General features: G+C 42.4%; 3 protein-coding genes, 1 long non-coding RNA gene and 1 other non-coding gene across 16 annotated transcripts; 3 read left to right on the top strand and 2 right to left on the bottom strand.

The window, feature by feature from the left end:
* The first annotated feature begins 14,569 nt into the window (after positions 1–14,569).
* LOC138063367 (uncharacterized) lies at positions 14,570–21,672 on the top strand. The gene is made up of 3 exons (XR_011136972.1): positions 14,570–14,702; positions 20,931–20,999; positions 21,544–21,672. It is a non-coding gene; the product is annotated as an uncharacterized lncRNA (long non-coding RNA).
* A 730-nt stretch (positions 21,673–22,402) lies between these two features.
* On the top strand, positions 22,403–25,495 carry CHST7 (carbohydrate sulfotransferase 7). Its single transcript, XM_068923065.1, has one exon. It carries the CDS (start codon positions 22,513–22,515, stop codon positions 23,929–23,931), a length of 1,419 nt encoding a protein of 472 aa, XP_068779166.1. The 5' UTR covers positions 22,403–22,512; the 3' UTR covers positions 23,932–25,495.
* Positions 25,496–32,176: 6,681 nt separating this feature from the next.
* Positions 32,177–121,805, bottom strand: SLC9A7 (solute carrier family 9 member A7). Of its 12 annotated transcripts, XR_011136918.1 has the most exons (21): positions 121,443–121,776; positions 85,365–85,564; positions 83,947–84,024; positions 83,172–83,248; positions 81,918–82,030; positions 80,465–80,570; positions 80,053–80,194; positions 77,195–77,300; positions 76,749–76,837; positions 76,519–76,632; positions 73,654–73,765; positions 72,377–72,530; positions 64,882–64,941; positions 60,809–60,872; positions 57,665–57,747; positions 53,840–53,945; positions 48,797–48,842; positions 47,927–48,249; positions 47,677–47,831; positions 34,414–34,487; positions 32,177–32,992 (listed from the first exon to the last, which is right to left on the bottom strand). XR_011136918.1 is itself a non-coding variant. In XM_068923063.1 (18 exons), the coding sequence occupies exons 1-17, from the start codon at positions 121,708–121,710 to the stop codon at positions 48,837–48,839; spliced, it is 1,878 nt and encodes a 625-aa protein (XP_068779164.1). In that variant the 5' UTR covers positions 121,711–121,787; the 3' UTR covers positions 47,442–48,249; positions 48,797–48,836. The 12 variants fall into 12 exon arrangements, 4 of the variants coding, with proteins under 4 accessions (XP_068779164.1, XP_068779162.1, XP_068779165.1 ...); XR_011136880.1 differs by lacking the exons at positions 34,414–34,487; positions 48,797–48,842 and adding an exon at positions 34,244–34,376 and having other exon boundaries at positions 32,291–32,992; XR_011136924.1 differs by lacking the exons at positions 34,414–34,487; positions 47,677–47,831 and adding an exon at positions 34,244–34,376 and having other exon boundaries at positions 32,752–32,992.
* On the bottom strand, positions 49,830–50,024 carry LOC138065861 (U2 spliceosomal RNA). Its single transcript, XR_011138906.1, has one exon. It is a non-coding gene; the product is annotated as a U2 spliceosomal RNA (small nuclear RNA).
* Positions 121,806–134,002: 12,197 nt separating the features above from the next.
* On the top strand, positions 134,003–139,974 carry LOC138061118 (uncharacterized). Its single transcript, XM_068909505.1, has 7 exons — positions 134,003–134,059; positions 134,544–134,622; positions 136,655–136,714; positions 137,187–137,258; positions 137,514–137,585; positions 138,193–138,340; positions 139,456–139,974. The coding sequence occupies exons 1-7, from the start codon at positions 134,003–134,005 to the stop codon at positions 139,850–139,852; spliced, it is 885 nt and encodes a 294-aa protein (XP_068765606.1). The 3' UTR covers positions 139,853–139,974.
* The last annotated feature ends 4,205 nt before the right edge of the window (positions 139,975–144,179 follow it).

The following is a 144,179-nucleotide window of genomic DNA, read 5'->3' as shown; positions in this document are numbered from 1 at the left end:
GCAGCTGGCCGGAACGAGAGATCAACCTACTCTGAAGAAAGTGAAGGATTTCTACCAAAACGCAGAAGAAAGCCAGGCCCTTTAAAGTCCTTTAGACCAAATCGTTAATCAAAATTGAATTAAGACTATGAGATTCTGGTAAACTGGTAAGATGTCTCAACAATTAAACAACTGATTGAGAGCTTTTAATATCCTTAAAATTACCATTAATTGATGGCCCATTTCATGCCAATTATACAGACCAAAAATCACTGTTATCCACTTTCAGAATTTCAATGACAAAAATCTGGCAAAGCAGTCTCAATGTTGTTTGAAGCAGAGCATACGTTGACTCAGTGAACTACTATAGTTTATTCTTAGATCAGAAAAAAAGAGCAAGCATTCAGTATTATACATCTATTTTAAAAAACGGAAAAGGTGAAGATTCTTGCTATAAATTGCTACAGGATGGTATTCATTGAAGCCCTTGGGCTTGACATCAAGTGCCTAAGTAACAATTTGAATGCAGAATAACAATGGTGGCTTGATTAAAATCATGGGCATGTTCGGACTGGTTTTGCCTCTAATCGACATGGTGAATGATGAAGTCAAATTTTGCTGTGTGAGTACACTGTTGATTCGTGGAGCTCTACTTATGAGCAAATACATAAAATGCCATAAAACTCTCCAGAGCGTGCTGCAAAAAGACAGGGAGTTCACATCTCCAGCAAATTTCACAATTACAGGCAAAGGTACCTGCCCTATAGGATGACAAACATGGTCATGCCAATAGCAGTTAAATGGAAACTTATTTAAATGGAGAGGGCCACTAGACAACTCTCCAACAGTTCATAAGTAAAAAACGCAAACACTAAAGAACGTTTCAGCTATAACAGAAGAACTGTTTCATAACCACAACTGCAAAAAGCAAGGCTCTGTGGAAAACATGAGAAGGGGAGAGAATACTTTAATGGCACTAGAAAAACAGCTTAACAGGAAGGAGTAGAAGAAAGAAGAGCAAAACAAACTTCATGAATGCAAAGACAGATAAAGAGAAAAGCAAATGCCAAAAAATATTCTGAGCTGTATGTAGGACAACTAGACAGACTACCGAAAATTACTGGAAGGTGTTCAGGCAGCTTGGCACTTCCCGTGAGTGTTACATACAAAGGTAGCTATAGGGACAGACACATGCAAGCTGGTTTAATGCATTTCTTACTAGCTTGGGTACCAGCCTATATGAATGCAACTATACTGCTTTCAGGATTACAGTCCAGAGACCTGATTAAACTGAAGCTGATAACCTGAACCTGTGAGGTTCAAACTGACTTCTACACCTAGCTTAAGGAGACATATCTGGATCACGCTCTAGCTGCGATAAGGAGCACACTGCTACAGCACGGAAGTGGTTCTTCATAGAGCTGACTCAGGATACCCATGGTTCAGTGATGCTCCTCCAGTTATGCACTGTCTCCATATGGAATAAAGCAGGTGGCTCAGCACAACAGCTCAAGTACTGGTAAGAATTATGAGCTTGGACTCAAAGCGAAGGTACTTTGTATATTCACAGAGCATGGCATCTGCCGTTAATAACTTTCCCAGAATTAGGAGTGTGATGCAGATCACTCTGTCTGCAGCATTATTTCTGCGCTACTAGCCACGAAGAATAAAAGAAACGAAACTATATTACTGCAGGCATTCCAAAAAGCAACCACCTGGATGCACAGAGAAGCATTACAGGACAAAAATCATTCTACCTCTCTGCATAGATAATGACCAATGAGTGTTTAAGCAGCAAACAATGTTAGTAAATGAAAAAATGAATGTTTCAGAAATATATGTTTTCAGTGCAGATCTCAAACTTTTTGGTGAGGGGGCGCAGAAGACCACTGGGGTGGCTAACAGAAAGACTGACTCATTCCACAGTAAATACTCGTAAGAAATACTCAGAGAAGGATCTTCTTACAGCGTCAAGAATTCTAACTAGGACAAGCCCACATAAGCATCAAGCATAGCAAGAGGTTGTCAGACACATTTAGGACACCATCAACACGACTTCCATAACAGTTGATTATATGGATGCCATCTGGAAATCTCAGAAAGGGAATTAGATGAGCCTCTGTCAAAGCAGATCTCTATTTGTCCTGATATTTTTCCGTCCAAGGTTCTGGCCATGACTATTTTCGTATAATAAAAATCCTCTTGTTTATACACAGACTTATCATACTTACGGGTGGAGGAGTTAAGGGCTTTGGCAGATCAAATGTTTTATTTTGTAAGATTTCAAGACAGGGATTTAAGCTGGCTTTGCCATCATTTTTCATGATGGACCTTAATAATTCTGAACCAGCCTTTTCACTGTCAGGAACGGTAGAAAGGCTGTGGATTTCAGAGTAAATTGTGGTTTGTTCTAGTTATCACACATACCTTAGTAACTTGCATTCCTTTAGGTCCTGTAAGCCATAACTTATCTGAAGACAAGTCCCTCCTGCCTTGTCTTGGCAACATTTTTATGTGTGAACTTTCCGAGTCTGGAACACCAGTGCTATCAGTAGATTTATTTCTGGTTTATAACACTGAGATGAAAATCTAGCTTCTTTAAGGGAGAGCAACTCCACTTTATCGCCTCCAAATTCTTACAGTTCCCTTCAAACTTGTCACCTTTCTGTTGGTAAAAATGTGACCTAGCTGTAATTGGGGTGATCCTTGAATTATCTTATTTAGTCTGTCTAAAGCTAGTAATAAGCTATATGTCTTGTTAGCAGTGAAACGGCTGTAAAATAAGTAGCTATTGAGTTCTATGCTGTAGAAAATTTGTATGCTTGGATCCCGATAAATTAAGCTGTTAATTAACCTATTTGTCAAAAGGGATACATTTGTGTTGGAGAAGTGAACTGCCTATTGGCAGAGTGGTTAATAACAGAGCGCAGGCCAAAGGCCCAGTGTAGAATCTCAAAAGCGTCTTGGCAGAATCTGAAAAACTAATGCCGTATGAGACAATGTTTCACAAACTGGGGACTCATAAATTAATATCCTATTTATATTCATTATCATGACTGAGGGATACAGGAAGTATCCAGAAGTAAATTTACATTCAGCTGAATTGCCAGTGCATAGAGAAATCCCTAAGAGCTTTATACTGTAAGCAATGGGTTCTAGTACAGGGGACAGTGCAGGGGATACAGGTTGTCAAGGGAATCAAGTCCCAGCTCCAGTGAGCTATAAACCTGTCCTGTCAGCTTCCAGCTGAACAGAAACCAGAAAGGACTTTGGGAATTGGTCCATACATAGATAGCTAACAAGATTTGTTATCTCTCTGTTTCTTTTTGTTTTCTGAATCTGCTAGCTAGTATCTTAATTTCTTTTACTTTCATCTGGTCATCTGGCATATGTCATTGCCAGAAATGATTTGAAAAACGATTTCAGCATGAGCTGGCAATAGCTCAAGTGCCTCACTCTTCAGGGAATGAGCAATATAACAAAGGTCTAATAAATTGCACCTACCCATAAAGCCACATATATGCTTCAAATTAGAGTCTGGCCTGCTACCTTCCAGAAGAAGGTAGCACAAGAAAAAACTGAAAGAAGAAGAGTTGCCTTTTAAGCAAGTCAAACTAGGAGAGAAGCTAGCTTAATACTGGCTAAATAAAACATAAAGCATCAAAAAAAAAAAAAAAGAAAGAAATTGAGGAAAATAAGTGGAATGTTAAAAACTGTAACAAAGAGCTAGAAAATCAACCAGCAATGCCATGAAGTTGTGACCAAGAAGCAGAAGGGAGTAAACTAAGGTAGCACCCAAGTGTCATGAAACCGAGGTAAGAAAGGTAAAGACTGAAAAATAACATGATCTGACATCTCTTCAGAGAGTTTCTAGTACTTGAAGAAGATCTTGTTAAAAGAAAATCAACTTGGTCATTTCAGAGTTGAGCAAAGTGCTCAAATTGTACTATTGTGTCCAATGCAGTGAGGTTAATGGTATGATAACAGAAAAAAGCTGTCAGTATTAGAGAGCAGAGAGAGGCTGAGGAGTGATTCTCTTCATTTAAGCTGAGTCCCCAGCGTACACCAGCAATGTCCAAGCTCAGTGTCTCACAGGCTGTGAAGTTTGTTGCTCTCTGTGGAGACAAGAGTCAGAGGAAGCCTGTCTGGGAGCAGAAGGAGGATCTCACATCTTCCAGTCTAAGAGTATCAACCCAGTGTGACGCCAATAGTCAGAAAAATACTGGGTGCTTCCTTATATGCATATATCTTTCTGCAAATATGCAGAAAGACATTTGCGGAAGAGAAAACAGCTTCTTGGAGAGGGTACCCAAAAGCGATTATTTGGTTAAGTGAAAAAGCTATGTCTTGGATGCGGATGCTGCTCAGTGTATTTAGCAAAATGAGTTATTCGAAGAAAATACAAGTAGAAGCAGATTTCTGTTATTGAAGGAGTGGTGAAAAAAGAAAAAGCACTGGACTTTGTGTGTTCTTTATCCCTTGGGGAAAAAAAAGTGGCTTAGCTGGAAGAGGCAAGTGAATTCTTGAAGCTATGACTGAAAGTAGGAAAGCACGTGTTTGGGGTGAGATAGTATCACATTTCCTCTTTGTCTACTGAAAGATTTCTTGAAGTCTGCTGTGCTTGTCCTGCCTGACCTGTATAGACAATACTGAGAAGACCTTTTGATTTCTTTAAGGACTCCTTGGAAATGAACACTGAATCTGAGGATGCATAGTAGAGGACTGCCTTTATCACTTATATGCAATTTTAGAGCACTTTTAAGATGTGAACTAATTCGGAGAGGACAATTCAGATTCAGCTCAATCCTTATGGGTGAAATTTTCAAGTTCAGCAGAAAGCAGGAACACAAAGAGTGTATAGAGTTGTGTTAGGAGACTTTAAAAGGCTAGTAGAAAAATCAGAGAGGGGGCTAAATCTGCTCAGACATTTCCAGTGCAGGCATCTGCTTCTGCATTAGTCACTTTGGGTTCCCCTTATAGTCAATGGGGAGCAACAGCTGTTTCTGGGCATGACTCATCCCAGTCTAAAGCTGGTATTTGAACTAAATCAGACAAATTGAACCGTGAAATTGCCAGTTTCTCTCCACTGACTGTAAAGGGCGACCAGCTCAACTGCAAATGCTTGCAACACAGATGAATAAAGCCAAGTAAAAAGCAGCCCAGGCAAAGTGCCTACATGTGAAATTGGAGCAGCCACAGGCAGCTTGCCCCCGAAACAGTAAAGGCAATCATAGATTGTCCGTACCTAGAGTAGATACAAGTCCACATTTTCACAGGGCTTGAAATTGTTGCAAGATAAGCAATAATGTGAGAGGTCAGTAATATTGTCACTTCATTTACTCATCTAGGTGAAAAAAATAGAAGCTTTGACAAGATAATAAGGGGACAGGCTCCTTGAGAAAATATCAGGAAAACCAAAGAAAACTTGCTGAAGAGCCCTATTATGGCCAATCCCGATTTTGTTAATATATTGATGTGTGCCCATGCACTATTTTCCAGAACAGATAGACATGAAACTGTGGCCCACAGAAATTGAATAAACAGTACAATGAGAGTTAGCCAGTGATTAAATATGCCTTTTTTGATTCCCGTGTGACCAAACCAACGGATGCTGAAGATACTGAGGAATGTAAAGTGCCTTAGGCTGGAGAGAGTAATTGTGCAGCGCTGCCATAGGAAAAGGGAAAGATGAAGAAGTCAACCAAAATGCCATTTTTTTGAGGACAACATGATGGCCAAAGAAGCAATTAACTGGCAAAAAGTCACTTTATTTGCCTGGAAGGTCTCATTCTGCCATTAATAACTGAAAACTAGAATAGCTCAAAGGAATAAGTGTAGTCATCTCCTTGCTGTTTATGAGTCAGAGATTAAAGTGGGATGACAGGGCGTGAAGAAATATGGAGGAGTGATGGAAAGAAGGTGCTCCTCTGTCTGTGACGGCTGTCAGATTCAGCACATAACTGCAGAGAAACTCATGGCCACATAGATTACTTGCATTACCGAGGAAAAGTAAGAGCTCTTGAAGTCACCATAGGATTCATTTTTCAATATTTTTGGTTTTGTGTTTTACTGGAATTGGCTAGGCCATCCAGGAATGGCTTTGACTCGTGGTGGCTATAATTCCCTCCAAAAAACCTCTGAAAGTGTCATCCGTACTTTTCAGGAACTTGAAACATTCAAAAGAGACCTTTCCGATGTCTCCAAAACACTGCTAACTACAGGCAGGTAACTTGGATGCCTACAGCAGCTGTCTTGGCCCAACGACTGTACAGACAAGCCTACCCACACAGCCGGTAGCATGGACATTATTTCTGAGTGAACAAAAGGGAAGGGGAAGCATAGGTGTGCCTTTGGAGATGCACTGTCAGAAGAAAAGAATACTACGTAACAAACAGGGACATGACCACAACTCCTCAACTCCACTCTGAGGAGAAGTTTACCCATAGCAAGGTGCAAGGACAGAAAAAGGAAAGAGTTTATATTCCTTTATATGCCCTTTGCCTTTTCAACAATTCTACCAATGAACCCAAGGAAAATACTCTGGAGAAACGTGACAACGAATAAAGAGTTTGTTTCCCAAATCCCCCACCCTGTCAAACATACCTACCATAATGAAGAGCTGTATTCCTCTCTGGGTTGCGAGGTATGCATTCATCTCCATAACATAGATTGTCCACTTTGGTGGTTAGCATTCTTTTCTAATTCACATTCCAAAAATGTACGTTTACTCTATGAATACATTTTTTAACCAAGCCAGGAACATGGCTAAGAGCAAAAAAACTGAAGAGCAAAGGAAACGAAGGAAAAACAAAACATACTTGATGATTATCAAAAGTCTTGGTCGCACTCAAAAAGGAGCAGAAGAGGATGCATGCATTAGCTTGACACTGGCAATTTTTTATTTAACCTCTTTATTGGTTTCCTGATATATTCAGTTCATGAGAAATCGGAATCTCCACTTTGCTATCCAGTTTTAAATCAGGAAATCACAGAAGGTAATAGCTGTATCTTTCACTATGTTAAATGAAAAGAAATGAGCCAGCTTATGTGGCAAGGAAGTAGATGATCTAAGAAACCTTTTTACTTGAATATTTAAGATTAGTCCTGCTTAATTACCTAATTTCTCATGAAAGTATTTCCCCACATTCCTAGCCAAAATAAATATTCGCTACAGCCGAATGGCCACTGCCCCAAATAAGCACACAGGCTTTGTTGCTGGTCAGCATTTTCCAAGTCCCGTGTGCGGGATGGGTTAAGGAACAGCATCAGATGTGAACCAGGACCAATTTCAGGAATATACACCCCTCTCCACAGCATCAGGAAGGATGAGGTGGGACACTAATCACTTTATAATACACAGTCACATATCCTCCAGAATATCTGCCCCAACCCTGACCAAGCACAGTATCTCTAAAAGTGGCAAGTGAATTTTCTGGTGTTTCATGCACTCACGGCACTCCAAAGGAACACACACACACACAAATCCAAGGAAGGCTTTGCTAGCAGCTCAGGCTGGTGAAAGCATTGCAGGAGGTGCTCACAGCCTTCCAGAAACTTTAAAAGCAAAAACTTTGCAATTAATAGAAACAGCTTTTCCTGCATGCTTTAACAATCTCCATTATTTAGATGGTTCTCCATCTTGTCTTGAAGCTTATTTCCATGCCTGGTCATTTCTCTCCCTCTGGGATTTGCTGTGATGCGTTAGCAATTATTTGTTTTACGGGTGCCAGACCACATTTACACATTCTCAGCATTCCAGCCCCTTCCAGCTTCTGGAAGTGGGGCCTTTGCCCCTTCCCCCAGGAACTGCTACAGATTTTCCTGCGAGCCTGCAGGGCCACTGGCTTTCATCCTCTTGGCTAAGCTCAGATTTACCCTTACATCCCCTCACCTCCAAACATTATTCCCCCTTTTTTTATTCTCTGCTTTCTGTGTTGCTTTGAGTTACTTAAGCTACTGACCCCCATCACTTATTTAAGAAGAGAGAAAAAAAAAAAAAGGGATGCTAAGTGCCTTCAGTGAAGTGCCCCTAAATTTGACACTAAAATGAATTCTGCAAAGGTTAGCCAGCGTGATTGTCTTAAATGCAGAAGCAGCCCGGGGAGCCTGGAATGCCAGCTGCATGACCCATTTTAAACACACAATCACTGATTCATGGTAGAAATCTCATTATGGACTTTCATTTTTTGAAGAACTGCTGAGCAGTGGATAAGAGCATATCTTAAAATTAAATCCAGTTCAATAAATAGCACAAAATTAAATCATTCAATGTCTAGTCTGCTTTGAGCTATACTTAAACCCTGTGCATGATTAACAGATTAGAATGAGAAAAAGAAGCTTAATCTGCTCACTGCAGAGATACTTTTATTACCCTGTGCTGCAAATTGTTGTATCTCTAGATACTACATCAGTCAAGGCCTGCCTTTACGTCTCAGCAGATGTTATGACTAGGGGAACACTGAATTTTCAGTTTATCCTAAAACCTCAAGGTTTATGTCGTATCTTTTTAGTGAACCAGTGATAAAAGCCTTTCTCAATTCTTGCAAGGATGTACATACTACTGTTCTTACTATATTTATTACAATAGCATCCCCTGTCAAGATCCAAGTCCCATTATGTTAAATGCTGTATGAGCACACAGTTTATTGCCCTAAAGCAGTTATAATATAGATGAACAGGATAAACAGACACTGAGAGTCTCAGACATGGAAAATAACTTGATTCAGGCCACACAGCAATTCAGTGTAAGAAAGGAATGAATGGCATCCAGATAGCCTAAGTCCTACTCTTGCGTCTTATCTGTAACAGTACACTGCCTGCCAGGTGATTACAGGTTATCCTTCGTATTAGCACTTTACACTAAGATGTCTAAACCCTAAATGTTCCTCACTGGGAGCTTCAGTTAACAAAAGTGATTGTTCTCTACCTTTATTTTCTTAAAACAGCATGTTTTCATTTATGATAAGGCTGCGTAGCTGTAGGAATACACTACGACCCTTCAAATAAAAATATTAGGTTAATACAGGAGTTGATCCAACAGAGTGTGAGTTCTTCCGGTGAGGCAGGAGCACGTTCCACTTTCAGCAGAAACTGAGAGGTGAGGGCGCTCGGCATTTTGCAGGCTGAAGCCATGACGTACTTGAAATATTACATACGTTGTATATAGCACTGATGGCAAATGAATGTCAGCCACACATTGAGACCATCCTCAGATGCCTGGAATATCACCACATGATTTTTAGCACCTAAACAACCAGAACATCACGAGCCTCATTTGCGTTTCATAACAGGAATTCATGTAAATATAGAGGCATTGTCAGAATAACAATGAGATAGACTGGCCTATTCTTATATTTTTAAACATGCAAAATTTCCCCCCTGCTGCTCCAGGTGATGTTTCGCAGAGTCTGCCGTGATACCCACCTTCTTTTATGCCACCTACTTCTGTTAGCTGTTTTCTGCCAAGGTACCTGAAGAAATTATAATGCTGCTGGCACAGAGAATTTTTCAAATTGAGCGGTGGGATTTTAATTTGGTAATTCTTTAAAATGGCCAGTGTAACACCATCAAACCTACATCTGAGCCTACGAGCTGTACAGCCTAGTTAGGCTGTTGCCTCCTGCACAGAATCCCAGAGGCAGCTGATGAGTGAATTAACCTAGGCCAGCTGTGAAATCAGTGCAGGGTACACAGTACTGCAGTGGGGTGGTAGTGCAGCCCTTGCGGTCACTGAGGAACAGGCTTTTTTGAGAAGAGAAAAGCTTGCCTAGGAATAGGTTTATATGTCAAATGGTTTCCTTTTAGCAAGCTTTCATGTGAGTTTTCTCTATCAAGATTTCAGAAACAAGTCAGGTGATCTATGACCCAGTTTTAAACATGAAAGTTACCTCAACTGCTGGTTAGCAAGGGCAAGGATAGTCATCTGCTTTTAGATGATGATAAGAAAAAACAGATATGATTAAATTAATCTTCAGTTGTGAGTTTTATTTTTCTGATGAATTTATGTTTGAGAAACTGCCTTTGTCCTGCTAGACATTTTTTTCCAGTGGTAGCTTTTGTAGTGACTTATTTCTCATAAATTTCTCATAAAACGACGGCTACATGTTTTTAAGGCCATTCATCGTGACAGGGCTGTGCTGAGAATTTTAAAACCTGTTTATATGTGTCATACTATTTGATATTTTTCTGGAGGAAGATATCAGAATAAAAAAGTGTCTGTAATACGGGAAACAGTGAGCTTTTTTTTAATGTTGCTTACTTAAAAATGACAGCAGTTGTGCGAGTCAGTTTTCATTAATGGTGACCTCATGACTTCACAAGTCCCCCACCTGACTGATCTGTAAATCTGGGAGGCTGGAGTTTGTAAAATTCCTAAATAAAAGAATGGAGTGAAGCAGAGATGTCCGATGTTTGAGGAAAAACCTGACTTTTTAAATTCTCCAAAACAGATAACCTTGGGAAGAGAAAATATCCCAATGTCAACAGCTAAGCCTCCAGCTCTTGTTCAGTCCCCCTCAAAGCAGCAAGAAGTGCTGCACCAGAAGACATTGACTGATGAGATGAGCTCCTTGCCTGCTGTGCCAAACACTGCCCTCTTGCAAACCATGTGTAAGGGGGTCCATAAACAGCCCGGCCAACACCGGCAGAGCTGGACTGGCGCTATTCATAGCCATAGAAGCTAGTAGTGAGGTCAAGACGTCTCAGCATCTTTTAGATATGTCAGATTTGTTGTAAATGCCCAGATCAGCTGGGCTCATGCAGTTGATCTGCGGTGTCCAGCAAGCGTTTGTCCAACCAACCATTTTAAATTTGTCCAGGATGTCTAAACAGGCAGCAGTGTGCTCACCAGCCACAGTTACAGGGAGGTTGCACACTGCTTACAGTGATTTTGTAGAGCTGAAAGCTGTAGGGTTGGAGGGAAAGGAAAAAAAAAGGCTAATGGTAAGGCTAGCGATAGGAGAGCGTAGGTCTCCCACACTCTCCTCCACTAAATTTTAAATGCTCTCAAGTACTTTCATTAAGACACTCCCTAAACTATTCTGTGTACCTAAAATTCCCAGATTTGAGCCTGTCGTGCCATTTAATTAAGAGGTGTTACGATTCCTACTGAAACTATGTTACTAACATTTATATTATAATGGCTTTGTGGCAGCGATATGAGAAAAACAGGAATAATCCCTTAATCATAACAAAAACTGAAGAGAGTTCTGTAACTAGTTCTGAGTTTGCGGTTCACAAAAGAAGAGTTCTGCTTTTGTGTTCAGCTACACTTTGTATTTATTTAGTAAAATTCTCTAGTCCTAATCTAGACTTCTTGATCAAGCTTAAAGCCATTTTTTAGTGTTTACATAAGGAAAAGTTAACTTTGTATTAACTAATTGATTTTGGTATTGAATTTACTATTTTCATCATGGCACAGTAAAAAACAGTTTAAGACTTGATTTTCATTTCATGTGAGTTTTAATTGGTTTTATTTCAGCCTAGTATTATGTTGTGTAGTGTAGCTTTGGTGACATCTTTCCTCGAATTAATTGTTTTGAATTGCAAACTCTAAATACAATTTTGTACAACAGAAATATGTAATGAGTCACGTTTCTGTCAATGGGTAACGTGAATATGTTTATGATTCTTGCATCAGCATCCAAAGAGGCAGCAAAAGCCCCCTTATGAGGATGTTGCTTCTGAACTGATGCAGACTTAATACAGAAAGTGATACTGTGAAGAGCAGATAGAGATAATACTAGCAGCAGAACTGCAAGGTGAAGGTAGGAAATATCCATTCTGAATTTGTTTTAAATTATTTGCTGCAATTTGTTATAAAAGCTGCATTATTAAGAAGGAGATGGAGAAAATGCACTCTTCTTGTATTCCTGCATTGCTAAATTATGTATCTCGGAATGACAATAGAAAGACATAGTCCAAGTGTAACTGGCATATTACTTAGGATTAAACATTAGCCATGTGCAGTTTCATTTGGTCAGGGTTTTCCCCAAACTTAAATAGATGGACCTATTTTGAATTTTAAAGTCCTTTCACACTTTTAATTTCCTGCAAGTACTATTTAAGGTGCTTTGGATTGCAGTAAAAACCTGTGTATTTTTTCAGCTGAGAAGCTATCTACCTCCTTCATTACTGATGAATAGCTGTCATGTGAAAACTTGAAGAGATATCACTATAATCTACTAAAAAGTATGAAATTGTTTTTAATTCCCTTGATTATCTTTCTATGCACAGCAGCACAAATAGACACAGCATTCAGCAAAGCCACATAGTTTCATGTTGACACCAGTTTTACTCTCATCATGAGGCTAAGAGAGAGATGAGAAAATGAGAGTTAGAGGCACAACTAATTAAATCAGGAAGGATGTTAAATGGTTTGCATTTGAGCACTTTTTTGAACAGAAGGAATTGCGGTTGAGGCAGTCAAAATTAATTCTCCAAACTATAAGGCTGGAAATCGGATCACAGGGAACTCTTATTTGGGTCACGTAAGGAAAGAAAACAGGTCTCCTAACACAAACACAGATAATTTTAATTAGTTTAGCTGTTTCTACAGGAGCTGTTTAAAGAGAAACTCTTTTGTTTAGGTCTCGCGGAGGATGAAGATAAATTAACCAAGTAAGCAGACACAGTGCATCTTAGATCGCAGACAAAACCTGTAGGCAAACTGACCTATTTGACTTCCATGCAGAATATCTGTCTGACTCCCCCAGAGGAAAAGGCATGGTATTAAGCAATGCCTAGACACCCTCTGAACCCTTGAAGCTGATAAAGCCAAACTTAGTGCAAAAAGTGGTAAAAGTTAGAAATTTATATTTCCCTAAGAAACCTTTCCTCAGTACCACAAGGTGTGACACACCAAAATCCAAGGTACCCTTGGATGGAGAAAGTTCATGCTGTAAACTAGGGGGAGAAAAAAAAAAAAAAAAAACGTTTTATGGGAAGAGCAACAGACAAAATAGATTACGAATGAGGAAACTGAGATTAAAGAGTTTGCCAAGGTCCTGAGCATGCCTGGATAGACTGTTATCATTGCTGGCTGCTGGTAGGACACAGGAACCGAAGACAGCTGGCAAGGGGCCAGGCCATCCTGGGCCCAGTGTGCCATATTCAGGAGATGCCCCTCCAGAGAGCACTGGGACCAGAGCTTCGTACGAAGTTCTCGGCGTCCATCAAGCAAAAGTCTGCGGTGCCTCAGTTACTTGAGAGGCTGGGTGATAACACCGCTGAGGAATTCATTTATTTCACATCGTTTCATGGACTGTGAGTTTGGGTGAGTTCTGTTCAGAAGCCCTTTTACCAAGATGGAGTCAAAAAAAAAAAAAAAAAAAGAAAGAAAAGCTAAAACTAGCTGAAATGGAAAGGAGCTGTTTAGCTGGCTGACTTTGCTAGCCCGAGGAGCTGGCATAACTCTGTATGGTGGAGAAGGTATTTGAAGTAATCACAGTAATCAAGAGGACTCTCGCCCTTTGCAAAACAGCTGTCAGTGCGTCAAGGAGATTAAGAGAAGATACAGCCTTGTAATGTTTGTATTATGCTTACTCTGGGGATATGAGGAGAAGATACACACTTAGTATATACTGACCTTTATATGACAATAATCCACTAATACATTTCTATTCTTTTAGCAATTATTAGGTTATTCTAAGGGAGAGCTAGTGGCTACTGGCAAGGCAGAAAGAGCTCGTCTCAGTAGCTATCATGGGGTTCATGATATATTAGTAGATGTCTCTTCTGATTTAAGAGGAAGTGGAACTCGTGAGCAAAGCTTTTTAATGGGGAAGATTAGATTTTTCTGAATGTAAAAAAAAAAAAAAACTTGACTTCAGGAGAAGTCCTGATCAAAGTCATCTTCCTCGAATAACTCATTAGAACTCAGACAGAGGTAGGAGTGGGAACATTTTCAAATACTTAAAAAATTGGAAAATATTACAAAATTTACTAAAATATGCTGCATGTTTTTCCAATGGCCTTGCAGTGTTTTCAGGGAGTGTTTCTTAACAGCAAATTTCTCGAAGGGGAAATCACCAAAAAAATCCCCAAACAGTAAAACCACAAACTATAGCAATCTGTCAAAACAAAATGTTAAATAGGGGCTTTCTTCCATTTCACCCCAAAGTCAAAACAAATGTGAAAAACTGTCTGTAACTCCCTGTCGTCGCCGTTCCTTAGCTTCAGCCAGGAGAATCCTGTCGAGAATCCTGTCTCTTCCCTGGAGGTTGGATGCCTGGACCCTCCAGCAAAAGGATAAACACAAAAAGCTGTAGATAAGAGGACTGAAGACACGCAGGCAGCAATGAAGGAAGGATAAAAGAAAAGCCCAGCGTGCAGCAGGAGAAGAGACTACCAGCAAGGTTCCTGTAGAAGGTACAGACAATATGAACACACGCCCCAGTCTCGGCGGATAAACAGCGCAGCCAGGAAACTACAGGAGCCAGAACTGACCTGGTCAGTCCCGCTGCCAGCAATGCCTACACATGCTTCTCTATGCAACCAGGTCCAGCAGCTAATAAATGAGGTGGGAAGCCTGCCTGGACGGAGGATCACTCCAATAGGTGCAGAGATCAGCTTTTCCCAGAATGTTTTTAGGGACAACCCGAACCCAACAGGCAGAGGGAGCAAGAACTTCTGGGAGAGGAACGCAAGGAGTATTGCAGAAACCTTTCTGCAAGCAGCCCGAAACTTTCCAGCTGCATTTAAACTCTTTCTGTTTGAAGTGAGTGGTAAGTAGTTTGCACAGAAATTGCAACTGCATAGAACTTGCTTTCCTGGTCGGCTAGAACATTAGTTATCTCACATTTGTAAATCAGCTGCTATATCCCGTAATGACCTTCTACTGTGTGCTTTTCTTCTGCTCATCCACTTGTCTGGTGAGCTGGGTTTGTGGGTTTTCTCTTCATTTTTGTAGTAGACACTGTAAGACTGAAGATATTCTGAGAGCAGGAGAGCTCAGGATTACTGTACCAAAGTTTTGGTACATTTTGTAAGCCAAATCTCAGAGGTGAAACCAAAAAGCACATTAAACCGTCTACATAGCTAAAGCGGAAAAGAGGCTGACAATTTGTTTGCATACCAAAAACTGCCCAGAGCAAATTTAAAAAGTCCCTCCTTCGCAGAAAACTTCTGTAAGCATCTTGTCCTCATCACTTTTTTTCTGCCAGGGCATTGATACCTAATGCTTCTTTTACTTCTTGCTTTCCTCCCACCTAAGCTCAGCCTGACAATGATAGGTGCAATGATAGGTCCTGTCCTGGGACTGCAAGACAGCAGTGTCCTGGCCTCATTCTGCAACTTTGTGATGGAAATATTTCTTACCTCTACGAACTACAGATTTGCTAGAGTGAGTGCCATGTGGGAGTAAAACATCTATGATAACTAACGTGCACGTTAATGCAATTGTGTTTGTTACAGTCATTCTCAGATACACGAGTCTGCACACATTTAGGTATGTGTATGAGTGTTCCACCAGGGAATTTTCTGTCATCTTCACAGTCAAATAACATAACTCATCACCTCCAGTTTTTCATGTGATAAACTGTATTATATGAAGTCAAACTTTATTTTAGACGTTAACTGTGAAGATTTTCTTTTAAAAGTATTGAGGCCTAGCAGCCTATGATAAACTAAGCTGGGCTCCGGAACAGATGGACATGCCTGTATTCATACCAACCTCTGTTGAGGAGTCACTTATAGGACTGGTAGGACCAGAAACCTAAACAGGGTTGTCCTGCAGAGTTTCAGGAACGGTGTTCAGTCAGGGTACAAGGTGTTGACAGAGGTTTCAGTCAAACCAAGATGGTTTTCATGCAGTGTTTTAAGCATCACTAAATAAAGTGTAAGCTCAAATTGTTTGTGTGTTGAAACCACATGGTTGTGCTTTGATCCCTTTGTCCAGTCTTGTAAGACTCCTAGTGAAGGCCCAAAGCAAGAGAATAGCAATAAATTCTAAATGTGTCACATTCACTAGACAGCTTAAAAAAAACCCAACTGTTTGGCCCACTGACTACCATTCGAGTTGGGAAACCCCAGCTAACAGCATAACAGAGACAGGGAAGACTTTCTCATTAAAAGCCAGTAAGGACACCAGGGAACTAGACTGGTTCCCAGGGGTTCCAGGAACCAAGAAACTCCCCAGGACGTCTGCCTTTTTGCTAGCTAATGTTTTCCCCATGCAAGTTAGATCATCTGGCACAGGCAAACACAAGAATAGATTCCAAGTGAATTATACGTTATAGCATTTCTCTTTCTCCCATACAGGCACAGTAATGTCTTCTGGAAATTATTTTCATCAGAAATTCCCAACTTACAAAATAATCTTTAGAAAACTTTATGGGACAAATTTAAAAACTAGGTGCAGTGATTGAGCTCCCAGAATTTTCACTGCACGTGCAAGTCAGAATTCATGCATAACACTGAAATAAATGAAAAGGCAGAGAGATTATCCGTCCTAAAATTACATTTTGTACTTGGAAGGGTTGAGTTATTAAGGCACAGTACAGCTGTACGTATTTATGCGGCAATGACTGTCAGGGTTTTTTTTTTTTTATTTAAAAAAAATTCCCTGTTAAAAATAGGTCTCAGATTTTCTAGTACATTTTTTCGCTTGGCTGAACTACAAAAGATTTAGTTCCCTAATTATGCAGACACAATGGTTTAACTTACTGAGTTGCAAAAGCTTGCTGTTATTCTTAATCAGCATCTTTAATTCAGCAACAGTATGTCTATGACAATGAGAGAAAACAGAAAAAGATTCAGTTTCTGACATTAAAAATAATTTTTTCACATGCGTTGTAGTGTTGAGGCACTTCTTGTACTTGAGGCTGTGAAACCTTGAACACTTTACAAACAGAATAATTTTTGTTCAACAGCTACTGCAAATTGCCAGACAAAGGGAGGCTTTAAGGAAGAGCTGGCTATTCATGTAGAATAAGCCTATTTCTGGGTTTTGTGACTATGGTATCACTGTTTATTGTGCGATAGTAGAACAGATTGTAGTGAAAAACCTTACATACTTCGAACTAGAGCCATCCTTGGTATAACTTACAAATACTGGATTTCCATTAGCAGTGAGTTTCATCACAGTGTATATGTTTTCTTCTCTCATTTTTACTTAACTGATTTATCTGAATTTCCACTGTTATAAATAATAATACATTTTTCTTGCTGAGCTTCCTGTTGAACCTCAACAAATGCATCTATTTGCTTTACTCTGCTTTCCACCTCCTGCATTTTCTTGTTGTACTTCCTAGCAGCATTTTCTATTACTTTCAGTGAGGGCATTATCTTCCTTGCTTAGAGGAAGTTAGAGGCACTAACAAGAGCATTGATAAAATAAAAGGGACCATGATTTAAATTTAAAAAAAATGCTTTCAATTTTTTTTTTTTTTTTTGCCATTTCTGGGCACAGATTTCACATTCTTGGAAAAGCTGTGTTTCGAGAAATCAGAAAAGCAAGCTAAGACCATAGACAATCCCCACCCTGACCCGGTGTAGTGTATTAGTATCAGGTTCATCTTTAAAATTAGAAGCCAAAATGAAATGTATATGCTTCTCTCCACCCCAGAAGAGCTCCCGTAGCTGGACACTCACCAGACTATTGCAGCTGGTTCAGTTATGCTGGACTGCGCTATTACGAGTCCCTTAGCCCAAAAGCAGCGTTGGTTTTGGCTTCACGCACACACTTGCTCAGCTCATGGTCTGCGCCTGGCTTTTATGCGGGATGGGGAGAGCAGCAGGGTGCCTCCCATTAAGACTTCACCAATTCTCAATTAGTAATAACTGGAGAATTTGAAAAAGAGGGAGGACGAGCAAGGTACCCCCTGCCTTACATCTCTACACACGCCGTCAGCCTCCAATCGGGACCCCCAGCCCTCCGTGTCCCAAGGTGCGCCATCCTGTGCAGCCGATACCTTCGGCATCTCATACCTTCCCCTGTCTGGCAGAGGTGTCAGCCCATAGCATATCCCGTATTTGCACAGAGCTGTTCAATGGTACACTTTTCACAGTGACGACTGGATAATATTATTATCTTAAGCTGTACACTGGATTGTCTCAAATCATCCCACAAAGAAACTCTGTATTTGTGCTGCTTTAATTAGCTGAAGGAATATATAGATCAAGACAGTCATGAATGCCCCAGTTTTTCTGCCTCATTTCCTCAGCAATCTTGCAGGCACGAAACAGCAACCTCAAACATAGGTGCAAAGAGCAGAATTACCACCTTCTGCGTATGGCTTTGCATCTGAAGCCTCTTCTACCAGGCTTCTGGCTACCTCCGTGGTTAGAAGTCTCCCCTCCTTCAAATTACTCCTCTTGCTTGCCCAATTTCCTGCTTTTTTCATATCCTTTAAGTTCCCAATGAGTCTCCCAAAACCCTTGCAATTTTTTTGACCTTCTGTCAGCGCTCGCTCTCTGTACCACTCTGGGGGAAATTCCACGGCTGAAAAAGCCTTCTGTGCAGACAGGCTTGGTTGGAGGCATTGCTTTAACCATCAGCCATCCCACTCTTCTCAAAATGTTCCTTTTTAAAAGAGCTATCAAGGCTGATCTCACATGTGAGATGTGGTATTGCACACGTAGAAATATCTGAGGACAAAGCAACTTCAAAAACTCAAAGAGAATTGCAGAAAGACGAGTTGTCTTGGTTTGTTACAAGGCTTCTTTAAGATTTCAGGCCGTCAGTACCCACGGACTTCCTTTTGGCTTAAATCTCTAAATGACAATATGTGCAAGCACAGAGCTTATTAACAGCCAGGATGTTTGAGGGCAACACTCCTTGTGTAAAACATATTTAATTTTATCAGCTTATCAAGTTATTTTTAATCACGGAGAGCTCTTTGAAAAGGACAAGAGCATGCTTGCATACTAAAGATGAATAGATAGAGAGGCAACTGTTTCTATTTTAAAACCTCTGCTGAGAAGATAAAAATGATTCTGAGGCTCAAAAGCAGCGTTCCAACATTCATTGTTGTTCTTGTCAGTATAAGTGCTGAGGGAGACGGAAGAGCAAAAATTAAGTTAAAGAGATAATACACAGGAAGCCAATGTCACGTTACATTAAAAATGGCCAGTTCTTTTGGTAATAAATTGGAAACTAGAATGGAAATATTATTTATTATACTAAACCGTGCAGAACACAAATATATCTAAAATGTAGATAGCTAATAAAATATACCATCTAAAATAATGGATACTTTTCATAATAAAATAACAGAACAGAATTATCATCAAGAAATGACACAAGCTAGATGCCAGACAGTCAAGTTGCTTAGCATATGAATGAAGAAAAATCTGACTGGCTCTCTCAAGTACTGAATTATCATGCTCCCGGAATTAAATGCAGAGGATCATCTGTATACGTAAATAGTGCCTTTATGATTCATAGAAAAAGCTCAAAGAGGGGAAATTCACCCCCCCTTACCACTACTGTTCAAGACATAAAACAAGTTATACAGAACTGAAAAAGAAAAAAAGCAAGAGCAGATCTCTTTCCAACTATATGAAGACCAGCAATCAACTCTTGAACATTCAAATGTTGAGACTTCCCATGACCCTTTGTGAATCACTCCCAGAATACAGACTAGCTTTGCTGGAATTTGTACTCCCTCCCCCCCAGAAAACCAAACCCAAAACAACCACAGTAAACATTAAGAGGATACTTGGAGGCTAATCCTGCTTCAATAGTGTAACCGATGTGAAGGTGCAGCACAAAACTTTCATTGTGATTCTTTTTTGGTGTGATATCTTAACAACTTCCTATGTTTTTATATTAGTAAAAATGTAGCCTGTGGTAAAGTAATTTGCGTCTTTTACTTTTTCCAGAACAGTCGCCTTAGAAGTCTGTAGTTTTATTGCCTGAAAGAGAAATCAGCGTAATGTGTATTTTTATTCCTATGGTTTCCCATTTTGCCTGGCCGGCCATCTCATTTTGCAAAAGGTTTCCTTTTTTTTTTAAGCCAGCTTTACTTGGATGATTTTAAGAGCTTGATCTGTGTTTTTAAACAAGTATGTATTACAGAAACCAATAACAAATTAAGTATTTTAAGTTACACGTGTATTCCACTGTGATTCCTTTGTCAGCAATGGTACTAATACTACTGACAACTCACTACTTTATCTTGTCTTACAAAGGGGAAAACTCATGAGCTCAAATTAATCCATTCACACCTGCACTTATCAGGATCCCGTCTAGATAAGTATAGGTTGGTATATCCTCCACAATGACTGTTTTGTCTGATACAACAGAAGTCAGCCACACTGCAGGTACCTTTTCAGAATGCTAGACATATGCACGTTGTTTGTCTAGGCCAAGGCGTTTTGGCAGGTCTGTGACCTGGTTTTGGCAGGTGTATTTTTAACCCTGTAGTCCTTCTTTAGACGCTTGAGCGATCTCAATGACTTCCTGGCCTTAACAAAGTTAGAGTTGAGACTCACGTTGTTTTATCTTACTGTTTAAAAAACCCAAAGCGACAATGAATATAAACAGAAACGTAGGTTGGGACAGAACTTTCTCTCAGATGCCATCCTTTTTACATTCTTCTTTCTGTTCAGGAGCCTAGAAGCCTTGTTTGGCACCATCTACTCACTCAGCACACCATAATTTGCAGGAAGCGGAGTCTTTAACACTTACTTAACACAGGTCAAGCAAAGCATTAGAAAGGAGACTGCTGGTTCACCACCTGGGCAGAACAGAAACACGCTTTCTCTCTCACATTGCTCTGTGTTCTTCATGTTACACAACACATTTGAATTGAGATAACTGTCTTTTATTGTTATTTAACACCTATACAATCAGACAGAAAAATGCATAGCAATTACAGATTCTGTATCTATACTGTATCGATACTATAGGAGGAGCATTTTTAGAACCTGTTTAACTAATGGATCCTTTCTGCTTTCTATTATGCATGCATGATGTTGTTGACTAATGCTGTATCACGGGTCTTACACAGGTGAATATATACTGCAGAGACTATTCTGGAAGTGAGATTATCACAGGCTGAGGGTAACCGAGAACTCCGGTATCCTTGTTGAATTTCAGACTGCACAGTATATTTAGATACTCGTCATCTTCTAAAGAGATTGCTATCCATTGCCTAATGGCTAGGATGCTCACCGGCCCCTGCTACGGTCAGCCGGACAGGGACATCACCTGCCTGCCCGCTGGATGCCTTAACCAGGAACATGGGCTCATGATCCATCTGCTGCCGTGAGCATCGCCCACAGTCAGGCAGGGGCTAGCTTGAGATTTTGAGGCTCTACATTTGAATTTAAATACCTGAAGTCAACCTTTTTGTTTGACTCTCCATGCCACAGGAGGAGACGAATTCAGTATGTTAGGTGTCTGAAAAACAGAAATCTGTGTCCGAGCTGGTAGGATTATCCTCCCTATTACAGTTAATCAAGAGGAGGGTTACCTGAAGGCAATCAGTCAGTCATCCCTGATAGGTCAGATGTCCTTCTGTGGGTACCTATTTCTTCCCACAAAGTGTAAGGAGAGCGCGGCTGACTATCTCAGGCAGACAGGAAACCTTTATTTGCCTAAACTGAAGGAATAAATCACAGACCAAGATGTCCATACCCAGCCACCGTGCAAACAGGAACAAAACCTGGGCTCAGCAGTCCCTCGGCTCTCTACAGCACCGAACCGCGGTATTTCTGACACCCACCGCAGATTTCACTAGCTGTCCTGCGTCCCAAAAGCACATCTGCACCTCTCTGCGTTTCGTAGCGCGTTCTTTCCCCGGAGGCCTAGAAGGGAACGAGACCAAACGCACCTTCCCCGGGAGCCTTTTCCATCTCACCTGGCTAGAACACCTCCTTTGCGGTGGCGCGGGAAGAGCCCATCTATATGTATCCATATGGCACAGCTGTCCCTCTCCAAGGCGCGCGCACGCAAGTAGGCACATCACCCACGGCAAGAAAGGCCCAGGGTTTTCCACGCGTGGCTAAACGACCTGCTAGAAAACACACGCCAGGCGCCGGCCGGTGAACCCGCCCCAGGACCCCTCTGCGGCGGTACCTCCCGGGGCTGCCCCAACCCGCCACCCCCCTCTCGGCCGGCGCCTTTTTCTCCAGCACCTCCCGGCTGAGTTTTTTGTCGAGGTGACCCTTAACCGGGGCTGGGGGAGCCAAACTCCTTCCCCCCCCCCCCCCCAATCCCTCACCGCCTTTTTTTACCCCCGAGGCCTCGCTCCTTTCCGAGGCAGCGAGCCCGCGGCGGCCGGCGCGGCGCCAGGGGGCAGCAGCTTCGCCTCGTCCCTGCGGCCGGGAGGCGGCGGCGGCGGCGGCGGGGGCAGGTGCGGCCGCTGCTTCCGCGTCGCGCCGTGAGGCGGCGGCGGCGCAGCCCGGCCGGCGTGCCCGTGGGCGTGCTCCCCGGCGGGGAGGGCGGCCCGGAGCCACCCCCTCTTCCTTCCCCCCCCCCGCCCCCGCCACCCCTCCGCCTCTAAGTTTGCCTCTTTTCAAAGGAGCCTGCCTGCGGCAGCCAGAGCGGCCGCCCCGCTCCGCTTCCCCCCAAGGCGGTGAGGCGGCGCGATGAAGGGCCGGAGGCGCTGGCGGGGGCAGCGCCGGCGCTTCGCCGTGGTGCTGGTGCTGTACACGCTGCTGCTGCTGCTGCTGGTGCCCTACGTGCTGGACTACGGGGCCAGGAGGGGGCGTGCGGACGAGGAGCCGCTGCTGCGCCGCTGCCCCAGCCTGGAGGAGGCGCTGAGCGAGTGGGGCTGGGAGCAGCGGCAGGCGCTGGAGCCGCAGGAGGAGGAGGAGGAGGAGGAGGACGGCGGAGGCGCGTCCCGCGGGGCGGCGGGCAACGGCAGCGGGGCGGCGGCGAGGAAGCGGCACATCTACCTGCACGCCACTTGGCGCACGGGCTCGTCCTTCCTGGGGGAGCTGTTCAACCAGCACCCGGACGTCTTCTACCTGTACGAGCCCATGTGGCACCTGTGGCAGGCGCTGTACCCGGGCGACGCGCTGAGCCTGCAGGGCGCCCTGCGCGACATGGTGCGCGCCCTGTTCCGCTGCGACTTCTCCGTGCTGCGCCTCTACGCCGCGCCGCCCGGCCCCCGCGACCCGCTGGGCCCCGCCGCGCCCGGCGGCGGCGGCAACCTCACCACGGCCGGCATCTTCGGCTGGCGGACCAACAAGGTGATCTGCTCGGCGCCGCTGTGCCCCGCCGCGCCGCGGCCGCGCCAGGAGATCGGCCTCATCGACGGCGCCGCCTGCGAGGAGCGGTGCCCGCCGCGGGCGCTGCGGGAGCTGGAGGCCGAGTGCCGCAAGTACCCCGTGGTGGTCATCAAGGACGTGCGGCTGCTGGAGCTGGGCGCGCTGCTGCCGCTGCTGCGGGAGCCCGGCCTCAACCTGCGCGTCATCCAGCTCTTCCGCGACCCCCGCGCCGTGCACAACTCCCGCCTCAAGGCCAAGCAGGCGCTGCTGCGGGAGAGCATCCAGGTGCTGCGCAGCCGGCACCGCGCCGAGCCGCGGGCGCCGCCGCCGCGCCAGCACCTCCTGCCGCCCGCCCTGCTGGGCGCCGGGCGGGGGCCGGGCCCCGGGCCCCAGCACCGCGCCGAGTTCTTCCTCAGCGGCGCCCTGGAGGTCATCTGCCAGGCCTGGCTGCGCGACCTGCTGCTGGCCCGCCGCCCCCCGCCTTGGCTGCGCCGCCGCTACACGCAGCTGCGCTACGAGGACCTGGTGCAGGAGCCCCGCGCCCAGCTGCGCCGCCTGCTGCGCTTCGCCGGCCTGCCGGTGCCGCCCGCCATGGAGGCTTTCGTGGTCAACATGACCCGCGGCTCGGCCTACTCCTCCGACCGGCCCTTCCTCATCTCCGCCCGCGACGCGCGGGAGGCCATCCACGCCTGGCGGGAGCGCCTCAGCCGCCAGCAGGTGCGCCAGGTGGAGGCGGCCTGCGGCGAGGCCATGAGCCTCCTCGCCTACCCCCTCAGCGGGGGCGACGGCCGGTAGCGGCGGCCGGTAACCGTCGCAACGGCCGCCGCCGCCCCTGCCTGCCCGCGCCCGCCCGCTCGCCCGCCCTTGTGCCGCGGGGGAGAAGCCGCCGCAGGCCGAGAGCCGGCTCCGGCGAAGGCGGCGACGCTCTTCCCGCCGGGCCCGGTGCCTGCGGGGCGCCCTGACGCGTCGAAATGGCGGCGGGCGCGTGCTGCGGTTCCCTCGCTGCGGCGACGTGCCCGCCGTGGCCCCGCGCCGACCGGCCTCGTCGCCCAGAGCGGTAATTCGTTCAGGGCTGGCTCCAGATTTGGAGGAGGAACTGGGAGGCGGCCGCTGTGAGCGGGCTGGGAAGGTGACATCGCACGGACCCCTTGCAAGAGGTGAGGCGGGGGGGAAACAGCGGCTTCAGTCTCGTCTCTTGCCTTCAGCGCTGCAGGGCAGGACAAGTGACGCACCTTCTGTTATCCTGAGGTTTTGGTAAAACCTCCTTGGGAATGGCCCGAGTATGGCGCGTGCGCTCGCTCCGCCCGACTGGACCAGCATCTCTCGCGGAGGACGTGACTGTCGATTGGAAATCTCAGTTACAGAAAGCTAACCTTCTCCTTACCTCCGGGTGCAAGTAGCACTGTAAGTTTCCAACTTCCTAATTCTTCCTGTTGGCTTTTTTTCTTGTTTTGTTTCCCACCCCCGCACTTCTCGCAAGCAGTAAGATTTAAATCCCTTTTGCATGTCGGAGGGGGAATGTATTCGCCTTGTGCTGAAATTCATGATGAAACGATCTCAGAGACTCCAGGGATTATTTTTTAAGAGCTCTGGAAACATTTGGTAAGAGATGTCTTGTGGGGACACTATCAGATTTTGAGGTCTAGTTAATACGAAACTGTGGCTATGTGCATGGTGTAAGTATTCTTAAAAGTTTGTGTTAAATAAGAAAAGAAGATCCCCCAAATAAAAGAGTATAAGTAAAGTATTGGAAGAATTGAGAGGTGTTAACGTAAGAGGATAGCTTTTTCTAGAGCGCTAAAATGCATTCGTGACCTTATTCAAACGCTTTCAAAAGACCTCTGTAAAAAGCATCGCAGAACATAAACGCGGGACTTAACTGACAGATCTCTCATTTACCGCAGAAGGACGTCTTCCGCTTCGAAGGGCTCTGCTTCCATTCTGACTAGCCTAATAACCTAGTGACTCCGGGGGAGATAATCTTTCTCTGTATATGGATTAGAGAGCAGTACTGCTGGCATGGTGGGGTGGCACAGGTCAAGGAGAGGGGCACCATTTCCAATTCCACGTATCTTTCAGAGTACTGTAGTGTATGGTTATGTGAGTGGAGTAAGCATTTGTCTGCTTAAGTGTTTTGAAGATGTTTGTTTCAGAAATCTGCTTTTCTAAAGAAATCTTTAATCCTTTGTAAAGTAGGATTTTGTATATATTGGTATAGTTACATGATGATATTCACATGGGATGCATGTGTCGTGTTTCTTGTGGACACCTGTAAAGGTGACTGACTGGAAAGTATAAACACTTGGTTTTTCATTGTTGTTTTCTCAACTAAATGTGAGAATCACTTTTTCTTTCCTAACTTCCTGACTGATACATTGTGCTGTGCACAGGATTCTCTTGGTCACATCCCTTCTCAACAATAACATCCTCTCAGCTGGTAACTTGTGCACACGAACAAAAGCAAATGTTTCCTAACAAGGCTAAGATAAATTAATCCTGGCAAATTAAAGTTCCCCAAATAAAAGTTTGTATTAAAAAAAAAAACAAAAGAAAACTGATGTTTCCGTTTGGATTTTAAAATGGCTTTTTTTCCCGTAGATTCCCAGGAACCTGCATGAGAAGGGTGTGCACGTGTGTATTATATGTGCAAGTATCTTCTTTTTCTTAATCTGGGGAAAGGACGTTTAATTGTGATTTAGGGAAACAGTATTTTAACTTTTTACAGACTGCTTTTGAATGTGTTACAGTCTGACAGCATCTGAACAGTACTACAAGAGTATACAAGATTACAGAGATGTATATAAGCAATCCTCAAATATAAAATGAGAACATGAATTTCAAATTGAGGATAATCTAGGATCAAGAATAAAGTATATTTATATAAAGTGCTGGAAATAAAGACAGTTCAAAGAAGTTTTTTATGCTATTATTTTTGACAAAACATTTGAATTATATTGCAAGTTTTGACGCTTTGTATATTGAGCTGAGAAAAAAAGTCAGTGAGTTAGGATGTACCTTAATTTATTTTAGTTCTTCCACTTCTTTCTCCTGCCCAGTCAAGAGTACAATAGCACTAGAGACAGGTTGCTGTTGTTGTCTGAGGAAAAATATAGTCATAAAAATGTTTCTGAGTACATCTTTTAATTTCCTAGTAGCATATTTTATACAGTTCTGCCTCTTCAGGCTTCTGTGTGAAGTGAACAGTGCAGGGGCTCATTTTGTACGAATAAAACCTCTTGTATTATCTAAGGGATATTTCCGTATTCTGTTACAGGCACTCTGAGAGCAGCATTTCTCTCTGGATGTTCTAGTGTTATTTAATGACGGTATTTGTTTAGATGAACAATATCTGTATCAATACCTGGATAACCTGTGTCAGGTAACCTGATTTGGAAAACTTTTCTGGGAGTACACCCAGCCTGGCTTGTACTGACAGGCTTGGGAAGAACGTAAAGATTTTATTGCATGCCAAAAGGTGATGCAGTACTTCTTCTCTTGTGTCAAATGGCAGATTAAAAGCCAGTATATCTTGCTGATATTTTCTAACAAGTTGCAGTTACAGATTTGTAAGCTGCAATAGTTAGGCGTTCACTTTACTTTGACAGAAAATCTCAACTTGCTAGTTCAGGTTGCAAATATTTTTCACAAAAACTGTTAGAAATACACGCTTAGTTTCACGTATACTGGTTTATCACGGTGTAGAAAGAAGTGTTGTCATCTAGCTTACCTTGATGCTTATAGCTGAAAAAAATCCACTAACTTGTAAAGGTTTTCTGAAGCGGTTCCCAGGTTTGACATAGAGGCGTCCTCTTATTTGGTCGTAATTATCAAGATGTATTTTGCTCAACCAAAGTTATTCGCTAAAACAAGAGCTGATCTTTATTGGTGATTAAATTGATTTTTTTTCCCTCACCTCAAGCTGTTACTTCTAAGACCTGTGTAGTTACAGCTTTTTATGTACTGTGAAAAGGGCTGTTTTGCAAAGTGTACAAAAACACGAGTGCAATTTATGTTCTCTATTTATGGCATCTGAAACTTATTAAAAGAGTCTTTAAAACAATCAACAGGGTGTATACAAAACTGAAAAAGTAAAAACTAGGACAGAGCGTGTAGGATTGGACCGCTATTGTTTTAATGACTGATTTTTGCACTTCGGTCACTAGATGACTTTCTAAAAAGTCCCTATCTTAGGAGGAGAACTAAGGCTGACAAACAAACGCATTTTATTTTCCTCCTCAAGATAGATTGTGTTAGAAAGCATCAGCTTTCAGAATGTTTACAGCATGTCCTGGCTGGCCTAGTAACTTATATCTAGAAGAAAAAAAAAACACGTGTACTGTCAAATGACAGTATCGATACTTACCTGAGAAGGCAGAGTCATGTTTGAATTAGGATGAGCACAGTAGAGCTTCATTGGAAGAGATCTTTTGGGCTAAGCAGAACCTGCTGAATGCTAGATGCAAAAAATCTATGGTTAAACTGCATTTTGAGAGCAGCTGGGCGTTTGTGGCTGGGTCAGTAGCCTTACTAGACTCATTTGAGATTTTGAAGTAACGTCCCAGTTCTAGTGAAACATACCTTGATCTTTTAGAATAAGGCATGATGAGCAAGGCAACAATAAACGTGTTTAATAGCCGAGCTGAACTCAGCAGGCTTAGAATCATCGTTCGGCGCTGGGCCACAGAGTTTTAGTAGTTTAGGCTGAGATTTGGGGAGGAAAAAAATGTTATTGCATTATATGTAATGAATTGATAACTTCAATATATTAAAAAATCCTAATGGGAAATGGGAACAAAACCAGCAAATGCTTACAAGACTTACTTCCATAATCTGTTTTAACTTAATTTTTGGTCATCATGCACTTGCCTTAAGGGAGTTAGAAACTTTAGTACTATAACTAAGTAAAATACTATGTTCTAAATGTGATATTTCCAAGCTGGAATTGTTAACTACTGTCTCACAGTCATTATATCTGTATTTAAATTGTTGATTTTTGAGAACAACTTTAATGGTATACCTGTGAGAAATGCTGAAGGTCCGAAGTCAAAAAAATACTTAGCCCTGTATTACTTGCTTTGGTACTTCCTAGAATGTTATTGATGGAATCCTTGTAGATGTTCGTGGTGTATATTCATATACTGCAGATGCAATAGAAACAGTTCCGTTATTCAGAGGTATTTACTTTACTTTTTTGTCCTGACGGTGCAAAGCTATCTCACTTGCAATATCCTTTGAGAAGTGTTGAAATGGTAGTGAAGTTACTTATCTAACAACTTTCGTATTACACCGGTCATTTTTGACCTTCCGCCCATTAGTCTAGCAGTGTATCAAGAAAAGTTGAGTTGCTACATTAAGTTCTCTTCAGGCATCAATATCACAGCTTTCAGTAAACCCAATTATAATAATCAGTTCTAAATTTCTGAGTTTATTTTGCCAATGCAGCTCAACTAAATTTCAGTGAAGAACTGAGCTCTTGCAAGGCTATCAGAGCCAGCAAGCCTGATACAACACATTCTTTTCTTTTCTTGAACATGAAGAATTGCCACTCAAGCTCTGTGATGGTATTTGGAATGCAGGGACAGTAAGTACGGCACGTGTTATTTCCGAAGTCATTTCTCAGAACAGAATCACACTGCAATCCATCCAGCACTGTGGACTATACACCTACTGCTGTAGAGAGAAAGACAGGAAGAAAAAGACCATGAAAGCAGAGTTCGCAGTAGTAGAATTTTTCAAGGCCTTACTATGTGGGCGGGGTGAGGTGGACTCCAAACTGATGTTCTCTGGCTGTGATTTAAGTAGATAAAATTTTAAATCCAGAGTTCTTAATGTGATGATTTTCCATGACTGAGGGACGTGCTGCTTGTTATTGAGACATACCTCTGGCTGTCTTGGCTTCAGAGTAACCAGCTGGAGGCTGATTAACTTTTTAGTACTTACAGTCTGTCTAAGTATCTAGTGCCAGGAAACTCTAGCTGCCAGCACTGATGTGCTAAGCTCTGCCACTGACCTATATCATCTGTAGCACCATTTCTTGGTGTCACGTCTTTCCAAATTTGTGACCCTATTTCTTTTCATCTAACTTTGCCAAACTTCAACTGTATTTAGGTTGAAACTTTTCCTGTTGGATGTCTGCTTAAGGTTCAGTTCTGTTTCAGAAACTTCTGTCAAAATAATGCATGTTCTTTTGAAACTAAGTTTAGGATGTGGTGTTCTTTGCCCATGTTCAAAATACTCTTGGAGATGTTTCTATGAAATCATTTGTCATTTCAGTGCTTTGGGACAGGAACTCCAATTTGGGTAGGGGAAATGACCTCTGTAAAGGAAGTGTATGTTTTGTTTTCATTGTTGCCAAGTTGCCATCTACTCTGATTTGGCTGAATATATTAATGTTCAAAAAAATTAGTTAGCATGTGCCCAGTAAAAGTGGTTTTGATATGTGTGTGTATCTGTATTTTTTACTAAATAAAATCTGCATTGGTTTTGTCTTCAGTGAGAATGCTCAAACCTCTTTCTTTCCCATAGAAAAGCTCAGCGTGGTATAGTACATAAGGCAGTGGGAATCAAAGGCACGTAACTACTGCTGGGGCTGCAGGACTGGAGCTGAGTTAGGAGTCTGTTCCCACTGATACCTTCTCCTCTAGCCCCTCTTTCTCTGCTGCTGCTTCTAGTTCTAAGTGTTTGGTCTTCTGGTACTTAATAATGGAAAGGAATACAGCTGAGAAGGAAAAGACACTGACGATGGGTGAGGTAAACAAGTGGTGATGCGGGAAAGGTGGGGAAAGGAATTGCCATTGAATTGTAGAGAGTGGGGTCTGTTGGCAGAGCGCTTGGGAGAGCAGCTGCACGAGAGGGATGAAGGAGTGGGATTCAACAAAAAGTGGCACTCTGAAGCTGGGACTGGTTTAACTGGAAATGGCAACTAGGAGTCTGTGGCCGGGGAGGAAGGGAAGTAGAGATGAAGGAGACAGCAAGCAGGGAGGAGAAGTAGGCACCAAGAGCTGGGCTGCTGCGAGGAGCTGGAAATTGTCACAACGCTGCTGTTCAGGTGAGAGGCAGGGAGAAAGCTCTCGCGGAAGGACAGTAGGCTGAGGCTGAATCCAAATCGTAGAGGGGAAACGGGTAGCTCTTTAAAAAGCTGAATTTTCCTGCTTCACTGCTAAAATGGCTCTGAAGACAACTGGCTATGATACAGTCCCTGCTGTACAGCGCTGATCCACATGGCAATGGCAACTTATCCTCGGTCAGTTACTGGGCCCATAGAAGCCCATCCCTTCTGCAAACCAGGCTCTGCTCTTCCTCCCAACGCAGGGCATCTGTTAACTGTCTCGCAGTTCTCCTAGCAGCATCATGGATGGGAGGTACGGGCAGTAGTGTCAGATGCTACTTCTCTTTTTTCCCCACCAGCAAATACTGAAGTCAAGCTCCGCTTGTGAAAAAGAGATGATGTGAGAGAGTTGTCTCATCAGGCTGACTTTGCCTAAGGTGCGTTTGGGAGTGCATTTGTGTTTTAATATCACTTTCTGCAGCGATATTAACATCAGCAGACAGAACAGACGGATCTGGAGGAGGTCCTTGTCTGCGTCCTTGGTTCAAATGACAGATGTTTGCACGTTGGATTGAAAAGTTCCAGTTCTAGCAGTGACTCATGTGCGTATCACTGACAGCTATTGTTTTCAGTACATACCCGCACTCAGGAAGCCTCTTGTTACATGCACACACTCTTACAGAGATGTTAAACGTCTGTGTTGCAAAGCCAGGTACTCAAGGAAAAGTGCTGCCTCCCATTTCATACTTCTTAAAAGTCATTTATCATAGGTAGGGGGTTTTATTCCCTCTACAGCACTTGGTCACTGCACAAGGTAGACCTATGTGGGCGGGGGGAACAGATCATGCAGTGAGTTTGGCAGTATGGCCCTTGCATCGTTCGGGGCCAAAGTTAGGAAGTGTGCAAGAAGGAGGTAGGAGACTGAAGGAGGAGAAAGGATGGGGGCAACGTCTCATGCCGGAGGTATTTAAAAGCTATCGGAGGGAACTGGACTCAGTCCCTGGCTCCAGACTATCTGAGAGATGTTAGGCAAATACATTAGCTTTGCCGAAGAGGCCAAGTAAGCGTTAGGCTGCCAGGAGCTGAGTGACGCTTCTGGTATGCTGGAGTCAGACTTGCAGAACTGCTGCAGCAGAAGTCGGCACGAGGCTTTGCCTGGCTCCGCAGTGCTGGTCGCTCACAGGGTGCTTCTGAACTGCTAAGGTGAGCTAGTTGCAAAAAGGGCAGACATCCAATGGCATTAACACGTTCTATCTTAAACTCCACGAAATGTTGTGAGACTTCCTCTGGAAAGCTGCATATACAGTTCTAGTTAGCTACACTAAAGGAGATTAATTCCCATTTTAATCAGTACAGAGAAAGGTCAAGTGAGATTAAAAATCCTCTCTCTTAGAGACGACTATGCCGTTTGGCTTATTTAGCCTCACAAAGTAAAGGTTGAAAGAAGCTAGCAGGGCACAGGACAGTGAGTATCTGTGTGGGAGAAAGAAAGAGGTGATCTAGCTAGCAGACAATACTGGCATAAGGATAGATGTGTGTATATATAAGCAATGAATCACTTTAGCCTGGAAGTTGGCAGAAGTTTTTTTTTAATCATGAAAAGAGTGTGGTTCTGGAGCAGACTTCCAGAGCAGGAAGGGGAGGGAAAAAGATGACCAATTTTAAGAGGCAACTCCATAAAGTGAGAAAGGAATTGGTATGGTAGGCAACCATGCTGCCATACAACAGATGAAACTGTGTGATTTAGGAGCCCTGTGGTCCTTGGAAAGCTCTATATAGAGTGCTAAAGTCTTGTGAAGAATCAGCTCTAATGCACAGGAAGAACCAAACCCCCAGTTTAAAGATGCGTTGTATTTTTTGCTTGTGCTCTGTGAAAAGGAGGTAATGCTGACCTTCACAGAAATGTAAAAATAGTTTGTTATGGAGTACTCTGCAATAAGTAAATGTCATGTAAAATTTCTTATGAGGAAATCTGATAATTTTGCCTTTACTGAAGGGTTTGAATAACATGTATTAGAGCTCTATAGAGACAGAAATGCAAGTCATTAATTCAGTAATTTTTGCCCTGTTTTTTGCGAAGACAGGAACTGAGGGAAAAGGAAAGATGGTACATGTTTGAAGTGGCTTTAACAAAGGCTATATGGTTATGTTTACCTGCAATTGGTAAAAATTCTGGCTGTAGAGGCAAAAGTACAGCATGTGGGCCATACAACCGTAATATTCCCCTAGATATAGACAAGCCATCTTAAACATTTGCTATCAATTCGTGCAGTGAGGATAACCTTGTTAATTTATGCAAACAAATAAAGCAGTACTGACTATTTTCAGGTGTGCCCTGGATAGCATTTAAACTGCAGCAAATATGTAAGTGCATTTGTTAAAGTGAGTGAGAGAGAAGGGGCTGTAGGAGATCAGCCTAAGTACAGAAGAGGCCTATCTGATGCAAGTTTTGGAAATGCTCCTTCAGCTTTTCACAGTCAGTTCAGCTACTGCTTAAAAAGGGATGATTTGAGTGAATTATCTTCTCCCCTCCCTTTTATCTAAACCCAAATTTATGCCAAACTTTATCTCACACAAATTTAAAGGCAATAGGATGGAACGCTTGTCATCTGTCCCGAGTCTTCCTTAAAATCTTTAAGGATGGCGACTTCACATCTTCCAGTGGTTCTTTACTTCAGTATGTCAGTATGCCCACTGTTAAAAAGTGCTCCCTACTGTCTGTATGAATCATTCTTGCTTCAGCTGAAGCCTGTTACTTCTTTTCCAGGATGCAGAAAACAGTCTGTCACAACTTCTTTGCATTCACTTCTAAAAAAAAAAAAAAATAAATAATTGAAGACTTTTAATGGTAACCTTTGCCCTTTCTCCCTATAGATGAAATTTTCTCAATTCTACATTGACTTCCTACTCCATATTTTCTCAATCAGTAGTCATTCTTCTGGCCATTTTCTGTTTTTTCCCCTTTACCATTTTTTTAAGCTGTGGTGCCCAAAACTGGACACAATACTCCATCTGATGCCCAATTCCGTCTTAGTGCTAAAAAGGGTGGGCAAATCAAAATGTTTCTTACCTTACACGAGCCCTGTGCCCACATCCCAATATGACTTTTTTTCATATTAGTGCCATATTGTTGACACATTTTGCTTGTGATCTACTAAATCTCCCAGCCTTACCCATAGCATGTAACTACATGTTTTTTTAATGCAGCAAAAAAAGTGTTAACCAACTTTTAACCTATTAATTTTCAATTCAGTTTTCTCTCTGTATTCTTCTTTTGATAAAGCACTGGTTCATTTATCCTTTAAACTACTTCTGTACTCCACATGACTCAAGCCTTAGAACTACTGAGTGTCTTACTGCTAGTGTATCAGATAACCAGATAAATATTTTGTTTGCCTAACCTCAGTTTCTTGTATGAAAAGAGGTATTTTGCTACAGAATTAATCTGCTTACCTAAAACTTGGTCTTGGCTATTCACAAAGGTTTCTGTATTTTGTTGTTGTTTTAATCCAAGATATGAAAACTGATACAAAATAGGACCCAGCCTTGAGTTGCTTCTTTCTGATCACGTGATTGCTGATTATACTCTGCTGCAAATGAGGAGTCACTTTAGTGTGAACTTTATTTTGCACTTTAAATTGTAAATTTGAAACCGTATCTTCCCATTGACTCTCAATAAGCTTTGGTAAAATAGTTGTAATAGTTGGCTATTCTAAGAGATTTATAATCAAAACAGTTTTGTTCAGATCAAAGGTAACCAGCCAGTTTTTCTTAAAGTTTGTTTCCTAATAGGAAAGGAGGTATCCTGTATCTCTTGTCAAGATTTTGTGTGCCCTGCTCTTATATATATCCTAATTGGCATTATATTATGGATACTGCAATATTATATGCCCTGTACTATATGATGTCATGATACTTCTGCTATGAAAAATGGGACATCATGCTGCTTTTAGCTTTCCAGTATGGGTCAATATGCTGCTTGTAAACTGGTAATGCTAACCTTGAAAGAAATCGCTAATAAGCTGTTTTAAGACTGAACCAACTTTGCTTATTTCTAACCTGAATTTCAGCTTGCTTGGAGTTGTTCAAGCCTGTGCTGTCATGCCTGTATCTAATGACTCCATGAATCCCTGCCGTGAGGCATGCCAGCTCTAAGGCAGTGAACTCCTCAGCTACTGCTGTTGCAGCGCTCCTGAATGACGTGGAGACAAAAAAGAAAACCTACTTACTGTCTGCAGAGGAGGTGGGTGACATCCCAGGTCTTACAGCAAAAATCCCATGGTTCTAAAGAGTTAAGCTGTACCTTTAAAAAAAAAATCTATTTTAAAAATCTTCACTTTTGAAAGGTAGTGAAAGGACCAAGGACAAGTGAGGGACGAGTCTCCCGTGATCTGTAACAGAACAGCTAGAACAATTTTGAGGTAGGCATTTCACTAGTTAGTTAATAGAGGATGAAAAACTGTAATGATGCTTTGATCTTATGAATGCAGAAGCAGCATGTCCTACAGAATAACTCTTGAAACTTTTTTTTGAAACTCTGCAGGTCTTCATCACTGCTCTGCCCATGAAATAAGTTAATTCCAGATTTAGTGTTTTTTTTTTTTTCTTTTAAAACCAGCTAAGGTAAAACTATTCCAGGAAGTTGGTGATTTTTCCTTAAACAATGTGAACACTTGTCAAAACTAACATTAAATACTAAAATAGCTGTGGTACCAGAAGCATCTTTTAAGTTTATGCACTAACTTAACTACCTGTAAAGTCACAACTGCAGCCAATACAGAGCAAAGTTTGGGGTAGCTGAGTTTTAGAATAACTGCAAAAGGGTAAATTAGGTAGAGTATTATAACCAAGTGCCTTCATACTTGTGCATTGTTACTTCTCCAGCTAAGCTTTGAATTTTTACATGAAAAATTCCACAACCATCTTTCCAAATTTCATTGGATAAGAGCCCAGAATGTACCACTCCTCCTTCTAGAAGTGTTTGTCTTACTGCTGCTTTTGCCTCATACAGCCGTAGTATCTTGGTTGAAACATGCAGCTGTGATAGCTTTAAGTAGCCTGAGGGGAGTTTTGTCTCCAGCAAATTCCTAGTGAAGACATAACTACAGGCATAGTTCAGTGGTAACCCCCTTCCCCTATACCAATATCCAGGGCAAAAAAACATGTTTTGTCCTGTTGATTATTGCAGTAGAGTTTTGCCACTATGTCTGTCGGTCACTTGGGAGGTGAAATCTCTCCCATGAGCTTGCAGATGCATTGGTTATAGGTTAGTAATCACTCCAGAGTCGCTGACTAGGTGCAGTTTTGTCTAAATATGCTTGTGATCTCTTCCCTTTAGTTGCTCTGAATTGCTGAACATCATTACTGTTTCTGTGGGGCCTAAATCTGAATTCCAGCTGTTGGTTGAAAAGTTTGTCCAAAAGATCCATACAGGTTAAGTCCTATTCTTCATATAATCAAGCAGGCACTCTGATTTTTCCATTAACGATGACAACATAACTGTTCTTACTAAGTGCTGTCAGAAGGATTGACTATTGCCCACTCTTTTCTATGGAACTTTCATCATTTTCTTTCCCTTTAACTGCACTCTCTTAAAAGATGTTCCCAGAGTGTCCAAAGATATGATGAGTCAAAGAAATTTCTTCCAAGATGCAAGAGCAGAAACAGCCCCTAAAACTCTGAAACGAACATTTGGGTTCAGAAGGGGAGAGTCTGACTGCAAGCAGAAGTTTGGAGCTGCATGCATGCAAGAGGGTACAGCAGTATTCACAACTCAGGATACTGACAAAACCCCAATTTCTATACAGGAAGAACAGTGTACAGTGAAAGGAGTAGGGTATGACTGAGCATATAGACAAGCTCTAACCTCCTTTTAGTGTTAAGACCAAAGGCACTGTTAGAAAGACTATTTTGGAGTTTCTGCATAATAGCTGGAGAGTTTAGTACTGCATCACCTATTTAAAATTTCACATCTTAGATCAAGTTTCTGCCTGTAGCTGGAGCATGTGTTTGATAAAATTTTTAGTGTAAAGTACGTTTTCTCAAGATAGCTGTAGTCTCACCTCAGATTGTGTGTCCGTTTTTCACGTTGTATGTAGTCATTAGTATTTAAATACTATTGCTTGTCCCGTAACAAGAAAGCAGACTTGTTTTGGTTTAAGATTTTTAATAGAGATGAATTCGATAATTTTATCTCATTATTCAGATGGCTCAGAACACTTAAACAGTGTATTTAGGAAAAGTCACAGTTTCAAGCATTACACTACACAAATTTGAGTGAGAGCTGAAATTTCACACTTTTTTTTTCCTAAAAAGAAAACTCTTTTGTTCCTAGCTTCAAAAACACGTCAAGTGCATTGCAGAAATCACTTTGTCTTGGAGTGTGGATTAGTCTAGCAGGAATAAACAGTTGTTACGTAGTGACCTACTCTTGATTAGGGTAAACAGGAGGTAAATGGATTAACAAAAGACAGTTTCTTTGAAAATATTGAATTCAGAGTCTAAAACACCTATGATATCTTGCAGAAGCTACATTATCTGATTAAACATTTAAACATCCTTTATTGATTATATTAAAGAATACATAGAATGCCTGGGAAAAAGAAAGACCGACACTGTGCGCAGAACTTCTGCAGCTTTTTACTACAGTTTAATTTGAATCACCATTTCATACCATTACTTCCACTCCACCTTTGTTAGATCTAGTTCAAGGAATGAGCTGATGTCAGCATACTGAAAGTTCATCATCTGAGTACCCTTAAAAGTTCTGTTTTAGACAGAGAGAACTTGAGAGAAGGAAGCTCCCAAATCTTTGAGGGAAACAGAGTACCAAAGCACAGGAGAAGGATGGTTTATTTGGATGGACTATAAAACGTTGAAAGTAGTCTTAAAAGCATCAGTTCTTAGGCTTCTTGAACAAAGGGGCTCTGTAGTTGTAGGCAGGAAGCAGCTGAAATTTTTTTTAGGTCTTCATTTTCCAAGATAACATTCAATAATATTATCAAAGTGCCTCTTTTTTTATTAAATAACAGTTCTAGACTGCATAACTTACCTGATTACAAGCTTTCAAGTGTTCTCGCAGATGCTAAACGGTGCTTATTACAGAAATTCCAATACAGCTTTTACTTTCAGATTTATTGCAGAGCCTCCCTTCTCAACTGTCAGATCAACTTCAGTAAAAGGGATGGTTTTGCTCTCTCTCAAAGCAGAGAGAGATAACCGCACTACCTTGTCAGCAGCTACTTGCTTTGCCCATACAATGTGATAGTGAAATAGCAAGTAAAAGTTTACGCTCCCAAATGTAGAGCACCTTTATACTTCAGCCAAACCTTACAGCTGTAAAGGATCAGGAACTACTTCTTTCTGAAACGTTTTCCAATCACTTTAAACCTCATCTGTTGACTGAGATGGACAAAAAGTACAGTCAAAAATGCAGTAACTCTAATGACTGGAAACACTGCTTCCAGTTACTCTTTCCTTCAAGGAAATGAGACAACAAAAATAGCATAAAATAGGTTGCATCTCCTTTCATTGGAACTGTAATGTTTCATGGTCAGCTTTGCAGACTCTGGTTCATGCTACTTTCAGAAACTACTGGGGTGACTCACCATGCAAAGTACAGGAAAATCCTCAGATTGCGTCAATGGGAAGAGGAAGACTGTCTCTGCTAAAAGAAAGGGCATATTGGCCATAAAAGGACCTCCTTGATTCTGTTAGCAGAAGCCTTGCCACTGATCTGGCAAAGCTAAATCCATTTTCTCTTACACTACCAAGAAGCACAAATTTCTTAAGTGTTCTCACGGCAAAAACAGAAGGTATGAGGAAAATATTTATCTGGAGTTGTGGGTTCCAGTTTTCATTAAGCTGAAAAGTAATTCTAGAACTAACTGGTCACTACAGTAACAAAAAGTACTCAATTTGCCTGAAACAAGTGTGATTTTGCAGTGAAATGCATAAGTAAAGAAAATAAGAGCGTCAAGCAGTATCATACTCCATAGGTTTCACTTCAGTCATCTCACCAGACATACTCAGAGCAACTGATACGTTGGCTTTGAACAGTACTGAATGAGCAGCTTTTGTCCTGGCCTTTGACTTAGGCTAGTAGTACATGCTTTGGGAAGAGTAAAAGCAATAGGCTGTGTGGTTGCCCTCCCCCCAGCTTTTCAGTTGCTCAGGGATTGCCTAAGGCAGCGGCTGCATTCAGATAGTGTTTAATGGCTGTCACTGCACTTGGTCTTTCAGAAATTCTGAATTTTGAACCCGTTGATACGCTTTTGAACTGCTGGCTACCACCAGCAGGTTCCCTCACGTTTGCTTTAGTAAGGGGTGAATCATCATTCCCTGTTGCCCTTTGCCATACCATTTGTAGTTTTACAAAACTCTTGTCAAAACTCTTCCTTTGCCGTATCTTTTACCAAACTGAAACAATCTAGGTGTTTACTCATCACATGGAAATTGTACTGTGTTTCTGGCTACCTTTTTGTCCTGCTCTGTGCCTTTTTAGTTTGTGCCCTTTCAAAGATGACCAAAACTACACGGGATGTAGGGACATGCGATGGACTTACAGAGCAACAGAAGGTTTTCAGTTTTGACTTATACTTCATTTTCCAACATTATTTCCTTTTTAACCATTCCTGATATTTCTGGAAACTAACCAGAATGATTTCAAGGTCTTTCTTATGGAGAAACAGCTATTTAGAGGCCATTGCATATGCATAGTTTAGGGTGCTTTTCACTAAGCACTACTGCACATTTTTCAGTCAACCTTAGGTTTCATAATCCTGAATAACTGAAACTCCCACAGATTTTTCATCTTCCTGCTCACTCCCTTCTCCAGATCCAGCAGCACAAACCTCTGGATGACATTGCTAGCAACTTCTTTCCACTGAGAAACTGGTAAAAAGCTAAAAAAACAGAACCAAGAATAAACCGTCAGTTATTAATCCAGATGGATTTGTCCTCCTAAAGCAACTAAGATGATAGCATGAGCTAGGAGTTCTTCGGGGAAAAACTTTTCAAGCAGCTTATCCAAGTTTGCTATCAAGATCTTCTTTGTCTGCATGGTTGTTCACTTGTCGTTCACTAAGAACCAATAGATTTACAGGTTATAACTCCCCTCTATCACAGCCGCATTGACATAGATCTACTTTTTGTATCTGAATACAATAGTTTTTCCCTATCTGCCTGGTACAGAAGGGAGAAATGTATTTGTAGCTGTTAGGATTTGTAAGGGCCTATAGTTGTAGCTTGCAGCCCTTACTCTGATATTCTTTTATTTTAGGAACTGTCGGGTCCTCCTCTGTGGGAATCATATTAATCCCATTTTAAGGGCAGGAGTCCAAATCCTGTACTGTGGGAACACAGCTAAGTTGCTGGCTTTGCCTTGAGGAAAGACCTGCCGTTATCAGCCCTTCTCATCTCTGAGCTGAAATTCTGAATTACAGTTTTTATACGTATGTGCGTCAAGCCACAGTAAGTTTTGCACTGTTACTAATCAAATAAGAAGAGATGATACATTGCTGACTTGGGTACAGGTGACAAACGTGACTGAATTATTTGTTCTTTTGAGTTCAGCTAACAGGATAACCCCATGCAAAACAGTGAATTCTACAAAAGTTAGTAATACTGGGCCTGCTTCTCAATGACTACTACAAGGTCTACGCAAAATAAGTGAAAATTACATAAGAAATGCGAAGACAAAGTACTTTGCTGACCTAGAATACGTATCTTTATGGTCGTGCCTCACCTGAAACATTTTGTGAACAGAGCGGAAGCTCCGCATAGCACTAGGATTTCGTATCTTTAGAAAGCGGATGAGGCCTTAATCAGCAGGTTCAGAACTGAAATTACAGCAATATCTGTCCACACAATTGAATGTTTAGCTAAGTGTGTACACAAATCAGTGGCAGAAAGTCCAGCAGGTGTTTCCATTCCTGTCCCCTTCCTCCACTACTACTGTCCCCTTCCTCCACTACTACTGTCCCCAGAGCATAAAGAGCTTTCACAATATTTTGATTTCCCTATCTGTTTTCTTGGTTAAACAATAATCCATTGCTATTTAATGTCATTAAAATACTGAGCTTCTGAACTGTTCAGAGCACCTGAATTTTAGAACTGCACTAATAACCTAAGATCAAAAAACCCAAACCCTGAAACTGCAAAGTTATTGTCCTTCCTAAACTCTCACAGCTTAAACCGCAGCTATCAGAAAGATTGTTGCTGTGCTGTCAACACCATGAAGATGATGTTTCACTAGCAAGACTGCTACATGCCAGTTTCACTGAACCTCTGCTTACTGTAATTACTTCAGCATGGCGGGGGGGAGAGGGGAGGAAAAGAAAGCAGCAGCACCAAATTTCTCCTACGTAAAAGGTAAACACTATCTCTAGAAAGGATACGGGTTAATACAGTATGGCCCTCCCCAATAAAGCACTTCCCCTCTCCCCAGCTTGAACCCATCATGTGAGGCAAGTTTTAGGTGCTTTGATGACAAGGAAACAGAAGTTACAAAAATGTTTGGACAAAACACCTACCATAGCAGTGTTATTCGAGACAGCATTATATGCGCTGGATATCTAGTGCATTTTTGTGTTTGAGGGAACCTTAAAACACCTCTCATAACCTTAGATATGCTCTCTTAACTCACAACAGGTCAAGAGTTCTGAGAATGGTAGACTGATAAAAAAAAAATCAGATAAAATGCTGCTTCTGCTTTTCTGCACTATGAATATACATCATGACTACTTCACAGAATGCCAGTAACACTGCCTCCCATAGCTGTAAGCCGATCCCATAGAGAAGCCGATCTCCCTTAAAGGGAAGAGGAAAAAAGCAAATTTGGGACATTCTTAGACAGTTTACATTTTCCCTGCTCCACTGAAGCCAGCTGAAGGTCATGTCCCTTTCCGCACTTCTGATATGCCAAACTAAAATCAGACTAAAACTCTTGCCTTAAATGTCCCCTTGTGCCAGAAGCTGGGATTTCACAATTATTATGACTAATGTATCTTATGATCTAGAAGAATGTCTTCTGGTATTCTGCTTTCTGGTATTAAACCATGTCAAAATTTAAATATTCAGTCAGGCAATTTAGGATTGAAATTTAAAATCAGATTGAAATTTAAAATCCAAGAATATGTTATAACATGGAACTGCATGACCTACTTCTCCCTGCCTCTGCAATAACAACTTCAGAGACTTTCCTGGTTAAAAATAAATCCAGTTTATTTCTCGTAGCCTAAAGTAAACTATTTTAACATTGCAGCAAATCCCTTTAAGGTGAGCATTCATCTTCTCTGAGGGAAATCAAGTCCGTTTTTTCCAATAACCATGTCAAAGTGACCAGCAAGTGTAGTATTTCAAATTACTTCTATTTGATTAGCGGAATGTGCATAAGCTAATGGTCTAGCCTAGTTCTGACATTGTGCTCGGGCAGAGAGATGATGAAATCTGATTATTCTGCCTCTTTTCCTCCCCATCTTAAACGCATATCAAATGTGTTTATATGGGATGCTTTCAAGCTGTCAAAGGTGAAAAAAATGCAAGAAACTGGGGGCTTTAAAAAATTACTTAAAAAGAATTATGTCAATAAAAGCTGGAACTAACCTAAACCTCTAAATCCTCCCAGAATGAAAATTGCTACTTATTTACATGCACCAATATAAGTCCTTCCATCCTGGCTCTGTGCTACAGTATGTGGGCCTGGGAGGGGCACCAGCTTTACCCATGTCCATACAGCTAGGTAATCGAAAGGACAGGGCTTCTCTCCCTCCCTGCTAATGCTTTTTTAACGCCACCACAGTCCCTGATGTGGACAGCGTGGGCAGCACAGAACATCCTTTATTCTAGTATAAATAATTACATGGTATAATTACAAATCCCTCATTCAGTTTCAGTCCATAAATAAAATTTCAAACTCAATGGTATTTTGGAAGTCTACAAGTCCATGTTGAATGATGCATAATAGATCATGATTAAGAAAGTAGCATAAGATAATGGTGTATTGGATAGAGCATCCAAACTGGATAGATTATTTTATTTTCTGAAAAATCTGAACTGATTCTAGCATTTAATCACTGTGTCCATCACAACTAGGTTCCACAACAAAAGCTTGTATAAATCAAAGTATCAAATTAACATACAGAATTTCATTTGTCTGTACAACACAGATTCAAATATGATTGCCCTAAATTAACATCAAGTTTGTGTGTATGCACATGTTGAAATACACTTTGGCACTTGCCAGACTACTGTTACCCTAGAACTGCATTCAAATTAACAAAAGGCTTTTTTGATTCAAGAAACTGTAGTAGTGGAGAGAGATTATTTTTTAAAAATTGTTCAGAGTCACTTTCCGTGCTCTGGACTATGGTTTCCCTGTTAAAGCCTTCTATTTTGTCATAGATTTAGAATGGGGGAAATTCTAATTACTTTTGCAATATCCATTACCCTTATTTTAGGAAAAGGTATGCAGAAGTCCAGAGAATTCCTCAGAATTTAAAACTGCAAGATTAAGAGTAGCAAAACTGTTTACAATGCTGTTCCCACAATAAAGCTGCCTGTTTAAGCCATTTCCTGGCTCTGTAATTCACTACTTCCTCCAAACTTTCCTTCTCTTTCACTTCACAGGCGTTATTTCTGCTGGAACTTTATTTTTCAGAAGGGCACTCCCAAAATTTCCAAGCCAAGAGGCATCCCTACATTCTCACTGCACAGTGAGAAACTCTCCTCTCCAAACTTGAGAGGCCTGACCCTCCTACTGCACTGCAAATAAGGTTTGCATGAGCTCCTTCTTACAAGGACAGCATTTTTCAATATAGGGACATCTGAAATTGTTTTTTTGACATGTTTTTCTTTTAGGAGCAGGTTCATGCTACTAATCTGCTCTGCCTTACTTTCTGTGACTCAAATTGTGGCTTAGATTGTACAGAGCCACTTTGGGCTTTTGCTGCCTTCTTCCCTACTGGATATTCTGAGCCTCCTGGTCAAGGCTTATCCTCCCTTGCTTATAAGTTGCAGTGGGTCTTGAGTATTTTGGAGAGGAATACTCCCTGCTGATGCATCTGTAAGTGCTCTAGTTGTTCCCTGCGAAGCTTATCCTCTCACCCCCATCTTAAAGAAAAGCACATGAAGTTAGAGTACTCAAATTCCATTCCCACACTTGTGCAGAAGCAGAGACCATGTCTGCCAAGACTGAGGTCAAACGTTATTCCTGTGAACTACTTCAAACAGAGCTAACAGAAACACTGAACCTTTCTTTGAAAGGCATGTGAGGATATTAGTGGCTAGTGTTTTACCCTTCAAAATTAAAGAACTTTCTCTGTCTGAAGAGAGAGTCAGCAGTTCAAATTAAATTAAAATTATATAGAAGGACCAAGCTTTCAACTCCTGTGTACAAATAGTCTCTCTGATTATAACATTTAAAATCATAGGATAAACTGCTCATGCTATTAAGGTTGCTATGCACTTTCCTACTATGAGGCATTCCCCCAGCCCTGTGTAAAAGTAGTAGTGGCTATCATGTTAGTATTAGCCATCATTTTAACCTTTACTATTTATTTGCCTCAGATCAGTTCTTTGGAAGCCAAAAGAGTTTAGATTTTTTTCCTCCATTTAAATTTCTGCAGTCCTTTTCCAAAAGGGAATTCCTTTAGATTCAAAAAAAAAAAAAAAAAAAAAGTAATATTTTTGGCACTTTCATAGGTCAAAAAGCTCCTAACTTTGAAACAGGGCCAAGTTGGGTCAAGTATTAGGTCTTCGATACTTTACTCTTGCTCAGTCTCTATATTTTTTCAGAGAAAATAGCTTCTATTGCTCCCTGCTTTAACAAAAGTCAGATACCTCTGCATAGCACTGTACCATGTAGCATAAGCACACTTTTAAATGTTCCTCCTTACTGATAGCTTGATGCTTTGAGATCAGAATATTCAGAGCTACTGCTACAGTCAGTGCAAGCTGTGCTTTGAACACCTCTCATGAATAGCGTACTAAAAATCCAGGGTTATGCCTGTGTTTATAATGAGACTGCTCCTGTAGTTGCAGAATCCTGTAACAGCTATTCAACTTTCACTCATAAAGATTGGTATCTAAAGGTGCACAATCCTGCAGAAGCTGAGATTCAACTTTTGTGAACACACTGTGCAGTGTTGCACAGGTGACTCAAAACATGCTCATTTCTCACTGTCAAAAGGTAACTAGCACACAAAGCACAAAAAGCTAAGGTTTTCTAGATACTTATGTCCTTCCAAATTCTGTAAATGAAAATATTTCTCATTATGTCCCAAAACATCACAGATGGATACACAGCAAGATTTAGATAAATTCTTTGTCTGTTTAAATATGATGCTAGTGCATTGCCTGTATACTGCTGTGGCCTTTGACACTCACAATTAAATTGGAAAAAACTTGTTTGCATGGGATTTCAAGCAACTGCAAAACAGTCTTGCTTCACTGTCAGGATTAGCTTGTGTGAGGTACTGAAAGATTAGAAACTTTATTTTGCAAATCTTCAGGCGCAAGGGTTACTCTTCATTAAACACACACATTCCTTGGCCACTTTCGGTGCAGTTTTTCAGCAGTAAGTTCATGCAGTAAGTTCATGAAGTAATAAGCAAAAAAACCTACAAGTAGAAATCGCTCAGTCCCACATATGAGGGACAGCCATGTAAGCTGTAACAACTTAGGCTAGTGTAGCAATATTTTTTTCAACTAAGACCCTCATCTTACAACTTTTCTTTTTCATTTGAAGGGTATATTGATATTTATTAATTTCTTTGCTGCTCATTGCAAACTGTGTTTTCTATGCAAAAACTCTTGAGGTAGCAAAAAAATATGTCTGCTCTATGGTTAGGTCAAGTTCTAGCCTCATCAGCACACAGGATCTTATGGGAAAGAAGTTAGAAGTATTGAACTGTTCTTTGAAACTGATATATGCAAAAAAGGATCTATCAAAGAGAGATAGATCACTAGTCAGTGAATTTACACAATGTTTCAGTACAGATTTTTTTTTTCTTCCTTTTTTCAGTAAAGGAGTCCCTCAGGAATTTTGTATAAGGATCAGTGTCAGTAGGAAGAAGGCTCATGTTTGCCTTCAGTTCACAGTAAAGTCCAATTTTGGAAGATTTAAAATGAAAATAGATAAATAACGATGAATGACATTCATTGTTTTAAAACATGAATGAAAACGATGCTTATGTTTATGGGCCTCTCCTCAGATTGTTGGACAAGCATTACAAGTAATTTTTGAATACGAAGTTAGAAAATTACATTCCTCACCTCTCACCAATGGTTGGAGTCAACTGTAGCTGCTCTTTCACAACCCCATTCTGGGCTTACTGGTGAACTCTATTCAGCCTTATATCTCTGCTATAGGAATTATGAGCACACATGGAGAAGCATCTGTCCTGGGATGGTTTATGATGCTACCAAAAACCAAAAGGCTTAGCCTTCCTGAGGAAGCTAATGAAACAATTTTTGCTTCCAGAACACATACGTGATCTTTCTTTCAAAGAACAGACAGATCTCTAGTTATGCAGAAGACTCTTGTTTCTCTGCCAAAGCCATTTAGTAAACTTCAGCCTCAAGCTGCATGCGAAGGTTTGCCTCACTGTATTAAGTCCATTTATCTTGGATAAATTCCACTTCCACTGCCTCAAAAAAAAAAAAAGTTCATATGACTCAGCTAATAACTCAGATTCATTGTTGTAGATATCCTAAGTCCTTGCTCAGCATGGACAGCAATGGGTTCCAAAGAGTTAGAGTTGTCCAAACCAATGCAGTTGTTTTCACAATTTAAGAGGAAGCTACTACTTCTACTGCCAGCACTTCAAAAAAAAAAAAAAAAAAAAAAAAAAAACACACACCCAAACCATGGTAACGGTATAAATAGAGCGTGCATCACTGCTATCTGCTTTGCCATCCTTGGAACCATAAGAGGACAGAAAAGTTGTTCTGGCTCAGGGACTTTCATGAGTGTTTGTTACTCTTCACCATTTAAGAAGGCAGCTCAGACTGCACTGCTCTTCCAGGTTTTCCACAACAACAAAACAAAACAAAAAAGCTTCTGATCTTTTGGTCTCTCTTTTCTTTATAATATGTTAGACAGTCATTACAGATCAACAGCCTTTAAAACGTTACCTTGGAGGGACAGAGAAGGAGGTAGATCACTGTCATTAGAAAATACATTTGAAAGAAAGCAAACTAGACAATATGACTGCAATGTTTCTCAGCAGCAGTAAGTTGTGATACTGAAGTTATCCCATTATTACATTTAATAGTTAAGGAAAAACAGAGTGGATATTTACTCACACAATTTTATGAGAGGAACAACTGAAATGGCAGCAAGAAAAACACACTTTTTAGACAAACTGGTATTACAGCACGTTAGCGGGCCACAAAACTGTTAAAAAAAAAATCTTTCGAGACATGAGAATGAAACCACATTTTAGCATGCTTTAAATAGCTAAACTGCTATTCAAAGCGTAACAGTTTTCAGCTACTGGCAAAGACAATTTCCTGGTTTGGAAATCAGAAAGCATTTAGCAATAAGTTAAAGCTAGCCTACATGTAAGTGGGCTAAATACTAGGCAAAGATTTTTCCCTTTTCACGTTTCAGATGATACTACAGTTTGTCACTTCTGCAGCTTAAATATTGCTGTGCAATGCCCCACTGAAGTTTCACATCTACTCTGCAAAACCACTGAAGTTTCACATCTACTCTGCAAAAGAGAACAAGAATAAACACCTTTCTTTTAGAATAATCACAAATGGTAAAGCCAGTAGTATTTGTTTGTCCTTTTAATTAAATGTTTTCTGTTTATCACGCAAGAACTGCAAGCAGAGTCTATGGATTCTTCTGAGAAATAAGAAACCTTATGGTTTCATGCAAGTTCAATACTGCTTCTCTTTCTCTCTCTCTCTTTTTTTTTTTTATGATTATCATCAGCTGTTTTCCCAAGCCCAAGATAGGTTTCCAACTGTCTTCATCTGATTTTAACAACCTTAGGGGAAAAAAGTTTTACCTCATTACTTCTACCCAAAACAGCTTGGCTCCTGACTTGTGTCAGGTCAGGTAAGTCTTAGACCACAAGAAGTTGGATGCTTTTCTTTTGAGGCACTGGAAGTCAGGCTAATAGTAATCGTCAGGTTGTCCAAAGTTAAAGGGGCAAAGAGCTCTCAGTGCCTTCCTATTTAAACACATGGCCAGTGAAGACATCTATTTTCCCTTTTTTTCCTGAAATGCATTAAGTACAGCTTGTAGTAACAGATTCCCCACACTGTTGCATTCATGCCTCTGTAGTTCTAAAGCACACTGTCCCATTTTACGTCTAGTTTCCTCAAGCTCACTAGAGGAGTTAACACTGGATCTCTCCACATTCAGATAATACACACACATCCCTTTTTATCTCATAATAATCTTCTTGTTTATATTCCTTCTGCCGCATTCCCAAGCTAAACCAAGATGAGCTCAGTTCTATGGCAAGGTTTTCACATACCTCTTCCCAGAGAGAGCAGCTGCTGCTGCAGCTGAACAAGACAATTGCAGCATGCTAGGTGTACTTTAGATTGAATATGTGGCTTGAAAGAGGAGAATGACCAGTTTCCTCATTTGTCTATTTTGAACACATTTAGAAAACCCCGCTGTCAGCATCTTGAGTAAAAACAAAAAAACAGGTCAAGTTTGACATCTTCAGACCATAGTAAAACCACTTAAATGTGTTAACTTGTTTAAATAAACATCCCCACCTCAAGTGACACAGTGGCCTGCAGTTTTCCTTGATCCATCCACAGAGCAAGAGTTGTTTTTACTGAGTCAGTAATCATGCATTGTCTTCCAGAGGAAATACTAGCCGGGTGCCCCTGCTTGTAATTTCATGATCCACTGCTCCCAAATCACGTTCCAGCACTTCCTCTGAACTACTTTTTGTTCTCCTGCCGTCAAGGCTAGTGGTAGCTGTATGGGGGCCAGAAGAACCATTAGCAGTTATTGTTGTATCACCATATGTCACAGTAAGGTCACCATCATTCAGAATAAAATCAGAATCCTCTTCTCTAAGTTGTTCTTGATTCTGGAAAACAGAAGAAGGAAATCTGAGTACAGTGCACAACATTTGGTATTTGTCAAAAGGTAACTGAACCAAAAGATTTACCTGCATGTCAGTACAGAAGCAGCAAGAGTAAAGTTCTACCTTAAGAAATATGTTAATTCAGTGTTTGCAAGTCAGCTCACTGTTCTCGGTGCAACTTTTCTGTTGTGGGGAAATGAGAGGGAGTTGAATATAAGAACCTAGATTATGAGACAGGTAACTAGTGAACTAATACCACTGGATGTTTAATGGAAGTACAGAAGAGATGAGAAGCAAACACTGTTTTTTACATGACAATTTAAAAGACAGTAGAGGAAAAAAAAAGCAAGTACAGTCATTTATAATTTTATCATTCCAGATAAAGTCAAGTTGAATCACTAATTAGGCAAGTTCAGAAATAAAAGACTCATGCAAACTGATAAGAACTCATTAGGCCCAAATTATTTGCATTCAAAGTTTCCTCAAGAAATTATTGTCATAGATCAAAAAAAATTTTTTTTTTTTTTTAATATCTACTCATTCTGTTTACCTGGTATTAAATTGAGAATTTCCAGAGCTAGTTCCTAGGATCACTCCTAAGCCATGAAAGTAAGAAAGATTTATATAAGAAAACACTTGCTTCATAGTTTTTTAACTAGTTCTGATACCTGTTTACTTTTCCAAATCCTTTCAGAAAGTGGCTCACAAGCCTATGAATTTATTTTGGCAGAGATGGGATGAAATACATTATCAAGGACCAGAAATTGGTGAAGTGTAACAAAGCACTTGGTTGCTTTTTTGGAACAGCACAATACAATTGCAAGCCATTACACCAGGTTTCTCTGTTGTTTAATGGGGCCTCGGTAAAAGGCAAAATTGCTGAACTGGTCATAAAATGGGTCGTCTTCACATGCAAAGAAAATTTTGCCAATGGCATAAGCTTGCTTTCTAACAAATGAAAGCCAATATTTCCACGCAAATAGCTCCATGCTGCTTGGCAAGTGCTGAGATTTAAGTGTGTGTATCGATACTCTCCTTGGTAGGCTAGACTCTGATCAGACAATGCTCTCAAAATACATCGTTTGCTTCTGCTTTGGCAAAGGAAGGAGGACGCAATCTACATGTTATGTAGGATGCCTGTGATCAGCCTGGCCAGAGAGCCCTGCCTGTATTGCAGAAGAGAAGCTCAGAACACCTAAGACCGTAATTCTGAAATAAAATACTTGTCTTTTCCCAGGAGGTTTTATTTAGCCAGGCACCGAAATCTTCATCATGGTCAGGTTAATCAGAGTTTTCCCTCAGCTAAAGTGAAGCACCAACTGCCTCTAGATGATGCAGAATAGTAACTAGGGAGGGCTAGAAGAGGTGTCAGTAATTTATCAGAAACAAAAACAAATGGTGCAGTTCAGCGTCAGATGCAAGACAATTCAAATGAAGATGAAAAGCTGAAAAATTAAGATAGGTACAAAGCAGACAGTTTGTGACTGTAGATTGGTTACGCTTTAACTGAGAAGCAATATCACAAATTGCCCATCGTGATGTTCTCTGCTCTTGGAGCAGCACCAAGGAGGGTCAGGTGGAGGTGACAGTGCACTTCTCTTGGAGGCGCTGCAGTGCCAGGACAACGTGTGGAGCGGCTGCAGCATCCAGGAGCCTAAAGCATCTCCTGGCTCTACATTGCCATGTAACAGCAATTCCTTACAGTAAGAATCTATCAGATATAAAATTGGTAAGAATAAACACTATACTCGAGTTTCTCCAAAAGGCTGACAAGCAATGGCAACCACGATACTGAGCGTAGAGGGCCACAGGCCTGGTACCATACAGCAATTCCTCACTCAGTCTCCTCTGTTTTGTCCCAGGCTACACTTACACGTGCGTAAATGTGATAAGCTCCAGATAAAAAACAATGAGCTTTCTCTTAGCATGGTGAACAAGCACTGCCTTGTATGAGCCAAGCTCCTCTTATTTATTCCACTTCTGCATAACGCGGTAAGCGGCAGGCAATTCATTTCATATTTTTCCCCAGATATGCATTAACAATCCCATGTAGTATATGGATTAGACGGTATGTTGACAAGCAAAGAGGATGCATGAATAAACCTCCTGGGCTTCGTGCAGCATGAACAATTCTTTCAAGACAGACAGGAAATGTATCCAAGCAGATCCCTAGTGACTTGATTTTTTTCCAAGAATAACCCTAAACTGGCCTCTACAATCTCCTACAATTCTGTAGGAGCAACAACATCAATTCACTTAAGAAATACAGGTCTGAACTTCACTATTTAAACTGACAAACTAGAATGGGTAAGTACCTACATTCAAAACCCTACCACAGACCGAACCGTGTTTTAACTTGCTCACCATTGCCCATCCACCCTGATGGCCTTCACAGCAGCCTGTCAAATTTTGGGGTAAAATTTGGTAGACATGTCATGCTCCTAAGAACGCATGCTGAAAGATGTTAAAACTGTTAAGAGTTCATTTGGAATTACTGGTTAAAGCCAAACAGTCTTTAAGACTTCTGTCTTTAAGACAGCCACTTCTTAAGATAGCACAGACATCACGTGTGACAAAACTTGCACCAGAAAGACTTGTGGCTCCAAAATAAAAGCTCCAGGTAGTAGTATGCATGCAAGAATGTGTTACAACTTAAATCTGGTGCTCTGCTTTATATTTCTCAGCCAAGTGTAAATACAGCAAGGAAAATGCAAACAGTTTTTTAAAGCTAGAGCAACTAAGAAAAGGAGAGGGAAGCATAATGAACAGCTTTCTTACCAATTTTGAGAGTTACGCCCTTCATGACTTAGATGGACTGCAAACAGACATTTCTTTCTTGTGTTTGCATACTTGGAAAAATAATTCCTTTCCCTTTACCTTTATACCAAGCGTCACATTGTGTATAGTGTCAAGGCTAAACTGTTTGTAAAGAGGGGAGGGAGGCAGGAAGGGAGAGGAGAAGAGATACAGGAAACACAACTGTGAACAAAAAAAAGACAAAAAGACAAATCCAAAAAAAAAAAAAGAACCACACCAAAAGAAAGTGTTCCATCAGGAAGAGCAGGTGATAACACATATGCTTTTTCCAAACAGGAAAAGTTGTTGGTGGAATGCAGAATTACTACAAGTTTCAAAGCACATGTCAAAACGGCAAAAAAAATTACCTACGTTAATTTGGGATAAATTAGAAAGCCCTGTCAAACGCTCAGGTACTGAAGGCAGTTCTGGGAAAGAAAATAGGAGTAATGTTTTTAAAATAATCATTTTAAACTCTGCAGCTACAGCAGCCTTTCATATTTTTTAGTTCCAGCTTGGATTCCATTTGGGTGGGATTTTCAGAAACACTTCACAGTGCTCCCAGGGGCACAGTGTTAAAGCAGTGGGAAAACCTCAGCAAGAAAGAAGTGAAAACTCAGGGGTAAAAAGTAACCACTGTACCTCACCCATGTATGCTGACTCAGAACCTTACATGTATACCATGTCACCATGTGAATTTAAGTTTAGAGGACTATCTCATACTCAGGAGTTGGTTGTAGGTGGATTTTTATAAAAGAACTGTTTGACTTTCAAACCTTAAAACACCCTTTCACATCTAATTAAAAAAAGGCAGTCCTTCACAAAGAAGTGAAAATGAATTCCAAGACGACTGCAATAAAGCCAGAGAAAACAACAAAATAGCTGAAAACAACACACAAATACATGGCCAGTAAAGCTATATACCAATATGCTTTCTTTTCCTACAGCACGTAGATGCCATAACCACTCAGACATGTGTCTGAATGAGATTCACACGATTTACTTCTTCCTTTTGAAGCACATTTTCCTGCTATGTTACATTCTGCTGAGTCTTTACTTTTTTTTTTTTTTTAATTACATTCAAGCTCTTCAGTCTTTAGTCCTCTCAGATGCACACCGTTCAGTTTTCCTGGAAATACCCCACAAAAGCAGTTTCTTTCCCTAAAAAGATACGGCTCTTTTAGTTGCTTCACCTGCACTGGATAGGAAGGCAAAAATATTCCACAGCTTTTTAATTTGTAATAAAATGGTACCTTCACAATGCTGTAGCTAGGCCAGCCATGCAAAGAAAGGCAAAGCAATTGCAGAGTTGGAAAAAACTTGGAAAGAAACTTCAAAAAAACCCACTACAACAAAAAAATAAAAACCCACCCAGAAAAAAAAACCCTCAAAATAATATTCTCTCTTAATTCTAATGAAGCAACGCTGCAAAGTAGGAACAAGAGGAGAGAATACAGCGTGAATGTTCTACATTACACATACCTTAAAAAAGATAAGAGATGCAGCCTCACAAGCATTTTTACTATCAGCAACTAATTATGCAGTGATGAGGTTAACACTTCAAAGGTGGTGGTGGTGGGGAGAATAAGTCATGGAACCGATCCATTTAAACAATACATTTTCGCATATGGTACTAGCTAAGAATGACGAGTACAGAGAAAAAAAAGCCCAACTGTGATAGTAAATAAAAGCCATGGCTTGCATGTTCTTTCTGGTTACATCCTCAGTTACTGGATAATTATCTTCCAAGACCATACAGAGATAACCACATGGGCAACACACAAGTAGGCTAATTGGTCTGATGGATGCCTTCAGCCTAGATCTGTTTTAAGATCTCCAGCGGTACTGCAAAGATGGGAACAATGCCAGTTTCTTGCATTATTAATAGCTCTAAATATGCAGTGACAGTTCTCAAATTTATTTTTGAAATTTTACTTTCAGGTAAAAGTAACATTCTAATGATTTCAGAAAGAAATGTAGGGAAGTACTTCAAAGTTGCAGGTGAAATTTGTAACTTTCTGGGGAAAGATTAATAGAAGTCTGGTCCAAGACTACTCGAACATAACAAAGATGTTACCATTCTGGAGAATCTGCAAGTTTGAGTGATCTCATACAGTAGTACAGTTCTATTTACAAGTGGTTCATAAAAAGTTGTAGATTTACAAGTACCTTACAGACAGGAATGACAGGTGTCAGAGTGTTGACAGAATAACAGGAGAAAGAAGCATTACACATTGGAAGACATGGTTGTAAAGGTACCATATTGACCTGCTAGACTGAGACAGGTAACTGATTAACAGTTTCTGAACCGCAATCTTAAATTTTGCTGTGGGAACAATCAAGGGAAGTTCTACTAGATTTCCTTCTGGCATAGGTAAAAGCATGTCAGTGTCCTCTCCAAAGAAGACCTAAATACAACCTCACCAGTAACAGAAAAATCTTGTCCAAATGTGCTAAAAGGGGACAGAATACTTTGAAGTGATTCATTAAGAACTAGATTAGTGATTAGGCCTGCAATTTCCCAATATCCTTAAATGCTGTTTTTGTGTACTATTTGAAAATTAATAGAACATCTTTGATTTTTACGAGCAGAAGCTGTTGCCTCAGGGAAGAGTATCTTAAATCTTTTCTGCCTTAGGACAAATCAGCACTTAAAATATGTAAATTGAACCACTTTTTCAAAAACAAAACACTTCCCACACCCCCTCCCCCAAAAACTCTTGTTTTGTTGAAGGTTTAAAAAAACAACAAAAACAAAAAAGGCAAAAACCCACAAGTATTTAGTTATTCTACTTACATCATAAACCTGGGGACTCGTCAGACAGCGGGCTATCAGACCACACCAGCTCGGTAGAGTTGTGGTTAATGGCGGGCCACTGTGAGTGAGAATCGGCTTTAAATAACTGTTAGTAGTTAAGGAAAATAGATCAGTGCTCGTAAACCACTGTTTAAAACAAAAAGACAATTAAGCATAAATATGACTCTGCCTTTGACCTATGTACTGTTCAATAATTGTATATAAATCAAATACATTTGAAAAAAAGTCTGCATTTGTAAACAAATAGGAAGCATCTCCCCTTTCCGCAGGCACTTTTCCCTTGATCCTGCTAAGGGCAGCTTCTTTATTCACATGTTTTCTGCAAGGGAAACTAGCCACCTCCCTTCTTACAGGTTCACGCAGTTGCAACATTTCCAGCTTTTGCGCTCCCTGGAGCCAACAGGAGCATGCAGGGGTAGACATTCCTTAACATTAATAAATCCTAGGGTATTTCTGTTCTGTAGATGGGAGCATGGTATGGAGAACCCAAGTTAGAGGTAACAAGATGGCATGCTCATGTGGCTCAACACAGTGAAATAAAGAAATACTATCCATCCAAAGTCCTCAGAGCAGTATAGCAATCTGAACTGGTCCGCTGTTAGCTGCGTCAGAGTTACACTGATGCAGCCATAGATCCCTGCAGCCTGGACGCAGCCTAAGGACACTTTAACATAAGTGCTTTCAAAGAAGGACAGATGTTCTTCAAAATTTAAGCAAGATTTAGAATGGTTCGTTTTACACAGTAAGAAACGCAGTTAAGCCTTCAGGCATCAAAGCACCTAACAAGTTACTGCAGTTACACTGGAAAGGCTAGGTGACATCTCTGCAGTGCAGATGCACATACCTTACAGAGCCAAAAAAAGGGGAAGGGAAAACTGTACGGCTGAACCACGTTACACAACACGTAATGAAAGCGTCTTCCAGGTAATGCTAACTAGAATACATGGGGGTAAGAGTCTTTATATCCCTTTCCATAGGTCTGCCCCCAGGAAAATCCATGTTTGTCCAAGCTAATACTCTAGGCTGATGACAGGCCCTAGGAAATGCTCACGAGTGAAAAAAAGGTGTCCCTGCCACAGAGCAGTGTACTGATCTTGACTGGCCACATGAACAGCACTGGGAACAGCACTCTCCAGTGCTGACTTCCAAACGTTGACTCTAATCAGGACCACAGGGTTTTGTAGTCTTGATTTTTTTTTTTTTTTAAATCAGTCTGATTACTTCAAATGGAAACACGTATTACAGGTATTGTAGTTACTTTCTTAGACCTGTAGACACAGAGAGAATCAAGTCCACTTACGAAATGTAACACCACTCCCCTCATCCTAACTCAATAGGTTAGGGTGTGGGGGGGAAAGAGGAAGTTGGGGGGGGGGGGAAGGGACTCTTAGCAGATGTAGCCCTCCCCTTTAGCAGACCCTGGCACAGTGCATTTCCTTGAGCACATAATGGCATGATTACGCCACTGCAGAGTTATGTTTCCTCCCTTCCTCCCCTGTTAAAGGTGTGGCTCCATCCAGTCCTGGAAAGAAAAACTCTCCCCCTTATACTAACCCACCAGCCTACACGTTGCCCGGGGACAGAGAGGCCAGCAGCGAGTCAGTCATAATGAAACAAACTCCTTTTGTACTACTTCTATTTTTGACGTTTGGTACTTCAGCAAAGTTGCTGTTTCCTTCATGTTTAACACTGGTGGGTGAACCAGGCAACAGCCTATGACATTAAATAAACTTTATGTTCCACAGGCGTGATGTTTCCAGTCACTCATCTGCATACGCTGTAGACAATAGCCAGCATGAGAGCACACTGACAAAGGCATCTTACTCGCATTTTTTTCAAGTTAAATCCTCTTGTGGAGGGTGAAGTTTGGAACAATTTGTCTTTCTAGTCATGAACCACGTGAATACGTTAGCCAAAAATATTTGAGATTTTGATGTGGGTATAGAAGTGACAATTCTAAAGATCAGCCCTTACGTACAATTTAAACCCATTCAACAAGCATTTATCTGAATGCCTCCTTGCAACAGGAGGAGCAGAGTTTTAACCCTGTAAGATACAGTAAGATAGCTCTGCCTCTGGATTTCAAGGCTTCTTTGGCACAAACTTCACAGGAAGCTTCCTTAAACCTTTTGAGTCACCACTGAAGAACTAAGTGCACTATCAGACAGCTTCCTTTAAAATAAAGTTTCAGTGATGCAGTGAATTACGCTGTAATTTTCCCTTAGCACTTTCCCCCATCACTGCACCTGCTGGGGACTGCAGTTGTGCTAATGCCAGCTGAGAGGAGAGTCAGCTATGCCAGCGACTCCTCTTTACGCAAGGCACATCCCCTTTGTAAAGGCAGGGGAAGGGGATACCTCAGCTGCCTTGTTAAAAAGGGCAGTCAGACATAGCCCCGTACTTCCCTGCTCTTATTAGACAAATCTTCTTTTAAAATAATAAAAATATGGTGCTTGAACAACTGACCTTGACACACTTTGATACTAGGTCCTAAACTCAGAGGGTTCACTTGAAATTACCAGCATCTATGTATATTTACACAAACTAGCACAGCTAGCAAGCCTGCTGGGCTTGATTGGCCCACTACTACTGCACCTGAAAACGTCAGTCAAAAATTGATTTTATCCTAAACAGGGAAATGCTATTATTTTATTTTGCACGTAAAAAACAAAAACGGTACTATGGCCACATCTAAACTGACATACTTTTAAGTCTATTCTTCTTGCTAACTGCCTGGCCATCTCTTGACTCACTACCAAAACAGGATTTGAATGCTTTCAACATCACGCCTTGGCTGCATGGGCAGGAAATCTTGATATACAAGTCATGGAAAGAAACTATCGCACTCCAGCCAGGCCAGCAACATCTCAGCCACCAATGCGTAAGATCCCAGGCCACATGCTCACTTCTCAGATGCAAGCTGCAACGAGATTAAGGCCCTGTCGCAGATACTTAGGAACCTGTAATTGCCCCAGAAATAACTGGGAGTCAAGTACCGAAACTTCTGTCAATTTCCACAATATAAGTGACTTGCCCTGGTCACAAGATTAGATTCCTCCTTTTCTGTTAAGTGAATGCAAGCTGCTGAGGAGGGGCACAAGTGCAGTACCTTGATTAAAGATAAACTAAGCAGGAAGAAAAGCAAACAAACATGACAGACAGGAGAGCTATACAAAAATTACACAGAAGCTTAAGCAAGGCTATCTAAATAGCACAACAATAGTTTCAGAAAGGTTATACAGCACTATATACACACAAGGAGCACACTCAGCCTTGACACTCCTAAGAAGTTCTGGATATACTGAAGGGATTGAGCTGGATCACAGGTATACTTTTAGTTCCAAAACTTCCCATATCTTTGATGGGATCTTCCAAAGACAGCTTCGTCACAAAAGCAGACGGCTCAGAACAAGGAGTTGGGGATTAGACATGCACAATGAACTGGGAAACCAGATGTTCTGAGCATCAGCAACAATCAGAACAGATCAGTAGAACAGATCAGAGAATCTAAAATAGTTAACTGGCTGCTGTCTCTCTGTTTAGTAAAGAACTTCAGTGCACAGAACTGACTGTCTCTTGTTCTCTGGCAAATGTGATGTACCATGCACCTTAAAGAAAGGAAAGGTCTGTCTTTCAAGTCCATAAGTTCAAGTTTCGGTTCTGTGCCTTAAACCTGTCAGACAATACTTGATCTTTATCACATTTGACTGTCTCAGGTGCTTAACGCTGCAGATGGGTACACGGCAAGGAAAGAAACCCGAACGTTTCATGTCTTGAAGCTATGCTGTCTTTTTGAAAGGATACTTATGGTCAAAGCTATACCACAGCCTGAAGAGCCAAGCACTTTCCTGCTTTGTCCTGTTCCTTCTTTCAGTATCTGGGCCATCCTAAAAATAAGACAAAAGCATATTCCATTATTTTAAGTAGAAAAATGAAATCATACATTCCAATCATTCACACTGTAACGTCGAATCCAAAAAAAAAAAAGCCAGATGACTTGAATGCTGTACTTTGACTGCAGAATGAAGTTATCTAGAGACACCTGGAGATGGTGAATTTCTCTAGAAAGATCAGAAATGACTGTGCAGCCCCTCTTCATCAGCCTTAAGTTACATTAAGGAGCCCCCTGCCACTGAGTTTCTTTGGGTCTAAGCTTATCACATAGTCGCTGCAGTAATAGCCATAGAAAGAAATCTAAAACTGAGAAGTAAGTCTCCTAAACGTTTCATCCCCAAAATAAACAAACTGGTTCTTACTCGTTACTCTGTTGACTTCCTTAGCTCTAGGTCTATTTGATATTCTCTCCTTAAGCCTATTGTTTCCTTGAAGAACATGTGAATTTATCATTCCTGATAAACTCTCACAAACCTGATAAAAGACTTAACACAGACGAAATTTGCTTAACGGGGAAAACAATTCACAACTGAGAAAGGTTATGCAAGTTTTATAAGTGCTAGATCAAGCCAGCTCTCAGAAGTGCTAACGTTAAATACAATCCTTTTAATAGCTGTGCTGCAAGTGAACACACCAGCTGGTCTGCAGCTGCATTTGTTTTTACTTTTTGTTACTGTTTTTCATTTTTGGCGAGAGGCCAAAGCTAAACTCAGGAAAACAGATGAAGTGAGAATGCCTTGTATGAAATCATCTTCCAAACCACTGTGAAAAAATACAACAGAATTGCCCTGTACATTTCTGATCTGCAAAAAAATCATGATCCACCAAGAGTTAAAACTTAGTAAATATTCATTCCACCCCAAACAATATATTTTCTCTAACTGTGACTTGCTGCTAATCTAGGCTTTGTGAAAGGGAGAGGGATGCAAAGGGAATGGAATAATGCACTCCATTAGAAATGCAATACACAGCTAAAAAGAGAAACAAACGAGTAAGTGCTTTATGTTTACATGGGGAAGAGCAAACAAGCTATTTCTACTCAAACACTGAATGAGAACAGAAGACTCCTGTTCTGTCTGTAGCTATTTCCTGTGAAAAGCAATTCCTCAAATACTGATAGGCTCAGTCTGAACCGGCCAAAGCCACCTTACCATGATACCACATTCTAACCTAGGTTGTATGCCATATCTGTGGCCTTCACTGTGGAAGGAGTTTGGAGTTTTGATGCCTGGCCTGGTGGCTTCCAGACACAAAGCTAAGATCACCATTTTTGGTACTCAAATCCACCATTTCAGAACCTACATTGCATTATGGACCCAGGCTTCTACAAAGCACTAGCTGTGAAGGGGGAAAAAAAGGAGGGGGAGGCAGGGGGGCACAGCAGGATGGGTCACTAATAAGAAAGCTGATCCCAAATACAATGAGTTTCACCTGCATTTGGGTTCCTCTGGATTCAAAGCCATCCGTATTTCCTGTCATTCAACCTAACTTTCCTCTGACAGGTTCTACATAAGCAACCAGTTGTGCTACTGAACAATTAGCGTCAGGCAGTACAGTGCACCTGGGAGAGCATAAACTAAGGTTTGGATGACTGTTGGAGATGTCCTCACACAGCGGAAGCTCCCATTTGAGCCTCAGGAAATTCTTTCTTCCCAAACCTTTCACTCCTCTTGTGAATTCACTCAATTTATAGATGAGGGAAGCTGAAATTTATGCTATGAGCAACATTCTTTCAATAGTCTTTGTTTGCCAATAAACACGTGCATAAACCCGATTCACCTCCCTCCAGTGAAAATAAAGATGGGGGAAAGAAATTTACCCCTGCACGGTAATGTTTTTGTACCAGCCATGTTAATGTGAAAACTGCTCTGCCTCTGTAGTCACTTCCTCCCAGCACAGCCTTCCCGCCGTGCCCCTCCCTCAGAAGATGTGCTAGGACAGGGATCTTTCAGGACTGGCTACAGATGGAGATCTGCACTTTACCAGTAAGCAATGGCATGCCTGAAGCAACACACACACTTGCTAATTTCACTGCTATAGTTGCCGTGCCACACGGCATCGGGGACGCTGAATCAGCGGCATCATTCACAAAAGGCAATATTCCCTCTAGACTCATCAACTATGAGGTAAAGCCAGTCAAAATAAATAAATAAATAAATAAAATGGGGGGGGGGGCAGCACTGAGTTCAATAATCAGACTGGCTGGGGATTTAGTTTAACAATGGGGAAAGACGGGGAGGGGGAGAATCAAGCAAAGAGGGTTGTTTTTTTTTTTTTTTTTTAAATAATGGAACATAGATTACTGCTAAGGATACAGAGTTAAGGACACACAGGCACTCCTAGCATAGCACAGGAAAAAAGGCAACTCTTGGATGGTTACTGATACCTAGAAAGCTGAACTAAAGATTCACAGCAACGCCATGCTGAAGATAAATGATGATTTTCTGATGTTCCCTTTGCCTCAAAAGGTGGCAGGCGGTAGACACAAGATCTTCTTGGGTTGTGATACAGTATACAGTAGCTGAAAACAGATTAGTGAACTTAATCTTTGATTCTAAGCAAGTCCAAAGGCCAGAATTCAGTCTCAATTATTGAACAGAAGCCAAGAGGATTATCTCTGTGTGTCAGTCTTGGGGAGGTCTGTTTACGCTGTAGAATAAAAGCAAGCATGTTGAGGCAGGAGGGGAGGAAGGCACTTTGTTAAGTAGAGTGAATTAGTAGATTTAAGAAGATATTTAGAGTAGATTTTTAGATTTTTGGTGCCTTAGGACACACACACACACACACACATATATACACATACATATATATACACACATATATACACACACACATACACACCAATTTGAAATGCAAAGTCTGGAGTGACATGCTGCACTGTAACGCTCAACAATACAATGTTTTTGGTGGGCGTTACTTATTATAAAGCAAAATCCACTACTGACTTGCCAGGTGGGGAGAAAGCTTTCATCCATGCATGTAGCTTCTGCAGCTCTTTATCACCTTAGTTGTAACATAAGATCAGCCTAATAAAGAAGTTAGGTAATTACTTACTCCTTGTAAAACTTGAAAGCTGTCATTAGTAGGTGGAGGATCCTGATCTGGGTCAACTCCAACTCTACAGAAACATTAGGGAAACAAAGCAAGAGGTGTTACTGAGGGTTACAAATGTTAAGTTTGGCAGAATGCATTTTAAAAGCACCTTAACCGCCCAGCAAAGCTGCATTCAGAGAAATTATAAGAATAGTTTCAGGAAGAGCTGTCCATTATTCCCCTGCGGCTACACAGCTATAAACAAGATGTTTTTCACTCAAGCAGCAGCCACCTGCAAGGTAACAGAGGTCGGAACTCCAGCTCAGCATCAACTTTAACTGCTTACCTTTGCTGCCAGTTCCTTGAGGGCACTGGCAAATACTATTTTTGGTCTAAACAGGTGAACTGTGGGTTGACCTCCTTTTCAGCGGAGAACATCCCCCATGTCCAGCAGCAGGAAATCACAGAGTAAGGATAAATGCAGCCTAAATATATGGCAAATCACATAGCTGCTAGAAAGCCCTGAAAATGGTTCAAATATACCATATATACACACACACACACATATATACACACACACACCATTGTTTCTAAAAGCAGTGACAGGATGAAGTAACAGTAATACTTCATAAAGATTCATGATGCTGCAAGTTTCATTCACCCAATGCAAAACTGGATTTTTCAAGTGGTCAGAGACCACACTCACAAATGGTCTGTCTAGTCCAGTCTCCCATCTGTGAGAGTGATCAGATAGTGTAATTTCTTCATTACCCAGGCTTTGTGTCAGCTATTTCTAACCATATTGTTTATGCAACATCCCCTCTGAGACAGGATTACCAGAAATCAACAGAACACTGCAGGAAAGATCATGCCGTCTATACATCCAGGGGACACAAGCTTGCATAAGATAAGCAACAATCCAGACATGATTTACCTTCAGACACAAAAGACTATTGATTAAATTGAAAGGGAACACCGTTAAATAACTTACAGGCAGTACTTTCTAATAGGACAATAAAAGAAAATTAGGCGTTGAATCGGGTTCAAGTCATCCTTGTGGACTAAAGGTCAACCCAAAGCCTCACATGACTTAATGCAGTTCAGAGGAAATCCAGGAGGCTGCTCTAAGACAGCCTACAGCAGCAATGTACAGAGCTAGTGCTGCAAAGTCCTCTGTTTGTTTTTCTCTGAGCCTCTTTTCTCTCCTCATCCCTTCCTCTTTCCCTGTCATAGCAAAAACTACATACAGTATGTCATCTTAACCCTTAGGTACATTTAGCCCGAGAATTCATTGCCACAGGGCAGCTTCAAGATTAAAAGCTCTGCAAGCTAAGAAAACACTACACGGACAGATTGAGAACTAGATTTTAATGCACTGAGCTGCACATTTACCTTACTTTATTAAAAAAAAAAAAAAAAAGAGAGAATTTCTCAACTTTTACTTACAGTTGTTCATTGAATCTTAAGATCTTTACTGCCCGTTGGGCAAGAGAAAGGGATCAGGGCTTTCGAAAGGACCAAAGCGGGGTGACAGTACTGTTCAGTGAAAAGTCATAGAGTATCACAGATCAAGTGTTCAGGTTCACTGACCTCCTGAATAGGCAAAAAGAGCCTTTCTACATTAAATGTTTCAGCTTTCAGCCAAAATTTCTTACTACAGAAGTCCCTTTCAATATTGAAATAAGTACATGGACACAGACCATATATTTCAATGGTTTTCAAAGTTATTCTTCAGGGGAACTTACATTTTCAGTATTTCTAATGAATTCCCCTCTTTTTTTTTTTTTTAAATAAGTCATTTTATCTTTTATTTCTTTTTTGGTTTTTTAGTTCACGTTTCAAACTGTCTCTCAGCTCATAGGTTAACACAAAATGCAGTACTCTCTTGAATTCCCAGGATTACTTTTGATATCTGTTATTCTCTAGAATGATTTGTACCAAGAGCATTTATTTTTCTTAGCAAGTCTGTCAGTTCTTATGTTTCAAGGTGAATACATCCAGGTCACCTGACAAGCATTATGTTTTCCCAGGCCCCCCACCCTCCCAATTTCTAAGAAAGTTTCATCTTTATTACCTGAAACAAAACAACAGAAAAACTCAAGAGTTTCAATATAAGAGTATCTTATATACAAGACTACCTTCCCAACTTCCTTTGCAGGGAAGAGATGCACAGAAAACATTAAGCTGCTTCACCCTACTCCAATTACTTCCCTTCCAATTACAAGGAAAGCTGCTGAGCGTATGGGCAGTCTCCAACACCTTTTTTTTCTTATTGTTAAAAAAGAAGAATGCTCTCACATCCCTAAGTAGTCACATTAAAAAAAGCTTACCATAACTTAAACATGCTATAAAAGCCAATGTCAGTTTTCATTTACTTAAACAGTTTTTAAATCAGAAAAGAAAAACAAAAGCCAGTTGTTACTGGATTGGTTTACACACGTTCTCTCTCGAAGACCAGGGGCACAGAGAGCACTGCCTCATTGATCATTTTGGAGTTTCACTCAAACACCTACCAGAAAGGCAGGTGAACAAACAAGTTCTGTTTGAAAACAGTGTTTTGCTGAAGAGGCACAGACTGGGTGATAAGAACTGAGGGGCCCCTCAGCTCAGCTGCAGGACAGCCAAAGCCAGGGCAGTGCAGATGCCAGTAAGCATCTTTGTTTTCCTTTTCACCCTTTTTGAAAGCCTGCAGCAATTGTGTGTGGATACCTGGGAGGATACAGGAGCAATTCAACCAGGCGTAACTCTATAGATGAAGATGAAGAATGAAAACAGTTTTTCAGCTGTGACAATGCATATATACTCTAAAACCATTTGTTGGAAAAAAGTACATTTAAGTATAGTTCCCCTCTCCTCCGTAATAATTAAACTATTTTTTTTTGTTTAAGGGCATAAATAGCTTTTCAGGTTTTAATAGCCCTGTAATGGCAAAGGGACTAGGTTCCTAGCTTCTAATATCAAAGCATAAAGTTTCTGCTCTTAACTGACTCCCAATCTTCAGTCTCTATTCGACATCTAGAATTCCAGTACCATATACAGGACAGCAGCCATTCTGATTTGATCCCTGCAACGCTCAAACACTAAGCCCATCCATAACTCAGGAGTCTAAGCACTGTGGCAGAAAATAGCTGCCACACAAAACATGGAATGCAAAGTTGAAACCAAACATATGGAAAGAAAGGGTAAGGAAAGCAGACAAAACTGCTTCAAGCTCTTTGCTATTTCATTTTAAAAGGGGTGGAACCATTTCTGCTGATACTTCAAAACACTTTCCAAGGCCCTGCAATACAGGGATGAAAAATGACCAAAATACCAGGAGGTATTACCTTCTAGTATACGTAATTATTGTGGGAGCAGCCAAGAATGACTGTGGTGGGTAGTACTTCTCAAACTCTTGGAATAAGTTGCTTTAATGCTAACCTCTGCATCCCTGGCAATTTAAGCAGTTGGCTGGGAACCTTGAAGTGTGACAGGATACATGAAAAATTTACCATTGCCTCACCCCAGGCATGCAAATACTCACTATCTTATAGTTGCCAGTTACAGATTTTGTCTATCAGTATATCAGTTCTAGAAACCATCTGGAGGGGACTTGGATTCTCAATTATCTCCACTCTTACTAGCATCTTCCTATGAAGCAATTTGACAGCCCTTGCTTTTTAGAATACAACCCAAGAAGGCTGGACTAAATCATCTCTGGAAGTCCCTGCCAACCTGAATGGCTGTATGAGGTAATCCCAAGGAATGCTTAAGAATACCTCTGTAATCAGGGATTATAGGATCACATCCATGATTTCTCAGTTTTCAAATCCTCCCAGGCCAAAGACACTAGTCTCACTGCATGAATTATGCAGACACAAGAGTTAAAGGTGTTTTGTTTTGTTTTCTGAAGCTGAAGACTTGATGTATGATCCACAGTCTCCCAACTCACAAGAAGATTGGCTCAGAATTGAGGAATATCCACGGCACTCTGCAAAAAAGAGAAGCAGCAGCAGCATGCCATAGTATAGAAAAGAAAGCACACACTTAGGGTTACAAAGATGAAGAAAGCCAAGCACCAGGTTAATTTGGTATCAAGGAAAGCACAGCGTCACCTGAAATACAGCCAGCGGCTTTCATTCATCTCTTCCGCCGATGGAACATGGTCACCAACTCTGGTACAGTACAAGAATGGAATGTAAATAATAAAATGCTCATGAGATGGTAGCTTTACAGAGTTGCCTAGCAAAAAAACAAATAAAAACCCCCAAACCTCTACCCAACCAAAAAAAGACAAAATATACAAGAATAAGAATGGCAGAATAATGACAAAGTGACAAAAAAATCACAGAAATTAACTTTATGATTGAGAACTCCAATAATATTCTTAATTTACTCAGCTGGCAAAACATCTGCATTCACGATATGCTACCTGCTACCCCCTCCCCCAAAAATTAAATTCAACAGCTTTTCAAAGAAACACTACATGGTGACAGAGACAATCTAAGACTTGCACATATTCTAAAAGAGAAAGAAAGTAATTAAAGGAAGTCATGACAAGAAACTATGCCTGCATGATGGAAGGCATCAACACAGCCTACTTTAAGAGCATCAAATACAACTGGTAATACATACTTAAACCGAGTGATTTATGTAACAATCGACTAGCAATCTTCAACAAAATTAGTCTTCAGTCACAGTAGAATTTGTTTTTATTCTTTGCTTCACCTTTTCCATTGTACTTAAAGAAAACCACAATGAAAGCACGTTTGTTTTCTAGTACTTCCAACATAAATTCCTTACAAATTGTTTTTTTCTCTCTACTTTTCCATGAAGGCATACTACACGAATTATATACTGCTTATGCCAAAATCAAGGCCTAGGTTATCAGAAATAATTAATCACTTAGTATCCACTCTAAGAAATCCTTAGAGGCCTCACTTTTCAAAGAGCAGGTGTTCATATCCTGATTGCAGGCTCATATCTTGAACAGCCAAATAATTGAGGCCATAAGCTTGCATGACCAAGAGTAATCCTTGAAGATTGAGGCAAACGCCAGACTTTGGAGGGATTCGTTTTCAATTCTTAGTTCACCAGTTCTTTCCTGCACGAACATACACTACAGGTCTGAGCGTTCAGCTTCAGAAAGACCAATACTGAGACGGCTCTCTATGTCTGGCAAAAGCTAAAATTAAAAGCTGCCTAATAACTTCCCTTCTACGACTTATTTCTTAATGCCGTATCTTTGCCAAGCTAACATACTGAAGTTTTCCCAGATGTCTGTATTGAGTGCTTCATTTTTGGAAAGTTTTAGCTATTTTGTAAGAGTTCAACTGTTTTTCAAAAGGTGGCTGAGAAAGAAGACAATTCCTACCCCTATGTTAAAAAAAACAAAAACAGAAACAAAAAAACCCCCAAACCTCGATCACTGAAAAAAAGCCCTCAAAACTTGGAAAAGTTACTTCAGGATGGTTTTAGGGTGACTTTGGACACTCCTTTAGTTGACCTTACCGAGAGGTAAGGGCAGAGCTCTTGTCAGAGCTTGCCAGCTATATCCTTCTCCCCCATGTGCTCTAGGTACGTCTCACCCCAACTCCTACAAGGGCTGGACAAGACCTTCCTCACATGTGCTCTCTGTCTGCTGGGAACTGCCATTTCGCAGAGCACAAGAGCAGAGATAAGGAAGTGTCTCTTGTGCTTGCTTCCAAACATTGTAAAGGAGGAAACACTCCTTTGCCTCCCAAGGTGGGTGTGTGTGTGTGGGGGGGGGGGGGGGGGCACAGTGCCAGTCCAGTGAGACTACTGAACCTCCAAAACAGAGATTCACAACTAGTGATGAAAAACAAGAGCTGGGGGGCAGGAGGATGGTAAAAACTAGATAGGGCAAGATAACTGGAATAAACAGTGCATAAAAAGGTATGGCAAAAGGAAAAAACCCACGACAGAGGGAAAGGGACAGTGCCTGCCTACATGTCTCTGCTCTTCGGAGGCAGCAGAAAGCAGCTAGAAGGCAGGCCTAGAGGAGCATAAAACCCAAATGAAGCATCTGTCTTGGAGAAAAATGAAAACAACAGGCTGCAAAGCAGAAGAATTTAACCTCTTATCAAATATCCTCCCTGCTCAAAAGCCCTAAACAGAACCCAACGTTCTAGTCCGCTATCAACACTCGCCTCCTGGCATCGCAGTGCGGTGAAGCATGGTATCTAAAAAAAAACACATTTTATTCAATGACTAATAATTGGACCACCAGACAAAACAGAGTATAACCTGAGACTGCCATCAGGCTGTGAGCAGCTATCTGGGGTGGTGCTAAAGCTATGTGAACTAACTTCCTAAGTGACAATTACGATGTTTCCAAGTTTTTTTTTTCAGTTCGCCTTTTTTTTAAAAAAAAGCAAAAAAACAAAAACAAAAAAAACCCACTAGATAAAAATCTGTTAGAAAGATGAGAGTTGCAAAGTCAGGCATAACACAGTAAATACCTAACTTGACGTTGCCTGTGCAGCCTTCAGCTTTTCTTGGAGAAAGATATATAAAAATATCTTAAATGGAAAAACATGTATATATGTAATGTATGTATATGCTTATGCATAAGACTTAAGAAAAGGTTGCTAAGTATAACCGAAATTACTTCATTAAAATAAATACAGCCTTCCACATTTGAAGCAGCTTTTGAAAGAGAGAAAGATATTAATATACAAATTGCTTCATTCAACATGAAAAGAACCAGTGCCAAGAGGGGTCAACCATCCCTAATGAAAAAATGGCAAAACATTATTTTTCAGTCCAAATGCTAGGAGTTCCCTTTTTTCCTGTGACAAATGAATAAAATGATAAGTAAGCTACTTTTCAGAAAAGAGGAACTTTGTCAATGCTTTTGATTTTCAGGACTGTAGTTGCTGAAACTGTTAAAACTTCAGGCAGGAAATTGTTTCTTGGCTTTAGTCACAACACAGAGGAGACTGGACTTGTAAACGTTCATTTTTAATGTCCAAGCCATGCTTTATTTTCTAAGAAAAAAACAAATCCAGTGCTAGAAAAACATAACTGTTTACCATTCAGAGGCTTAAAAATCATCTCACTGATAGCCAAGAAAAATCAAACATAAAAGTTTAACACAAGTTTCTGCTGTTAATTTTTAGCTTGCTTAACATCAAGTGGTTTAATCCAAAACAACTAAAGATTCCACCATTTTTTAATTGGATTTTACTGTCATGATCTCACTCTCCCACCCAGTTAAGCAATAAACTAAAGTAGCCAGTACAAACTGGATCCTCTGCTTGGCTGCACATTTAAATCTGACCACTGCACACTGGTAACGTCCCCAATTTGGAAATATACCTGCTCTCGATTATCTGAGAAAAGTCAGAACTGAGTAAGACTGAGGAATAGTGTGTTTTTGCCTATTTTCTTCCTTATGCTGCTCTTTACTTAGGCAAAACTGTATTTTCATGTTAGCCTCTTTCTCCTTGACCTACTTTTCTGTTTTTAAAATATATTTCACATCACTGGAGAGAAGGGATCTTCAGAAGTAAAAAACAAAGCATGCACCCCAACTGCCATCCACAGTTAATTGTGCGGCAGTAGGCGTGTTCCTTTGACTCTGAGTCACAGCAAAGCTACCCTGGCTCCTTCTATAAGTATTGCCCCATAACCCTGTATTCCCACAGCCATCTCCTCATGACTGTAAAGGTGCCAAATCAGCCTGACAGGCTTGGCCAGAGGCAGCTTGCTGATAGTGTTCTACTTAAACTGTGCAGTCACAAAGTCTTAAGTAAGACCCCTTGTTGTTTATGCCTTCCTTCAGTTCCCTGACATACCCACTACAACAGACAGGCACCTGCAGTTCCCAGGAAAGGAGCTCAGCTCATTGCAGCCCACAAACTATGAAACGGGCCACCCAGAAACCCCACTAACAGACAGACAGGAGAGCAGTACCTGCAGGGTTACAGCACCTCTGCTCTGCTGAGCAACAAATCTGCACATTAAACCAGTCCAAGGGTCAGTCAGCTCAGCCAGCTCTCTATTAAAGCAGGCCCTCTGCTTCTCCTCACCTAGATTTTGAAGCAAGACCAGCCACCTCACGAGGACTTTGCTTTCCACTCTTCTCCCGTGAAGGCTGAAGTCAATCAGGACAGAGAAAATTTGAGTCCACACAACTCCTGACATTTAAGTCCGACACACAAGGGGCACTAGTTTCCTATTTCCCTTCATTCACTTAACCTAGAAAAGTTTTTTATCTTTTAATATCTTTTCTGATAAACAATCATGCACGCGAGCACAACTTAATTCCAGCCTCTTGCAATCCAATCTAATGGGTAAGTGCCAGGGGCTCACACAGCATCCATACAGGCAAAGCCATGCCAGAGACAAGCTCCCTACCGTACGGCCTCAGGACTATGTCTCAGCACTGCTGAGGGAGGCACTGGGACTGAAGAACACCTTCAGCTCCTTTTGGCTGTCACACTGGGTAAAAAGGGACGGAAAAGACAGCACATTTCTAAATTTCAGCTGCAAATTCATCTGTCCCTTTGTTAAGTCTCTAAGGTCAGATAGCTCTTGCTTTCCTGTAGGGAGGGTTATATCACAACAGATGACAGTTTATCAGCACTATGTTTCCAATTCTTTATCAGCTACACATGGCTGCCACCTCCTGGCACAAATCTGATTTCACATGGTCTCTTAGAAGAAAAAGTGCAGTCTCAGTAATTAATGAAGCAGGGCCTATCAAGGCAGCTGTGGACAGCCCATGCAGTTCCCTAAAACACTTTCTGTGTGGAATTCCCTGGTTCACAAGCTATCCTTCCCTTAATATGGAAGTTAACTGTTTCTTTCCTGTCAACAATGCCAAACAGAAATGAAAGTTAAAAATACTACCTGCTAGCAAGGGTGGGTACACCTCCAAAAAACTACAGCTAAACACTCAAAATCATGTTTCAGCCAACTGTCTTCTGGCAGCTACTCCAGGAATGGTATCATAGTGCTAGTCAGTGTTTCCAGCTATTCTCCCTCCTTGCGCAAACTGATTCTTGCAAGTGGAACTTTTACAAAGGGCAAACCTGGAATGAACACGGTGTTATCCCTCCCTCTCTTCAGGGGCAACTCATCAGCCAGGCTCATAAAGTCTCATTATTGTGCCAGACTGGTCCTTTTAAAGAAGTAATGGCATCTTATTAGATGCCTTTGCAAACTGTTTCCTGATCTAGACCACAGAAAAAGCTGTCACTTCAACCATAGAGGCACAATCCATTCTCAATTCACAGAAGGTTTCAGCAGGCTTACAACAGGGTAGCATTTCCGGTAGTTTCTACCCGGCAAGAAGCTGGGCCACCTTCTGGCATTCAGTCTTGTCATACTGCTGACAGCTGAAGGAGGAACCTATGGAAGCGGGGATAGCTGACCGCTCTCAGGAGCTCCATTTTTTATATCCTGTCCCTTACTTGATGACAAGCTGGGAAATGCCCAGCTATGCTCCCTCAACAGAAAACGCATAGGAAGAAGAGCAGAAAGCCCAGAATGCCAGCATCCACGATGAGATCTCTTAGACTCAGTTTTGTCAACCTGATTGCAGGCAAGCTTCAGAAGATGCTTTGGAATCCACTGAAGCCAAAGGCAGACAACAGATATCCTCACGTCAGCTATCACAAAGGCTGCAGGCAGATCTTGGCACATACCGCTCAATCACACTGTGAGAAGACTGCAAAAAAATGTTCTCATCTGCATCCTGCTTACCCTTACCAGAACTTAGCTCCTGTTCCCTTGTGTGCAGGGAAGCAGTCCTTGAACAGCAGTCCTCCGTCTCAAGCAGTCTTTGAACACTACTAGTTAAGCAGACACTGTACCTGCCCTGCTCGGTGAGGTGTATTAGTACAGTTTTCCTTTCATACCACTATCAGCCAGAAATGTGCTTTTGTTGCCAAAGATGCCTATTGGGAAGGTACACATGGTACCTATTCCAGGTATCTTGCTAAAGTCATTATGCAGCCCTCACATGGGAACAGGAATCAATCAGGTTGGGCCTAGAAATATCATTATCACGAGGTATCTCATGATCCTTAATGACACAGCTGCACTGGAGTTGTTTTCTTGCTGACTTAAAGACTAGGTGGTTGCATAACCTGTTGTTAGCAATATGACCTTCGGAGATCCTAAATAAATGGAAGTGATGCGTCTTTCTGGTATACCAGCCAAACATCTGGAACTTGCATTTAAAGACAGAAATGGATTGATTCAGCACAAAAAAAAAAAATCAGGATTTCTCAAGAGCACATCCAATGGGCACTGTTTAATATAGAGTTGAGATGATGTAATCACTGCTGTAATGCCTGTTTCAGGATGGAGGCACGTGACACAGGTTGCAACGAATGTCGTCTGCTTGGCATAGAGTGGTTCAGCTCTTCCTGAGTGCATTTTCTTTTAACGAGATGTCAGCCAGTCACAATGACATATCATAGTTTTTGGTAAGCCCATCCCAACATATAGCTCCAAGATTCCTGCTGACATCGTCAGATCTGGTAGTTTGGCTTTAGCTGACTTCAATAACAAGAGTTTCCAAATATTCCTGGGAATCCTATCCATTCTATTTTTCAGCCTAGAAAGTACCTATTGCCAAGTAGTTCACAAAAGTTTTCTGAAAGCAGCAACAGTCATTAAAATTGTCAACTCTTCCTAACACTGAAACTGCTTATACCTTCTAAGGTTTTTTCCTATCCTACCGCGAGACAGTGGGAAATAAATTCTGCTGAGCACAGCCAGAATGTAAGACAAAGTAAGCTTTCATGTGCCAAAGATTATACATAATTTACACATGTAAAATACACTGGAGGGTTTGGTACAGTGTGTTTTGTTTTAATTCCACTATTTACTCTGTCCCCCTGCCACTCAACTGCTAAAACCACCACAGAACGGTAACGTATGCGCTCTTTAACAACAGACTGATTTCACAACTCTAGCACTTTTGCAGGTAAGTATCCTGAAGCATGCATATGCTTACAGCCCTAAAGTACCCAAGTATTAGCCAGAACTTACAGAGGAAACAGCTATAATCATCACACTGCTTACCATTTCCCTAGGTCTCCTGAAAACAGAGGAAACACCCAGAAGACTAGCAGGATCCCAGTTATCCCAGTTGTTTGGATAACTTCAAGTTTATTTGGATATATGCTTCAAGTACATCTACATCCAATTTAGCACCACCCACTAAAGACTCCCAATAACTTGGAAAACAGAGCAGGATCATTACCAGGAGCTAGAAGACAGGGAAATGTCTTAGTATAATAGGAAAAGAGGCTGGATATGAGACTGGATAGGCTAATTCTTTCTTTTCAATATAGGGGCTGCTGCATCAGGCAATACTATTCCATATCCTGCTGGGCTGACAAGAACCAAGATCCCTACTCACATAGCACCAAAGAGCTTTAGGCTGAATTTCAGTAATATCTTGTGCGTTTTCTTCACCAGCTTGCACTATCCCCTTCCTTTATATAACAATGTTCTAACTACCTAGAACACCTCTAAGCAAGCCTCAAACAAGTTCTGCAAGACTATTCCTGCCTAGCACAGCTGCCATTTGAAAAGCGAAGTTTCCTCAGCATGCAGTTGCATACCGACCTGATGTTCAGCCATGAGAGCATGGGAGTTGTGCCTCCACCGACAATCCAGACAGTGAAAAAGACGATAAGGAGAGTTGTTGAGAACATCATTTGATGCGAGTAAGTAGCAGTATCTCGTATGGCCAGAGCAAATGCCATAGCTCCCCTGAGACCTATGCAAGAGAATGAAATTGGAGAGCTTCAGAAGTACATCTGAGCCTCATTGTAACACAGCATTTTTCCTTGCTCCCTTCCTTGCCACATGGACACAAAGTGATGATCAGAAAGCACTGGTCTCAGGTTATTCTTGGGCAAGTTTTCCTTTGCAGAAGTTCAGTCAGCAGGCTTACCTTACGCTTTTCTAGATCGTTCTCCTGTAGCTCAGGGAAACAGGTATCTACCACCCTGAACAATTTAGATACAAAACAAGTTCCTTCATAATTTCCACTCTTCGCCCTGGTATTTTTCCTGTAATTTTTAGAATCTGCAAGTGCTACAAAAAGCAGCAAGTATTGCCAGAAGCTAAAGCTGAAACAAACGGGTTTTGGACAACAGCAAAACGTATCTTGGAAATCAAAATGCTCCCTGAATTTAAATGAAAATGCAAACATTTCCCTTTGTTTCTGTAACTCAGGCATGAATGCTTGACAGGAAATAACTATCAGCTGGAAAAGTATTCCTGGTAACAACATGCTCACAGACAGAATATACTCCCCGGATTATGAAGCTCTACCAGCAAGGGCATCTATGTATCTCTGTACTAGGGAAAGAAAAGGCACATGCACACAGACACACAATCCATGATTTGCTCTAAATGACAGAAACTTTAAGAGCTATCTATGTGATAGAAGTAGTAAAGGAATTCTTAGTCAAATATCTTATTTTCTCCAGCTAAGTGGGAGAGTGCACTCATAAATATACCTAGATTACCTTGGCAGATACCTGCTTCTGCACAACACATGTATCAGCTCATCCAGAAATAAACTTTCTGGAAGAGATGCGTCCCAGTTCCCCCATTCATCCTTGAGATGCCTAGCACTTCAAATGAAAATATTCTGCTCACAATTTGAGGTGACTGCTTGCTACCAGAACCTGGCATTCCAAGATTTCAACTCTTCTCAGACAAGACACTTTCTGCAAAGGCTGAAAAATACCTGAGGGCAGGCTACAGACATGCTGCAACAGTTACAAGTCTTCTAGTCAGGAAATACACATGTGAATTATTAAAAAAAGAAACCAAACCCACCCTCTTATGATTTAAAAAATTTTTGCATTAGCAAGTATTTTGGTTTTTACCTGAAAACATCATCATATGCTGAAAGTTCCAGCTAATCTTATGCCTTCTGCCTAGATTCAATAAGAAGGAGAGAGGGTAGATGTGTGCAGCTCTGCCGAGAAAGATTGCAACCTGTTCATAGCTGAGGGTTAAGGATCTCGTTTTCCTGAAGAACAGAGTCTTGGATACTTGGCTCTAATATAAAATTTCTGTTTTAATGAGGAGGTTACAAAACAATATCAAGTGTTCATGTTATTCCTGCTTACATAAAAACAAATTTTCACCAACTATGTACATACACAACTCATTGTACGGAATGCAAATGTTAACAACTAATATAACCAAGCTATTTAATGCACACTGACATTATACCTAGTATTAAAGTTATCCAATGTACAAGTGAAGACTTTACTTTTAAAGTCACACTTCAAACAACTGTCACCACCAACGTTAGATTGTGCGTTTCAGACTAATGAAAACACAGCCTAGCATGTAGAAGGCAAGCCAACATAGGTTTAAGTATGAAGAAAAAGACCAGCAAGCAGCCATTTCTTTGCAGCTGCTGCAGAGGCAAAGTCTCCCACTGATTGGCAAGCACTTGAGAATTCAGAACAACTAACGAGAAGAAAAAAATCCAAAGACGTTTGTCAACACTAGAATGAGGTTCCAGAAGAGTAGTAAAAAAGTTTTTCAGGCGACAATGGCAAGTGGTAAGCTCTTTCCCTCCCTTACTGTGGTATAAAGCACCCAGTGGCTCCAGTGAATAACTAGAAGGCTGAATATTTCCTCTATCAAGTAAGGAATACTTTGGGACAAAGTAGAGCAATGTACTGAAATCCTATAAAACACCAGCACAATGGAAAAAAAAAAAAAACCAAACACTATTTGCTACTGCGATAACAACATTAGAAGAACAAAGCAACTCTCCTATGGAAGAGAAACAAAACTACGGAAGAACTCTAGACACTTTAGGGTTCTTGCCATAGCTGAATACCAAAGTAACAATGCCTCTGGCAGGGAATTATGTCTCCAAGAAATCAGAATTTTGATTATTTCTGTTTTTACAGAAAGCTTCATGTAATTATTCCGAATAACTTTCACAGCAGTCATTTTGGGGACTGCAAAACCCACACATCATAAGCAATTGTGGTCAATTTAAGTATGTGGGGAGAATGACTACAAACCTTGTTCTTTCAACAGTTAGCAATGCCTCTGGGTGTCACTTCAAATGGAGAAAGCGATTACTGCAGCGAAACATGAGTGCTAGTAACAACTGCTTTTCTCATAACAAGAGGTGGCAAAGAGCGTTAAGCATCGTGGGAGAAAAAAGATGGGAAAAGTGTAATAAAGGCAGGGAGGAAGAGAAAGGAACAAAACAAATACTGAAAATAAAACCAAGACACATAGCATGATCTGAGAGAGGACAGAGGTCATAGCAAAGATTGCGCACTGGGGAAAAGCTGGGAGAAGGAAATCTAGAAGGTCATATTCTCATTTCTACCTTATTATCTATCCTGATAAATTTTAGAGGCTCTGATTCAGAAAATTCACTGAAGCTATTACTCAATTTGTACAAACTAAAAAAAAAAAAAAATCACACAATGCTTTTACCTGTGCTGTCAACATCTTCAGAGTAAAGACTGTGGGAAAGAGGAGGGTGATAAAACAGCTATGATTTTAGGAAATTGTTGTCAAGAATAAAAGGAATTTTATTGTAATATATGTTCCAAGGTCAGTGAGCTATAATACCCTATATATCTTTAAATCAATTGGAACCATATAAATCCTCCTTAAAAGACACTGCTTTGCTTTCACAAAACTTGCCAAATTCAAGCACGTTCTGTACATTGGAGGAGGGAGAAAACAGTCTGTAATAAGGAAGATTCCTCGCTTAAGTAAATCAGGAGTCCAGAAAAAAATAATTTCATTTTGACTTACCCATACTGCTATATGTGCTTAATCTGTACAATGTAATATACTTCCTTGGTCTGGAAAATAAGACTTTTTGAGCTCTTTCCCACAAAAACATGGATTAGTATTTGATTTAGGTTCACTGTAAGGCAACCAAATCTGGACACACATCCATGCCCCATCATGATATGCAGAAGTCCACTCTCTCTCTATCTCTGTTTCCTTCCCCCATTCTCTTCCACTCCATATACAGAGCCTCTCAGATTAATCTGCTGTAATTTTTCCAGGTGAGCGAGGTGTGCATTTGGGATGGGAGAGGAACAGTTTAAAAAAAAAAAAAAAAAATCAGAGTCCTGAAGACCATTAATAAATCCCTCACATCCTAGGAGAAAATAGGCAGAAGATTAAACAAAAAAACCCCACAGAAAACAGCTCATTTCACACTGCCTTGGCGAGTCACTGCCCTTCATAAAGAATTCCCTGGCATCATGGTACCTCAGTTTTTACCTTTAGATTAAATTTTTCTTCATATCTGAGTAGCAGGTGCTCAATCCTTCCCAAGAAGGTAACTCAGTTCGCCTGTGCTGACAGAAGCGCAACACAGAATGTCGCCTTTCCCTCCTGGCAATACTGAGGTTTCCTAACTAGGAAGAGGATTTTAAAATCCAATGTCAAAAGTTGCACTGCTGCGATTACAAGGAGCCAAGCATATTCTTTTAGATATATACTTAATTTACATGGCTTTCAGCACTTGCTCTGTTGCAGAGCCAATTTTGTGGCATGGAAGCCTTAATGGCTTTGATATAAGGAGTAACCAAAGACTGTTCTCAGAATTCTTGTGCCTGCAATGTATCACACACAAATTAAAGTCAACCACCACACTTTAAATTGTTAAGGCTAGCAGATACCACAGATTTTCAGGCACATATATTTCAGGATAATAAAGAAACCTCACACAAAGCGAGAAAGGATACAAAAGCTCCAATGATGAAAACTGGGCTGAATATGTGTTTCTGGAAAGTAAACAGTGCCAAACCCATATACGAAAATATGAAGTTCTCAGCCAGGAAGTGCAATACCTCAAAGAGCTAGGGAGAAAACAGTCTCATGTTAAAGGTCAAGCAATAAAGACGTTTTTCAAAAACAATAATACACAGAATATTACAACGGTACACTACAGAAAAGGTAAATGGCAATGTCTTACCTGTTTAGTGCGACTTCTTGATTCAACTGACAAGTTATTGTATGTATAATGTGCCTGGGTAATTCCACAGAAGAGGACAGCTACCACACCTGTGACCATAATTACATGTAAAAATCAGTCTGTTTACCATGTTAGCTCAACACCATGCTCATCTCCCTTCTCAAATTCTATTAAATTTATACAGCATCCTTAATCTTGAGATTTTTATGAACCTCAGTTTTAAGTGAGTCATATTCCAGGTTTTGGGGGGTTTTGAAACAAATCAGTGATGTTTTTAAATGCTGTCATTATACAGTGAGCTCTGCCTTAGATGGCATTGTACTAAACATGAAAAAGCCCAAACCACTTACATCATGTTTCTCATAGGAAAGTTTTGAAGAGCAAATTTAAAATGGCTAAGATAGACAGGAGTTTTATCCATGCGTGCTTGAATCTCAATAACTCACCAGTAAATCCGCAAGCTTCTGCTAGCAAGAAAGTGCTCCAGGACATCAAGAAGAAGAGAGCCGTTTCCAGCAGGGGGAAGCAGTGCAACTTAGTAAACTTGGTCACGTTAAGACATTGGTTAAGGGATCAAACACACATGTGTCTTTGGCTTCTCTGTACCTAACATTCATAAAAAGCCTTTATATGCACTAACAACCAATGCTAGTCTGAGAACAAGACACTTAGTGCTGAAAAATGTCAATTCCATTATACCAAGACAAACTTCAGAACGGAGAAACTAAGCGTAATGTTTCCCCTTGCAGGAGTTGCCTGTTTTAGATATTTCCACCTCTTTCAACTAAGATACCTTGCTCTATGCCACATCTGCCTGCAAAGTTCCAGTAGCGAAGGGATGTATACTTGATCTTCCTTTCAGATGTTGCTTTTAAAGCCCTTCCCCCCCCCCTTTTTTTTTTTTTTTTTAAATAAAGCATAAAATACAGAATTCAGAAATTTTTAGTTTACAGTGCAGTTCTTGACTGCAGGAACTCTAAAATGAAGTAGATTTATCAGAATTGTTCTGTTCAGATTTGTTGACAAGTCATTTTTCAGCAAGTATGGCTACTTTTGTACTTTTGAGGTAGAACAGAAATCCTGCCTACAACAAAATGTATTTCCTCTCCCTGTGCTTTAAAGAAAGAGCCAGCTCAACCACAACAGCTGAGTCTTTCAAAGGGAAGAGAAAACAAGTTCATCCTCCAGAGGAGTGTAAACTTGAATGATGTCACCAAAGAAACACCGATTTACCATTTCATATAGCTACTGAAAAAGTGAAACAAACTTCAATAAATATAGCTCTCCACATACTACAGGAGAGTTGGTCACATATTCATGGTCACCTATTCCCCTGTCCCCACCCGTCACTACTCTGGCAGCAGATGAACACCGTACAGTTCATGATATCTGAAGTGCAGACAGCAACACACATCTCTAGTAAGAGATAAGCGACACACATCTCTAGTAAGAGATACAGGAAGAAAACATGGGCTGACAGGAGCGGTAGAGAGATCCCCCATCTTTCTGAAGGCTGGTAACTATCACCACCTTCTGTGAAATCCAAGCAGGAGGGCAGCACGAGAACAGCCAGGACACTTGAAACAGCAAAGCAGGCAGCACTTTCCCCTTCCCCACCTGAAGGCAACCAGTACCTCGATAGACACCTATCACACACAGGGCTGCACCATCACCCACCAGCATTCTCCACCCACCAACACAGCTGCATCCTGGGCTCTTTGCAGCATTACACAAATGAAAACTAATGGCAGCACAGGCAAAAGGGATGGCAAAGGTGATAAGCAGCACTACTTTCACAAGTAAATTTGCAGGTTCTGGGAGGTCTGGGGCTCATAGTACCCTTTGCTGCCTCTTGCAAGAAGTGTTCAGGCAGCCCAGAAGACCGGGTGGAAACTTTCTCTCCTGTGGGCTCTACCACAGCATATGGTGTTTACAACAGGCCTCAAGTGATTAACATCATAGGCACACAAATGAAGGAGAATACAGCTGGCTGCATTTCAGTGACAGCCTCCCTAGCACAAAGCAATCCCAAGCACCTCCACCTCCTCCCCACTACACCTATTTCTTACCATTATTCTAAACTACTCAACAGAGGGAAAGGGGTCTCAAGAACATACTTAAGCTGCAACATAATTTTTTTCAGAATGTAGAATTGAAAAAGAAGTCCAAATAATCCTTAAAAACTAAAAGTTGGCATTACATCAGAAATATAACTCAGGATATTTCAACAACTATTACTCTTCACGCAATCTCCTCTCCACGTAAAATCATCTCACTAGAATTTTTGATGATATGCAGTCATGGCTGGGCTTGCTTTTTTGTTTATTTGTGAGGTGTTTTTTTTTGGCAAACAGGCTTTGGTACCACCTTGGTGGTACCACATACATTCACTGGAAGATAGGTTCTAATTGTTGTTCCTACTGGGTACTCGGATTATCCGGCTGCAGGTTTATCCCAGTGCCTGACTCCACAGCCATTTGTGTATTCCTTGAGAAACACAATGTTCAAGGAGAGAAAGAGTAATTTACCCCAGAGTACCTTACAGCAAGACAGGTAAACAGCACTGACTGAATTGCCACTTCAGTCACTCCACAGGAAAGGAAGAGATTGAACCCTGTTCTCCTGGAAGTAGGAAAGGGCCCTCGTTAAAACCGATTCCTCATTTCTAGCCTTCTCTTCTGGCAACTTTGTGAATCAAACTCTTCATTCCCCTTGCTGTTATTGTAAGTAACCGCACCAAAACATATAATTCAAATCTGAAATGAAAGCCTGCACTCCTCATTTTGGAGGAGGAGGGGAGTGAGAGAAAGGTGAGGAAAAGAAATCCTTTTATTATTTCATATAATAATTGACCAAACTAAAGTGTTATTTCAAATTAAATTATTTCAAATCTGATTTTTATTTTCTTAACTTGAACATTAGAATAAAAGGCAATTTTCTTTACTTCTTAGGCACACATTCTGCTTCACTTCATTCCAGCCAAGCAGATTCTCTACTTCAGAAAGAAAATACAAAGTGGTACAATGCTATAAACTGCTATAAAAACAGCCACGGATAGTATGGCCAAGACAACTTGTTAAAAGCCAGAAAAAGTCCACGCAAATTATCTCCATCATATTTGCAAACTAAGTATTCCATATTTTTTCAAAGGACCATGAATAAGTAGAGACAGAGGTGACATGAATACTGATCACATCTTCACACTCAGATTAGGACAAGCTAGAGTCTACGTTGCTACAGGGCAGCCCTGCTAGGACCTGAATGTACCATCTAGTCCAGAAGGGCTAAACATGAAAAAGGATATCAGAGCTGTCACAACTCCTGTCACGGCTCCCATCATGAAAGAACCACTGAATATTCCCAGGAAAACACCAACTGACTTAAAAAATGCTGCTGCATCAAAAGCATGGGTATTTTCACCTGTTGGCTGGTAGGCAACTATAGATCTAGAGAGACAGAATTACACAGTGAAAAGTTAGAAATGGCATCCAAAAGGTTTTATTCTGTGATAGCAGTGCCTGAATAACAGAAGGGACATCCTCATGCTCAAGGCAAATTTTTCTTTATGGTGCTCGTGTGCATAAAGGATCTTGGCAAGGGTTTGTAATGTTTATTATCTCAATTTAAATTTAAAATAACATTTATCAGAAAAATAATTAGACAAATACATAGAATAACTGTGTGATTTCACAGTAGAAACTCAGGCAGCTACTTACGAAGATAATACAATGGCAACAGCGTCATTCAGCACACTCTCCCCAAACAGAAGGGCATAGAGATCAACATCAGCATGCAGCTCATTAAATATTGCTAGCACAGTAACTACAGAAAGAAAAGAAAACAAAACAAAAGTGTATATATGTATATTATATGCATATATATATCATAATGACTGACTTCAGGATTACGGTGCGAACTGACAGAGCAGGCTTTCCAGTATACCCAAGGCAACAAAACCTAGGAACTGAAATACACGATCAAAATCAAAGCGGGAAACAGATTAGACATGACTAACAGAAAGCGTCTCTGTTGCGCTCCCACCTGCACATCGCTTCTCTAGGAAAGCCCCCAAGATCAACGGGCACAGGGCAGCCCTTTACCGAAACCCTGGTAATTTCTGCAAAGCATGTTCCATGTAAGATAATGAACAAAAAGTTGTGTGCACCTCCGGCTAACTTTTAAGGCTGTGTGGACCGTTAACATAATTTTATTATTTCAATCACTGTAAAATAGTGCTAATAATCCTAAATGCTCATCAAAGCACACATTATGCCACAGGAGTGTGCATTCATACAGAAATTTGAGGAGGGTAAGGCTGCTAAATATTTATAACAGTCCTTTCAAAAACCCTTCAGTCTGAAATGAAAGACAATGATGTTGAAGATGTTGCTATACAGGAGTTTCAAAAAAAAATCACATGGCAATTTTTTGCACAAAGGTAAAACTGTGTGCAGCCACCAGCTGTTGAGAGCTCAGCTCAACCATGGGGACTACTTCCCATTTAGGCGCAAACCAACCCTAAAGATGTCAAACAACCTGTTTTAAATGTCAAGCTTCATACCTCACCACTACCTTCCCCCAACACTGATACACGCTAGCCCTCCGGATTGATTTGTCAAGCACAGACATCTGTGTGAGCCTGTAGCACTTTGAAGGATACTAGGTTTTCTACCAAAAGTTCAAATTACTTTGCCACAAGAGCATTCTTCTGCTTAAATTTGTAAACCGTGAAGTTCATCTGAAGGGAGGGAAAAAAAAAAAGCTACCCTCCCCAAATACAGCTCAAGAATTATCTGATGTCTTAAACAACATAGCTACAGAAGTCTTGCTACCCAGACAGTGAAATAATGTCAGCTATTTGCAGTCTTACACTTGATGCACACTAAAAAAATCTATTATGAAAAAATATTTGAAATAAGTAAAATATTTAAACAGGAAAATTACATTCATCCCCAAGCATACCATCATATCTTATTAGGCCAGCACCAACCGGGCAGAGAACAGCTTTCACCACACCCAGAATTTGTGTGCATTTCAAAGAGAGGATCAGAGAGATTAACATAACATAACTGAAAATAAAAGTACTGTTAATATGTTTGTGCTAAACAGCCAGCAATCCTATTAGCGGAATCATTTTGGAACACTATTAAAAACTGCTCAGCAAACTACCTGGATCAGTGGCAGATATTATCGCTCCAAAGAGGAGGCAGTCTGTATAGTAGAATTTATCAGACAGCTGTCCCACCAACTTCATTAATTTCACCACACCGTACATAAGATTCCTGAAGAGAAAGAGGATAAAACAGCGCATTTCAAATAAGTTGGTGCATTTCAGACAGGCAAATGAAAACCACAAGCAACGTATTTCAGGTGGACTTTGTTATGCTAGAGCTCTGTGGAACACAGCCACAGTTGAACTCCTAAGCTCTCAAAATTAAATCTTCCTCTTTTCCGTACGAGCTGAATCAAGAGTGAGCTATGATCCAGCATACCATAAAAAAAAAAAAACCTTAAGCAAAACATGTAATTTGTTCACACTATTAGCACACATAATCTACAGATTATTTCTTTCTTCCACTGAAGGGACTGCTTCCCTGCCTAAAACTCCCCTCAGTATTGTTTCTCCCAACACAGTAAACCAACAAAAAGCTCTGCGGTTAAGGGCAGTTTTTAAAGTATTTTGCTTTTCTGAAATTCTATGAATAACAAACTAAGATCACCTGTGCAATTCAGGATTTCTGTATTTCAGCATACCCCTGCACCAAAGATACACAATAATGTTTGCAGTTTAAATGATTTTACGCAAGTAAACCACTGCGACTAGTTATCTTAGATGAAATACGTGTGCGTGTGTATGTGTGTGTGCACACGTGTGTGTGTGTATATAAAAACGTGCACATATACACATATTCATACGGATAATCCCAAACAATCTGCTCTAGGTGACCCTGCTTGAGCAGGTGGGTTGGATCAGATGATCTCCACAGGTCCCTTCCAACCACAACTATTCTGTGAACCTGTCCAGGTATGTATGTATGTATATATATATATGAGCTGAAAGGGACATTTCTAAAAAGCTGATAGCTACAATTCTATTACAAGTAGCAGCTACATCTAGATGAAAGTTATAAGAATCTGAGGTTTGGTTTTGGACTAAATAATTAAAAATTGAATACTGCTCTTCAGTGCTCTGGAGTTGTCAAGTGATTAACACTTGGCAATATTGTTTAAATGGACATAGTACTATTTAAAGGTCCGATAAAACTCAGCAAAATTTAAGTATGAATTTGTGTCCGGAGAATACACCAATAAAATCATCTAACAGATAAATCACAAAGCGAAGGCAATCTGGAAGACTCGACATTTATTTTATCAACTTAGACTTTAATATAAAATGGAACTGATATAACAAATTTCACTCACCCAATGATAAAACAAGAGACTGCTGTTCCTAAAAAGGCATAAGCCAAAATGGAGCCCAAATTCCTGAAAAAGTGTCTCTGCATAATAAAGAAATTTATATACTCATTTAAAAAAGTGATATCGCCCATTCAAAAACACACAGCACAACTTTACACTTACATAAATACACGGAAAGACCCTAGCATTCCAGATGAAGGTTTCAGTTACTGCAATGTAAATTCTATCCAACTTCAATAAATTGGATGAAGCAAATCTGAATCATGTATTAAATCCTAACCAGAGCTTATTGTCAGGAAGTTTTCCAAACAGGTGTTTATACAATAGATACAAGAGTTGGCTGCAAATCTAAGAAAAAGCTGGCCCCACATCAGTAATCATGATATCTTCAGGTGAGAGCACAATCTGGGCCTTCTGGCCACTCAAACACTCCCACCAGGATTCAGGTCTGGGCCCACCTCTCAGGGTAACTTATTCCATTTTGGACATTCAGGAAGAACCAGAACATTTCACGGCAAGACATCCCTTAGTTTAAATGCAGCTAATGCTAACCAGGGGCAAGTTTCAAAAGAAAACAAATCAATAAGATGAAATAAAATTTAATGCACTTGCAGTAAGAAATAATAGATTTTTTTCTTAAAAAAATATGATCTAGCCAGCTGAGATTTTTCTTACTGCCATAAAAGACATGTTGAAATGGAGATTGCACTGCTGAATAGATCAGCAGTCTCACATTAAAAATAGAAGGATATTTTCCTCAGGAACTGATTATACTTACCTTCTTGAGGCTATAACCAGCATGAAAAATTATAGGCGGTAACAGAATGTTGAAAAAAACTTCTGGGTCAAATGTTACCTAAAAAATTAAATGTGAAACCTGAATTAGAAACAGACATACAATTTGTTCTTTTTTTTTTTTTCCTCAATTTTTTGAAAACTGTGGTTTTTGCTTGTTGAAATAGCAAACAACTTGCTAGGTTGCCCCTCCAAAATACTAGCCAGGTCTACTCACAGGCAGCAGGAAAAAGAAAAAAGCTGCAGATTTTCACGGTAAGTAGCAACTAGAAAAACAAACATTACATCCATCACCCCTGATTGTCTGGAGCCGTTGCAAGACTCAATCCCTTTCTAAAGGGAAAAAAAATCTAATAGAAATGATGCTGGAGAAGATATCCCTTATTGTGGCAGATCGTGATATTAGATGAATTTGCAGATGAAATGTTATTTGTATTTTGTGTGAGTCTAGCCACTAGCATAGTCATTATAAACCAATGAAGTCACAGATATAAGACGAGTTTTCAAGAAGAGGGATCATCCATCACTTGCAAGTATCTCAGTGGAAGCTGCAGATATCCATGAAAAAGCATAGAGTGAGGAAGGGACAAACACAACATTTAAAATCCAAACAGATGACCTGCATACATGTGAGATTAGCTATGCCCTCTTCATCCAGTGTTTAAGCACAGGTTAGAAAACCTGCACACAAATGTACACTCACTTCCCAAATGGGATTCATTTCATTTAACTCCTGATGTCTATAGCAGATAGAGGTATACATGCAGTCACCTCAGCTCTCTTTGTAAGTCAGCAGAAGGAAGAAGATTACAATCCTAAAGTCACAAATCCTATACCTCAAAGTCTACTTTTGCTACATGTCAAAGGTGTTTAATTCCTGCCATTGAAGCTGAACAGTAGATTTGAGCTAAAGTTGGCCAGATGAATTCTATTCCCAATGTCAGATTGCTTCATTTGGTGGACTATGAGGATGCAAAACAATAACTCCTTCCTGAAAATAAAGAGATTAAAAAATCCTAGGAAAGAAACCACTAAAAACAATTAATGCTCATTTTTCCTTATATTATGTTATACAAGGAAGTATCAGGTTGTTTTTTCTAATACAGCTAATCTTAGTGAATTCTACAGATGTTAGCAACATCCATTAAGTCTTAAAGAGCAATCAAAGAATCTGGGAAAGCACCACACGCTGGCAACGGCACAGAGCTTTGCTAGCAGCGATATGATACATAAGGTGCTTCTGAATTAAGCCCTGAAATGTTGTTACCATCAGAAACACAGACACTTAATGCCACCTAACATTCAACTGGGAGGACAGGAGGGAAGCACAGATAAAAAGCACAAAGCAGGAGAAATACGCGGCCAGGCAGTACACATTGACAAGAAATTGTCTACCCTCACCTTTCGCAACATGTCATTTTGCTCCACATTGTGGATCTTTCCAGGACTTATTTCCCCTTTGAGGGTATATTCAAAGAACTTTCCACTGACATTGACCAGCAGGGTTGTAAATGGCCGGTTCTCCTGGGAGCAGCTGAACGGTTTATCATGGCCACTGGTAGAAGGAGTCCCATATCTCAAAATTACCCCAACAATGAGTCCTGGAAGAGAGTTAAAAAATCCATAAGGCTGATTTGCCACTCCTGTACCTTACTTTCAAGTTTCAAATACCACCTAAGGTATAATGCAAAAACCTTCCAAGCAGATGTGCATCATACATGTATTTTGCAGTGAGCTGTTAATATCTGTTTCCTACAAAGAAACAGAGGCCCTTAACATCTTATAGCTAGTGATTAATTTGTAAAATTTGGCACCTGCCTATAAGTGACAAAAAATATTCAATGTCATGGCTCTTCTTCCTCACACTCATTTACACCTCTAAGGTGCAAATCCCCGAGGTGTGCCTGAGGCTAAATACTAAGACACATAAAAGACATTTCACTTTTAATCTACACCTGTGTAGATATACTACCACACTGTGTAGATATACCACTGCTAGAAAACAATGACTCCTAGAAATATATTACCATAACTTAACTGAAACTCTCTGCCATAGCATTTTACAGCTGCAGCAGCGATACAGCTTTTTTTGCTCAGCAATTCTAAGCAAGCAAACAATACTAGCTGTAGGATTTCCCCTATGTGCATATATAGTGAATTTAAATTCAGATGACACACCAAGGAGTCAGCTGCATATCTTTTGCAAGCATTCTCCATATTTCACAAAAATAAAACAGGGCAAAATGAGCAACCATATGAGACATGAGATTCAGGAATTAAAAAAAAAAAAAAAAAAAAGAACTACACAGCCAGCCCCCCCCCCCCCCCAAAAAAAAAAAAAAATCCAACCAGAAAGCACTGACAGAGAAAGATGCATCAGAAGCATGAGCATTTGCGCTTGCTTAAAAAAACCTGGAAGCTAACAGAAGTGCTATGCCAGGAGGCTGGAGAAAGCTCCTAAAGCGAGCATTGCCTTTTTACAACATACTACAAACAGAACTCCAGTCCTACAGAGAGCACATTTAAGAACACAAGCACAAAGTGTTCCTACTCTGGTAAATAAACAAACTGATACCCACTTACTAAAGACTCCCCATTCCCCTAAACAATCTGTGATAAATCCTAGTTCCAAACAACTGCAGGGTGAAGACGGAGGTTTGTCAATAAAATAAATGACGCTTTTCTTGACAAGTCCGTAGCTAATGCTAGTTTTGCTCTCTGTGGCCCACGCTGTGCGTCCACAGATCTGTTTCCCCAGATGGTATATCAGGTTCAGCAGATAATAACCAGAGGAACAAATGAGATAACAAAAAAGCCTTTCATCTTTAAGGCATAGTCTAAAGGGTAAACAAACAGTAAGAAAAAAGGTCAACCAAAAGAACACCCTTCATCATCTTTAAGTTCAGAGTAGAAAACAGTTTTAAAGCAAAAGAAGGTAAGCAGCTAACAGCTGTGACACTCCACTGAGCAGTTAGCCTCTGGTCCCGCTTTCTTTAGGATGAAGAAAACGTAGTCACAACAAGATCCTTAAAAAGTAATCAGAAGGGTAAAGAATAATCAGAAGGTTAAAAGATGTATTTTATTTAGAAGAGAAGTATATACTCAAAGAAAACACAGGAGAGAGATCTATTTGTCAAATAGTGCCAATTTAGATACAGAATTTTATACAAACAGGCTTTCTAATGATCCCAGGGCATTTTACAACTACACATAATGGATGCAACAGAAATGCGGCTATGTACGAGATGACAGATTACAACCTACCAACTTCAAGCCATTTGCACAACCAAGAACGACGGGAGATGTTTTCCATAAACCAACCACCAAAACTTTGTTCTCCCCACTCTCCTCATGCCTAGAAAGAATTAGGACTCCAGAATGCATCAGGAAGATTCCTGTGTTAAAAACTGATCTAATTGACATTAGCCAAAAATCCTGTAGTAAATCAGAAGCCAGAGTGAAAACTGTACAGATTTGATTATGCATAATGGTAGCATACAAAACCAGGTCTAGACTGCTACTAAATTAAGGCCTGAGAGGGGAACATCGTGACAGATGCAATAGTTCTTAGGCTCAAAAAGACATTCATTCAATGAATTTATTACAAAAGCAGACGGAAAATCCCTGTGGCTATTGCAAGAGGGAGAGCAGAATGTTATCTTACTACAGGACTGGATATAATCCACTTACACATTTTCCTCCTAGAATAAAATATACCAATTATTTCAAAACAAGTTTTGAAGATACGCCAGTTAAATTCACAACTGATACTTAATGTTTGAATTTAGACCTATTTTAACCCTCAGTATACCATGGCCCATTTAACACAGCTACAGGGAAGCATCTGTCTTTCATTCCCTTTCTACTGATAAAATACCAAATGAAAGCCATTGCATAGAGCACCACACAACTTGGGAAGGGCCAACCCCTGCTGTTTGGCTGCCCTCTTGCAATTCCAGCCACCACAACCATAGCAAAATAACAACAGCAGCATACAGCTGAGACCAAGGTCTGCAGCTACTGCTTTTCCCCAAGGTGGTTAAGTGCCGAGGCAGTAGGAGGTCATCAGAAGCAGTGGCAGCAGGCCAAGGCAAAGTGCAAACAAGCAGCTAAAACTACATAGGGTTTTGCCCCAAACGGAAATAGCTTTGAAAGCAGAAGAGGTCAAGTAGGCCACACGGTTCCACGGCCAGCTTAATCAGCACAAAAACTAGGCAACTGATAGTTCAAGAGATGAGGTAGAAGAGAGGAAAGTTCCCTGATCTTACAATGGTACAGGCATACAGCTATATTTATCATACAGTCCTCAAATAATAGGTTTTGCTCATTACAATGAAATGTGTCAACAAAGCACATTTGACATCAGGAAGTGAGCTGCAGAAAGCCTGAAGCCATTCATATTTGTCCAAAAACCTTTGAAGTCTTTCCAGGAAAACTGTATGGCAGTATCTTCATTTTTTCACTGAATATCAAGTCCTTTACATGCTAAGAAGTTCCTGGAGTTGCTGAATGGCTTCTACATTCTGTTCTCACCTGATAAAGCAACATTAAGAAAAATTATAAATTTACTCAGCCCCTAGAGGATCCAAACAATTAAAAAACTTAAACAGTTTTGAGGTAGATTGAGAAATCTGATTTACAACTTCAGAAAGGATGCCTTTCTAAGCTCTACCCTGGCACTTATGTGTTAAAAGGAAGACGCGTTCATCCTTTATAAATTCTCTCTAGATATTTGACTTAAACCAATTCTGGGAGGTCAGTGTTGCAGCTTCAAAATAAAATGGAAGAAAAAAAAAAAAAAGATAGACTTAGAATTGCTTGATGGACCAACCCAGTGGACCAACCCACTCTAGTCTTACTTTAGCAGCAATTTCGAGGATGTTAAAACAAGCCTAAATTCAGTACAGCACTGTCTTTTATATGGAGGTGAGGGGGAGGAAGGGATGCTGGAGACTAAGAATGGATACAGAAGAAATAGTGCACAATTTCCAAGTTACTTCCTCACCACAAGGGCTCACTGAGGAAGAACTAATGAAGAACTTGGATCAATAGAGCATATATTTGTCTGGAACACTTCAGACCATTTTAGCTCTTCAAAAAGAAACCTCTAGAGCCGCTAATCTAGCGCTGCCTTTTACTGCAAGACTGTCTCATGGGCTATAGATACCTCAAAATTTGAGAATAGTCTTGCTTTCAAAGTCTTGGTTTGCACCAACTGTTGCAAGGGCAAGTTTACATCAGCACTGACAGCAGAGAGCCTCAGGAAGAATAACCTCAAAAGTTAGTACTTACTGCCTTGCATACGTGTAACTTCTATACCAAGCTTTTAGGCCAATAACCTGCCTGCACGCTGCTTATCATGCAACTAGTACACAAAGAACATCTTGCTGGAAGTAAAGCATGAACAAGCATATTTTTTATTTACTTTTTAATTTAGAGAATCACTAGCGCTAATAAAAAAACTGACTTTGGATAAAGTTAAAATCAATCCGACAACATGCCATTTAAAAGGGCATATTCACCTTCGTTTATCTGAGCACAGAAGTCACTGAAGTAAGAATAAGTCTTTAGACAAGAAAGCACGTAGGCTAGCATCTCTCCAGTCAGAGTTGAGTTCTGCCTTGGTTTTCCAAGCATTTTTTAAAGAATTAGAACGGAGATTTCATAGCACTTCAATAGCCAGTTTTCAGTAACTGAAGATGCATTCTAATATACACAGCTCAGTGTATAACTCAAGCCTGTTCAGATACTGTTTCTTTCATATGTTCCCTGTAAAAAAACAGGCACTGAATACTGAGGTTTTAACTGTATGCAGTACAATCTATATTAACTGCAATTCAGTCTTAAGAGGAGGAGACTAGGCAGAGATCTTACTGCTTTACACAACTACCTAATTGCAAGACAAAAAAGAGAGACAGACTTTGCAAAAGTGCACAGTGACTAGGACTAGAGGCAACAAACACATTGCAAGACAGAAAAATCTGATCATACATAGGAATTTTTAAATTATAAAACTAAAAACCCACACAGACACAAAACATGAAGTGGTTACACACCAGAACATGCTACTCAGAGAGGCTATAACCTCCATCCTTGCAGATGTCCAAAACTTGCCTGAATATGGCCGTGAGCAACCTCATCTGCTTTGAGCAGAAGGTTGGACACAATGAGTTCCAGAGGTCCCTTCCAACCTAGATTATTCTGATTCATACGCCTTCCTATAAACATTCACACCCCTCAGATAGGTACTTCATGCGGCACAGATTTCTTTAAGAGCAATTTTGTTATTTCCTGGGGCTGCGTCAAGGATTCTGGGGCTTTGGTTTTTGGTTGTTTCTTTAAACCACAGACACAGCACTGCTGATTCTAAATTTTTAAGTCAGAGGGGAACAAGGGCCACGACTTCCTCTTTGGGATGCAGAGGGAAGAGGACGACCAAGAGATGTTCAAGTACTGTTAATGTCATAACTACACAAAAGCAGACACTGTGGTACAGCAACAGAGGAAGAGCTTACTTGTAGTCTTTTTTTTTTTTTCCTTCTGATGTAATAGAAGTAAATTTTGATACGGACACCACAGCAAACCACAGCCTAGTTTGTCAAGCCAGGCAACACTACCAGTGATAAGACCCAAACTGACTTTAGTACACAGCCCGTCTGTCCCAGTAAAGAGAAAGGCAGAGTAGCCTACTTTGGGCACTTGGACACCAGTTTCTTACTGGCCAAAGGTGATGGTGGGTGAAAGACTTGTTTGCTCTTGAGAATCCATGGAAAGGAAATGCAAAAAGGATTTCATAACATTTAAGTCTAGAATTTTCACAAGCTAAACTTTTTACTAGCTTGATGACAAAGAATCAAAGATGAAGAAAAACTTGGCAAAAAAGTTGAAAGCCAGCCCTGTTTAAATGTTTGCAAGGTAAAAAGTCTAATAGTAATAATACACACTATTAACAATCCATTATTTTACTATATTTTACTACATGTACTGTAAGTATATACTATACACTTTACTGTAGGAGTTTATTTGGGTGCATCAAGTTGCCACAAAGTAATCAAATCAGAAACTTCACATACCACCTACAAAAGAGCTAGCAATCCACTGTCTTCATACCATTTGCTTGCCATTCACTGCACTTGTTATGTGATGGAGTGCAGAGGAAGATCATCATACAACCCCTTGAAGTAGGGTTAAGCAAGTGGCTGCTGTGCTACCGACCTCCGTTAGCATCGCTAATCTATTAACTACTTTCTTAATGATGCAATACTTCCAGCACGGGAATCATCAGCTTGTCACATTGCTGCAAGAGATGCAAGCCTTGAATAATGGGAAGATCACTTTGAAAATAGTCCTTGTTTTTGGTATTTACACTGCTGAACAAACTGAAAGATAATTCCTCACTTCATTTCAGTAAAAGAGCATTTCTAGACAGGGAATGGAGACAGGTGATGCTAATTCTTGAAATCGAAAGGAAGATTTTCGGATCCAAAATGCCAAACAACACAGATTCAAGGTTATGCTTTGTCATTGCCTTAGAGCTAGTTTAGATAGGGAAGCTGAAGCACAGTAAACTTGGTGTGGATTAATGCTACTTTGCACTAATTCTTCCATGTAGACGCATGTAATTGTGCTTTGGGCATCCCTGTAAAAAGCAGCTTATTCAGTTTTTAAGGAGTAAGTCAGACGAAACATGCTTTGAATTTAAATAAACAAATAACTCACTCACCCCCTAGGATTCACATCTAGTTTAGCTGCAGTAACTACAACATGAATTTAGGAATGCCTCTATAAACATCCAAAGAAATCTGGGCTGTCACAATCTTTTTTTTTATGGATTTGCAGAAGACAAATTGTATCAGAGCTCTCAGTCAGTTCACAGCTTGAGATGGAGGCCCAGTTCCTGTGCAGAAAAGAGAGAACCACCCCATTCTCTTCCCAAACCATTAACTACTGATAGCTGAGTTGGAGGAGGGGGTAGGGATACCCTCAAAAATACTGATTTTTCCTAGCAGTATGAAGTTGTAGTTCAGAAGTATTATTGAAAAAAATGAAGTTATGAGGACATTGGCAGCGTAGAACCAATGAGTTAACTTGGCACTTGGTACTGTGCAGATGCACACAAGCCATGCACACACCTACCTTTCCCTAAGCCCTGAGTTCCAGAAATGCTGCAAGAATGGCTGCGATGGTCAAAAATACCTTCCGACTAACCTCTTTGTTCTGTTTTATCCTAGGAGGACTAACTCTTCTTCAGGTCACGTTATTATAACATGATCTATATACTCATAGTATGTATAGTAATATAGTCAGAAAAGAATTTGTGAACCACATATAAAAAGGCAGACATTATGCATTAGAGAATGAAGTATCTTACTGAAGATATGGTTAAAGAAAAGGGTTAAGATAGGAAGAAAAATCATTTAAAAAAATACAAGTATCTTTAAACAGAAGACTGCTTGGGAAACTTGAATAGCCACTCAAAATTTACTAAATTTCACACAGAACAGTTATAACTCCAGAAAAATTAGAGTCCTCCAAATAACTTGGAGAGATGAGTAAACACTATCAGCAAGATGGCAGCCACAGAAGTGTGTGGCACAGTGACAATCAGTAGGAAAAATTTCCCCTGAATTCCCCCTGGAATCTAACATTCAGGAAAAAGATTGAGTTGGAAAAATCCCCATATGTCCAACAGCCTAAACTGAAAGCTCAGCCTTAGAAAAAACTGCCCTGTGGTAAGAACACGTGGCATCTGGTCCAAGCATGGGACTGTGAGTCACGAGTTCCAGATCCAGTTCCCAACTTTAGCAATGACTTAGTGGAAGGGGACAAACCACAAGTTCATTTACTACATAACCATTGTTTCACATAACACAGAGGTAACAAAGCGTTTGCTGTCAAATTTTTTTTTTATATATAAAGTTTTAAAAGATGCTTTATCCTTTCAGGAACATAAACGTTCATTCCTAGCTATAAAACTCCAAACAGTGAAAGTCATACACATACTAGAGCCACGAACATCGATGGGCCACGACAAAAACACTAACTTCAGTCTGCTGTGCTTCTCTTTCCTCACTCCACATGGAAATACCTTCCTAACAGAGCACCAGCTGCAGCTGATCCCAATCCCCAGCTGCAGGAACAGAGCTCCTTCAATGCAGATATCTAAACAAGATGATGAAGACCCCGAAACACTGAGATGCTTTCCCCCATGCACCTTTGCAACCGTTCTAGTGGGTGCACTGAGGGAAAGAACAGCAGGAGCAGAAGCACTATGTTAGGTAACAGAAAAACTTTCTATTTATTCATTCTGTTTTGTTACTGCTTTTCTCCTGATTTGCATATGCCTACTAGGTATGACATATCTCAAACAGGAGACTACAACTTCCTCAGAGTCCAAAAAAGAATAATCCTGTGCTGTTTGTTACAAAAACCTTTGCAGTAATATCACCTGGCTCGGGCACTAGAAGAAGTGAAACCTCCATGCTTTAAAGAAGCCCAGCTAAAAACTGTTTTTTTGTGCCCTCCTTTGCCCCCCCTCTCATGCCCCCCCCCCATATATGCCATAAAGCTTCAGCAGATGGGGTTATTAAATCTGTCATTGCACAGAGTCAGGCTTCAATCTGAAACCCTGCTGCTGCTTAATGCATTTCAGACATCTCCTTGCTGACGCTGTCATTTAATTTTGAGGGTTTGACACATGGGAGAGACTGGAGGGGGAAGGGGCAGGAAACATATCCATCTCTGCATGGCTTTGTTTTCAAAGGCTCTATGACAACTATAAGAGGAGCTGTTAAGTATAAATAAGCCTGTTTTGTACCTAAAAGGAGTTTGGTATCCCAGTCTTAGGCCTTCACTCATTTGATAAATATTTACAAGTTTAAAATGATGGAAATGTATGGAGTTCAACATCCTAAAAAGTATTTCTGGGAGCTTCTGATTATAACACTAGCCCAAGCAAAGTGTTAGGTAAGAACGGAAAGAAGTCTGAGCAAGATGACTGCACTACAATCTGCATCAAACAGGTTTCAAGTTGTCTGAAGAGAACTTACCAGTACTTCTCTCTTCCCTAAAGTCTTTTTGCTCCAAGCCACATCCATTTACTAACAGAACAGTCTCCTAACTGTAGAGCAGATAAAGTTTTCAAGTTGACTGAATTTCAAAGGAAATCCTTTTTGCTGAGGCAAGCTCCAAGTTCTGCAGCTGTGGGCAGAAGACTGGCTGGTGCTTATAAACAAGATAAGTCTGTGACAGAAAAGCCACAGAGTTGTCACCTTGCCACCTTTTCTGTGATCGTTACATTTGATCACAGAAGTCGTTATTACAACACCCCCCTGCCAAAATTTCTCAACAGAAGACCTATTCCATCTCGTAAGGGTAACTTCCTGCTTACAGGAGTCTCCTAAAGCAGAGCTGAAAAGCCATTTGTCCCCTCTATTTTGCCTTTCCGGGTAACTGCTCTGAGCACAGGCACTTTAGTTGCCATGTCCTTCCCACAAACACAGAATACTACTTTATCTCTCCGACTTCACAGCTATTCAGCCCGCTGACCCAGCTACTCTGACAAACGTCCTGCTTTACATGCTAGGAACCACTACCACTTGATCGAGACTGCCTTTTCTGCCTTTATATATAGCAGAAACTTTAACCAGTCACTTTAGTACTAAACTGTACTAACCAGGCAAATGACTTCTGCTGATGTCTGTAGTGCATGAGCAGTTTTATGAGACTTCCTTCTTTCTGATCAATTCCCATGAGCTAGAGAGGAAAACGGTGCTTAGGGCTGCAATAAGAAAAACACCCCACACCAGCGCCTGCTCCCAAGACGCTCATTGTGCAGAGCTCCCAGAAGACAGCTTGCCAACCAAGTGATTGGGAACCTGTGATCTCATATGCCCTCCTAGTACAAAGCTTGTGGGTAAGACCAAATAAAATCAGATTTATTACCACTGAACAGCAGCCAGCTCCCACTACGCAGAAGCATCCGACCCCTTAAGAGCGAGGGCAGCTGCAAACACTACAGCGGTTTGTTTGGTGTAGTCCTCCCAGCAGGATGGAAAAGGTGAGGAATGAAACATTCTTCCAAAGTCTCATCTCACAGTGGCAGCATTACAGTGCAGGCAGCCCAGGAGACTGCTCCTATCAGCTTAGCCATTTTGTATGCACGTAAGTATTTAAACTGTCTTTTGGGCATCCACTCCTCTTACTCTCATGCTCTCTCTCCTCCTTAAACAAATACAACTTTGAGAACAAAAATCAGAGATTCTCATATTAAACTAGCAGGTTTTCCACACAAAGTGTTTTGACAAAACAAAAGCTAAAACTTGTTTTAGACATATGCAAAATAATCACCACGAAATATTTCTTACATCCCAAGATGGGGAGATACTCCTTCAGGAAGATACCAAGACTAGAAGGATCTTTCTAGTTTACTCACTTTATAGCACTGCACTTTCAGGGCTGCTTCAGACAGTCATCATCACAACATCCTCCAAGGTTTCTGACATTGTTTTGCGTGACATGATTTTTACCAACACAATCACAAGGGGATAACTACTGACTCGTTCAATTACATTGACGTCAGCAATTTATGTGAAAAAAGATAAACTGCATGCTGTATATATATATAAAAAAAATTAAAAACTAGTAAGTTATACATTTGCCATCAGAAAATACAAACAACTCCCACTTTCTGTAAAACTAGAGGGCAAGGGACTGACTTGCACCCCTACACGGAAGGTAACACAGAGAATAAGTAGGCCATGAAACCAAGCACTGCTGCACATCATACAAGTATGTCCTTTACCATCTTTGCATATACTTTTTTTTTTTTTTTTTTAATTCATCAACCACATTGCTTCTCAGGCATCACTTTCATGACCTCTTAAAAATTTTATTTTTTCATTTAGATTTTTCAAATGAAACAAGATACAACATCAGCTAATTCTGGCTTCACTTCACTTTCACTTCTCCAAACATATTCTTTTCTTAGACTTAACAAAATGCTTGACAGAGTAACGCACATGCCAGTCATAACATCCAATGTAATACAGTGCATTTTCTCCAGCCTACATCTACCATAAAATAGACAAAAAACCCAAAACATCGGTTTGTGTAGATAACAGGTTATACCACCTTGCACCTGATTGCTGAGAAAACCTGAATCTGTCACAATTGTCCATAAAGAGATAGTTCCTCTCAGAGAACACACAAGTCTTCACAGTAAGCTTTTCATTTTTAAATGAAAGGCTAGTGCTATTGTTGTTAGACAACGGGGTTGAGAGAGGGGTGTTTATCTGGGCACTTGGAAAATCATCTCTTGAAACTTTAAGGAGTACTTACTCCAACATTGGTTGCCATATGACTTTGCTGGTAAAGAGGCAGCATGTGTGCACTTATTAGCGTCCTTACAACCCACAAGCTTGTTTGGTAGTTACCTCAGTACACAAAGACTGCGTATCCACTTCTCTAGAGGTAAATTATCTGGGGCAGCTCATTGTAAGCTTCCATTTTGCCTTCACCAAGTTCAGTTTTGGTAAAATCATCCTGTACAATTTAACTTTCCACCTAGTGGAAGCCACTAGGATGATAAACGGTGCTTATCCAGAGCCATCAGGAAACGCTTGTTACCTTACCTTTTTCCAAACTCAAGCTCACAAGCTAACAAGAAAAAACAGTCAAAGCCTATGCTTGCCTGTTCCTCCCATTCCTACTCCAGGCCCTAAATCAGAAGATAACTTTTCCTTTAATCCCACTATGTTTGAGGCTTTAAGCAAACCTGGGGTAGGGCATTTTCAGCCCAACAGAATACTTCCCACATCCCAGAAGCTGCGGGAGCCTTTGGGCCTCTGTTACCTTTTAATAAATCTCAAAGTATTACAGCTGAGCTCATTTCCACCCCATAGGCTGACACTGCATCTGCTCTGTGTAATTTGTATACAACAGAAATCCACAGAAGTGCTATAAATGAAAGCTGCATTTTTGCAAACATTGGAAGTACTTGGTGCACTTTAAGAAAAGTGTTCTTATTTAATGATTTGCCTCTTAAAAGCCATTAGCATTTTGCAACCGCTTCCACACATTTACCTTTCAGATAGCTCTTTGAGATGGGTGGGAAAAACAATAGTAATCAGCTGGAAACAAACAAAAAAAATTACAATGTCCAAGTATAAGCACTGACTGAGGTCTGACAAACTAATCAAATCCTTAAGTTCAAACTCAGGTTCAAACTCTAAAGACATGTTAGGAGTAAAAACAGATGATATCACAGACTGTTTACAAATTTCATGCATAACTGAGTAAAGGGGGGAAAAAAAATCAAGTTTTGACTCAAGCCTCCAGAAAAATTAGAAAATACATATTTTTTGCATTTAAAAGTCAGCTGAAAGCTAGTTGCTAAAAACACTTTTGAGACCTAAGAAGCCACTTTTGCAGATTAAAAAAAAAAAAAAAAAGTTTTTTTGGGAAGAGTTCAAAAAGACTGAAATAATAGCTCCCAAATCATATGATTTAGAGCAAGCGCTACTTTTCAATTTTAAGTAACCAGCTTCTTATTCGAAGAATAACCCATAAGCGTTACAATGCTTACCATGGATTTTCTGGGTGAACTATCCCAATATAATGACAAATTCTTTTATGACTTATACATGAATTTCTAGAATTGAGAGAAAATAACTTACTGGGTAAGGCTCTACAGAAAGAAGGAAACAAGAATCTTTGCTTAAACTGCCTGAACGCCAGAATAGGCAGCTGTTTCAATAGCAACCTCCAACTCGAGCTAGCAACTTTAGGTTACAAGGTGCAGAAGATGACGACGTTCCATTAGCACAAACAAGCCCCATCAAAGTCGTGGGAGCCTGTACATAGTCAGCTATCTTGAAAATTGACTCCTCTGTATCCAAAGACAAAATGAGAGCTCGAATCACAAGTTCAGGAATAAAGAACTGTAATTTTCACAGATGCTGCCTAAACCCGTTTATCAAGACTCCATATTTCTGTGGGATTCCTCACACCTCCTGGCTGAAGGAGGGGGAGGAAAAAAAGAGAGGGAAGTTTAAAAAAAAAAAAAAAAAAAAAAAAAAAAGCTTGTTCTCATGGCACAGCCCCACCTTTTCCAGCAGACCTTTATCTGCAGCTTTGAATGTTGTCATTTCAGTGACAGAAGCAGCTTTGCTTCTCTGATGCATCTCTTGCACACTCAGTGACCAGGCTCACTCGGGAAGAATCTAAGGTTCCAATGATTCACTCAGCAGCAAGTGGGCAACCAGAATATGCGGGCTTTAGCACTGATTGGGTAAGCAGCTTTCTGTTAGCCACTTATCTCTCCTATTATTCCCCCTCCCAGCAGAAAAGTCGACTATCCACATACTCCTGTCAGTCTTGCAGCAGCTCCCCACAATCAGGATCAAAATCAAAGTCCTGCTATGCTATGTAGAGCACTCTTTCTGAAACAGTTTCAAACTTGAATTTAACAAAAAGTTGGCAAAAGTATGAAGCCATGAAATTGGTTATTACTGCTTTATCCATCAGACATTGTGTTGCAAGCACACCCCTACATTTTAAGTCCGAAGAGAAGAAAGCAAAGACACAGAATCACAGAATGGTTGAGGTTGTAAGGCACCTCTGGACATCATCTAGTCCAATCCCCCTGATCAAGCAGGGTCACCTAGATCACATTAACCAGGAATGTGTCCAGACAGCCTTTGAATACCTCCAGCAAAGGAGACTCCACTACCTCTCTGGGCAACCTGTTCCAGTGCTCAGTCACCCTCACAGTGAAGAAGTTTTTCCTCATGTTCAGATGGAACTGCCTGTGCTTCACTTGGTGTCTGCTGCTTCTCATCCTGTCACTGGGCACCATGGAGAAGAGATTGGCCCCATCCTCCCAACACCCTCCCTTCAGATGCTTGTACACATTGATGAGCTCGCCTCTCAGTCTGCTCTTCTCCAGGCTGAACAGGCCCAGCTCCCTCAGCCTTTCCTTAGATGAGAGGTGCTCCAGTGCCTTCATCATCTTAGTAGCCCTCCGCTGGACTCGCTCCAGGAGTGCCATGTTTCTCTTGTACTAGGGAGCACAGAACTGGACTCCAGGTGAGGCCTCCCCAGGGCTGAGGAGAGGGGAAGCATCACCTCCCTCCACCTGCTGGCAACACTCTTCCTCATGCAGCCCAGCATACCATTGGCCTTCTTGGCCACAAGGGCACAAGACAATTTTTGAAGAACTGCTTCTTACCACTTACATTCCAGAGTATCAGACTCATTAAATATTAAGGTCAGACAAATTGTAGAGATGTCAACAAGACCTAAAACTGCTTGCAGTACAACACTGATAGATTGAGTGGGCTCTATGGTATTCTCTCCTAACGTTGAGGCAGATTTTGCAAAAGGCACACTTGTATGAAAGGAACTTTGAATTTTTTGCAAATAAAAAGCAGAAGATATCAGAAATGATATTTCATAGTTCATATTTCTGAGAAAATGTCTCATAAAAGCAAGGCAAGTTCTGTCAAATACAATTTGTATGAGTTATTTTGCAAGGCTTATGTCCTCATTAGTGTCTATGCTTTAAATTCAATTTACTGTAAGAGTTTAACTAAATATCTTCATTTAACTTGTGTTAAAAGCTTCGAAAAGAGAGTTAAGTCTTCTGAATAAAAAGAGTGACAGTAGAGAAAGAAATGACTTTGCATTGCAGCTGTTATTAAAACAATCACTTATTACACTAGAAAGAAAATTCCGAATTATCTCATCAGTACCTCCAAAGGCATGTCCATCACAGTCCTGCCGTTAGTTAAGAAAAATCAGAAAGAGGTATGGATATCTCCCTAGGTTACCACATTTACCTTACTCGAAAGTTCAGGAAAGATTCATGGGGCAACACAAATCAAATATAGACTTTGGAACAAGGAGGGCACAATGAGATAGCTCAAAGAGTGAAGAAAGACAGGACCATGACAGACTGGAGAAGGCAAGAAAAATGATCACCGAGAGCAGACTACAAAGAAGAGACTGCAACCAACGCTGCATGGAGCTGCAATCCTTAACTTGTGCCTTCCCTCCATTACTACTACCTTTACTTTAGCTTCAAGAGAACAGCAGATGTTTATGCAAAGCATTTAAAGCTTCCTACTCTGCAGATGCAGCACAATAAACTTCATTTCAGTTTGCTTTAGAAAATTGCCTCTTTATTCCTAGAAATGGGAGGCAGAACATGAGCACCTAGCACCGGACTGGACAGCTCCAAAAATTAAATACAAGTCACTCTAACAAACAGCTTAGATTTACTCTAAGATCAGACTTGTTATGACTCAAAGGAGGCTGTTGTACATTAGGCCCACATCCTGCTTGTTATGAAGTTTGGAAGGGACATCAACAAGATAGGTCTTTTTCAAGAGTGACAAAGGCTTATGGTGAATCCAACCTGCAGAACTAGATTCAGGGCTTGTGTCTTTAAGACCTTCTAGGTGATGCTAACGCTCAAAAGCCACTCTTCACAGGTGGTCATGACTTCTGCATTCCTGAATCAAAACGTATTTAGAGGTCCGGTTTGCAAGAGCACTGGGCTTTCCAAGCTTCATTAATAGTCAATAAAAGCGTATCTGGGAGCACAGAGAGCACTAGTTTTTTTAATTAAAAAAAGAAAAAAAAATCACAATCCTAGACATCAAGAAGGACAACAACAACAACAACAACAACAAATTCAGTGAATGTTTTGATCTTTTCCCTTGCCACGGTTCCTTACCTGCAAGATAGTGTAATAGCACTCCCCTGCAAACATATCCCTGCAAGTCGTAGGATCTAACGGACAGAGTTTGGTGACTCGTCAATGACTGGGCATCATCCCCAACAAAGAATAGGAGCAGGAAGGAGAAAAACCTTTATAGAGTAAGATTACATGATGACAGTTCCACATATCCCATACACACTCACTTCTTTAAGCCAAGAAGAGACAAGTGTGAGGAAACTAGGCCTTTCAAGTCACCTCATGGAGGATGCAGACATTTGTTGTTTTGGATACCCTCTATGCCTCACACAACAGAGAGAAATTACTCTTAATCACTGCTAGAGGCACTACATCCTCAAACCTAAGGAAAAAAACACAACTTGGGCTATGCGATTAGGAGCTGGGGCATAGAAAAGGTATACTGACAGGAAGGCAATGATAATTTCCTTAGAATTGATGTACACAGAGCACAGAGGTTGGTTTTAATATCTCTTTGGAATGTGATACAGTCATTGCTTTTGTAGTTTCCAGAAGACCTGCTGAAATACCCCAGGAGTTCACATGATCATGGAATATAGTAATATTGGGCATCTTTATTTGATTTTCTATGTAGAAAGTAGCGTGGAAGCTAGCTAGCATCAATGCACTACACAGGCCACTTCCTTCTGTATGAAGTATCAAAATTATCAAATAGGAACAGGCCAAAAAAAAAAAAACCTGTGACATGAATATACCAATGCAAATCAAGGCCAACAGTTGACAGTTGGGCAACTGATGCCAAAAGCAGCACAAATATTCAACGAGCAACTTTTATCAGTAATAATCATAGATATCCTGATGTCAGGAAATGCAGTCACACTGATTCCTGCCAAACTGATCAACATACATGCGTTAGTAGAGATCTGCAGAAAGTACATCTCTGTGTCCTCAAGTCTAACATTAGTGAAGGTCTTGAAGATAGCAACCACGTGCAAGATTACTCCACTGAAGAATTACGAGAACAATATTCAAAATATGCACCTAGATGGACTATATAGCACTATCATGCCTTCATCAAGGGATATGTAAAAAAAATGTGTGCATCTCACTGGTTCTCTCTCAGTTAAATAGTTAACCATTTTCAAGCTCTTAGTTTGCTGTCCAAAACGATGCAAGGCTTGTCAAAAGGAAAAAACTGTCACAAGTAAGATATCCTTCAGGAAAGGTTACATCTAAGAGTCTATAACTACAGAAGTCTTCAAAAAGCACTGCTAACATTTGCCACCTCAGCAGCTGCATGGTCATCTGAAGTCTCTGGGTCTGCTTGTTGATGAAAACATTTGAAGTGCCCAGATTCCCTAGCAAAGGCATCACAGAAAACCCATAAAGGCAGAAAACATTCTTTAGACAAGCAGTAAATAAGTATATGCAGTGAATAAGACAATACTAACATGGGGCCTGAGGTGTTATATTTAGTTCATGCAGGTGCTACATTAACTAACGATGGATTTGGATGCCCCAGTCACGGAAAGCTTCCGTTCCATTCCAGTCTGCACATTCAGTACCTAGCACAATAGTTACCCATACACTGAATAATGTCTTGTTAAACAACTTCATTCTAATTATTTATTTTAAATGCCATTGTACTAGCTTTCTAATACTTTACCTATTCAAAGTTTTGGTAGTAGTTAAAATCAGATTGTCCTATTAAGAGCATATTGACAATATGAGATGTTATTTAATTGCTCTGATAGTGGAGCATTAGAAACTGCCGCATGTTATGTAACAGTATAGCAACTGCCCAGTGGCCATTTATTCCTGATCACTGTAATTAGAAGAGACTAATACCACTGAGGATAGAACCACTAAACTGCTTTATCAGAACACTGTGTAAAGCTTTCATTTACTACCAACCACCACTAGAGGCTAAAGACACATGACAGAGGCAACAAAGCAGAACCCAAAAGCTTGCAACTCATAGAACTTACAGTACTATTTCTATTTGCGAAGAGATCAAAGATCACTTCAGACTCCAAAATCAACTAGTCCTCATCCAGTACGGCAAGGTTTTCCTTTTTCAGTGTTTCTGGTACAACGCAATGCACCATCCCACTTGGAATCACAAGTAGCATTTTGTATGTATAATGAGACAAGTACAGCTGGCAATGGGAAGTAGAATTAAAATCTAAAGTTACAAGCTTTTAGTGAGAAATAACAACAACAACAACGATCACACTTAAGAGAGATACAACACTATATCACATACTGTCTTGGAATACACTCTCTCTCACTACCCTTCAATGCTTTTATTAGAATTGCTAAGTTATCTAAAGCTAATGCTTTCTGCCAGCCCAAATGTATCACAACATACTGCCAACTGAACAAAATCCTGGGACAATCCATCCATTCATCAGCACTGGAGTTCATCATTCCGACTTATTCTTCATCCTTCACAGATGCAGTAATCCTTATGAATGCAGGCTTTCTTTAGATTGCGAAGAACAGCAATAGGGCCATAATGAAAATCCATCCAAAAAAAAAATTCAAGCTTTCTAAGCATGCACTGAAGATTTGCCGATTTGTATAAATGGCATGTACAATGTTGCCAAACAACACATATACTCTTTTAAAAACAGGATAAAAAGGGAAAAGAGTGAAAACTGAGTCAAAAAGTGCTGATGAAGCACTGGATCATTCAGATGTTGCATGTGGAAAGCTGCAAAATGTTTCCGTTCAAGTAAAGTTACTCCACATTCTCCCTCCCAAAGATGACTGCCTTTCCCCACTTCTTTGTATCTGCATATCAATGACTTGCAGAAAGAAATAAGGATAAAAACAAACTGAGGTTACTAACTTGCTGCAATACTGTTACAGTACATTATGGAACATTGCATTGCTGCCATGCAGAAAGTATGTTCATGTCAGCTCCTGACAATGATAGGTTCTGAAGCCTTAGCAATTAAAGTGGTTTTTGAAAAAAAGAAAAATTACAGCCTTTCCATGCCTATTCAAGACAAGGAAAACCTCAAGAGAATTACTGCCCTAGTGAGCCTTCCCTTAGCAGCAGGCAAACCAACAGTACAGGACTTTTGCTATAACCCAATTTGAAAAAAAAATTGCCTCTCAAAACCTAAAAATAGATTACTGGGTTGCATCCATTGGGTAAATATACATTCATTGGATTTTTTGCAATGCTTTTAATAACGCAATTGAAGCAAGAAAACTTGTCATGAAATATGAACTGGTTAAACAACATTAAATGGAAGATCAAATTGGATAGGTACTCCTTACAGTTAAATGTTACCTAGCTATTAGATGCACAAGTATAAATGATCACTTTGGGGATCACAGCTAATCATCATAAAGGAGCAAGTATAAGATTTATACTACTATTTTCTTCTGGCATAAATCATTGTAATACTTCAGCAGCAACAGTAGAATTTTGAGGAAAAGTACAGTATTTTCATTGTTAGAATAATCTTTGAGGTAACTTACTAGACTCAAATGCTGCAGGAGACGATGTACTTTTTTGGAAGTTATCACAGCAAAGTATTGACAGAAAGGCGTGCCCAATTACTCATTAAATGTTGACAGACTGAACTGCAGGATCATTGGGAAAACGTTCATCAAATTGAAATCAACAAAATTTTAGACCACAAATGTAATGGTTAAAAAAAAACAGTTAATGTGACTAAGTACGGAAAATATCAGAATCCATTATAATGACTGGGCTCTACTGAAAGATTTGCTTTGAGCACTAGGTTCAGCTTTGGTCACCATCTGAGCAAAAGACCACTTTTCTTGGCAGTCTAAGTGGAAGATATATGATAAAGTTTGACTACAAGTTAACAGGTTGTGCCACTTTCCTCCTGTCACTGTAGTAACTAAAAAAATCTTGCACTGAATTAAACAGAAATAAAGGACCTTGCACATGTTATGCAATGAGTAGTACACGCAATGCCTAATACTAAGACAGTCAAGGTGAACGCTGAATACCTGACAAAAAACCGAGCCAATCCCACTGTTATTACACCAAAGTTTACTACAGACATTCATCAAAATCCAACTCCCCTTATAACTGTTAGCTAGAAAAGAAAACAAACAAACAAACAAGAAGCAATGGACACGTTATAGGCACAGTCAAATCATGATTAATCAGAGCACTGTATGGTCACTACGGGAGCAAGGAGCACAGACAGCACTGACTGCACCACGGTGGAGCATTCCATTTTCCCCTGATCAAAAAATGGAAGATGCTAGTGGAAAACATCGAGAGCAAAGGCAGAAAGACAACTCAAGATCTAAGTTTATTGGCAAATATCCTGAGTAGCCTCGAGTAGCCTCCAGGCTCAGGATCGGTGCATCCCTCTGAGTAAGAAGTCGAGCAAAGCGGGCAGGAGACCTGCATGGATGAGCAAGGAACTCCTGGCCAAACTCCAGCAGAAGAAGGAAGTGTACAGAATGTGGAAAAGGGGACAGGCCACTTGGGAGGAATGCAGGGACGTTGTCAGAGTGTGCAGGGATGCGACAAGGAAGGCTAAGGCCCAGTTGGAATTAAATCTAGCAAGGGATGTCAAGGACAACAAGAAGGCCTTCTTCAAATACATCAATAGCAAAAGGAAGACTAGGGAAAACGTGGGCCCGCTGCTGAATGGGGCGGGTGCCCTGGTGACAAAGGATACAGAGAAGGCAGAGTTATTGAATGCTGCCTTTGCTTCAGTCTTCACTGCTAAGGCCAGTCCTCATGAATTCCAGACCCTGGGGACAAGAGAGGAAGGCTGGAGAAAGGAAGACTCTCCCTTGGTGGAGGAGGATCGGGTTAGAGATCTTTTGTCCAAACTTGACATCCATAAATCCATGGGCCCCGATGGGATGCACCCACGAGTGCTGAGGGAGCTGGCGGATGTTATCGCTGGGCCACTCTCCATCATCTTTGAAAGGTCCTGGAGATCAGGCGAGGTGCCTGAGGACTGGAAGAAAGCCAATGTCACCCCAGTCTTCAAAAAGGGCAAGGAGGAGGAGCCAGGAAACTACAGGCCTGTCAGCCTCACCTCCATCCGGGGAAAGGTGGTGGAACAGCTCCTCCTGGAGGTCCTCACTAAGCATCTGGAGGACAAGAAGGTGATCAGGAGTAGTCAGCATGGATTCACCAAAGGGAAAGCATGCTTGAGCAATCTATGATGGAACGACTGGCTGGGTAGATGAGGGCAGAGCAGTGGATGTTGTCTCCCTGGACTTCAGCAAGGCTTTGGACACTGTCTCCCATCACATCCTCCTAGGTAAGCTCAGGAAGTGTGGGCTAGAGGAGTGGACAGTGAGGTGGCTTGAGAACTGGCTGGATGGCCGAGCTCAGAGGGTTGTGGTGAATGGCGCAGAGTCAAGTTGGAGGCCTGTAGCTAGTGGTGTCCCCCAGGGCTCAGTCCTGGGTCCAGTCTTGTTCAACATATTCATCAATGACCTTGAGGAAGGGAAAGAGTGCACCCTCAACAAGTTTGCTGATGATACTAAACCGGGGGGAGAGGCTGACACACCAGAAGACTGTGCTGCCATTCAGAGGATGTGATCCTGGGCAATATGCTCTAGAGGTCCCTGCTTGAGCAGGGAGGTTGGACTAGACGATCTCCAGAGGTCCCTTCCAACCTAAACGATTCTGTGATTCTGTGAGTAAAGCTTTCCTCTTTCACACCGCAGTTCCTCAGTACTATTTTCCATCTTTAGGAGGCAAACATTGTTAAAGCTTTAAGATGCCTGAATACTAGCAGGTTATTTCATGGATATACAGATATATATACACACTTTTTTTTAAGCGTAACTTCTCTGAACTGTCACACTATCATTCCCTCAATTACTTTCTTGCAGACTTTCTCTTGGCTATAGACAGTGACTCAAAAAAATTCATCTATCTGCCAGTGAAAAAAGCCATTCATCTGCTCAGTGAAAAAAGTCAGAGCAAAATAAAGGCTAAATGTCAAGAAAAAACAGTTTGACTACTGAGAAAAAGCAAATTTATAAAACTGTTGTCCATATTCACAAGCCACTTCATTACATACCACATAAACATGTGAAAACCATAGTGAGGAGAACTGGACCTTAGGTTTAAGGCAAAATTTGATGAGCAGCAGTAGCCCAGCCATTACCCTGCTCCTGCTATCACACCATCTCTTCAGGTGCGCAAAGTGTGCCAAGCAGGGCAGGAGCGTGAAGAAACAAGGAGCCGGCTAAACAGGCGAAAGCACCTTTACGAGCTGAGCTATATACTTGTGTCAGGTTTAGACATGGTATGCTGAAGAGTGCAACTGGCAGTGTCTTCTGTGACTTTATACCACATAAATCAACAGCATAACTCCTGATTCCACCAGAAGCTGCCGCCCCCGTTAAGTTCCTGGGGCAATGTTTTGTTCAGGATTTTCTATTATAACTTCAAAGAGTTGAGGTCACTGAAATGTGACGCATAGACTATGTAAAAAGCTCTGCCAGATAGCAAAGGAATATAGCAGTGAAATCCCTAGACCATAATCACAGCATTTATTTTTCCTTGACAGAAGCTTCTATTTTTTCAGCCATTGTTTTGTCACTCCAAAACACACACACACACAAAACACATTCATTTCCCCCCTTCTTAGAAATTTCTGTCTTTCCACAGTCTCTCAGCTCTTTTCAATAAACCTAACTGAATCCACTGCCTTCTCCTTGGCTAAATCTCCCTCTCCAGACATCGTTGAGCCAAGCAATTCTCCTTAGGGTATCTGCTGCCCTACCAGTTTGTTCTGCAACTTCTTCCAGATAAGCTCGGTGAGTTTTTCAGTATTGGCTGAACCTCTGCTCATTGAAGCTCACAATGACTCTGCTAGACCCTAAAGCATCTCAGATCCTAAATCATACACAGATTTTCCTGGTCGTCACAGCTATCTGACTGGCAGAACGTGCTCTGCAAATACAGCCTCTCGGCAGTAGCTCCAAACTCATGGAACAATGTCAGTTTAAGTTATGGTATAAAAGTGAGCTTTTGTCAGTTATTTTGAAAGTAAGATTATTTTCAAGCTGAATTTTCCTTAAGTCTGACACCCAGCATTATGGAATGGAACTTAGAAAGGACAGCTGCTAACAGGAATCTAATCATACACAGCAAGGCCTTTCCAATCCTTTTTAACAATCCCAGAAGACACTTTCTGACCGTAACAGTCTGCGTCTGGATCATTCTAAATTCCTGCCCCTGCACAGTATTTCTAAGAAATCCAGACTTGTCAAATAGCTGCTATGTTTCAAGTTTCTCAACGAGTGCAAGGTAAATACAACAGAGCAGGCAAATCACCTATGACAAGAATTTTCAAATTTCAGAGTATGCAAAATGATTACTTAAGATGCATCAGAATGTCATTGATCACATCTTCATTTCAATATATGATTTAGATACCTTTTATATTTTTTATACAATATACCCTTTCTTTATTATGTTTCAGAATAATAAAAAGAAGGCACCAAAGTTTCTCTAGTTTACATGTTTTTTCTGGTGAGATTAGAAGAAGACCATCTTTAAATTTAAAATGGTATATTTACTACACTGAACAATCAAATACATTGCAAATAGTATTTTCTTTGCAATTGAAGCATCAGAAAACTTGGTATCTGGGTTCAGAGACATAATATTACAAGAACAGGCTATTCTGGAAAGCAAGTAATTCAAATCTTAGGCATGCACGTCATGTGGCTGCATACACGTGGGCCAAAAATGTGACCACTTCAAGGATCTCAGTGTCTGGAAAGCACCATCCAGATACTGTGTAATCTGGATTCTGGCACTTTGCCATCGTTGCAAAAGCAGCCAGTTTTTGTTCTTAAGCATTGTCCTTTTCTGCAATTAAGGTTCCTGTAGATCTCCAAAGATTAAATCCCTTTATTCCACCAAAAGCCTATTTTTGCAAATTCATTGTAACCTAGTGTTTACAATTGAGTTAGTTTCCTCACTCATCACTCCAAAGAAGTGTCATAGCATAACCTTGGTAATAAGTAATAGTAAGTGGTCCGAGGTTTCTTCTTAGAGCTGAGCAATTTGTACTTTACCAGGTTTTTCCAGTACTTGCAAACTTTAAACCTTCTCTGGAATCAAAGAATTTGGAAATAGGTCTTACTTTTGATACAGTGTATTAGCAAGGTAAATCATGTTAGTTCAATACTTTTCAGAATTAAATTTTTCTAGAGGTAATTGTGTCTTTCCCTTTTTTCTACACAAAAATATTGAATCACATAGCATGGATTAAAAAAACAAAGCAAAACAACAACAACTCCACAGAACCACTGGAGGACAGCTGAGAATAGAACAACATGGCAAGAAAGTGTCCAGAAAAAAAGTTATTTATTCATAACATTACAGCAAAAATTTAATCTGAATGCAATTATTTTCTCTTGCCTTGGATGTACAATGTAGCAGGACTCAATGTTGCAACTGTAGCTGTGTAGGGCTAGATAAGCACAGTCATCTTAGATCTACGTTACCTGGAAAGAACCTGCACAGCTTAAATTTAGCTTGAAGGTGAGGACAGTGTTCCTTCCGGTGATGCTCAGAACAGACCTCAACAATGAACAAAATGGTGACAGCAGGAAGAAAAGAAAAAAAGAAGACAAAGTATTTCATCCATTTTGTGCACGAGCCAGTCACCACATGTTCACAAGAGGCAGAGAAACAAGCAAAGATTTTTAGTTTAGGCTGATCTGGAGGGGAACCCAAGCCAACTTGGCAGCATTAAGATGAGCTATTGGATGATATCTGGATAAGATACAGAAAAAGGACAAGGACAGAGGTTTAGGTGATACCCACACACACACAAAAAAAAAAAAAAGCTGGAGGAGGAAAAGTATGAAGAAAGAAGGGGCAGGGGAAAAAGAGAATAGCAAATTCCATATAGCCATTTTCCTTCAGTATTTTGGGATTCCCCAAGTTTTTCTTGGAGTTGTAGTAGAGGTAGAACCTAATACAAAAATATAGCTTGTGGTCTGGTAATGGAGACAAAAAAATAAAATGTGATGTTGGCCAGTGAGGGCAGCAAACTAAACACTTTAAAGAATAAAAATATTTAAGAATAGAACTATGAATTTAAGCAGCACCTAAAATAATGAGGACCTAATCTGGGGCCTTAGTCTCAACAGGCTAACAAGAAAGTGTTAATAAACAGCAAGCATTTACACTCCTGCCCTCTACACATCTGACTTTTCAGTCTATAGGACAGGGGACTGTCATATGTACACAACATCTAGTGCAAAGTTTATGCTATCCTTGAGTAATGCTGACAAAAACATTTCACACAAATACTTATGTGTCGACATCATAATTGCTTGATGTGCTCATAAGCTTAAGGTATGCTTTTGTGTTTGACATACAGAGAACAAGAAATAAGACTGTGCTGCTTTAGAACTCCAAACCATTAGGCTCAAAAAACATTTAAAATGTTGAAATAAATACATTGCAGTATTTGCCAGCAAGAGCAATAATTTTTTTTTTTTTATAGTACTCTGAGGCTAATATTTTGGGAAGAAATCAACATAGCAAGTACTATATATCACCAATATATCTATGTTTACTTTTCTTTGTGTCATGTAGATACATGTTAAAACTAAATATGCTGTAATTATATTTAGTTACTTCAGCTTAATAAACAGATCATCAGTACGAAACCACTCATTAGCAATTCAGTCATGTCATGCTAGGAGGAAAAAAAAAAAGATAACCATGAATCTCTAAAACCTAATAGTTAGGAGAACAGTAACTCATTGGGTTTTTGGAAATCTAAGAGATTTGTGCAGGTGTTCTAAAGAGACTGCTTCCCAGAGAGTCATATTTGAGAGCAGCAAATTCCTTGAGAACTTAGTAAGCCAGAACTTCAGAGGAATATTAAAACTCTCATGAAAATTGAATCTTTCTATTCATGTTCCTGAAGACTGAAGAACATGTCTGGGACTGAGCAGACAAACACATTTTTCTAACCTATATGAATGAGATTTAAAGAAAGGTTAAAAGTTCCTGGAGGTTCAGTCTTCGTAATCAAGGTATTTGCCAGGTTACATATACTGCTGTGCAGAGATGAAAAGCAATAATGACTAGGCTAAGACATCCAAAGCTGTACTGGTACTCAGTTGGCTATATGAAAACCTATTCCAGAGTTAAGACTACTTCACTCAGACCATTATGTCTCCAAGATATGTACCTCCTCCAGAAAACTGTTCACAGTAAACAGTGTCCAGTGGGAACACGCTCCCTTTAATTAGTCTTGCAGATAGGTATGACAAGGCCATATCTTTTACGCTGTGCAACAGGTTGACTGCCAAAGCATAAAGCTTCAAGACAAGCTAAATGAGCAGAAATACCTGCTTCAACTCCATGAATCAGACGATATTACAGCCACCTTGCCAGACATGCATGCGGAAGGCCATGTACATTCACCATACTCTCTGATCTTGATGTACAAAGGCTATGTAAAATTCAACTAGAATACCAAAGAATACTCGAGAGGAAAGGTCAGATAGCACTTCCACAACTGGAATGATCCTTTACATAAGTTTTCTTCCTCCATGCTTATTCTAGTATTTTCCAGTCATTGCAGAACTCCAATGTAGCCAGTGATGCAAACTCCATGCGAATGTTCCTTCCAGCTCATGTGGCACATCCCTCCTGTCTAGTTAAGGAGCCCTCTACATTTACCTCTTAACTCCTCCATTAAGTCCAACTTCTGAATGCTAATTAGAAAGTCAGTTACTTCAACAGCAAAGCTAAGAGCCAGTTGGAACTAGCTGGTATCTCAGGCCAAGAATAACAAGTTTAAGTACTTATCTACAAGCAAACACAAAGAAAAAGCATGAGCTTTATTGTCTTTCTCAGCTACTGCCTGTTATCAATTTTATTGCCTATAAAAAGATAAGCAAATAAAATACCTATTAGGTAGAACCTAGCTAGGTCTTTGATTACTGCTGTTACGTGAGACAAAGTCAACCCAGATCACTCTAACATATGCCCAGATGAAGCCTCTACAAGCTAGCCTGTCTTCAAATGATTTGAGGTTTTTTTGTTTGTTTGTTTTCGGTTTTAAATCCTTAACAGTGCAAAAAGGTAGAGTTTGTAAATCACCTATATTCATGCCAGATCCTGAGACTGTAAGTAGTGGCTCTAGTTTTTAAACTACTTTTTGGTTCTTACTGGGTACATGCAGCATCTAAACACATGACCTGCAGTCTCGTCATAACTTTGGATAGGGAAAGTATTCAGCTCTATAGCAGAAGACCCCCTGTAAAGTCTGTAAAGCAAGTTCCCTAGCCACAGGAGAGGGTGGATTCTAGGGCTAAACATTGTCAGAGCTCACACATGAACGTAGCAATTTAAGGAAGAACAGTCAATCTGTCTCATGGATACGGGCAAGGAAACTATCCCAGGAGAAAGACTATTACACAACCATTAAGCAAAGTGAAGATTGACAAGAAGGGAACATCAAATAGAGAGGATCATGCAGCAGTAAAACAACAGCAGAAATATTTATGACGCACTTAACATAAATAAAGGAAAACTTGCATTTAAAGTACTAAGTGGGAAAAATAATTTATTTCTCAGAATAACTGTAGAAACAGACAGCATCCATTCTAATGTACAAATCAAAAGCTGGTCATAGCCTCATGAGACACTTGATAGTAATGGAAAGATGTTATAACTGATAGTAGTTTAAAACTCTTCCTCTAGTTTGTGAACACTTCCACGAGTCAGATAGATCTAAAAGAAATAATACATTGAACAAATATTCAAAACAATAGCAAAGGTTAACGTAGTTTCCATATTTAACCCAATTCTTGATTTAATAGGATTATATCCTAGTGGGTTGGCACTGAGCTTGACCACAGCATGATATTCTGCAGAGCCAATGCAGGGAAGAGTCTCATGAGACATCAGGCACACATGAAACTGTTTCACTTAAGCTAACTACCGATGTAAGGAGCCATATGTGCATAAACCATACATTCATACACACAGCCAGTACGTTCAAGACTGTCATTTTATGCACAAATATGTTAACTGTATTTTAAAATACATTTATACTGAGCTCCTTTTTTATTTCCACGCTTTTTTTTTAAAATAATAGTCCCCAATTTCATAATGAAGGAGCAGAACAACAAGTGAAAGAACCCCCATTTTAATTATCACCGAGGAGGGCTTTTTTTAAATTCTTATGCTTTAAAACCTAAGTGAGAGATGCAGATGGCTACAGAGACGGTATAGCATTCAGAATAAGTGTGCCATATCATCTATTATTTCCAGAAAGGCAGCACATCAAGGTTTTCATCAAATTCACAGCTCTGCTGTTCAAACTGCCCCCAAAGGGGCTTACAAGGTAATAGAAGAGGAACTAGTAATACAGTCATTACATGCATTTAGAGGTTGCATCGGGTGTTTCAACGGTCCCCACTTGCCTTTAACCATTCGCAACAGACCTATTTCAAATGCTGCAACAGAGGGGAGTTTTGAAAGACCTGCAGGTAGAAGAAGTGACAGTCATGGAGAAACAGCCCAGACTCCCTGACTAAAGCAGGAGCTGTTCTGCCCCACTAGCATGGTTTTACAGGCAGGACCCTCCAGTGGGACCACAGCTGCTCCAACATAACCAGGCAATATATATGTATATATATACATATGTGTGTATATATATGTATATACACACTTCTGGCAGCAGTGTTGTACCGACAAGAGCTTTGCCAGGATAGGTCAGCCAGATAAGGGTTTGAGTCTTTTCCGTGCTTTGCTCACACATAAAGACTTACCAAGAGAAAAATCACAGTTAAAAAGCAGCCTCTGAAACTGAGCATGAAATACTGAAGCCAGGAGGGAAGAAGAGAAACCACAAGCCTCCTTTGGCTAAGGGCACAGTTCATCTTCCTGAATTCTCTACTCTAATTGAAGGTGAGCCTCCAATTATTCTCCCTGATAAAAATCAACTTCTTCCATCATGGCTTTCAGGGGCCTGCAGGCATTTCCAAGGTAAAGTGAATTGTATGATTTCAGGGCATGAAAAAAAAAAAAAAAAGGAGTTGTATATCATTTCTCTTTTATTCCTTCACACTCAGTTAATTGCAGGCTGAAGTGCTTTTTACTGGAAAAAAGGCCTCGTGTTTGAGCTAAATTACCCATCTTTAGTAGACAAATAGAAAAGATCTGATCTGGTGAGATAAACCATACATTTCTTACAGCATTAGTAAAAGGAAAGAAAGTGCTCAAGATGAAAAAAAAAAACCTTCTAAAAAAAAAAACTGCTTGTATTAAATCCTTTCAACAGAGACACCACTTAGTCTAAGAGACTAAGAGAGAGATTTACATTCAATCTGAAATGGGGCTAAGCTATTAATCTTGAATCACAAATAAGGACTCTCTAAAACACTTTTTTATTATTACTGTAAGCTGGCATTTCTGGCTCTCCAAGAAAGAGCAACAGTCTTGAGTTAGATACCGAGGTAGTCTCTTGAATACACAGGAATAGTTCAGCAGCTCAGTGCAGGGTTCACAGCATTCAGCATATGACCAATGAAAGAACAGCCATGGTATATGGGAAGGACTAAAGGGATAGAAAGAAAGTGCAAAATACTTTCAATTTCAGTCCCTAGTGGGTTGAGACACATTGCTCTGGACTGCAGGAAGTTTCCTGTAACACATCACAGCTCTGAGACTTCCTTGAAGTTTTGTGGATGGCTGACTTGTGGTTCCTGCTTCAGATTCCTGGTTTCCAAATAAGTGGGAGGTGGTGAGTACTACCCTCTCTAATAAAGAGAGCATTTGTTCAGATAGCAGGGGTGGGTAAACCTCTTTATCAGAAGCAAGGGCAAGGTTTCACTGCACCCTCTAAAATGTTGTCTTGAACTACTCTACAAAGTAGAGAAGGGGAGCCAACTGTCAGTAGAAAGGACAGAAAAAAGGGCCACCATGGACATGAAACATGAGGTTTGTGGGGACAGAGAATACAAGGGAGAGCATAACTCTAGATGAATAATCACACTTTTCTGTCATAGGGAAGCATTCCTTCCCATCAGTGCTTCCAGAACCATCTCTGTATGTTGCAGGAAACCATTATAGCCTAGAGGCGAAGCCCCGAAGTGAGAGTTTGGGCCCTTCTGAGTCAGAGGCGAAGCGTATGCTCGATTCCAGTCATACCAGCTTCAATGATAGTAGGAGCTAGCAACACACAGAGCAGAAGTCTTTATTGTTTCTACCTTTGCTAGTGAAGCCAAGACACGCAGAATCTGAAGAGGGAAACGCTTTAAGTGTAGGTCACACCTCCGTACCTAAATGCTGCCCAAGACTGGCTGTAGAAGTGAACCAAAGGCACTTCCGAAAGCACCCTGCTGGGTGCCTAATTGCTTTGGGTGAAGGTGACCTCAGTGTTAAGATGCCCTAGTCTTTCTGCAGCACAGCAAGTAAGAAAGGTGTACAAAAGATGCACTGCAAAAGAGGCCACAGCTCAAAGCACTTCAGTCCAGCACAGGCTTCTTTTTGTTAAATATCAGAAAGATTACTATATCTGAATTCCTTATTCTATTTTGAATAACTCATAAACTAACACCGGATTGTTTCTATACCTAGGAATGGGATGACAAGCCAGTTGCTACATAGATTTTTTTTTTTGTTAGCATGGCCAAGGAGAAGCTTCCTATTATCCTTCTATGATGATCCATAAATCAAAAGCCTAAATTACCACAGGGAAAGGTGAGAGCTAAAAGGCTAGACATGTTCTGCCACATCCACTTTCTCCCAAAGGTAAAGAAAACCACTGTTACTAAGTAGAGCAGCACTGAGATGGGGATAATGTCTGCACCTGAGAAGCAGCTGGGGGGGGATCTTTGAGCACCTGGAAAAGAGCTCTTCATGTTCTTTTCTATACCTGTCTGGAAGGAGCTGCCAAACAGCTCTGGGAATGTAGTCATCTTTACCCAAACAGATCAGAGGCCACAGCAGAGTGCATTATTAATCTGCTGGACAACTGCTGCCGCCACCACCACACACTGCTAGTTCCAGCAGGCTCAGTAGCACCATCACAGCCCAGCTGAACAGTGACCACCTGTAGGACTTACAGCTTTTATACATGACCCTCATTATTTCCTCTTCAATCTTCTCATTTGCACTGAAGGGCAGAGGCTACTGGAGTAGCTGCAGAAGCTCTGTATTTACAGAAGCATTCAGTCCTTGTGTTATTTCAGTGAGATTTCTTGGAGTACCTGTTTAGAGCTCATTTCTGATGTCAAGGTGGAGGCGGGGGGGAAAAAAAGAGGAAATGATTGCAAAAAATCTTCTAAAATGGACTAAGGAGAGTCTCAGGCCCCTACAGAGCCCAGACATCAGCAAAGGTAACCCACAGTGTGCTGCAGAAGAATCTCACTGTCTGACCCAACAAACTTGCGCACTGGACATGAGGTTACCTACCTTTAGTTCAACATGCTGTTACCAATACAACCATGCACTGTGTAGGCATGCATGAACAGAGGGCAGGCACAGGTGAAGGCAGGCATGTGAGTTCTGCAACATTACAGTACTGGCATCTGTTTGTAGACACATTCTAATTCAGATGAGGGTTAAGCTACATGGAAAGGAACACTTTTCCCTGCAGCCTCCAGCTGGTTCCTATGACAACACTTTGGTGCTCTAGAGTATTAAAAGTTACTAGCTTTAAAAGCCAGTTATGTCACCAAAGGAATCCTCATTTAGAATAAATCCAGGGTTATCTTTTCCTTTCCTCTTCTTCTGCATCAGTAATCAGAAGGGTACTGTAGTATTGGCTTGAGAGAGAAGCGTGGGGGGGAAGGCAAGCAGAAGCTGACAAACATAAAAGTGAACTGATTTATACTGATGGCTATTAAGAACACTGGTGGAAGCACCATCATAAGGACTACAGCTGAATTGTACTCCACAGACATTTCAGAAACAACATCAGCAATTTGTAAGCTATCTAGCTACCTTGCCTGAAGGCCAGGTTTGAAACATACATAGGTTAGTATCAGGGATATAGCATTTATTTTCAAATCGCTCTACATTTATAAACTCCATCCAGTCTCAGGTCACAAAGCAGGCTTAGAGACAATATCTGCAATATAATTCGCATACTGTAAGCGGCCAAGAAATTAAGTAAGGCTCACGTTGAAAGCCCGTAACCAAAGGATGCAAAAGAACATGTAGGAAGGACATGCAGACTGCCAAAGAAAGGGCAGCATTCTCAAAAATGGGTGCTTAGAGTTATCCTCCTAAATTTAATATCAGAATGCTTACATAAAAGCGTGCTCCCTGCCACGTGGGAACGCTCCTAGGCAGCTAGGCGAGGGTAAGCTATAGCTGCCTTACACAGCTGCACCTTTTCAGAAAAAACATAGGTCAGAACACTTTACCACTGGGACTCAGACCAATGCGAAAAGTGAAAACTATGGTCACTATCACAAGTTGGCATACTTGCGTCAGCAAAGTCTCGATTCCTTGATTGCTCCATATATATGACTTGCACTAGTAACACTAAGAGCAAGTAATACTGGAGCAGCTGCAGAAGGGTTGTCCCATGAAACTATTTAACTATTACAGAGCAACACTTCGTAATAGAGTTTCAAGACCAAAACTCAATTGTATTTAGCACTTCATAAGCCAAATACATCTCTTGGAATGACTTATGCCTAATCAGGGTGTAATGACATAATGCACGATCAGTTAAAATCAGCACTACAACTGCATCTAAAACTGCAGATTCAGCATATTTGAAACTCAGAAAAGGCTAAGTCCCTTCACCTTTCATGCATGCAATTGTCAGATGAGTATGTGCATTCAAGGTCTGAGACTGTCAGATTGCTTAATTGAAAATAAAATTCTAAGCTGCACATCACAGAAAAGTAGCACTGTAAATTTTTAAACACATACATAAACTTCAGGTTATTTCACATCTTAGACGTTTTCAGAAAAGGTTTAACTCATCAGAATCTATTACAGATAGGCAAGTAGTGACGGTCTCTGTTGACGAGATAATAACAACACAGCAAATGATAAATACGAAAAGACTATGTAATGACTTCAATGACTTTTTAAATCCTGAGTCAAAGCAACTAGCATTATAAAGTTATATAAAATACAACAAATATTGGCATGACAGTAGCCTTTGTTCTGCTGAGGACTGGGCAATTAGACCACCACTTTGCAACTGTAAGGCATGACAGATGTCTCCCATCCAAATGACAACAGAAAGCATGCTTCCCAAAATCTGGAAGAAATGCAAGCTTTGGTAGCACCAGGGGCATTTGGGCCACGGGTCTTTTTAGCTTGATAAAAATGCATGCTTTCTTTTACCAGAAATGTGATCAAATCAACAGTAGAACCATCATGAAAGCAGAACAGGATGTGCTTGTATCTAGATTCTGAGAAAAGTGAGAAATGTGGGTTAAAGCACTGGCTGGGAGCAGCTCCTGCTCTCACAGTCTCAAGCTGGTGTCTTTCCACCTGATTCCTTTTGTGTCCAGTGAAAGAGGTCTCAGTGCACATTACTGTGAACAAACATGGCTAGACTAAAAACAAACAAACAACAAGAGCAAGCAATCTTCAAGGACTTCAGTTCTAACCAGCTCAAGTCAAATGTGTCATGCTATTAAGTTTTGACCTAATGCCACCCTCTAAGATTGATCACTTCGAAATCAACTATTTTGGAGGGGGCTTAGGTGCAACAAGACATTTTTTCTAGGTTACTTTTTCTACGATAAAAATTAACCCAGCATTTAAGCGCTAGCTTACTTCTCCTGTAGATGAAAGCCATTTACTCAGGTAGCACAAAAACTGTTGTGACACAAACACTGATTTTTCTGTTAGATAAATCACATGCAAATGGGTATAAGTTCTGGAGACTTGAGCTTAAAATCATGTGAAAGTTATCTAGCATGCAGAGTTTGGAGTCTACATCATTAGCATATTGATTATTAAGTGTATCTTTATAAGAGCACCTAGACACCCATCATCATAATCAGAACTCTTTCATGCTAGATACTTGTGTTCATAGGACTACAAACTCTTTGGATCAAATATTGCCACATGTTTCTGTGTGTAAGTCAGACCAAATACATGCATTTTAAATATATGTACTTACTGAAAAATGTGCATTTCTCAGATATTGAGTTCTCAGCAAATACAAACATTTTTCAGTTTAACCACTACCCATTAAATGACAAAGAAGGGAGAGGAGAAAATCCTACCTGAAGAATAAAACTTGGTTGTCAGAAACATAACAAACAGCTACTATGGCACTTCCTATAGTTTTCTTTGCTCTAAATGAATTCTGAAAAATTTTTAGGTGAAGCCAGGCCGCAATGCAGCTTTATTGGCATGAGAACTAATAACGTAAAAAAGGAACCGAACTACCTAAACATGTTTCCCCAGAGGTTTGCCATGACATAGCAAAAGTCAGTTTGTTGGGGATGGAGAGAAGCATGTCTTTTGGGATGCTACAGAGACTCATTTAGAAGTGAAAGAAAAGCATTTAGTAGTTTGCATTGAGGAATGATTTGGCAGTATTGCCTGTGGTGCAGAAACAGCTATAATATAGTACTCTTTTTTTCTAAAACAGAATTTCAGTACTTTTTCAATCGAATTAGGAATCTGGTATCCATTTCAAATAACAGGAACTGGATGTTACAGTAAAATCATTAAGAGTTTAAGAAATTCTTCCTCTCACCTCTCGTTATTTTCTATCACAGCTCATCACAAATGCCCTTGATGTCCTGTTATTTGTTTTACATACCTTATGCACCCAAGACTTCCCCTACAGAAAGGGTAAACCATCTAAATCACTGAAACATTTTTGAACATAAGTGAAATTGCTGAAGGTGACTACACTGGGGTAATATCTAAACATTTTCAATACAGCCTTATGCTGTCTCTTCCAATTAGCATTTGTACAGTAATCTGCCTCTCCTGTATTCAACTGCCAAGTCTTATAATGATAGTGCTTAATTTACATATATATATACACACACACTCTTTAGTTCATCAATTTTCAGCAACAAGCGTACATGAAATACACAGCAATGCAGCAAAGAGATCAGTGACTAAGAGCAAATTGGGATGGTTTAAGAGAAACATCAGCAGAGGAAAATTCCACTGCTTTGTAAGCAATCACATAGATCTCAAGAGCAGTAGTACTACTCATCATGGAGAAAATGGTTCATTTTTTTTCCCTTGAGTGCAGAATTTCTCATCTGTGGTTATCCAGAACATGCCTGTCCCAATCAATATTGAGTAGGTGTTTCACACTGTTCAGCAAGAACCGATCTAGCTAATGAAAGAGAAGAAGTGCCCCTGGCACTAAGGCAGTAACCAATCACAGTCAGACAAATCATTTTTTAAATGGATGACTGCTTCTGATCAGAACTGTTTATGTTCTGTGTAACAAACTGCACACAAATACAATTGCATAAGTTCACAGCAGAGCGCTATGTACATGAGTTCAGGCTCACCTGCAGTTCTCTGCACCAGTCATTAATAGTAACAGCACAGAACCCAGCTTATCTGAATCATCATCTCCACAGAAAGCAGGTGAGAACATACGTTCTGTTGAGACATTTATTTTCACTTTATATATATTCATGGGGGGTGGGATGGTGAGCTGGAAAGGACAAACGCGACTTACTACAGTGGTTATTCAACCAAGCGGGCTTAAGACAAGTTGCATGAGCTTTCTAGGGTATCTGGTTTCACTGCAATTAATTAGTAACCAGTAAACTCAGGCTGCCAGTGATAAAAAGAGTAGCAGCCTGCTGACAGTCAGTCAGCAAGACCAAGAACATCAAAGTTTAAATATGCTCTTTTTTACAGAGTGTATGCCGCAGCACAGCAAGAACATTGGCAAAATACGCTTCAGAATAATTACAGAGATGGCCTGCATGGTCCAGTACTTCAAATTGCTAAAAATATCTCTTAGCAAGCTAGCTTTCTAAAGCAGAGAGGTTTACTGAAGCGCTACCTCTTTCAAGCACTAGGCACTCTAATGCCAGAGGACAGTGGCAGATCATATTTTTGGATACAATACTATTCATAGAGAAAACAGCTCATGTTAGCTTTGCTATGGCATGCACAAAGTGGCACTGTATTTCCCCCACGGTCCCAGAAAAGATATTACCAAGGGGAGAGGGGGAAAGGAGTGACCATAAAAGTCAACTGCAAGCACCAATACTAAACCACGTTTCCTCCTCCTACTATATATAGCACATCTCCCTTTTCCCCATCAGGAGTAAGGCCTGCTAGTGAACAGCCTCCTGCAAGCTTTAAGAGGGGCGTCAGGCCGCAGGAGCAGAGCGCCACACACACCTTGCCTGACATCAGCTTTCCTCGGAAACCGGGAATAAAGCAACATGCTCGACGAGACACACTGGTGGGGTGGGGTGGGGTGGGGGGGTGGCGAAGCCAGCCGGCCCCCAGCTGCGGCCGTGGACCCCCGACTGCCCCACAGCCCCGCACCCCCGGGGCAGCCCGGCTCCAACACCACGCGGGCCCGGCACCTGCGAGGGGACGGGACGATGGCGACCGGCGCCGAGCCGAGCCGCCTCCCGGGGGAAAGGGCCCCCGACCCCGCGGCGCGTGGGCTCCGGAAGGTCGAAGCGCCTCTCAGGTGCGGCCTGGCGCCCGCCCGCAGGAGAGGAGGCGGCGGAGACGCGGAGCCGTTGGGCCGGGCCGCGGCCGTTGGGGGGCCGGGCGGCTGCGCGCGGGGCCGTTGGGGGTGAGGGCCCCCCCCCCCTCCGGCGGGACTCACCGTAGATCATGGCCAGGCCGGTCTCGTGAAGAAAGCGGACGCGGCGGTGCTTGAAGAGCCAGATGGTGAGGATGGTGAGGGTGAGGAGCAGGATGAAGGTGAGGAGGCTCACGCTGTCCTGCCGGTGGCTCTCCTCCGCCTCCTTCTCCGTGGCGATCTCCTCCATGGCGCTGCTGCTGCTGCTCCGCTCCGCCGCCGCCCGCAGCGCACCGGCTTCCAGCAGCAGAAGCGACAGCACCGGCAGCCGGCGGCGCGCGAGCAGAGCCATGGCTGCGGCCACCCGCGGCTCCCGCCTCCCCGCCCCACAGCCCCGCCGGCGGCCCGTCAGCGCTGCCTGTCTGCCCGCCCAGTAGGGAGCGGCCCCAGTGCGCCGGAACCCGCCCTCCTCCCCCCGCCCCCCCGCCCGGCGCGCGTCGCCGCGGCCACCTCCCAGCGGCGCTTACAGGCGCAGCCCCGGCGACCGTTGGGCGGCGCGCGGCGACCGTTGGGGAGCGGAGAGCCGGCTGTGGCGCCGGCCGGGGGCTGCCGCCCGCGCCGGCTCCTCGGCCGGCGTGAGGACGCGGTGTTTTGTCGCGGGATCAGCCCGCTTCCTCCTCAGTGTCCGGCTGGGCTGCCGATTCCTGTCGCCACGCTGTTGACATGCCCTTGTGGGCACGGCTGAACTGAAGCGCCAATGAGTTGCGGCTTTCGCTTGTGTTAACAAAGCTTTTACTCGTGAAATTCTGAGGAAAAAATGTTAAATAACAATCTCCACTGGGGAGGATTTAAATATCTCCGTCGGCCGGTATTGGCAACAGAAGCCTCTACATGCAAAGGGATCACATTTTTATTTGGAAACCTTAGGTACCATTTCAGAGGCATTAGCAGCATTAAGGAACTGGTTTTATTCTCTCCAGTTCACAAAACAAGCTGTTTAGTAACACCTGTACGGATGTGATGATAAAAATAATCATTGCAGAGCCTCCTTTGTCATTTTCCATAATGGAGCTAGGTCATCAACTAATTTTCTTTCTGAAACCTGGAAGGGAATAATGCAGGCACTGATCACTCTGGATCTCAATGAATTTTCAGAAGTTCTCATAAAATAGTTAGAAGCACAGTTGTACTGAAAGTTAAATTTCTGAATTGCTCAAATGTTTTCCCATATGGGTTTTTTTTACAGATATGGAAAATACACATTGCTATCTTAGGATTTTTCCATCAGAATATATTTTCCTGGAGATTTGGTTCTAGGAAGCAAGACAATTACAGGAAGCTAACAGAATTTGTCAATATTTTTCATCTGAAATTTATTTTCCTGAAAAACAAGCATTTACGTATTGTTTTTAGATCATCCGGATTTGGGGAAGGAAAAAAAAGCCACTTTTTGCTTTTCAAAAACAAACCAAAATCAAAACTTTCTCCTTCAGCTTTTTTCTTTAATGACTGGCAACACTTTTTTTTTTTTTTAAGAAAAAAATAAACCCAGGGAATTTCAAATAATCCAAGTGTGCGGGTTTTTTAGAAAAAGGCTGTAAAATTGGCGTATTTTTTTGATCAACTTCAAGAGATGCTCTGGGGCACAGTTTGTCTTTGGCTACAAAGTCTCTTATTTTCCAGTGCTGATGTAAGCAATGTTGACATATGTGCTTCTGTGGCATTTCTCCTAGTTTTATTATTTTCAATCACAACTTCTAACAGTTGTATTCTAGCCATTATTTTGCATAAAAAAGAAAGCAGAAGACTTTTGGCCACATGTTTAATTACTTCTAAAGCTGATACTATCTCCTTTAGTGCTGTCATCTTCCTTAATGTTACTGCATAGTCATTTGTGTAGGTACTAATAGGGGCATTTTCTAGTTAAAAGAATCTCTTTTCCAGCTTTTTTTCCTCCTGCCAGTGAGTTCACATTTTTTATGCATTGTTTCAGAGAATCAAAATATATTGAAAGAGATCTAATTTGAAAAATACAGAGGGATGAGAATTACAATGTTCATGTCTTCTCAATTTTTGGGTTTGGCTTGAGGCATTATTCTATATAAGGTATTTACAGTTCATCAATAATCTTGAATATCTTCTGTTAGTCTTTTTCCCTTCTATTTCCTTAATATTCCAGCTGCCATTTGGAAGATCTTCCAAGTTATATGAGCTCTGATGCATCTTATGTCTTGTTTCAAAGCATAACTTCACCTAGAACTTACTTAGCTTTTTTAGAAATATTTCAAGATACCACCTATTTAAATCAACATTTTTATTTATATGTAGTCCTTTTAAACGTCATTTACGCAAATTCCTGAACAGCCTTCAAACTATAGGATACATACAATTGCCTGTAAATATTTGACTGTGCAGTAGTGAAAGTTTGCTTTCACAGTGCCGTCATTTGTAAACCTTTTAGGGAGAAAAAGTGGTTAATTTGCACTAAAGACCTAGCTCTTAAACCTACATGAATCATTAAAAGTTAGGCTGAATCTCATGTTCAAAATGAACATTTCTGGTACAATGATAGCCTTATACCTCTAAATCTTTAGGATATGACCTTCGTGCCTCACCTCACACTACAGGCATGCAGTGATAAGTATATGTAATGCTGATAAAGCTGTAAAATAAAGAACAGCAATAGTAGGCTTTCTTCTGTTTTCTTTTTCATGTGCTGGATAGTGCTGAGTGGAGTCTGTTTCTAAGTATATGCTGGCTCTTTCTTAGAAAAACAATTTATATGTATGTTGCAGTTTCAGCTACCTCTCAGCTGACCTGCAAACTGTCAGATTTTGAAGTTTCTTTCTGTAAAATCTTCCATCAATAACTCGGATTTCATCCTTCAGCATCCATGTAGGTCATTATACATTATGCCTCCCACTCTCCAGGCAAAAATGAGTAATATCTAGGTAATTTTTAAAATAATTAAGTGTAATAGCCAAGTTTTACATGTTCTTATCTAAACTGTCTTGTCTGTGGAGGGAAATATTCATCAGTAATATAGCATGCTACCCATTAGTGTGACCTTTAAACCTCCATACTCCCCTTTCTGGTGGGCTTTGATTGCTGCATTGCCCTTGTAGCCTCTGCACAAATGTCATCTTATCACAGGAACACCTCCATTGAAGTCAATACATGAGTAGGGACTGTTCCAAATTACTTTTATTGAATAAAAGATTTATGTTCACCATTGCTGCGTATAAAATCTGGTACAAGCCATCCTTACCCTGCACTACAAGGAAGTGACTGAATCACATACACAAACTGGTAAGGGGAATATGATTGTTTCTATCCATTTCGGAGAGTAAAGTTTAATAGTGATGTAATTAAGGTCTCCCCATATAACTCTGTGCTTTGTCTATGGTGTTATTGCCAGGGGATTTGATATGTGCTTGCCAACACAGTGTGTTTGGTCCCTACAGGCCAAAATTTGCTGTCCTTACACTCACCGATTGGTACCATGGTCCATGAACTGCACAGCAGAATCAGATATCAAGATTAAAAAAAGTGGTATCAGGCTGAGCTTATCTAAACAGCACTGTAAACCAGGTTGCATCCTTATAAAAGAGCTGTGTTCACACTGGTCAGTTCCTTTCAGCAATGCAGATAGCAGATGGCTGTGGTATTTTCAGTCCATTAGGCATATGCACAATTTCACCTCAAGGTAAGCTTCATCACTGTAATGTTCCTGCAGTTACAGTTGTGCTCCAAACTTGATTTTTGGCAGGCTTCCAACTACCTTCCCATGCTCATGGTGTTTGCACTCAGCCATCTTTGTGTTCCCTTTTACTTCGTGTTATCTGGATGTTTCCTCTGTTTAAAGCCACCACAAAGACAGGCTCTGTACATTCATGTTCCAAAAGTCAGCCTGCCTGCTTGGCAAAACTGTCTTCTTGTTCTGCTCTGTTCCTACTTGTTATATTTTAAACTGGTGCCAGGTAGAGACCTTAGATGTGCTTGCTGTTGGAGAGGCCATGAGCAGGATCCTTGGGTTCCAGTGGCAGAGGCAAGGATGTGCTCAGGGAAATTTAAGACAATGGCTAAGTAAGATCACAAGAGAGGCATCAGGGACTTAAAACTAAAGCTATGAGATGGCATTTAAAGGTAGCAAAGGACCAAATCTAGCCATTAAACAAAGTTCAGCAACACTAGAAGGGATTCAGGAGGATTTGGGTAGTAAAAGCTAACAAATATGTGCATTTGCACACAGCTAATTCACAAAGGGATATTAAGAACAGTGTACCCGATACCTTCTTACAAGAGTTCTCTGATACATAGGATTCTGACCAAAACATCATAGAGATACAGAATGTGAGCCCACCTCACGTTCATCCACGACACAGGAACAAGTTGATTAGCAAGACAAATTAACCTTGCAGCAGCTAGTATGTCAGCCACTGCCCTTGCCACCTCCCTTTCTTTCTCCTTTATTCCCACTTAAGCCAAAACCTCCTGTCACTGTGTTTTCATAACGGAAAGCTATTTTGAACCTATTGCCAGATCTGGCAATAGTTGGACTGCCTTGTGGGCTACCCTCCTGTCTCAGCATAGACCATCCCAGCCTCCTTGGATCCCAGAAAACATGCCTCATTGCAGGTGTGTGTTTAAAGACAACAAAGTGTCCTGCAATTAAATTCCACAGAGCATGTCATATTTTAATCCAAAAAGAATTTGTCTGATTCTCCAGTTTGCTGCAAGAGCTACCAATAGTCATGGATTTCTGTTGTACACCAGTGAAAATCTCAAAACTGCCATTTTTTGCCAGTGCAAATGTAGAAATCAACATTAGCCTTTCCAATAGACAAAAATCCAGCTACAATAAAAGCTATTCAGTACTATTTGCAAGGTACAAATGTTGTTACTCCCAATACAGCCACATCTCAGCTTTTATGGCACAGTATACTTTAAAAGTGCCTGAGGGGGATATGACTGAAAACTGTAGCAACAGAAGGATGCTCTGCTATCTCCCTCATGCCCAGATAGACTGCTTTCCCCTTCTAGATGTATGTAACTTCAGGAGGTACTCCTCTACTAGGAACAAAGCAGGTTTCCCCTGCTTTGGAAAGCAGGGGAAACCTGCTTATTCCTCATAGGAAGGTAGTTCATTAACCTTTGGCAGTGCAAATCATGATTATGGCTTTCAATGTTATAATTGCTTGAAGAAGTGATCAGTGATCACTGGTCTGCTCTCATCACTCTCCACCACATCCCCTATAATATTGAAACAGGGCTCATCTGGTCCCAGAAGGATCAGAAAGGACTGGAAAAGAGGCAATGAGCCTTGTTCGAGGCACATGGATTATAATTTGACCTCCTTGTGTGCAAAATAAGTCTCGTCTAGCCCTATGAGGCTAGAACATCCAAATTGCAAACGTGCAAATACATGTTCTGTGCTGTCAATTGTCAGCTGTCCACTACCAGAAGCAATGTCTATGAACTGGAAGGGTTTCTTAGGATGCAGCTGTAAAGCACAAAGGAAGAAAGTTGGGAAAAAATGTGGGTACAATGTTGTGGCATTCAAGTTTTTGTACAAAATATTTCGATTTTATATTTGTACGGTTTTATCAAATCTTTTGACAAAGCTTCCTTGGAAAAGCCTGCTGTTTTGTTCTTCACGGAGAAACACAAAGTCAAAATGATGTTTGATTAAATCTTGATTACATGTAGTAATGCCTGTAAACATTGCATAGGCTGGAAAGTGAATCTTCATAACTAAAATTATACTAAGTATCTTGGCTTCACCTGTACGAGGCAGCACAAAGACACAGCTGGACAAATGAAAAAAAAAATCTAGCTTAGGAACCTCTATCTGAATCTATTGGCTCCTGTTCTTGTTCTGGAAAATATCAGGAAACTTCTAGTTACTCCTACAAGAAAATAAGCTCCGCTATAAATATTATATTGTAAAACATCCTCTTAGGAACAGTTGTGGGTGATAAATGGCTCCATTGTGCTGTACATTGTGCTCTGCAATTTTGGGAGATGCCTAGGAGCTTGGTAAGAAGCTGTAACTTGACTGCTATATTTCCTTACGCTCTCTTTCTGCTTAAAATGGTAAATTATTAACAATATGCTAATACAGTCAATTTGTATAATCTAAATGATCTTGTACATAGATAATAACTTACTAACAGAGTGACAGAATGTCAGTTAACTGGACAGTGATATGTAGCTCAGTAACAGTGCTTATCTCCAGTTTTTCCAAGACTGGCAAAAGTCTAAGAGGATGGCACTTCAAAAGGATGAAGATGATTTCACTGTAAATTTTTACTACTGTGAAAACTAAACAGCTGATTGGCTATTATTCATCTCATCTTACAGGGTCTGACAAATCATGTAGGAAATTTGGAGACATATTTTTAAAAAGGCTACATATGCAGCAAATTTCCAACAGCTTGGGAGAAGCTTGAATTAAGGAGGCAGAAGGGGCTGCTTAGCTCAAAGACGATAACCAAACACAAGTGCAGAATAAGATCAGGTAATAGTAATACTGGGGGCTGGTTGTTCTTTTCCAAGAATAAGCACACTTGGGCTGGTGAGGGCAGTGGCACTGCACAAGTATTAGTGTGCCTGATGGACCCTGACTAATACCAATGGCAAGCTCTAAGGGAAAACACGCTGGATCCAATAGTTGAGCCCTCTCACAACAGCCCTGTGTCTACCAACATTAATGACTACAGTGGGACTGCGCCAACCTGTGACAGAATCTGAAAACTGACAGCTCCCTAAAAGCACACCTATTCAACACAGAGCTGGATGTGGATGATACAGATTGGGATGTTTTTTATTTGGTTTACTGCTAGGTTACTGGGCAAAGGTACAGAGGGGACAGAGAGACACTAAAAACGTTTAAATCAAAAGACAGAGAGCAGCTGTGGAGTACTTCAAGATGCAGTCAAGATTATCTCAAGCTGTACTCCCAAGATAGGAACAGCCCAAGTTAGATGACTTAGAGGAATCAACATCACAGTAGTCAGGTCAGACACAAGTCTCCGCTTTTGCTATTGTAATGAAGGATTTGATATTATACTGGACTGTATATTTCCTTGTTTATTCCTTATTCTAACAGGTAGGATATCTCATTCTTAAAGAAGGCTTTTAATGCTAATCTTATTTGCATATTCTCCATTTCTCATCCTTCTTCAGCTGTATGCTCTTCCAGATGTATTCCAAGTTTGGCAATAGAATAAATAGGATAGTTTATTGTGCCATAAGTTATTACATGGATACAAAACAGCGATGTTCAGCAGGCCAAAGCTACATCTGCAAATACAGTCAGTACAAATATATCTACTAGATGTGAAATATTGGAGTACTTTTCAAAGGCAGCTTAGACAGTAAGTACATTGCATGACCTTTAGTGATATTAAGCCCAAGGCACTGTCAAAGTGATTCATAGCCATCTGGTACAATGGATGAAAGGTCAAGGTTACAGAAACACCATCACACATGTGGTAGTTCTATTCTGCTGTATCCCACCTTAGTGTCAGGTTTGTACTGGCCCAGATTTTGTCCCACTGCCAGGATAACATTCAGGAGAGCTTTTAGTTCAGCAAGAATCCCAAACACTCTCAGCAGAGCAAAAGTCTTACAACTATGCCTTTGTTGTCAACTAATTCCACATGGTCATTAATCCTCCCTGCTATTGTCTTCCTGGAGAGAAATAAGGAATATAGCAGCACCAGTGCAGGAAGGAATGACTATAAGCACCAGAAGGGAAAATCTACAATGTCCGCTCTCCAGTGACTCAGAAAATTAGAGAAGTGTAAGTTCTACTTTTAACCTCAACAGAAGAATAATGATCTACCTCCCTGTTTTTTGTGGATCCTATCTCCTGGAAGAGGTGAAGCACTCATTGCTGACATGCCTTTGGAGGGTCCAGAGTTCCCACAGCAAAAGAAGGAGGTGAGGAATGACCTGCTGCATGGTGTATGGGCATTTACTAGGAGAGGGAGGCAGGAGGAGGGGTGCCAGAAAGCAGCTACTGGCACAAGGACATGGTGGAAATGGAAGCAGACATGACTGTGTGATTAGGAACACTTTCTTACAAGACTGCCAGGAGAAGATCAACGTTATCACAGGGAGTTATTGGTGCATTTGCTTGGCAGGATACCAAGTAGATCACAGGCCACCTGGAGACAGACAAGTTATCTTTTTGAGATGTTCTGGCCCTGTTCCCATGGTTCCCCTTCTCATCTATTGTATTCTTCAGCCTTTGAGCCATGCTGAGTGTGCAATGAGTCAGTCCCCAACAGCCCATCAGCAGAAAGTGTTTCAGTGCTCTACCACAACAGGGAGAAAGAAAGAAATAAAAACAGAAAAAATTTGCACTCACACTATATGGAAGACATATTTTGTTTCAGTTGCATGTAAGTTTGGTTTCACTCACATTCTGGGGTTTTGGGGCTTTCTCTTGTATGCTTCCTTTATATTCATGGCAGCTGATTGCTTTCCTGCTGTTTTCTAATATATTATTTACTGTTTAGTCCTTTGGTATATATAGTTGTGAAATTAAGAGAGATAGGAACTTCAAAGCAAATTATTTAAAAAGAAAATCAGTTCAAATAGAGAATCCGGATGGTGGCCACCCAGAACGTAAACAAAGCTGAGAGGCTAAAGAGAGACTCCAGAGGGCATTCCTTTGCAATGACTTGGGAGTTCCCTTGATTTTGTTGCCTTGATTTTGTTGCGCTGCTTCTGGCTTTGCCTGGCCAGGGCTCTGTGGTGCCCGCGCAGGGGAAACGATCGTTTCTGTCGTCGGGGGCGCTGAGGGTTGCCGGCTGGCACAGTTCTGGCTTCCTTGGTGGACGTTAGCGACCTCTGAGAAGAAGGCACCGAGGGGCCATGTGTTTGCCGTGGGGGTCCTTGGGGGCTCTTGGGTAGCGCTTTGACGGGGGATTTTGAAAGGTGCCAGGTGCCAGGCCACAGGTCCCCCCGGGCCCTCTGCAGCTGTGAGACTCTCGAGCTCCATGTGCATCCAAGCGCTCCCATGCTCCCCTTCCATTCACTGCAACGCCCTTCTGCAGAAGTATGTTGCGGCCTGGAAGGTAAGCTGGTCTGTGCTGGATTACAGGTGTTCCTGTAGGCAGTGGCCTTCCAGCTTCTCCGCTGGATCTGGTTTTGGAGCCGCAGGGGCCTGCCGGGGGTAAGGGGTCAAGGTGCATTCCCTGCATGGAATGAGGAATGAGTCTTTGCTTTGCACTGTTGCATTCATGTGCCATTTACTGGGAGACGTCCTTGGCCAATGCTGCGACCCCGCAGAGAGCAGAGGGGGACTCGGGCGTGATGGGGTTGAGTGGACAGCTTGGGTGAACTCCAGGGCGTCCTTTCCCCCAGCAGCTCCGTGCCTGCTTAGATGGGTACCCATACGGTGCCACTGCAGACACCCGCTCTGTGTTTGCAAGATGCGCATGAGTGCAAGCATGCTGTGATTGTATGTTCCCCGTTATTCACGACCATAGAAATCAGAGGAAGCATATGGAACTATATAACGAGAGCTGTTCCCGTGTGTGTTTGGCTACAGATGTGGCTGTAGCTGAGGGTTTTCCAGCTTCTCGCCTGGCTCCCGGTGCTGAGCCTCAGGACCTTCCGAGGGGTACGTAGTCAATTTTAACTTGCCTGAAAGAATAAGCACGGCCTTAAGTAGCCTTGAGCTCACGTGCAGCTGTACACCATACTTCCTCCGGAGGTCGTGCAAGTGTTGTTGATCCTCGTGGGGATGCCAGGGGTAAATTGTGAGCATTTTTTTCCTTGGAGAGCTGCCAGGTCGCAGGTAAAAGGTGACGCCTGCCGCGCCACCGCTTTCAGAGCCGCCACCTGCAGATATGTCCCCTGTGATTGCCTGGCCCCCCTTCCATTCAGTGCAACTGCTTTGTGGAGAAGCTTCAAAGAAGATTGTAAGGAAATCTTGTGAGCAAGGTGTTGGGTTTGTGCTCTGCCTACAGGCGATGGTTATGGAGCTTTTCGGGCGTATCCTGTTCTCGTGCCTCAGGAGGATCCCCGGGGTAAGTAGTCAAGCTCTGTTCACTGCCCAGAATAAGCTTTCACCTTGCAAGCTGTTCTTCCTGTGGCGCGTAACTGAGTAAGTCCTTGGCTGTTGCTCAGACCCCCCAAGTTGCAGAGTAGGACTTGGGAGGCCTTCAGTGGTCTGCTGGAGGGTGCTTTTCCTTGGGGAGTCTTTGTGCTGCTTGCAGTGCATACTGCAAAGGCTGCAGGCCTGTTGGGGTTGAGTTGACAGCTTGTGTGAAGTGCAGGGCGTCCTTTCCCCCGGCAGCTCCCTGTATGCTTTGATTTGTACCCCCATGGTGCTAGTGTAGGCACCCCGTAAGCACTGGCAAGGGGCTTGTGAGTGGAAGGGCGAGACAAGTGCCTTGGTGTAATTATATGCCCCCCGGCCATCCATTCCCGTCCAAATGTGCGGAAGTAGATGGGAATATATGTATAATGGGAGCTGCTCCTATGTGTGTTTGGTTACAGCTGTGGCCGTAGGGTCTGGAGATTCCTTTCTTCCTCTGGAGCCTGGACCTGAGCCTGAGGGATATCCTGGAGGTGAGCAGGCAGCAGATAGGTGACTCTGAATTGACTTGACCTCCTGCAGTCCCTGCATCCCAGAACTTGCAGGCAGTCCCTGGAGGCCCTAGGCCCTAAAGCAGCAGCCGGTGGGATGCCTCCTGCAAAAGGAGGCCCAAAGCAATGGCCCGGAGGGACAGGTCGGGCAGGGCGTTGGAGGGAAGCTCGTCCGTCCTTCTGCATGCTGTGTGCCTGAGCAATGCTGAGGCTTTGCCTTTCTCTGATCCTTGACAGTGCTTCCAAGAGCGGCAGAGGCAAGAGAAGCCAGCCGCGGCAGGAAATACTCCTTTTTTCCAAGGCACCGAGGTACTGAGCAGTCTTGGGGGGATGCCTAAGTGAGAGAGGAGTCCGGAAAACTCCATCCCCTTGGGGCGAGGGGGCAGAGCTGGGAGGGAAGGGTCGGGGCGGCACTTCCGGACCCTGGGAAGGGTTTTGACCACGACACTCAAAGGAGTTATTGGTCAACCACATGAGCTCTCCTGTGTGCTCTCCTCCTGGCCCAATGAGTTTTGTTCCGTGGGACAACTTGTCGCAAAGGGTCACAGCATGCCTCCATGCTACAGCACTGTTGAGCCACACAAAGGTGAGAGAGCTCAGCGGGAATTGGGGAATGTAAAGGATCACAAGAGAGGGGGAGCAAACCCATCACATTGGAGAATCCGGATGGTGGCCACCCAGAACGTAAACAAAGCTGAGAGGCTAAAGAGAGACTCCAGAGGGCATTCCTTTGCAATGACTTGGGAGTTCCCTTGATTTTGTTGCCTTGATTTTGTTGCGCTGCTTCTGGCTTTGCCTGGCCAGGGCTCTGTGGTGCCCGCGCAGGGGAAACGATCGTTTCTGTCGTCGGGGGCGCTGAGGGTTGCCGGCTGGCACAGTTCTGGCTTCCTTGGTGGACGTTAGCGACCTCTGAGAAGAAGGCACCGAGGGGCCATGTGTTTGCCGTGGGGGTCCTTGGGGGCTCTTGGGTAGCGCTTTGACGGGGGATTTTGAAAGGTGCCAGGTGCCAGGCCACAGGTCCCCCCGGGCCCTCTGCAGCTGTGAGACTCTCGAGCTCCATGTGCATCCAAGCGCTCCCATGCTCCCCTTCCATTCACTGCAACGCCCTTCTGCAGAAGTATGTTGCGGCCTGGAAGGTAAGCTGGTCTGTGCTGGATTACAGGTGTTCCTGTAGGCAGTGGCCTTCCAGCTTCTCCGCTGGATCTGGTTTTGGAGCCGCAGGGGCCTGCCGGGGGTAAGGGGTCAAGGTGCATTCCCTGCATGGAATGAGGAATGAGTCTTTGCTTTGCACTGTTGCATTCATGTGCCATTTACTGGGAGACGTCCTTGGCCAATGCTGCGACCCCGCAGAGAGCAGAGGGGGACTCGGGCGTGATGGGGTTGAGTGGACAGCTTGGGTGAACTCCAGGGCGTCCTTTCCCCCAGCAGCTCCGTGCCTGCTTAGATGGGTACCCATACGGTGCCACTGCAGACACCCGCTCTGTGTTTGCAAGATGCGCATGAGTGCAAGCATGCTGTGATTGTATGTTCCCCGTTATTCACGACCATAGAAATCAGAGGAAGCATATGGAACTATATAACGAGAGCTGTTCCCGTGTGTGTTTGGCTACAGATGTGGCTGTAGCTGAGGGTTTTCCAGCTTCTCGCCTGGCTCCCGGTGCTGAGCCTCAGGACCTTCCGAGGGGTACGTAGTCAATTTTAACTTGCCTGAAAGAATAAGCACGGCCTTAAGTAGCCTTGAGCTCACGTGCAGCTGTACATCATACTTCCTCCGGAGGTCGTGCAAGTGTTGTTGATCCTCGTGGGGATGCCAGGGGTAAATTGTGAGCATTTTTTTCCTTGGAGAGCTGCCAGGTCGCAGGTAAAAGGTGACGCCTGCCGCGCCACCGCTTTCAGAGCCGCCACCTGCAGATATGTCCCCTGTGATTGCCTGGCCCCCCTTCCATTCAGTGCAACTGCTTTGTGGAGAAGCTTCAAAGAAGATTGTAAGGAAATCTTGTGAGCAAGGTGTTGGGTTTGTGCTCTGCCTACAGGCGATGGTTATGGAGCTTTTCGGGCGTATCCTGTTCTCGTGCCTCAGGAGGATCCCCGGGGTAAGTAGTCAAGCTCTGTTCACTGCCCAGAATAAGCTTTCACCTTGCAAGCTGTTCTTCCTGTGGCGCGTAACTGAGTAAGTCCTTGGCTGTTGCTCAGACCCCCCAAGTTGCAGAGTAGGACTTGGGAGGCCTTCAGTGGTCTGCTGGAGGGTGCTTTTCCTTGGGGAGTCTTTGTGCTGCTTGCAGTGCATACTGCAAAGGCTGCAGGCCTGTTGGGGTTGAGTTGACAGCTTGTGTGAAGTGCAGGGCGTCCTTTCCCCCGGCAGCTCCCTGTATGCTTTGATTTGTACCCCCGTGGTGCCAGTGTAGGCACCCCGTAAGCACTGGCAAGAGGCTTGTGAGTGGAAGGGCGAGACAAGTGCCTTGGTGTAATTATATGCCCCCCGGCCATCCATTCCCGTCCAAATGTGCGGAAGTAGATGGGAATATATGTATAATGGGAGCTGCTCCTATGTGTGTTTGGTTACAGCTGTGGCCGTAGGGTCTGGAGATTCCTTTCTTCCTCTGGAGCCTGGACCTGAGCCTGAGGGATATCCTGGAGGTGAGCAGGCAGCAGATAGGTGACTCTGAATTGACTTGACCTCCTGCAGTCCCTGCATCCCAGAACTTGCAGGCAGTCCCTGGAGGCCCTAGGCCCTAAAGCAGCAGCCGGTGGGATGCCTCCTGCAAAAGGAGGCCCAAAGCAATGGCCCGGAGGGACAGGTCGGGCAGGGCGTTGGAGGGAAGCTCGTCCGTCCTTCTGCATGCTGTGTGCCTGAGCAATGCTGAGGCTTTGCCTTTCTCTGATCCTTGACAGTGCTTCCAAGAGCGGCAGAGGCAAGAGAAGCCAGCCGCGGCAGGAAATACTCCTTTTTTCCAAGGCACCGAGGTACTGAGCAGTCTTGGGGGGATGCCTAAGTGAGAGAGGAGTCCGGAAAACTCCATCCCCTTGGGGCGAGGGGGCAGAGCTGGGAGGGAAGGGTCGGGGCGGCACTTCCGGACCCTGGGAAGGGTTTTGACCACGACACTCAAAGGAGTTATTGGTCAACCACATGAGCTCTCCTGTGTGCTCTCCTCCTGGCCCAATGAGTTTTGTTCCGTGGGACAACTTGTCGCAAAGGGTCACAGCATGCCTCCATGCTACAGCACTGTTGAGCCACACAAAGGTGAGAGAGCTCAGCGGGAATTGGGGAATGTAAAGGATCACAAGAGAGGGGGAGCAAACCCATCACATTGGAGAATCCGGATGATGGCCACCCAGAACGTAAACAAAGCTGAGAGGCTAAAGAGAGACTCCAGAGGGCATTCCTTTGCAATGACTTGGGAGTTCCCTTGATTTTGTTGCCTTGATTTTGTTGCGCTGCTTCTGGCTTTGCCTGGCCAGGGCTCTGTGGTGCCCGCGCAGGGGAAACGATCGTTTCTGTCGTCAGGGGCGCTGAGGGTTGCCGGCTGGCACAGTTCTGGCTTCCTTGGTGGACGTTAGCGACCTCTGAGAAGAAGGCACCGAGGGGCCATGTGTTTGCCGTGGGGGTCCTTGGGGGCTCTTGGGTAGCGCTTTGACGGGGGATTTTGAAAGGTGCCAGGTGCCAGGCCACAGGTCCCCCCGGGCCCTCTGCAGCTGTGAGACTCTCGAGCTCCATGTGCATCCAAGCGCTCCCATGCTCCCCTTCCATTCACTGCAACGCCCTTCTGCAGAAGTATGTTGCGGCCTGGAAGGTAAGCTGGTCTGTGCTGGATTACAGGTGTTCCTGTAGGCAGTGGCCTTCCAGCTTCTCCGCTGGATCTGGTTTTGGAGCCGCAGGGGCCTGCCGGGGGTAAGGGGTCAAGGTGCATTCCCTGCATGGAATGAGGAATGAGTCTTTGCTTTGCACTGTTGCATTCATGTGCCATTTACTGGGAGACGTCCTTGGCCAATGCTGCGACCCCGCAGAGAGCAGAGGGGGACTCGGGCGTGATGGGGTTGAGTGGACAGCTTGGGTGAACTCCAGGGCGTCCTTTCCCCCAGCAGCTCCGTGCCTGCTTAGATGGGTACCCATACGGTGCCACTGCAGACACCCGCTCTGTGTTTGCAAGATGCGCATGAGTGCAAGCATGCTGTGATTGTATGTTCCCCGTTATTCACGACCATAGAAATCAGAGGAAGCATATGGAACTATATAACGAGAGCTGTTCCCGTGTGTGTTTGGCTACAGATGTGGCTGTAGCTGAGGGTTTTCCAGCTTCTCGCCTGGCTCCCGGTGCTGAGCCTCAGGACCTTCCGAGGGGTACGTAGTCAATTTTAACTTGCCTGAAAGAATAAGCACGGCCTTAAGTAGCCTTGAGCTCACGTGCAGCTGTACACCATACTTCCTCCGGAGGTCGTGCAAGTGTTGTTGATCCTCGTGGGGATGCCAGGGGTAAATTGTGAGCATTTTTTTCCTTGGAGAGCTGCCAGGTCGCAGGTAAAAGGTGACGCCTGCCGCGCCACCGCTTTCAGAGCCGCCACCTGCAGATATGTCCCCTGTGATTGCCTGGCCCCCCTTCCATTCAGTGCAACTGCTTTGTGGAGAAGCTTCAAAGAAGATTGTAAGGAAATCTTGTGAGCAAGGTGTTGGGTTTGTGCTCTGCCTACAGGCGATGGTTATGGAGCTTTTCGGGCGTATCCTGTTCTCGTGCCTCAGGAGGATCCCCGGGGTAAGTAGTCAAGCTCTGTTCACTGCCCAGAATAAGCTTTCACCTTGCAAACTGTTCTTCCTGTGGCGCGTAACTGAGTAAGTCCTTGGCTGTTGCTCAGACCCCCCAAGTTGCAGAGTAGGACTTGGGAGGCCTTCAGTGGTCTGCTGGAGGGTGCTTTTCCTTGGGGAGTCTTTGTGCTGCTTGCAGTGCATACTGCAAAGGCTGCAGGCCTGTTGGGGTTGAGTTGACAGCTTGTGTGAAGTGCAGGGCGTCCTTTCCCCCGGCAGCTCCCTGTATGCTTTGATTTGTACCCCCGTGGTGCTAGTGTAGGCACCCCGTAAGCACTGGCAAGGGGCTTGTGAGTGGAAGGGCGAGACAAGTGCCTTGGTGTAATTATATGCCCCCCGGCCATCCATTCCCGTCCAAATGTGCGGAAGTAGATGGGAATATATGTATAATGGGAGCTGCTCCTATGTGTGTTTGGTTACAGCTGTGGCCGTAGGGTCTGGAGATTCCTTTCTTCCTCTGGAGCCTGGACCTGAGCCTGAGGGATATCCTGGAGGTGAGCAGGCAGCAGATAGGTGACTCTGAATTGACTTGACCTCCTGCAGTCCCTGCATCCCAGAACTTGCAGGCAGTCCCTGGAGGCCCTAGGCCCTAAAGCAGCAGCCGGTGGGATGCCTCCTGCAAAAGGAGGCCCAAAGCAATGGCCCGGAGGGACAGGTCGGGCAGGGCGTTGGAGGGAAGCTCGTCCGTCCTTCTGCATGCTGTGTGCCTGAGCAATGCTGAGGCTTTGCCTTTCTCTGATCCTTGACAGTGCTTCCAAGAGCGGCAGAGGCAAGAGAAGCCAGCCGCGGCAGGAAATACTCCTTTTTTCCAAGGCACCGAGGTACTGAGCAGTCTTGGGGGGATGCCTAAGTGAGAGAGGAGTCCGGAAAACTCCATCCCCTTGGGGCGAGGGGGCAGAGCTGGGAGGGAAGGGTCGGGGCGGCACTTCCGGACCCTGGGAAGGGTTTTGACCACGACACTCAAAGGAGTTATTGGTCAACCACATGAGCTCTCCTGTGTGCTCTCCTCCTGGCCCAATGAGTTTTGTTCCGTGGGACAACTTGTCGCAAAGGGTCACAGCATGCCTCCATGCTACAGCACTGTTGAGCCACACAAAGGTGAGAGAGCTCAGCGGGAATTGGGGAATGTAAAGGATCACAAGAGAGGGGGAGCAAACCCATCACATTGGAGAATCCGGATGGTGGCCACCCAGAACGTAAACAAAGCTGAGAGGCTAAAGAGAGACTCCAGAGGGCATTCCTTTGCAATGACTTGGGAGTTCCCTTTGCTGCTCCCAAAAGCAAGGCACCGTTGCAGTGCCCGAGGGTTCACTCCTGCGGAGCTGCAAAGAAAGCGAGAAAGAAAGAGTCCTGGCAACGTCAACCCCCTTGTGAGATTCTCAGTAGTGCAGAGCACAAGAACACATGGCCTTGTGTAACTTGCTCCAGGTGTGGCTGGTGGGAGAAGCGCAGATGCTGCAGACCCGAAAGACGTCCAGAAGCATCGCGTGGTGGTCACGGCAACAGTCTTGGGTTTCCTCCTGGCTGCGGCACTGTTGTGTTGCACAGTTGCTTTGGTGCTGAGGAAGAGGAAACAGTGAGTTGGCCTTTTTTGCTAAAATTCTGTAGCAGGCGGCTGCTGTTAGCAAGGAGGAGTTTACAGTGGTCGTCTTCTGGAGGGCAAAGTTAGGTACTGACGGTATTCTCTTGACATTGTGGGTGGAAGGCTTTGTCCTTGGCCCCTTGGTTCACAGCAGTGAGCGTTCGTTCCTGAAACCCGTTCTTACTGTTGCCAGTAGTAGCTAAGACAGGCACTGTGGCTAGAAGAGAAGCCCCAGCCAGAGCCAAAGGCAAAGTAAAGGCAGAAGGAGAAACCAGGAAGGGTGAGAGTGCCAGAGAGAGCGAGAACTGCCATGGCTACAGTTGCCCGGGAATCTGGCAACAGAAATCCCCATGTTATCTCGTGCCATAAATTCTGTCTGTGCTCCTCAGCCTGGCTATCAGAGCAGCTCAGCTCTCTGGTGGTGATGACGCCTTCCCAGCTCTAGGCATTGCTCTGGAGAAGGACCCTGTAACATCTGAGTCTGCACACTCCCAATGTGTGCGTCTGCAGCACAGGCAGGCATTTTGTACTTTGGAGACATATTCCAAAGAGAGCGGCAAGAGCATTGAGTGGAGCAGAAGATGCGATCTTGTTTCCTCAGGGATGGCCAGGAAAGCTGAGTATTGCTCTTTGTCAGGCACGCTGAGGAGTAAGACGTGGCGGCTCTCCTGGATTCTGGCATACTGTGCAGTGCCTCAGTCCCCGCTGTTTCCCAAAGTTAGCTCTCCTCCCCAGCATGGGCCGAGAAGGCAGGTCACCAGGATGCGGGGCGAGAAGAACTTGAGGGGACACTAGACTTGGGTGGCTGGGGCAGGCGAGCAAAACTCAAGCTGCGTGGGTGTGGGCGTGGGCATGGGCGTGGCCTGCTTCCGACCTGTAGTTTTTGGTAGCCTACAGCTCCTGTTCGCAGCAAGGGTGCCAGGCCCGCGGCTGCCTCACCTCAGCCGTGGGGGCTGGTCACCCAGCCAGGGGGCTGCTGGGGCCCGGAGCTGCGGCCCTCAGAGCCCGTCCACACTGTGGGGTTGCTGCGCCCCTGGCAAGGCTGGGCACTCGTCACAAACAGCGACACAAGCAGCCCGCATGTCCTAAACAGCCGCCTCTCCCCGCAGGCACCACCGCGCAGCCCCTGGATCGGGACCAGGCACCAGCGGCCACCCCTGGCACCCAGACACCCAGCCCACCCACCCCGGCGCCCTGGAGAACTGGACACAACACCAGCGTCCACCTGTCCCGCCTGGAAAACCAGCCCACCAACCCCCACTGCAGTCCCTGCAGCCCCCCAGCTCTGCCCCGGTGCCTGGGCACCAGCAGCCCTGGTGCCACCAGCAGCCAATGGCCGCTCCCCACATGCAGCCCCAGGCCAAGCAGCAGCTGCCACTTGCTGCGCCTGTCGCTGTTAGGCTCCCTCCAAAACCGCCTCCGCTACCCCCCGGACGTGCCACCTGTGTCTTCTGCCTGTCTCGCCGGGACCAGCTGCCTCCGGACGGGATGGGACGGGACATGTAGGGCTCGCTGGGCCGCACCGGGGCCACCACCCTCACTAGGGCCGGGCAGTGAGGGGCGGCTGGGATTTCGATTGGGTTGTGGGGGCAGCCAAGGATTCTAGAATAAAAAAGAGTGCTAAAGGGAAGTGCTCAAGCGTTGTTTGCATGCCCTTGCCAAAAGAGCTCCGCAGCAGAGAGGGCAGCCGGAGCAACTGACAGCTCACAGCCTTCAGCATCTCCAGCGTGCCCAGCTCAGCATGCTAAGCAGAGCGGCCCCCTTGCCCTGCTGGGTCTCTCCTGCCTGTCCTAGGGCTCCCAGGCTGGGGGCTGCAGGGCAACTGCCCCTGCTCCACTGCCCCGGCCCTCCCAGGGCAGCCCCACAACACTTGGCACACCACCCAGGCCCCGACCCATGCCAACAGGACACCTTGACATGTCCCCATGTTGCAGGAACAAGGCAGGCCAAAGCAGCTTGAAACCACTGCTCGCTCCCAAAGTCCGGATTTCAGGCGGGCCCTACCTACAGCAGCAAGTAGCACGGCAGCATAGCAGAGGACCTGCTGAGTAGGGCAGTGGGTGCTACAGAGCCAGTGACTAGCCTAGCTGTGTTTTGAGGGAGCTTAATTAGGGACTAGCTCTCATCTGGTCTCCGGGACTGAGCACGCGGCAGCGCTCAGGATGCAGGGGGCACATGCCTGGAGCGCATCTTCCCGTTCAGCTCTAGCCAAGGGGCTGCGGGAGCTCTCCCCTGGCAGAGGATGGAGCGAAGCCCAGGAGGTAGGGAGGAACTGGAAGACTCCCTTCAAGAGCTCACGCCTGATCTCTGCCGACATGCTGGTGTGGATGTAGGCATAGGGGAAACACCCAGTGGCCTTCAGACATGACAAAGGCTGGCCAGGGAGGTGCTGCCTGGGAAATGCCAACCTCTAGCAGTTCTTCCGAGCATGCAAACGCCAACGTGTTCCAGGCTTGCAAGTCTTTTGGAATTTGGCACCACTTTTCACCTGCAGGGAAAAGGCAACGTGTGCGCGCACCCGGAAGGCAAATTGCTCCCAGACTGCAAGTCCTTGCCTCAAAGCCCAGGATCGCGGCAGCCTCTGACAGCAGCCGCCAGCTGCTTCTCACCTGGGCACCCTATTCTCTTTTGCCTTGAACTTGTGTGGGGAGGACTGAACTCGTCTGGCAATGCACCTCTTCGTCCTGCATGGCTCTAGCTTGGCAAAGCTATCGGCAAGAAACAGGGCAATGGATCTTATGCTGGAAAAGATGACATCAAAGCACGCCTCCTGCTTCCCCTCCTGGGAGAAGAAGGAGCCTTGGAGCAAGAGAGCGTCCCCCTTTGTCAGGGGAGCAAGCGCTTGGTCTCACATGGGGAGGCTAAGCAGCTCTCGGTAGTCTCTCGCATGTACTTCTCGCTTACTGCAAACGAGCAGCTTTCCGGAGATGGGATGTGTAGCTCACCTGTCATCCGTTCAGACCCTCACATCTGTCAGCCTCACTCTCTCTTGTGGACTAGTGCATGCAGACTACTAAACAGGGCAGCGAAAAATGAAGCCTCAGGCCCACAGAGAGCACACCCAAAGACAGAAGTTACCCCTGCTCCTCACCTCAACTTCACTTCTCCATCTCCAGACTCATCATCCACACCGGGAAAAAAAAAAAGAAAAAAAAAATCCTCTAAGGGGCACCTGGTAAAAGCGAGCAAGTGTTGGGCAGCTGTGAGCACATTCGGAGTCTTGATTCTGGACATTCTCTCCTCCTCTTGCTCGCCTCTTCCTCTTGTGATGCAGTTACAGCCCATTTGCCCTCCAGAGAGACCAAAGGAGGAAGAGCTGGAGCAACACATGCTGGAGGTGAGTCACCTGGCTAAACCAGCCCGTTTGCCCGGGGGCCAAGCATCACCATAGCCAGCCAAACACAGGTAGCCTCTGCTATGGCAGCTGTCAGTCCCCTCGGGGGCTGTACAGCACAGGAGACTTCAAGGCGTGTCAGTGACCTGACTCCTTCAGAAGGGCAAGTTACAGAAGTTGTTCTCACTTTCTTTGTAGGAGGACAGTGACTATTAAGGAAAGCTCAGGTTAAGCAGCAGTGGATGTTGTCTGCCTTGGCTTCAGCAAGCCTTTGGACACTGTCTCCCATAACTTCCTCATAGGCAAGCTCTGGAAGCGCGGGCTGGTTGAGTGGCCGGTGAGGTGGATTGAGAACTGGCTGAATGGCAGAGCTCAGAGCATTGTGATCAATGGCACAGAGTGTGGTTGGAGGCCTGTAGCTAGCAGTGTGCCCCAGGGATCAATACTGGGTCTGCTCTTTTGTTTAACTTCTTCCTCAATGACCTGCAGGAAGGGACGGAGTGGAGGCCCAGAGACCAGCCCTGTGAAGCGGAGCAGGCTCGACAACAGCCTGTTTCCCAGCGACCTCCAGAGGCAAAGGCGTTCTTCGGCTCCTCACGTCAGACAAAGGCCAAAGCCAAGTGCCTCGGAGCCAAAGAGCAGCCTTTGCTTCTCAACATAAGGAGGCAACAAGCTCTTGGAAGAAAGCCGTTCTGTGCCAGTGGCTGCATGTGCAGGTTTTGTTCCAAAGCCACCTCCTTGCCCTTGGAAACTTTGGTCTGTAGGAAGAGAAGTATTTGCCCATCTGGCACGTTCAACTTGGGTAGGTTTTGCTCCAGGGGCAGGGAAATTCATGCCAGAGCCTGGAAAGGGACAGAACCCATCTGCACGCTGGTTACGGCCAGTCTTGCACAACGGAGTCCTTTTCCTCACTTCTGCCATGGAACCCAGAGGAAGGCGGCTTGACAGAGCTCTGCTGCTCCACCACATCCTGTGAATCCCAAACCTACCACAAGACGGAGAAAATGGAGCAAGCTCCCTGCCATTCTCTTTCCTGCCCTTCCCAAATGTGATCTTGCCCTCGTGACCAGAGCTGCAACTAGGCAGTCCTGTATCAGAGAGACACATACATGTAGTCCAATTCCTTATTGCTGAAACCAGAAGCCATCGGTTTCCTAAACTGCGAGTTTCCCAGCTCTTCAAAGGATACCGCACAAAGGGGAGTGTTTAGCCTGCACCCGTGGTAGACACACAGACGCCCAGCTTCTCGTCGCCTAAAGGATTCAGGAAGAAGCAGCAGCAGACTTGCTTCCACCAGTGGAGGGAAAGGCCAGCGAGGAGCTTGAGTCTTTGCCACTTCCATGGAGAACAGATGAGCAATGGATGGAGAAGAGCAGCTCGCAAGCCGTTTGAGGAGTTACTGCTTTGGGTTTTGTGTGAAGAGGGACAGGGGTGAAACCACCCAGAATGCGTGCCTCTAGTAGCTCGAGTCCCGTAACACCAAAGCCGTGCAAAACGGATACCAGCAAGGATAACCATGGCCGCTGAAGTTTCCGCTTCACCTCTCTGCTCCCACCAGCCCCACCGGTCCTAATGCGAAACACAGAGCTCTACCTTTGGCAACATTGCACTAAGGGAATGAGGGAGGGGAAAACGAGGAAGAGGGAAGGGTGCCTCCCTGACGCTGGCAGCCTTACTTGGAGCAGAGGAAAGAGGGAAGGAAACCCAGGGGACAGTGGGAAGGCTGCAAGGAAGATTCCCCCAGGGGAGTGGAGCAGGATCAGCCAGTAGGGGGCAGCTCCCCTTTCTCTCCTGCCCGCTCTCCTTTTCGGCTTCAGATCTTTCTCTTGGTAAAGCTGCTCTCCCAGCCCCAGAGCCAGACTGACTATAAGCCAGGCCACAAGCACACACTACAGGTCTTCCGCAAGTCAGACTGCAGCCAGCATCTCCTGAGGCCTCCATAAGTGACCTGCTAAGCAGGTCTGTTGGGCTCCCAAAGTGGAAGGGGCAGGCACAGTGTTGGGGGGTCTCTCAAGGGGGAATGTCCCCTGCAGCATTGCCTGTGGAGTAGAGTGCTCTAGTAGCCGGCTTTTTCCTCCTCAACACGCCCCCAAGAGCACAAAGGGAAACGTCCAGGAACAGGAGACCACCTATTGCTTCAGGTTGAGCCCAAGGTTGAGTGAGGCGAGCGCGAGGAGCCCGAGCGTGTGGGCAGACAGGCGGGACGGCCCTCACGGGGCTCCTGGAGGGCGGCAGCAGAAGCCACAGCCGCCAGCACGCCCGGGCTGCCAGCGCAGGGTGGCGAAGGCAGGGTGCGGGGGGAGTGCAGGCCGCAGCGGGGGTGCGTGGCCCCCTCGGCCCCCGCGGAGGCGCGTGGTGGGCGCCCATGAGCTCACAGAGGGGCCCGCGATGCACTGCGTTGCGTTGCATTGCGTTGCGCTGTGTTGCGTTGAGTTGTGTCGCGTCACGTCGCGTCGCGTCGCGTCGTGTAGTGCCGCACCAGGCCCCGCAGACGCCACT

The sequence above is a fragment of the Struthio camelus genome, chromosome 1 (assembly GCF_040807025.1).
Source record: "Struthio camelus isolate bStrCam1 chromosome 1, bStrCam1.hap1, whole genome shotgun sequence".
Lineage (NCBI taxonomy): Eukaryota > Metazoa > Chordata > Aves > Struthioniformes > Struthionidae > Struthio > Struthio camelus.
This window is presented reverse-complemented; position numbering and strand designations above follow the sequence as displayed.

Coding starts and splice junctions, on each gene's coding strand:
- CHST7 (XM_068923065.1), top strand. CDS start 22,513: ATGAAGGGCCGGAGGCGCTGGCGGGGGCAGCGCCGGCGCTTCGCCGTG.
- SLC9A7 (XM_068923061.1), bottom strand. CDS start 121,710: ATGGCTCTGCTCGCGCGCCGCCGGCTGCCGGTGCTGTCGCTTCTGCTG. Junction 83,249..83,946: donor CTGGTTATAGCCTCAAGAAG/GTAAGTATAATC, acceptor TTTATTATGCAG/AGACACTTTTTCAGGAATTT. Junction 80,195..80,464: donor GTTGCCATTGTATTATCTTC/GTAAGTAGCTGC, acceptor CTGTCTCTCTAG/ATCTATAGTTGCCTACCAGC.
- LOC138061118 (XM_068909505.1), top strand. CDS start 134,003: ATGGTTATGGAGCTTTTCGGGCGTATCCTGTTCTCGTGCCTCAGGAGG. Junction 134,623..136,654: donor GGTGAGCAGGCAGCAGATAG/GTGACTCTGAAT, acceptor CTCTGCCTACAG/GCGATGGTTATGGAGCTTTT. Junction 138,341..139,455: donor GTGCTGAGGAAGAGGAAACA/GTGAGTTGGCCT, acceptor CTCTCCCCGCAG/GCACCACCGCGCAGCCCCTG.